The sequence below is a fragment of the Schistocerca nitens genome, chromosome 8 (assembly GCF_023898315.1).
Source record: "Schistocerca nitens isolate TAMUIC-IGC-003100 chromosome 8, iqSchNite1.1, whole genome shotgun sequence".
NCBI classification, from domain to species: Eukaryota; Metazoa; Arthropoda; class Insecta; order Orthoptera; family Acrididae; genus Schistocerca; species Schistocerca nitens.
The window spans coordinates 113902462-114031179 of NC_064621.1; the positions used below are offsets into that span (position 1 = coordinate 113902462).

The following is a 128718-nucleotide window of genomic DNA, read 5'->3' on the forward strand; positions in this document are numbered from 1 at the left end:
ACGTTTTTTATCTTTCTAACCACGTACCGTTCCTAATCCATTACAGATGGAAACATTTCCATGCATCTTTCTTGCCTTCATAGGGCCAGATTCCCAACTGGTGGCCAAAAGTGGAAAAATTGTTGTTTTTTTCCGAGCGTAAATATATTTCGCATTAACGCATTAGTACATCTACCAAGTTTCACTGCATAAAACTCTCTCTAAATTGTTTTCAATTCTTTTGTCCCATGTCCTACCCTCCCCTCTCTTTCCCTCTCTCTACTCCCTCTGCCCCTCACCCTACGCCGTCCCCCTCCATCAACTCACTTCCACTTGCACTACAGTTCATGGCCACGTAAGTGGCAGTAGCAGTTACCCCTGACATGAATGGGGGGATGATAAACATAAAAGTATTAATTAACATTACAATACAATATGTAGTGTAACAGGCGTAAATATCTTGCACTACATATATTTTATTATCGTTACAGATCTGTAGATGGTTACGCAGACCGAAACCGGTTAGCAAATATTTGACGAGCAACCGTGACTACAAATAAACTGTTATTTACAGACTTTGATGGAAAAATTAACCACGTGTGTAGCTATAAAGCAAAGCAACGTGTGTACATATGGTGACAAATGATATGTAAAAGAGGAATACATCTATAATTACACTACATGATCAAAAGTGTCCGGACACCTGGCTGAAAATGACTTACAAGATCGTGGCACCGTCCATAGGTAATGCTGGAATTCAGTATGGTGTTGGCCCACCCTTAGCCTTGATGACAGCCTAAACTCTCGCAGGCATACGTTCAATCAGGTGCTGGAAGGTTTATTGGGGAATGGCAGCCCATTCTTCCCGGAGTGCTGCACTGAGGAGAGGTATTGATGTCGGTTCCAAAACATCCGAAAAGTGTTCTGTAGGATTCAGGTCAGGACTCTGTGCAGGCCAGTCCGTTACAGGGATGTTATTGTCGTGTAACCACTCCGCCACAGGCAGTGCATTATGAACAGGTTTTCGATCGTGTTGAAAGACGCAATCGCCATCCCCGAATTGCTGTTCAACAGTGGGAAGCAAGAACGTGCTTAAAACATAAACGTAGGCCTGTGTTGTGATAATGCTGTGCAAAACAACCAGGGTCCAACCCCCTCCACGAAAAACTCAACACCATAACACCACCGACTCCGAATTTTGTTGTTGGCACTACACACGCTGACAGATGACGTTCAGCGGGCATTTGCCATACCAACGCCCTGCCATCTGATCGTCACATTGTGTACCGTGATTCGTCACTCCACACAACGTTTTTCCACTATTTAATCGTCCAATGTTTACGCACCTTACACCAAGCGACGCGTCGTTCGGCATTTACCAGCGTGATGTGTGGCTTATGAGCAGCCGTTCCACCATGAAATCCAAGTTTTCTGATCTCCCACCTAACTATCATAGTACATGCAGTGGATCCTGATGCAGTCTGGAAATCCTGTGTGATCGTCTGGATAGATGTATGTATATTACACATTACGATCCTCTTCAACTGTCGACGGTCTCTGTCAGTTCAAATGGCTCTGAGCACTATGTGACTTAAATTCTGAGGTCATCAGTCGCCTAGAACTTAGAACTAATTAAACCTAACTAACCTAAGTACATCACACACATCCATGCCCAAGACAGGATTCGAACCTGCGACCGTAGCGGTCGCTCGGCTCCAGACTGTAGCGCCTAGAACCGCACGGCCACTACGGCCGGCGGTGTCAGTCAACAGACGAGGTCGTCCTGTACGCTTTTGTGCTGTACGTATCCCTTCACATTTACACTTCACTACCACATCGAAAACAGTGAACCTAGGGACGTTTAGAACTGTGGAAATCTCGCATACAGACGTATGTGACAAGTGACACCCAATCACCTGACCACGTTCGAAGTCCGTAAATTCCGTGGAGCGCCCCATTCTGCTCTCTCACGATGTCTATGACTACTGAGGTCGCTGTATGCAGCACCTGGCAGCACAATGTAGTTAATATGAAAAACGTATGTTTTTGGGGGTGACCGGATGCTTCTGATCACATAGTGTATTTACAGGGTGATTCACGAAGATATGCAAATATTTTAATATGTTATTCTACAAGTAAAACTAAAGAAAAAATTTCACATAAACATGGATCCGCCAATGTTTGGTTACGGAGTTACGACTAATAAAAGGTTTCGCCTGAAATTTAGCAACTTCGCTAATATGAAGCCATCGCAAAACTGTACGAGGTTAAAGTAAAGTATGATTTCCTTTTATTTTCTTGTTATTGGTGAATGAAATAAAACGTGCCCCAGACGTGTATCTGCAATAGTTTTCCATAACATCGAGAGAAGCTAAGATTATTATGCAAGTAAATTTGTTTACTTTCCATTAATAAACGCAGATTATCTGACACATTCATATAGCTTCAGTTAACGTCATTACCATCATTTTTCCAAAATTAAATTCTCTACAACTTCGGTAGAAAACTTTGTGCAATTGTCTGGAAGTTAAAAGCAAATGGGGCCAAGCAGTTAATAAGTTAAAAAACTTACGAAATTACGTCTTTGCTTCTCCGGATGTTTTAGAAAAATACTACAAATACACATCTAGGACATGTTTTATTAGAGTCACCAGACCAATAACAACAAAATAAGTGGAAATCGTGCTTTACTTAAACGTCGTACAGTTTTGTGATGGCTTCATATTAGCGAAGTTGCTAAATTTCAGGCAACATCTTCTATTAGCCGTAACTCCGTAACTACACACGTGCGGACCTATGTTTACATGAACTTTTTTCTTTAGTTTTACTTGTAGAATAACATATTAAAATATTTGCATATTTTCCTGAATCACCCTGTATACACTGAGGTGACAAGTCATTTGATAGCGAGATGGTGGTAGTATCGCATACCCAAGAGATAAAAGGGTAGTGCATTGGCAGCGTTGTTATTTGCATTCAGATGATTCATGTCAAAAAATATCCGACGTTATTATGGCCGCAGCAGCAAAACAGCATGAAATAACCGCAGAAATCAATGTGGGATGTACGACGAACGTATCCATTACAAGAGTGCGTCGAAACCTGGCGGCAGACGACCGTCGCGAGCACCCTTGCTAGCAGCACGACGAAGCCTGCAGCGCATCTCCTGGGATCGTGGCGATAGCGGTTGGACCGTAACGATTGTGAGACTGTGACCTGGTGAGATGAGTCCCGCTCTCGTTTGGTAAGAGCTGATGGTAGGATTCGGGTGTGGCGCAGACCTCGCCGAGCCATGGACCGAAGTTGTCAACGATGTACTGTGCAAGCCAGTGGTGGCTCCACAATGGTGTGTGCTGTGCTGTATTTACTCGGAGTGGACTGGTTCCTGGTTATGTTCGGCTACTCGGAGACCATTTGCAACCATTCATGGACTGCATGTCTTCAAACTACGATGGATTTTTTTTATGGATGACAGTCCTCCGTATCACTGAGCTACAATTATTTACGACTGGTTGGAAGAACATTCTAGACAGTTCTAGTGAATGGTTTGACCAGCCAGATAGCCTGACATGAATCTCATCAAACATTTATGGAACATAATGGTGAGGTGAGTTTGTACACAAAAGTCTGCACTGCCAATCCCTTCGAAACAATGGATGATTATAGAGCCAGCATGGCCCAATATTTCTGCAGGAGACTTCCAACGAATTGTTGGGACCACGCTGCGGCGAGTTTCTGCACTACGATGTTAGGAGGTATGCCATAACTTCTGTCACCTTTAGTGTGTGCTAACAAGTCGAGGAAATTGTACATTAAATTCAAATGTAGTATAGAACTGGTCAGAAACTTCTTTTTCATGGCTATAGTGTACATATTTGTTTCGCAAATGATTTAGGCATTTTTTTGTGTCTCAACAATTCCAACATTTTTTGGAAACTTGATTCTCCATATTTCTCTCATTATTGGGAACTCCATCATACAGCCACCTTTGTAAAAGAGATATAAGTAAACTTCGATTTCGAGTCAGAATGTTACTTCAGGCATGAAGCAGACAACGCGCCTTGTGCGTACTATTCAGTGTGACAACGTGCCTCTGAGCGTCATTCCAAGCTCAGGTCATCTGCACATTGCTACTCTACGGCAAGAGGGGATGTCAGCAGGGGAAATTGCCCACCGAATACTTGGGCACCACAGTGAACGTTCATTTGCTGTCTTGAAACATAAAAAAATTAATAAGTGAGTCGTGATGGTCATCTCAGATCAATAACACACGCTTAACTAGAAACCATAGTTCGTTGAAATGGCGAGAACAGCGCAACAGAAATGCGCTCTGTCGATATAGAAGCTCTTGGGAGGGCTGAGTCGGCACAGGCAGCCTGCAATCGCCTCCTCTCGATATGTCTTCCCCACGCCTCATTACGAACTCCACTACGTGGCCTCAACGTTGTTAATGCCAGACAGGTTGCAGATACCACCCACTACGCGTTTCTGGCATTGGACATTGTTTTAGTCTTCATAACAGCGCCCCTAATTTATAATGCATATACGCAGGGTGAAGCGGTAAATGAAAATTTGTACCGACGTCGGGTTTGGAACCTGTATCTCCCGCTCAAAAAAATGGCTCTGAGCACTATGGGACTCAACTGCTGAGGTCATTAGTCCCCTAGAACTTAGAACTAGTTAAACCTAACTAACCTAAGGACATCACACACATCCATGCCCGAGGCAGGATTCGAACCTGCGACCGTAGCGGTCTCGCGGTTCCAGACTGCAGCGCCAGAACCGCGCGGCCACTTCGGCCGGCTCTCCCGCTCACTGGGCAAACGCGCTGATCCTTACGCCCTGGAAGAGCGGCTCTGAACAACTGCTCGGACAACCCTAGCACGCCTCCCTCCTTGATCCAAAGTCCCATTCACGCCTCACTCCACTCCAAGCTGACCAAGTTGCGCAATTCGCCTAAGGCGCAAATGGGACTTTGGATCGAGAAGGGAGGCGTGTTCGGGTAGTCTGTGGAGTTATGCAAAGCAGCTCTAATGCAAAACAGTGATTAGCGCATCTGAGCAAGAGACCTGGGTTCGAATCCTGCCGTTGCTACAAATTATCACTTGGCGCTTAACTCTGTACATATACATCATAGACTTGAAGGGGTCTCTGAGACCATATACGCACATCAAAAAAAGGTTTTGCATAATCTCGGTTCCGAGAGTTCCGGAACCTGTACAGAAAATTGGAATAGATATCGACATAAACGTCATTTTCGCCCTTTTTATTGCTCATGAAAGCCACACATTGCATGTTGTACCGCCATACAGCAAGACCTTCAGACGTGGTGGTCCATACTGCTGTACACACAGGTACATCTTAATACCCAGTACCACGTCCTCTTGCATTGATGCATGCCTGTATTTGTCGTGGCATACTACGCACAAGATCATCAAGGTACTGTTGGTCCAGATTGTCCCACACCTCAACGGCGATTCGGCTTAGCTCACTCAGACTGGTTGGTGGGTCATGTCGTCCATAAACAGTCCTTTTCAATCTGTCCCAGGCATGTTCGATAGAACATGCTGGTCACCCTATTCGAGTGATGTCGTTATCCTGAAGGATTTCACAAGCTGTGCACGATGGGGACGTCAATTGTCGTCCATAAACTCGAATGCCTCGCCAATATGCTGCCGATATCGTTGCACTATCGGTCGGAAGATGGCATTCACGTATCGAATAGCCGTTACAGTGCCTTCCATGACGACCAGCCCCACATAATGCCACTCAAAACAGCAGAGAAACTCCACCTTTCTACACTCGCTGGAAAGTGTGTCTAAGGCGTTCAGCTTGACCCGGTTGCCTCCAAACACGTCTCCGAGGATGTCTGATTGAAGGCATATGCGACACTCATCGGTGAAGAAAACGTGATGCCAATCCTGGGCGGTCCATTCGGCATGTTGCTGGGCCCATCTGTAGCGCGCTGCATGGTGTCGTGGTTGCAAAGATGGACCTCGCCATGGACGTCGGGAGTGAAGCTGCGCATCATGCAGCCTATTCTGCACAGTATGAGTCGTAATACGACGTTCCGTGGCTGCACAAAAGTATTATTCAGCGTGGTGGCGTTGCTGTCAGGGTTCCTCCGAGCCATAATCCGTAGGTAGTGGTACTACTGCAGTAGTAGCCCTTGGGCGGGCTGTGCGAGGCATGTCATCGACAGTTCCTGTCTCTCTGTATTTCCTCCATGTCCGAGCAACATCGCTTTGATTCACTCCGAGACGCCTGGACACTTCCCTCGTTGAGAGCTCTTCCTGGCACAAAGTAGCAATGTGGACGCGATCGAACCTCGTTATTGACCGTCTAGGCATGGTTGAACTACAGACGAGCCGTGTGCCTCCTTTCTAGTGGAATGAATGGAACTGATCGTCTGTCGGACCCTCTCCGTCTAATTGGCGCTCCTCATGCGTGGTTGTTTACATCTTTGGGCGGGTTTAGTGACATCTCCGAACAGTCAGAGCGACTTTGTCTGTGAGACAGTAACCAGAGTCAACGTCTGTCTTCAGGAGTTCTGGAAACCGAGCTGATGCAAAACATTTTTGATGTGTGTAGTTTCATTTACCTAATGTATAAGGAGCGTTCTACACAGAAAGTCCACGTATACTTAAGCGTCCCCTCGACGGCTAATAATATTGACAATATTTCCTGGATGTGCAGTAATAGTGACAGTTGACCAATCGGGTTGAAAGGTTGCGCAATAATACTGACAACATCAAAAACTTTGAAAATATACTGCAATTCCTGGAAATCTTATACCGTCTGTAGGCAGTATTGACAATATCCTTGACAGTTTATCGTTTGCTACACAGAACAATGACGTAACGTTAGGTTACGTATGCTGTCGTTGCATGGAAAATGAGTTCAGAACACGACGAAAGATCGTTATTATTATTTAGAATGCATTGGAATGTATAAATCACTGCCCGCATTGTAGTATGTTAGAACATAAGAGTACAAAAAGAAAAATGTTAGGAAAGAATCCTATTGCTCAGATAATTTAGTGAACGCCCACAAGGAAGACGTTTCTAAAAAATGTAATTAATTCAAAGATAACGAATAAAAGTATACATAGATATCTCCGTCGCCGTGTATAGTTAATACCACATTATGCAAACTTTACACACATGGTGAAAAGTCTGTAGTACCTTAGAGGTGGTAAGCTGAGAGAAGCTCCTGCAGTGAAAGCCACTGAACTTTTAGAGTAACAAATTATTAGTAAACTAATTTACAAACAATTTCCACTGAGCAACAGTTATTTTAAAAACTTTCCAAAAAGTGATATTTATTATGTCTACCCAACTGTAGCAATTACTTTTGTTAAAATTAACTTCTATCGAATAATAAATGAACTTACGGGTACTAGCAAACAATGTTTTTTTTTACACGAGCTAAGAACTACGGACACTACGCCAATGCACCAACTAAATTTTGCTAAAAAGTGTACTGAATATTACACACTTTAAAAGATTAGAGTATTAAAATATTAAAATTGTCGTCAGCATGCAATTAATGGGCACTAGCCCACAACAGCAATTATTGTTTCTTGAAAAGAATGTATTAAAGTTTCAACGATCTTACAGGAAGTAGTTCACTGGAACAGTTGCCTTCAAAGAATGAAACGGTGTAGACACCCCGTGCAAACTGTCTGAGCATTAACGGTGTATGACAACAGCCTGGGGCTGTTACTACCAAACCACTAACCGTTTTATAAGTCCTTGTCAAATAAGTTAACCACTACTAACAGATAGTACCACGTATTCTCTAACTAGAGACACAGATTCAAACGCATTTACGGTCGCTAACACCTGATGACAACTAACACCAAATAGAAATGGTTAGTGCTAGCCATTCAAATGAAATTTTCCACCATTGACACAATGTTACATCTATACTTTAATTTGAAACAAATGTTCAAATGCATTGAAGTACACTAACACACGCTGGAATTTACTCTCAGAACAGACGAAGTTTTATACTGGTTATTCAAAGAAGTTTTCAGCCACTATCACACTATGAACTCTATTCCTTAACTTGCAAGAAACCTTTCAGATACATTTACGTGCGCTAACACACTCTGGAAGTTACTCTCAAAACAAATACATCCTCATACTGGCTATTGAAATAAAATATTCAGCCATTAAAACACTGTGACATCCATCCCTGAAGTTGTAGCAAATGTTGAAATATATTAACTTGCGCTACCATACTGTCGCAGCTACTAATAAACCAATTGTTTTATACTGACTGTTCAACGAAATTTTCTGTGCACTGAATACCGTGACAATTACGAAACCAACATCAAAGAGACAAAACAACGAAGGACCGTGGGAAACCTCTGTACCTTGTAACCAGCTTTCAAATGGACAGTTGTGGCGTCCCCTGGCGAAGCTGCTACTGCATCAGATCGTACAAAGCAGCGATTACGATTCGATTGTCGCCGGTTGAGGGTTGAGCTCCGTTGCGAGGTGGTGATGTCAGTGGTAGACTGCACTACAGCTCAGTACAGCCTGCAGATTGGCTGTCCTCAACACCACAGTCGGAAATGTGGAACACTAATTTCACTCCTTTCCCTTGTGCACACACACACACACACACACACACAACACTAATGATTTACTGTTTTCTAACGACACTATCTTTTTACCTCTGTGTAACAATGTCATTCAGTAGTTTGAATAGTATCTTGGCATTCTATACATGTTTCTTTAGTTTATTAATCATAGACTGTTCACACTATCGTCACTTAACCGTTTTGGTTCTGTCACATAAAAGAGTTCTCACTCTCTGGAACCCTCATTAGTTACTTGGCCGCTTTCTATACAGACTTCACTTGCTTTCCCCAAAATAAGTGATCTCGCTTTAAAATTACTCTCCTATCAGAATTAATCCTGATTATGGTTTTCATTGTGCTTGTGTGTACATGCGTGTGGTGCTTCTTTTATTACAGAACATGTGAACAAATATTCTAAAAAACATTTATTATTAATCTAGAATAAACACATACTTAATTAATTTACTAAAATTCCCACACATAATCATCTTTAAGATGGTTCTAGCAATAACTCAGTGGAACTTATATTAATTGATTCTTCTTGTAAAACCTATCATCTACTTGGATGACTCAATTAAATTTAATTAAAAAATAATTATAGCTATTAACTACTAATCTACTAATCTAAATAGAAAACATAAACATTCTTAGTCTTCTCTTGCTTCACAAAATATCTTGATGCATAAAATAATTATTCTGGACTAACTAAAATACCTTTTTCATTCAAGATGAGGAAAAGTCCTTTTATTTTTCTATGTTCCTTGTCTTTTAGAAGATAACTCCCAGCATCAGGAATCGGAATAATTCAGCACGATCCATTATATAGATTACACCATTTCTTATTCAGTCTCTTTTTTCTTGACGATTTAGGACGGTTTCTTCATAATACAGAATCACCTACTTTAGAGCTAATTACAACACCTATTCTCTTATCAAACTAGTTCTTGCGTATTTTAGCCTTATGTTTTAATCTCAAGTACGCTTTACGTATCATTTCCTGGTGATTTTTTTCCTTCTGGTGTATAGATGGTAAAGTACCAAGCCAGTTGTCTTTACTCTGCTTATTGAATAAGATTTCATTTGGTGAATAACCAGTCGGTAAGTGTGGTAGTTCATTGTACAGGGTTTCAAAACTATCTATCAGCTCTACCAATCGTTGGTGCTCTTTGCCCACATACGTCCTTATAATTCTATTTAGTTCTCGAAATATCCTTTCAATTGGGTTCCCTGATAGGTTGAACTGGGCCATGAACACATGAGGCACGCCCCATGTCTTCATTGCTTCAAGCCACATCTTACTTTTAAAGTAAGAGGCATTATCTGAAATTAACATCGTCGGTTTACCTACGTTAATTAAATAGTCATCCTTGATTTTTCTCAACATCGGTTTGACATTAGTGGATCTTAACGGATACAATTTTACATGTTTCAAAAATAAATACATAGCAAACATATTCCCCTTGGCTGTCGGAAAGAGTCCACACAATGCTCAATGGCTGCTTAGGAACTATGGGATGTAAGACACCTCGAATACTATAATTAACTGGTTTTCCCTTTTGACATACCTTACACTTTTTAGTACTTCTTGAGCTCGCTTTAATAGGTTCGGATAAAAACACAGTTGCTGTAGTTTCATAACACATGACATGACCCCAACGGACATGAGTAAACCATAAAATAGGATCAACATACTTGTAAGGAATACAGATCTTCCACTTATCCTTTTCATTTTCCCGGTAGCATAATACACCTTCTTTTATTCTATAATGATTCTTAATTTTATTACTTTTGCCAGTACGTAAATCACTTATAACTTCCTTCCACTTACAATCTATATTTTGCATCCGCTCTATATGCAAACACATCTCACTTACCTCTTTCATACATGGAACTGTTTCAAACACCATGATCTTAAAATCTACGAGGGCAGTTCAATAAGTAATGCAACAAATTTTTTTTCTGAAACAGGGGTTCTTTTATTCAGCATTGAAATACACCAGGTTATTCCCCAATCTTTTAGCTACACAACACTATTTTTCAACGTAATCTCCATTCAATGCTACGGCCTTACGCCACCTTGAAATGAGGGCCTGTATGCCTGCACGGTACCATTCCACTGGTCGATGTCGGAGCCAACGTCGTACTGCATCAATAACTTCTTCATCATCCGCGTAGTGCGTCCCACGGATTGCGTCCTTCATTGGGCCAAACATATGGAAATCCGACGGTGCGAGATCCGGGCTGTAGGGTGCATGAGGAAGAACAGTCCACTGAAGTTTTGTGAGCTCCTCTCGGGTGCAAAGACTTGTGTGAGGTCTTGCGTTGTCATGAAGAAGGAGAAGTTCGTTCTGATTTTTGTGCCTACGAACACGCTGAAGTCGTTTCTTCAATTTCTGAAGAGTAGCACAATACACTTCAGAGTTGATCGTTTGACCATGGGGAAGGACATCGAACAGAATAACCCCTTCAGCGTCCCAGAAGACTGTAACCATGACTTTTCCGGCTGGGGGTATGGCTTTAAACTTTTTCTTGGTAGGGGAGTGGGTGTGGCGCCACTCCATTGATTGCCGTTTTGTTTCAGGTTCGAAGTGATGAACCCATGTTTGATCGCCTGTAACAATCTTTGACAAGAAATTGTCACCCTCAGCCACATGACGAGCAAGCAATTCCGCACAGATGGTTCTCCTTTGCTCTTTATGGTGTTCGGTTAGACAACGAGGGACCCAGTGGGAACAAACCTTTGAATATCCCAACTGGTGAACAATTGTGACAGCACTACCAACAGAGATGTCAAGTTGAGCACTGAGTTGTTTGATGGTGATCCATCGATCATCTCGAACGAGTGTGTTCGCACGCTCCGCCATTGCAGGAGTCACAGCTGTGCACGGCCGGCCCGCACGCGGGAGATCAGACAGTCTTGCTTGACCTTGCGGCGATGATGACACACGCTTTGCCCAACTACTCACCGTGCTTTTGTCCACTGCCAGATCACCGTGGACATTCTGCAAGCGCCTATGAATATCTGAGATGCCCTGGTTTTCCGCCAAAAGAAACTCGATCACTGCCCATTGTTTGCAACGCACATCCGTTACAGACGCCATTTTAACAGCTCTGTACAGCGCTGCCACCTGTCGGAAGTCAATGAAACTATACGAGACGAAGCGGGAATGTTTGAAAATATTCCACAAGAAATTTCCGGTTTTTTCAACCAAAATTTGCCGAGAAAAAAATGTGTTGCATTACTTATTGAACTGCCCTCGTACTATACGTTCTTCTTCCATTTCATCAGACTTAGGTGTTGGCAATCTCGACCATGCGTCTGCTACGACATTGTCGAGACCCTTGACGTGCTTAACTGTCATGCTGTACTCTTGTAACACTAGGGCCCAACGTGTAAGTCGGCCATGCAACATTCAACTTGACATAAGAAATGTGACAGCTTTGTGATCACAATATATAACTATTTTCTTACCATATACGAAATACCTGAATTTTTTCAACGCCCATACTATCGCTAACACCTCTAGTTCAGTTGTACAATATGAACGTTCACAATTAGATAGTGTTCGACTGGCAAAAGCAATTATCTTTATCGTATCTACATTTGTGTCGTCATCCATTTGGAATAATGTAGCCCCCAATCCCGTCTCTGCTGCATCATTCGCAATGAAAAAATCCTTTTACATGCGCGGATGATGCAGCAGCGGAGCATTAATTAGAGCACTACGTATTTCATCGAAAGATTTACTACAAGCATTAGTCCAGTGCAATGGTACATTTTTTTTTGTAACAATTGTAATAGACATTCCTTATTCAATAACTGATGGGATATAAATTTCCTGAAAAAGGACGCTAACCCCAAAAATGATTTTAACTGCTTTCTGTTTATAGGACATGGGAAGCTTCTAATGGCATCTAACTTCTTAGGATTTGGCACTATTCCCTCACGTGTGACTATGTGACCCAGAAATTTATTTTGATTCGTTCCAAAATTTTGATTGTGCTAAATTGATCATTACTCCATATTCCAAAAAATTTTCAAACACACGATTTAGTAATTCCAGATGTTCTGCCCATGTTACCATGGCATTTAACAAACTGTCTACGTAAACTGTAACTCGTTCCAAGAGATCTTGACCAAGCACGTTGTCCAATGTGGTTATCAATACACCACCACCACCACTAATATTTAGCCCGAATGGCATTACTTTAAATTGATAACTTCTTCCCAAATACATAAAAGCGGTGTATTTTCGTGATTTCTTGGAGATTTTTGTTTGCCAATAAGAGGTCTGAGGTCTATGGAGGTCAGAAATTTCATTCCATGAAATTTTTCCACAAGTTCTTCAATATTTTCTGGTCGAGTCCTCACTGGTTTGATAATATTGTTGATATCCCTCGCATCTAAGACAAACGTGTATCTCCATTATGATTGGTTACAGCTAAGAGAGGGCTGGAGTACTCTAACGTTGAAGTTTCGGTGATACCGCAGTCGAACATCCTCTTTATTTCCTTCGTTACCGCTTCCCTCTTTGATCATGGGAATCAGTATGTCGTCTTACAGAATGTGGTATGTGGGTAAGTTTAGATGTTGTATTCGAAGCTTTTTATTGTCCGTGGTTTATTATTAAATACTGGTAGATATAACCTTAATACTTCTCTTAATTCTATCTGCTGCTGTATCGATAAATATTCTGATTCTTTAACTTTATCATCAATGCTCAACATATCAGCTGCAACATCAGTTGACTCAACACAGTCATCATCTATGTAATGCAAAGCATTCACTGGAATACTTGACAACTAAATGTTGACAGTATTTGCCTAAAATAAGTCTTTTCTTTCTTAGCATTATCTTCAATGTCCTGTCAGTTAACATACACCTTCCTTAATATTAAGGATTGCACTATATTCATATAAAAGTCCATACCTCATATGCACGGTGTAGTCATTTTAGGTACTATCAAGAAAGTACATTCTAATTTAAATTCTTGTAGTTCTGCTGCTACCCTTACTTGTTTAATTATCCTTTTTGCTTCGCGCTTAAGGCCCCCAATACTGTACATCGTAACACTGGCAAAGTGAGTAGCTTCTGTTGTCTACTAACCATATTTAAACAATTAATCGTCATTACACTGACCGTTGCACCTGTGTCAATCAGAATATTTACTGAAATGTTATTGATCTTCGCTACCACAATAGCCTGTAATGTATATTCTTCCTTATTAACTTCAGCCCTTGGTTCATTCACTAAATCGTCTCTGATGTCGGAGTGATTGTGATACTCAAGGACATAGATGGACTCATGAAGTTTGCGTCCCTCCTCATAACCAGCCATCCGAGGAAGGCCTAAAATGACTGGCTCTGATTTGACCGTCTGTCACTTAGGTTTCTCGGTGGTTCGTGTATTTCGACTAGATGTACCTCGTTCACTTTTTGTGGATACGCGTTGTCTACTATTACGTTTCTCCCATCTGGTAATGACATAGGTCGATTATGGTTAATGGACGTGCCGGTATCATTGGTATTAGCCCAACCTACATTGTTCATTTGGCATGTTCCCCAACTGGACTTGTTAGGCGGCTCCACAGGTGCACAGTTGTTCTGTCGGTCATCGCCACAACACTGATGGTTTGGCGATTGCCGCCCCCCCCCCCCCCTCCCCATACTTTCTCTTCTTGTTCATTGATACTACATTTACTCTTTGGAAATCGCTTTGTCCTGGCAATTGATTATTGTTCGGTGCGAAGGCACCTTTAGGACGATTATAATTCGAGTTCCAATTTTCGGTTATCCTTAGGTCTGCGATCTATTTGTGCGCTACCTTTTATGAAATTCTGATTATTCTGGTTAAAGTTGGTAGAATTCTTATTATTATTCTGCCTATTTTGATTCCACTGACTATTATTTCCATTATTCCTATAATAATTGCTGTCATTGTTGTGCCGTAGTCTGGCGTCCTCCATTAATATATCAATTGAGTCAATTACAGACAAAAATTGTTTTACATCACTGTCCATTACGTGAACGGGCTTTTCCCTTATACTGAATGGCAACCTGCCCTTCAATATCCTGATGACTTCACGACTGGAAATGGGTTCAGTCCAGTATCTAGTCTTATTAAAATAACGCTGAAAGTATTCCCTTAAAGTCTCTTTCTTAGGGTTGTAAAACTCATGTTGGTAAACCTCATCACGCAAACGTTCTTGACGACTTAAGGACCAATATTTCGCTAAGAAAAGCCTTTCGAACTCTGAGCACTTATTACATGTCTCACTAATTTCCGTGGTCCACAATGCAGCTTCTCCTATGATCTTAGACACGATAAATTATATTTTATTAAATTCAGTCCAGCTGCGCGGAAATATTCTCTTAAACGAGTTTATAAATATCTTCGGGTTGATGTTATTTTTCTCACTGGAGAATGTTGGAAATTGCCTACTCTTAAAGATGCTGTGTTTCACTTTTAAGGAAGAAACACAACTCCGTTGTACATACGGGTCATCATCCAATTCCAATTGTGAGTTTATTTCCCACGGATCACTAGCATACACGTTGGATTGTATACGCGGACGCTTCGTTTCGCAGTTGGATTTTAATTGAATACATACATATTCATTTTCTAGTTTCGCGTCATTACGAAATCGTTGCTTGGATGTTCGATCAAAACTAGGGTCACAATAATGAATTACTTTAATGTTAATTTGTTTAAATTCACTAATAAAATAATTTATTAACTCATTCTTACTTGTTTGCTTTATCACTAACTTGCGTGCGGTCTCAAGCGTAGATCGCACATTATCGTCTATATCTACAGTCGTTTGCGCGATCCACTCTGATAAATCCTCTTCAAACTTTTTACTCTGACCGAGAAGATAGTTATCGATATTTTTAGATAAATTATTTTCAATTTCAGTCAGACGATCTGTAATATTGCTATTATCATCCGTTAAGGAATTAATTCTTACTGATATCATTTCGCATTGCTCCGATAAATTACCGACATTTTCTTGCAATTTATCTATACGATCAATAAGTTTCACTTTCTCCTGTTTACTTAACCTAGACTCAACATTCACTAATTTAATATCAACTTTAACCTTCTGATCGGCAAGTCTAGCTTCAACATCCTCTATTCAGTTAGCTACTTTAACGTGCTGTTCGACATGTCTATTTTCAAAAATCTGTAATTGTTCACTGAATTAGACTTCCATAACAGCTTGCTGTTGCACTATCTTAGCATCTCTATTAGCTAATTTACTGTTTAACATTGCTTGTTGCTCCGAAAATTTATTATTTAATATGGTCTGCTGTTCGGCTACTTCAGAAAATTTACTATTCAATGCTGTTTGCTGTTCCAGAAATCTATTTTCTAAGGATGTTTATTGTTCTGAAAATTCCTTGTCTAAGGTAGTTTGCTGTTCCTTGATTGCATCATTCATATCATCCAATATATTTAGTTTTGACAATATGACACTGAGTATGTCCACACTTCCAGAGCTCGTCTGTGCGACACTCATTCCACATTCGCGATCTATTTCCTCTTTAGCATCAGAATTATTGTTATATGCTAATTCTACAACTTTATTTTTTGTTCTAACACCCGATACACTAGGTGACACTACTTCACCAGGTTCGGTAAACGTGTCACCTTCTACATTGACACCGAGCGAGGTGGCGCAGTGGTTAGACACTGGACTCGCATTCGGGAGGACGACGGTTCAATCCCGCGTCCGGCAATCCTGATTTAGGTTTTCCGTGATTACCCTAAATCACTCCAGGCAAATGCCGGGATGGTTCCTCTGAAAGGGCACGGCCGATTTCCTTCCCCATCCTTCCCTAATCCGATGAGACCGATGACCACGCTGTCTGGTCTCCTTCCCCAAAACCAACCAACCAACCTTCTACATTGACAATGGTTCTAGTACCTTGTTCTTGTTCTGATAAATCACTAAACTCCTCCCCCGACTCGGGAATTCTCTTGTCCATGTCGCCACGCAATCTAATGTTCCTCTTAGGCATGATGATAACCCATTTAGTATAGCTCACAGTTATTACACTATTTCACCCACCAATATTATTACTACTACGAAAACACAAGCACAGTGAAAGTATAATATTCCCACTACGATAAATAATCTACTCTGCGTATGATTACTTATTTTGTGGATTGCTTACGTTTTCTCTGGTGTTCAAGATTGTCGTGGCGTTGGTGTTGTCCCTGGTGACTGCTCTCCGACGCGCTGCGTCGTTCTGCGTGTAGATCACTCGAAGTCGTGAAGTGTTGGCTGTGTTGTGGAGACGTCAGTCCCCCACGTTGTCTCTGCACTCGTAGTTGAGGATAAGGGTCGGACGGTGTGGCGTCCGGCGTCGTTGATTTCCGTTCTGTGGACAAACAATGTATAGCTGTTGTCCACGAAGATCACGTCGTCTTCTAGATGATTCGACTAGCGTTATCTGCTCGATGAGGCGTCGACTGTCATCCATAGGCGTTGCGTTGTCTCCCAGATGAGACGGCAGATGGCGTCGTCGGGCCCCACGTTGTAGGCGCCAGAATGATGTGACGTCCCCTCTCCGCGCGTGCGGGTGTTGCCGACGCCGTGGAGCGGTTACTGCTACAGCTCGGTCGGTGGAGTCGAGACGCGATGCATGATAATGGATGTCTCCGTCGGTTAACGAGAGACAAGATCTGAAAAAGCTCTTAAGAAATCGTTCCTCGCGCAATGATTAAAGGTTGATTGCGAGTCCGCACAGTTTCCTTTTTAATGCGAACTGCGCACTCTGATTGTCTCTTATGGCTTGAAGTTGAATTGGAAATACAGAAGCGTCCGATCTTACCCGTCGGCTTTGACCCATGACGTCACAAATACCGCGGAAACGACCATAAACAACAATTCCAATATGGCGGATATAAAAACATCGAATACGTATTGTAAACACTGAAATACACAAGTTTCACAAAAAGCCTAATGACTGTAACGGGACAAGCGTGGGAAATTGGGGGTTTTTGGGTGGGGAGAAACTAAATATGTCGTTATGCGGTGGGGGGAGTCTGCAGTGCCCCCCCATCCCCCCACAGGCTTCATTAGTGTCAAATCAATATTTTCGAATCATAGGCGGCCGCTGCCGCGGCCGCATTCCAAAAAAAAAACTCCCAACCTAACCTCAAGTGGGCTACGCTACAGATCAATATGTTCATCAAATTGCTTCATATTACGTATACATGTTCTTTAAACAAGAGTACATCAAACCATGTATTAGGTTTTCCGCGCCGTAATGACGTCACACACCACAACACGCTTACGTCACGGGTCAAAGCCGACGAGTAAGATCGGACCTTTCTGTTGACCCGTTGAATTATTATGTGTCCGGTTAACACTTTAGTGCAGTAATTGATGAATCTGCCCTCATGCACATCGGCCACATCACCAAACGCGAGGAAAAAGTTCAATTGCAGATCGTATTGATCGTTGTTTGTTCGTTGCTAAGCAAAAATGTTCGCTCTATATGACGCGAGATCCACAGATACTCTTTAACAATATTATGTACGTCCAAACCTTCCTTGTCACAACCAACAGTCCACGAATTTACTTCCAAGTAAAATAGTCACTGTTCATTAACTTTTGATAAGCAGTTACTAAATATTCATAGAATTTCCACTTTTGATGAACAATTTTATTGTTCCTTTTGGCTAAATACTTTATAAACATCACGCCACGCGCACACACGGTTAATTAGCAGTGGCAGTTCTGATAGTCTCAAGTATCGTGACAATTACGATAGCTTTAACCCTCGGCGTAATTGTATCTTCTTCATGTATTCGTGTCAATGTCTCCTACTCGAGACTAAACGTGTATTATAGTCTTTTGAAACTTTGTCCATTCCTTTCTATAAGTTCACTTATATGAATGTTGAGTCCAGTATTGCCTACTTCCGTTAATAAAGTCCAACAACACGGTATACACAGTCAGAATACTATCTCGGTTCAGGTCTCTAGTCTGAATATCAGTTCACAAAATCCGTGCGTCTACGCCACGCAACAACGACTCTTGAAAGTGAAACAATCTCGTCGCGCTCCGTTCGCTCAACTATGGCAAGAGCTGCTCTCGTATGCCCTGATAGCACGATAGCTAGCAAGCGACTTACTTTTTCGTGAATGAGTATTGTAGACGCATTGCATTTCTTCATTGCGTTTACAACTCTCTTCCACATAAAAGTTATCTCTGACCGGCATTTCTTTGGACTTAACTTTCATGGTATTAATTTGCAATTATTACTTAGATGTTTGGCAGATAACTGAAGATGACCTTTCTTTCTTCTTCCTTTCTATCAAAAAACACTCTGTAATGCCTAATGTTGGTGTTTATCGTAACTTAGTATACCACCCGGTGTTCTCGGCTCGTAGCAGGTTACGTTAGGTCCTGCCTCATCAGCCAAATCGCACTTGGCGACTGTGGCGGCCACCGGCTCTTCCTCTCCATAGCTTCTCACAGTAGGGCCCAATCTACAGCGTGTTTCACTTCAGTGCGGTGGGTCCTTCCGCTCGTTGCTCGCACACGCGACCGCTTCCACTGCCCGTCGCCAACCAACTATTGCTCGCGCCACTCACGGATGTTATTACCATTGACCGTTTCCTAGCCGGGGACTGCTACGGACATGTGTCATGCAATAATAAGTACGGATGATAAATGTCTGTCGAAGATTAGAGAGGTTTGCCCGCCCTGGCTTACACCACGATTCTGCTGAACGGAAGGAAGTCGTGTCGAACAAAATGAGCCGCACCAAATGCTTATAGAAAGTGTCGCTTCATACTGCTAAATGAAACGTCGCACTACACCGAGAATGACCGAGCGAAGCCGAGACGTACCGATTGGAGCCTCGGGCCACACGCGGGCAGCATGTTGTCCACGTGGGAAGTTTATCACGCCTCGCCAACCCCGCATTAAATAGGCCCAGCACAAAGAGAACATCTGTATGCAATTATCTTAAAAAGTGTCCTTTTTAAATTTTCCAGTCATCACATAATTGAGATGATTTATCAAGAGAGAAATCGTAGTAAAGTTGGATCGATTTGCGACTTTATAGAGATTATCGCTTGATTACTTTCTGGCAATCATATGGTAAACGATTGGGAAGAACTTTATCACTTACTGGCGCAGCTGATGAGACGATAAGAGCACGTTATATAAAGGATTGTACAGGGCAGCCTGCAGAGACCTAGCAGTCACAAGGAAACCGTATGAGCTCTAAAGTATTGCACAGCGTCCTCCACAATGCATAAAGGTGAGCAACTGTTTTAGATAAAAGTGACAGACTTGATTTTTACTTTATACCATTATATAGGCTATAAAATTAAAGTTAACTTTATGTAATTGTGAGATGGCGAAGTTATGTTTTAAACTCTTTTCCGTTACATGGTACTGCAGGTTAACAAATATCTTCCCTCGCGACTCTTGTTTCACGAAATAGGTGTTTAGTACGCAATGAAACGTCCCCTTTAAAAAATTTATACAAGACTCTGCTTAACCTGATACACAATATTTTTTAGCGCAACGCAATCTGACTTTCAAAGTTCCCTACAAAAGAATGGCCCTGACTAACATTAAACTATACCTTTCACAAATCACTTACCTCACAAAAATCTTCGCTACTCAAGCTACTGCAATACAGCGAGCGCCACTACTGCCAGCTAAATAAAAGATTCAAAGTACTCAAGGGACTAATTACTGATAGGCATAGTTGGCAAATGAAAGATATTAATAGAGAACAAACAATGTATTTACCTTGATATCATCATATATAAATATAGCAGTTCATGACAAATTTCAAAACTCCGCCATCTCTCTCCCCACATCCACCACTGCTGGCGGCTCACCTCCAACTGAGCAACGCTACGCGCTGTTCACAGCCAGCTGCCTAACACTACAATGGCGAGTATTACAACAATGCAAAGCAGCCACAGACTGCACACAGCACAGCCACTGATTTTCATACAGAGGTGGCGTTACCAATAAAAAAAACCTAAACAGCCTACTTACATAGCCCCCATGCTCCCCACAAAAAATTTTACAAATTGGTTTGGGCAGTGGCCAATACATATTTGTTAAAATTTTTTTCACAATTACAATAACAAAGAAATCAAATGCACACACTTATTGATACAATGTTGGTCAAAAGCTAAAATTTTCTTACAGTCCATAAAGACAGTCCTGATCATTCATCACATTGCAGTGTTTTTCTCAAAGTCTGAGCAGTAAAAGAAAATGCACACGGAAGTAGTGGATTTCCATGCAGTCTTGAAGAAGTATCGTTGTCCTTCCAACGGAAAGACAGTGCTGACTCTCGACATGCAGACAGGTCATGGGCCACAACAGAGCAAACCCACAGCGGAGTCAGTCGAAGTTTTGAAGAGTATTGGTGGGTAGGTCATCACAGAGCAGACCCACTGTAGTCCTGGTAGAGATTACGGTATTGGTGGGCCACCAGAGGTGCAGACCCGCTGCAGTCCTTGTAGAAATAATTGTATTGATGGATCATCAAAGATGCAGACCCACTTTAGTCCTTGTAGAGATGGCCAGCAGCCATCCGTTGTGACTGTGCAGGTGCACAATCACTATTGAAGAGTCTTGCGGATAATATAGCAAGCCCAATAAACCACCACTTGTGCACTCACAAAGTTTTTTAATTCTCCTTAGAACCAGCAATGCTGTTATCCAGTCCCTTGCTGAATTATTAACACACGTGCAAACACTAACAGTCCCTACTTCTCACATATTGTCCATATACTATGACCAACAGAAATGTGTGCAGTGAAACTGAAACGTCCCCTTAGAACAATTTTTAAACGACTGTCCTTAAACTGACGCACAATATTTTTGTTAGCGCAACGCAATCTGACTTTCAAAAATCCCTACAAAAGAATGGGCCCTGACTAACATTAACCTGTACTTTTCACAAATCACTTACCTCACAAAAATCTTGGTTACTCCCACTACTCCAATACAGCAAGCGCCACTACTGCCAGTTAAATAAAAGATTCAAACTATGGAAGGCACTAACTACAGATAGGGATAGTTAGCAAATGAAAGACATTAATAGAGAACAAACGTTATATTTACCTTAATAGTCATCATATATATATATAGCAGTTCATGACAGATTTCAAAACTCCGCCATCTCTCTCCCCACATCCACCACTGCTGGCGGCTCACCTCCAACTGAGCAACGCTACGCGCTGTTCACAGCCAGCTGCCTAACACTACAATGGCGAGTATTACAACAATGCAAAGCAGCCACAGACTGCACACAGCACAGCCAGCGATTTTCATACAGAGGTGGCGTTACCAATAAAAAACCTAAACAGCCTATTTACATAGCACCCATGCTCCCCACAAAAAATTTTACAAATTTCTTTTGGGCACTGGCCAATACATATTTGTTAAAATTTTTCATAATCGTAATTACAATAACAAAGAAATCAAATGCACACACTTATTGATACAATGTTGGTCAAAAGCTAAAATTTTCTCACAGTCCATAAAGACAGTCCTGATCATTCATCACAATAACATTTCAGTGTTTTTCTCAAAGTCTGAGCAGTAAAAGAAAATGCACACGGAAGTAATGGATTTCCATGCAGTCTTGAAGAAGTAGCGTTGTCCTTCCAACGGAAAGACAGTGCTGACTCTTGACATGCTGACAGGTAATGGGCCACAACAGAGCAAACCCACAGCGGAGTCAGTCGAAGTTTTGAAGAGTATTGGTGGGTAGGTCATCACAGAGCAGACACACTGTAGTCCTGGTAGAGATTACGGTATTGGTAGGCCACCAGAGGTGCAGACCCACTGCAGTCCTTGTAGAAATAATGGTACTGGTGAGTCAGCAAAGACGCAGACCCACTGTAGTCCTTGTAGAGATAATGGTACTGGTGGATCATCAAAGATGTAGACCCACTGTAGTCCTTGTAGAGATGGCCAGCAGCCGTCTGTTGTGACTGTGCAGGTGCACAATCACCATTGAAGAGTCTTGCGGAGAATAGAGCAAGTCCATAAACCACCACTTGTGCACTCACAAAGTTTTTGGAATTGTCCTTAGAACCAGCAATGCTGTTATCCAGTCCCTTGCTGAATTATTAACACACGTGCAAACACTAACAGTCCCAACTGCTCACATACTGTGCATATATTATGACCAACAAAAACGTGTGCAGTGAAATGATACTTAATTTGAAGAACTGGTGTCTATACAATTATATAACATAAGAATACAATTACAAAGGTACAAAATACATCATTAAAGAACATAACAATACAGATAACATTTGTAGTACAGGCTTTACAATAGAATAGAAATAAACATAAACATCAGTGTTACAAAAATAATGACATAAGTACATACATAAAGATCAGAATAAATTTTGAAACATCAACTTCACACATGAGCATTAAAACAAAACAGAATAAATAATGTCTAAACATCTTTACAAAGAAAATAACATATTATTAATGCAAATTATATTTGAGGATAACAGTATTCCTCATCATAGTGAATAGTATTAGAAAAAAAATTCTATGAAACTACACAGAGACAGGAAGAAAACAAATACACAAGGGTACACAAACATATAGTGGGAAAACACAAGGAAAGGACAGGGTTTCTTTTACTGCAGTATTTGGCAAACAAAACTTTCTTTACTTCTCGGAGATCTCCCTTCGTTCCTCATTATTTCCAAAAAGTCCTATCAATACCTGCTTTCTCTACTCTGTTCATATTTCTTTCAAAATAATTACGGATCATTGTACAATACTCATTTTGGCCCAAAACGTTTTCATATACCTTCAATGCATTTCTTTCCATTCATCACAACTTGTTACTTATATAGTCTACCCGCTCTTAAGCTAACTTAAATCTACTGAGCTCAGATGCTAAACTAAGGGACGAGGCAATGCAGCAGCACATAAAACAATTAACGCAAACAGCAATGACAAAAAAGTGCAGATTTGCAAAGGAAGCAGCATTTTAGAAATTAGCGAAGCAATTGCAATATTACGATTAATATAAGGCAATGTGCAGCAAACAAGAAAAATAAATCTGGCTTAGCAGAGTAACACAAATTAAAATTCAGTAGCACTATGCCTGGCAAATAGCATAACTTATACCTAAACATGACAAATTCAAGCAGAAAAAGTATTACACTAAAAATGGCCATGTCTAATACCTATGTCACATCTTAACACTAGAGTGATGCATCACGAGAACTCACACTAGCAGATAAGTTACCAAATCGTAAAGAAATTATTTATGCAATTCCTGTGAAGGGAAATGTCTATTTATGTGCCCTCGTTTTCTTGGAAGTAGATCATAAATTTCTTATTGACTCGATCTGTAGGCATAAAATAACTATATTAGTACATATATTAAATTTTATTTTAACCAATGCTGCAGTGCAGCTAGAAACTAGATATTAAACAAATTGAGCAATCTCTCAACTAGAAAGACAATAGATGTAAAAATGTTTCTCACCATTTCATTAGGCAATTTAGTAAATATCATAAATTAAGAGCTCCACAGTGTAATCATATGTTTTCAAGTTCGACCGTGTCGTTTTTGCGATGCTTTCTACAAAGGAATGTCAATAGCGAGGATAATGGCCTCTTTTATTCTCCACCTGTGCCTCTGAAAGGCACTCGATAATGTCTTCTTTCCAGGCGACTGTCGCCCATCTGGGTGCCCACGACGCATTATGTGAAGGTCACTTAACTTTCTTACCGAAATATTTACGACGGCAGTTTCCGCTACAGTGACAGTCTCATATAAAAATATTTCACAGGTCAAGAATTTGAGTTACAAATCTGTAGAAACAAAATCCTATTGATATAACAGTGTCCAAAAAATTTTCATCGGCATTGTAATACATTCACGCATTTACATACATTTCATAACTCTTAAAGTACGATTCTTGGTTTCCAACAACCTTTTTCACAAAGCAGAGTCCCTAACCACTACTCATTATTCCTTACCTTTTTCGTCGACACTTCTTCAATATTTCATCATAACAGATATGTAGCATAATCAAATAACTCATACAGCATCAGCTTATTGATCATAAACATACCTCAACAGCATAATACACATAGTCATCGTAATAATAACATCATAACACTTCAGTCAACTCTCAAAATCGTCGTAGCTTCCTCCAATAATTTCAAAACATAAAAAAAATTCTCTGCTCATATCAAAAGTGTCATCTGGCTCAAACGAACTTTAAAAATCGTGATCCCATACCAAATACATCATTCAAAGCTCTCATAGTATCACAATGGTTCCGAAAAAATATGAACAGTTCACAAAGTACAGACAAAATACAATTTCATAAGTGTGAAGTTATCCATCTGTGTAATTGCGTAAACATCTGTCACTGATGTAGAAAAAAAATGTTTGTTTCTCTGTTAAATAATCAGATAGCTGTGTAATTTATGTGTTAGAGAAATATGATACCGATGTGTAAAGTTGTATAAGCAAATACCATATTAGCTAGTGCCACGCACATGGTACACAAAGTAAGCGTGTACCCCCCTGAGGATTAATGTAATTATACCCTGAGGTGTTACAGATTACAGCAATGGAATGAAATGTATCACGGAAAACTTTCTTTGTAATTCAAAAATCTTTAAAAATAAATATTTTCAGTATAAAATTAATCACTCAAATACGTGTCCTCAAGTGCTAAATGTGCGTCTTGCTGTAAGATAATTCTGTGGAGCTGTCGTAGTTATCGTCCTCTGTAAGCAAAGTTCTGCTGAAGTCAATGTACTTACCTCATCATAAACGAAAGTGAAATGCTTTGCGTATAGATACCATAGTTATTACATAACTTACCGTGATCAAGAAAGTACTATAATGTAACGTATTGTTAGGCTACGAAAAAGGCTGTCTCATTGTAGCTATACCACAAAAGTTACTACGAAAGCATGTTTTACTTTCCAGAATAATTCAGAAAAACTGTGCAGATATAAAATAGATACACCGCAAAAGCAACAATGTAAATTATGTCACATATTAGTAGCGTCGTGATATAATCGTGTAGCTGCCAAAGAAACCAAATACTAAGTCATCTTTAATCTCACAGAAAGTACTTCAAATCCAGAATGTATTTCCAAGTAAACCAAAATGTTGCATTAAAATCTCATTAGCAGGATATGTTCTAAGTATGTAAGCCTTATAGTCGTTACGTAATCGTGCAACTAACAAGCAAGAATGTACACACACAATAACACTGTGTCGTCTATTCACTATAACAATGCATTCGTAATTATTGTCTAAATATGTTCCCTAGGTTCTAGACTGGATAGTTAATTTTAAAACATAGTTGCATGTGAAGTTTCTAAGTGTGACAAAGAGTACTAGTAACATGAAGTGAAAAAATTTTATATCAAAGACTAAGTTAAAAAGCAGATTAACTCTCAATAAATGGTTTTACATGTGAAATGTGGTGTAAACCTTTACTCTTCCTAGTACACAGAGTTTTAGCTTCAACGGAATCATCATGTGGTATATGTCGGTAAATAATACTGGAATTTTTCTCGAGGTTAGCGTCTATGTTATTTAACTCTGAGCCAGCTGGCGGACGTGGCTGCCTGCGGTGCGAGTCAGTGCCTGCTATCTCTTTGTTGGCGTGCGTCGTTATAGGGATTAGGAGACCTAACTTCTACAAATTCACCTTGCCCAGAGGGCCCAGCCCTGTTTAAATCCCGCTAGTTCTGATGAAATTCAGGTCTGTCGTTATGATTATATCGTCTGTCGTCATGTCGGTAGCTCCTGTAGTTTCTTTCTTGTCGGTTAAGTGGTGGAGAATTTCTCCCTGAATTATCACTGCACGGTGGACCGTTGCGTCTGAAGTTATTCTGTCTCCCGTGATAATAATAGTTCTGGTTGCCATATTGTCTGTTTCTGTGATTGTCTCTGTCATATTCATTACTACGGAAATGCGATTTTTCTCTGTAACTATTATTCTGCCAACGATTGTCATACGGGTGGTGTCTGTTTTGGTCACGATTTACGTTGTAAGAATAGCCTTGTCGTGTATTATTTCTGTCATCGCGGAATTGCGACAGATGTGACCTGTAATTGTTGTGCTCCTGTTTTCGCGTTCTGCGATTGTCAGTGTCAATTTCCAGTTCTTGTAACAGTCCCTGAAAAGCTTCAATGTCGTCTTTACAACGTCCTGCTAAAATAATATGTCGTAAATGTTCAGGCAGTTTGATTAAGCAAATGCGGATGAGTTCTGAGGGGCTGTATCGGTTAGACAGGTACTGATTCTTGTGCAACATGTCTTCAAAATATTTCACAATACTGGAAAATTTAGATTGTTCGAAATGTTTCATCATTATGATGCTATGTTTTACTCGGTCTTGTGTAGCTTGAGACCAATATGCTGAGAGGAAGGCATGATAAAATTCTCCTTCACTGTGACAATCGTGAATGACCGATCGCATTCTTACAGCTGGTTCATTCTCTAAGTAGCCACACATAAATTCTAATCTGTGTTCTAACGACCAGTTGGGAAGAAAACAATGAGAGAATTGATGGAGCCATGCTTGTGGATGAATGTCGTTGCCAGAATTCTTCAATATTTTGAATTTACGTGTACTAATGAACAGCTTATAGTCAAAATCATCATGTCGGCGAGTAGCATATCGGTCATTGTTACGTCGTATCGGCGGTTCCATCTCAAAATTCGGTGCACCTTGCCAATTTCTTGCATAATTTCCGAAGTACCCCGTGTTATTATTTTATGGCTGTTCTGTATTTCTATGTCCCTCTTCCCGTATTGGAGCGCGGATGTCCTCTAAAATATGTAATTCTTGTATTACCTGTGTCAGCTGATCTTGTACTTCCCAGATTTCTCTTTGGTGTTGCGTATTAATTTGATTCTGATTTTGTTTGAATTTCCTAATTTGTTCGCACTCTTCTGTGTCATTAAAGACTATCGGTTTTGTGTCATTCAGATAATCATCTACCTTCGTAGATAAGTTAGAGAACTGATCTGAAAGTTCGACTACTTTATCCGATAGTGAAATTATTTCCTCTGTGTGTTTTTCTGAACCAAGTTTCAGAGTATCCATTTGTGTTGAAATCGAATCTACTGTGTCCTTTAAGTTTTCCTGAGTTTTTGCAAGTTGCGTAACCGTATCGGTAGATGCAACTGAGTCAATTTTAGGTTGCAAGGTCTCATGATTTTCATGAACAATAGTTTGCAGTTCTTTTATGGCTGCTTCGTGATTCTGTAATGCATTTTCATGCCGCGAAAAAAATAGGTTGAAAATGCTCACAAATTTGTGTTTTTACGTCATTACAGGCTTCTTGACATTTCGATTCAATGTTATGTAGCTCAGTAGTTAAATTTCACGTGTTTGTTCAAGAGTTTGTTCCAATGAGTCTAACTTTTGAAGCTGTTGCTGTGTTTGTCTCTGGTGTTGTTCCATTGTGTCTAACTTTTGAAGATTTTGTTCCATTGTGTCTAACTTTTGAAGATTTTGTTCCATTGTGTCTAACTGTTGCTGTGTTTGTCTCTGATTTTGTTTCATTTGCTGCATTAATTGCAATAATAATGTATTAGTGTCTGGAATCTGTTCCTCTATGCTTTTCGGCAGTGCATTTGCACCGGCAACATTTACATTTTGACGAGCAGAAAATGTGTCTTGACCTATTTGAGAAAACGGTGAGGATCCAAAACCTGAGTCTACAGTATTTGCAATATTGTGTTCTGTCATTTCGGATTCCTGAGGCGAGCTGTTGCCGACCGATCGATCGATAATGCTTCCCTGTTCACTACTTGTTTCACTGTCTACACCATTATTTGCCGCCCGCTCCATTTCCCTATGCACTATTACCAAATGACTACTTTGAATGTCTGTTACTTCATTACACAGTGGTGCTGATAAGCTACGCTCTTCATCACCATTATTTCTCAGTTTACTTTGGAGCCTAGTGTTACGTTTTTCGCACGCCATTATTGTCACAATATTTCACAAGATAACACAGAAAAGCACAATGTGAAGAGCAAAAATAAGAGAACACATTAACTTAGCACTGAAAATAATGTCTAGTTAATTGCAGCTGCGAAATACTTGGTGCAAATCTACATGCATGCCACAACTGTTTTACTGTACAACAATGAAAGACTGCAACTACATAGGAGATTTTCTCTACAATTATGCGCTAGCAATAAACAAAAGCTACACTAATTACACAAACTACAAGAAGAAATCAGAAAATTCCAGTGAGGTATCCTCGGCTAAGGGTCGACATATGAAACGTCCCCTTTGAACAATTATACATGACTGTGCTTAAACTAACACACTATACTTTTAGCGCAACACTATCTGACTTTCAAAAATCCCTACAAAAGAATGGGCCCTGACTAACATTAACCTGTACTTTTCACAAATCACTTACCTCACAAAAATCTTGGTTACTCCCACTACTCCAATACAGCAAGCGCCACTACTGCCAGTTAAGTAAAAGATTCAAACTATGGAAGGCACTAACTACAGATAGGGATAGTTAGCAAATGAAAGACATTAATGAGATAAGTAAATACATAAAATAATGAGAATAGTTTCGAAACATTAATTTCACACATGAGCATTAAAACAAAACAGAATAAATAATGTCTAAACATCTTTACAAAGAAAATAACATATTATCAGAAAAATTCTACAACATAACTCTTATTAGCTAAACACATAAAGACAGGAAAAACACAAATATACAAGAGTACACAAACACATACCAGAATAACACAGGGGGAAAGGACAGGGTTTGTTTTACTGCAGCATTTTGCAAACAAAACTTTCTTTACTTCTCGGAGACCTCCCTTTATTCCTCACTATTTCCAAAAAGTCCTATCAATACCTGCTTTCTCTACTCTGTTCATATGTCTTTCAAAATAATTACGGATCATTGTACAATACTCATTTTGGCCCAAAACGTTTTCATATACCTTCAATGCATTTCTTTCCATTCATCACAACTAGTTTCTTATATAGTCTACCCACTCTTAAGCTAACTTAAATCTACTGAGCTCAGATGCTAAACTAAGGGACGAAGCAATGCAGCAGCACATAAAACAATTAACGCAAACAGCAATGACAAAAAAGTGCAGATTTGCAAAGGAAGCAGCATTTTAGAAACTAGCGAAGCAATTGCAATATTACGACTAATATAAGGCAATGTGCAGCAAACAAGAAAAATAAATCTGGCTTAGCAGAGTAACACAAATTAAAATTCAGTAGCACTATGCCTGGCAAACAGCATAACTTATACCTAAACATGAGAAAGTTCAAGCAGAAAAAGTATTACACTAAAAATGGCCATGTCTAATACCTATGTCACATCTTAACACTAGAGTGATGCATCACAATTTATTCTACAAAAGAAATTAACAAGTACTTGAAAAGAAAACTATGATTGCAGTTCCTGTGAAGGTAATTGTCCTTTTGTGCTCCCTCATTTTTTTTAAAAAAATTATTATTTACTCGACCTGTAGACAGAAAATATTTATATTAGTACATCTATAAAATTTTATTTTAACCAATGCTGCAGTGCAGCTACAAACTAGATATCAAACAAAATGAGTAAATATGTACAAATGAAGGCATGAAACATCATTCATTAGCCATAGGGCATTTCATAAGGTAGTACAGAAAATCTCTCAACTCTCGTAGAAAGACGCTTGTCATAATCAGGTGTGCAGATGTAAAAATATTTCTCGTCATTTCATTAGGCATTTCTGTAAATATCATAAATTAAGAGCTCCACAGTGTCAACGTATGTTTTCAAGTTCGACCGTGTCGCTTTTGCGATGCTCTCTACAAAGGAACATCAATAGCGAGGATAATGGCCTCCCTTTTTTTTTTCTACCTGTGCCGCTGAAAAGGGCTCGCAATAATGGCTTTTTCTCCAGGCGTCTGACACACCTGGCCGCTCACAACGAATTACTTCATGGTCACTTACCTTTCTTAACGAAATATTTACGACAGCAGTTTTCGCTACAGCGACAGTCTCATATAAAAAATTCACAGGTCGAAAATTTGCGTTACAAATGTGTAGAAACAAAATCGTATTGATATAACAGTGTCCAAAAAATTTTCGCCGGCATTGTGATACATTCACGCATTTACACACATTTCATAACTCTTAAAGTACGATTCTCGGTTTACAACATCCTTTTTCACCAGTCAGAGTCCCTACCTTCTATTCATTATTCATATACATATAAACACGTAATCACATTCCTTATATAGCATCATCTTATTGATCATAAACACACCGCAACAGCATAATACACATCGTCGTCGTAAAAATAACATCATAACACCTCAGTCAACTCTCAAAATCGTCGTAGCTTCCTCCAATAATTACAAAACCTAAACAAAATTCTCTGCTCATGTCAAAAGTGTCATCTGCCTCAAACGCACTTTAAAAATCATGATCCCATACCAAATATATCATTTAAAGCTCTCATAGTATCACAATGGTTCCGAAAAAATATGAACAGTTTACAAAGTACAGACAAAATACAATTTCATAAGTGTGAAGGTATCCAACTGTGTAATTGCGTAAACATCTGTCACTGATGTGGTAAAAAAATTTGTCTCTCTCAGTTAAATGATCAGATAGCTGTGTATTTTGTGTTGGAGAAATATGGTACCGATGTGTAAAGTTGTGTAAGCAAATACCATATTAGCTAGGGCTCCCTGTGCGTGCCAAACACATGGTACACAAAGCAGGCGTATACCCCCCTGAGGATTAATGTAATTATACCCTCAGGTGTTACAGATTACAGCAATGGAATGAAATGTATCACGGAAAACTTTCTTTGCAATTCAAAAATCTTTAAAAATAAATGTTTTAAGTACAAAATTAATCACTCAAATACGTGTCCTGTAGCGCTAAACTGTGCGTCATGTTGTAAGATAATCTCTGTGGAAGTCTCGTATTTATCGTCCTCCGAAAGCTAAGTTCTGCAGAAGTCAATGTACTTACCTCATGATAAACAAAAGTGAAATGCTTTGTGTATAGATATCGTAGTTATTACGTATCTTACCGTGATCAAGAAGGTACTATAATGTAACGTATTGTTGTGCTACGAAAAAGGCTGTCTCATTGTAGCTATACCACAAAAGTTACTACTAAAACATGTTTTACTTTTCAGAATAATACAGAAAAACTGTGCAGATATAAAACAGATAACAGCGCAAAAGCAACATTGTAAACTGTCACTCATTAGTAGCGTCGTGATAAAGTCGTGTAGCTGTCACATAAACTAACCTATGTGTCATCTGGCATCTCACAGAAAGTACTTTAAACCCAGAATGTATTTTCAAGTAAACCAAAATGTTGCATTAGAATCTCATTAGCAGTACCAGTATGTGTCCTAAGTATGTAAGCCTGATAGTCGTTATGTAATCGTGCAGCTAACAAGCAAGAATGTACAAATACAACACTGTGTCGTCTGTTCACTATAACAATGCATTCGTAATTTCTGTTTAAAAATGTTCCCTAGGTTCTTGACTGGATATTTAACTTCAAACATAGTTGCATATTAACAGATTCTAAGTCTGACAAAGCATACTAGTAACGTGAAGTGAAAAATTTTATGGCAAAGACTAAGTTATAAAGCAGATTATCTTTCAATAAACGGTATTACATGTGAAATGTGGTGTAAACCTTTGCTCTTCACAGTACTCAGAGTTTCAACTTGAACGTAATTATCATGCAGTATACATCGGTAAAGAATGCTAAAATTTTTTTCAAGGCTAGCGTCTTATGTTATTTTTCTCGGAACCAGCGGGCGCACGCGGCTGCCTGCTGTGCGAGTCATTGTCTGTCTCTTTGTTGGCGCGCGCCGTTATTGGGATTAGGAGACCTAACTTCTACAAATTCACTCTGACGAGAAGGCCCTGCCCTGTTTGAATCCCGCCAGTTCTGATGCAATTCAGGTCTGCCGTTACGAATATATCGTCTATCGTCATGTCGGTAGATTCCGTAGTTTCTTCCTTGTCCGTCACGTGGTGGAGAATTTCTCCCTGAATCGTAACTGCGCGCTGGACCGTTGCGTCTAAAGTTATTCTGTCTCCCTTGATAATAATTATTTTGGTTCCCAAATTGTCTGTTTCTCTGATTGTCTCTGTGATAGTCATTACTGCGGAGAGGTGATCTTTCCCTGTAATTATTACTACTCTGTCAACGGTTGTCATACGGGTGGTGTCTGTTTTGGTCGCGATTTATGTTATAAGAATAGCCTTGTCGTGTATTATTTCTGTCATCGCGGAATTGTGACAGATGTGACCTGTAATTGTTGTGCTCCTGTTCCCGCGTTCCCCGATTGTCAGTGTCAATTTCCAGTTCTTGTAACAGTCCCTGAAAAGCCTCAATGTCTTCTTTGCAACGTCCTGCTAAAATAATGTGTCGTAAATGTTCAGGTAATTTGATTAAGCAAATGCGGATGAGTTCTGAGGGGCTGTATGGGTTTGACAGGTACTGATTCATGTGCAACATGTCTTCAAAATATTTCACAAGACTGGAGAATTCAGATTGTTCGAAATGTTTCATCATTATGATGCCATGTTTTACTCGGTCTTGTGTGGCTTGAGACCTATATGCTGAGAGGAAGGCATGGTAAAATTCTCCTTCACTGTGGCAGTCGTGAATGACCGATCGCATTCTTACAGCTGGTTCATTCTCTAAGTAGCCACACATAAATTCTAATCTGTGTTCTAACGACCAGTTGGGAGGAAAACAATGAGAGAATTGATGGAGCCATGCTTGTGGATGAATGTCGTTGGCAGAATCCTTAAATGTTTTAAATTTACGTGTAGTAATGAACAGCTTATAGTCAAAATCATCGTGTCGGCGAGTCGCATATCGGTCATTGTTACGTCGTGTCGGCGGTTCCATCTCAAAATCCAATGCACCTTGCCAATTTCTTTCATAATTTCCGAAATGTCCTATGTTATTATTTTGTGGTTGTTCCGTATTTCTATGTCCCTCTTCCCGTATTGGGGCGCGAGTGTCCTCTGAAATACGTAATTCTTGTATTACCTGTGTCAGCTGATCTTGTACTTCGCGGATTTCTCTTTGGTGTTGGGTATTAATTTGATTCAGATTTTGTTTCAGTTTCCTAATTTGTTCGCTCTCTTCTGTGTCATTAAAGACTACCGGTTTTGTGTCATTCAGATTATCATCTACCTTCGTAGATAAGTTAGTGAACTGATCCGAAAGTTCGGCTACTTTCTCTGATAGTGAAAACATTTCCTCAGTGTGTTTTTCTGAACCAAGTTTCAGAGTTTCTAGTGTGTCCTTTAAGTTTTCCTGAGTTTTTGCAAGTTGCGTAACCGAATCGGTAGATGCAACTGAGTCAAATTTAGCTTGCAAGGTCTCATGATTTTCATGAACAATAGTTTGCAGTTCTTTTATGGCTGCTTCGTGATTCTGTAATGCATTTTCATGCCGCGAAAAAATAGGTTGAAAATGCTCACAAATTTGTGTTTTTACGTCGTTACAGACTTTTTGACATTTCGATTCGATTTTATGTAACTCAGTAGTTAAATCTTCACGTGTTTGTTCAAGTGTGGTGTGAAGTTTTTGTTCCATTGCGTCTAACTGTTGCTGTGTTTGTCTCTGGTGTTGCACTGTATCTAACTTTTGAAGATTTTGTTCCACTGTGTCTAACTTTTGAAGATTTTGTTCCATTGTGTCTAACTTTTGTAGCTTTTGCTGTGTTTGACTCTGATTTTGTTCCATTTGTTTCTGATTTTGTTCAAGCGTTGTGTCTGACTTTTGTAGCCTTTGTACCATTTGTTGCATTAACTGTAATAACAATGCACTGGTGTCTGAAACACGTTCCTCAGTGCTTTTCGGCAGTGAAGTTGCACCGGCAACATTCACATTTTGACAAGCAAAAAATGTGTCTTGACTTATTTAAGAAAACGGTGAGGACCCAAAACCTGAATCTACAGTATTTGCGAGATTGTTTCCTGTCATTTCGGATTCCTGAGGCGAGCTGTTGCCGACCGATCGATCGATAATGCTTCCCTGTTCTCTAATTGTTTCACTGTCTACACCATTGTTTGCTGCCCGCTCCATTTCCCTATGCACAATTACCAAATTACTACTTTGAACATTAGTTAATTCATTACTCTGCGGCGCTAACACACTGCTTTCGTCTTCACTGTCATTTCTCAGTTTACTTTGGAGCCTAGTATTACGTTTTTCACACTCCATAATTGTCACAATATTTCACACGAAAACACAGAAAAGCACAATTTGAAGAGCAAAATAAAATAACATAGCAATGGAAATAATGTCTACTTAATTGCAAGCGCAGCTGCGAAATACTTGGTGCAAATCTACATGCGTGTCACAACTGTTTTACTGTACAACAATGAAAAACTACAACTACAAAGGAAATTCTCTCTATAATTACGCGCTAGTAATAAACAAAAGCTACACCAATTACACAAACTACAAGAAAAAAATCAGAAGATTCCAGTGAGGTATCCTGGCAGGGTCGCCATATGAAACGACCCCTTTAAAAAATTTATACAAGACTGTGCTTAACTTGATACACAATATTTTTTAGCGCAACGCAATCTGACTTTCAAAATTCCCTAAAAAAGAATGGCCCTGACTAACATTAAACTATACCTTTCACAAATCACTTACCTCACAAAAATCTTCGCTACTCAAGCTACTGCAATACAGCGAGCGCCACTACTGCCAGCTAAATAAAAGATTCAAAGTACTGAAGGGACTAACTACTGACAGGCATACTTGGCAAATGAAAGATATTAATAGAGAACAAACAATGTATTTACCTTGATATCATCATATATAAATATAGCAGTTCATGACAAATTTCAAAACTCCGCCATCTCTCTCCCCACATCCACCACTGCTGGCAGCTCACCTCCAACTGAGCAACGCTACGCGCTGTTCACAGCCAGCTGCCTAACACTACAATGGCGAGTATTACAACAATGCAAAGCAGCCACCGACTGCACACAGCACAGCCACTGATTTTCATACAGAGGTGGCGTTACCAATAAAAAAACCTAAACAGCCTACTTACAGCAACTACAATTACGTTTCGGGGGGACATGATATTGATGGTGGTTATCTCGTTTAAAGAAGAGGTCGTGTGCCTTCATCTACATCTACATCTACATCCATACTCCGCAAGCCACCTGACGGTGTGTGGCGGAGGGTACTTTGAGTACCTCTATCGGATCTTCCTTCTATTCCAATCTCGTATTGTTCGTGGAAAGATAGATTGTCGGTATGCCTCTGTGTGGGCTCTAATCTCTCTGATTTTATCCTCATGGTCTCTTCGCGAGATATGCGTAGGAGGGAGCAATATACTGCTTGACTCCTCGGTGAAGGTATGTTCTCGAAACTTCAACAAAAGTCCGTACTGAGCTACTGAGCATCTCTCCTGCAGAATCTTTCACTGGAGTTTATCTATCATCTTCGTAATGCTTTCGCGATTACTAAATGATCCTGTAATGAAGCGCGTTGCTCTCTGTTGGATCTTCTCTATCTCTTCTATCAACCCTATCTGGTACGGATCCCACACTGGTGATCAATTTCCAGCAGTAGGCGGACAAGTGTACCGTAATCTACTTCCTTTGTTTTCGGATTGCATTTCCTTAGGAATCTTCCAATGAATCTCAGTCTGGCATCTGCTTTGCCGACGATCAACTTTATATGATCACTCCATTTTAAATCACTCCTAATGGATTTAACAGCTTCCAGTAGCTGACCTGCTATATTGTAGCTAAATGATATGGGATCTTTCTTTCTATGTTTTCGCAGCACATTACACTTGTCTACATTGAGATTCAATTGACATTCCCTGCACCATGCGCCAATTCGTTGCAGATCCTCCTGCATTTCAGTACAATTTTTCAATTGTTACAACCTCTCGATATACCACAGCATCATCCGCAAAAATCCTCAGCTAACTTCCGATGTTATCCACAAGGTCATTTATGTATACTGTGAATAGCAACGGTCCTACGATACTCCCTGCGGCACACCTAAAATCACTCTTACTTCGGAAGACTTCTCTCCATTGAGGATGACATGCTGCCTTCTATCTAGGAACTCTTCAATCCAATCACACAATTGGTCTGATAGTCCATATTCTCTTACTTTGCTCATTAAACGACTGTGGGGAACTGTATCGAACGCCTTGCGGAATTCAAGATACACGGCATCCACCTGAGATACCGTGTCTATGGCCCTCTGAGTCTCGTAGACGAATAGCGCGAGCTGGATTTCACACGATCGTCTTTTTCGAAACCCATGCTGATCCCTACAGATTTCTAGACTCCCGAAAAGTCATTATACTCGAACATAATACGTGTTCCAAAATTCTAGAACTGATCGACGTTAGAGATATAGGTCTATAGGTCTGCATATCTTTTCGACGACTCTTCTTTAAAACGGGGATGACCTGTGCCCTTGTTGAATCCTTTGGAACGCTACGCTTTTCTAGAGACCTACGGTACACTGCTGCAAGATGGGGGGGCTAGTTCCTTCTCGTAGTCTGTGTAAAATTGAACTGGTATCCCATCAGGTCCAGCGGCCTTTCCTGTTTTGAGCGATTTTAATTGTTTCTCTATCCCTCTGTCGTCTGTTTCGATATCTAACATTCTGTCATCTGTGCGACAATCTAGAGAAGGAACTACAGTGTAGTCTCCCTCTGTGAAACAGCTTTGGAAAAAGACGTTTAGTATTTCGGACTTTACTCTGTCATCCTCTTAGGGTCTGGAACCCACCAGCAGCTGTGTTGCAGTGTTAAATTATGCTGGCTGCACGTAAAACCAGGCTGGAACTTGTCGCCAGTTCTAGTGGGAAGATCGTCGACTGTAAGCGAAAATGTCTCAGTTGAGAAACACGACAGTCAGGCACCTGACATTACGATGCTCTAGAACGTAATAACTGTGACATATTTGCGTGATTTCAGTAGTTTTATTCTATCAGAGATGACTATCTGAATACCTGTAAACGACTAATCGATATCGGTAACAGCCAAACTCTCACTAATGAACCAAACGTTGGCTGGTTGCTGAACCAATCGGTGAAATACGAGGCGTGTTTTTTAAGTAAGTACCTTTTTGAAATTAAAAACAGACATGCTAATATATCTCAATAATTTTATTTTTACATGAAAGCGTGTACTTTAATCTACGCACTGACGCCATTACAGTCTGATTCTTCCTTGTTTACGTTGTGTACTGAGTGTTTAAGATGCCTCCGATAAACGTGAGTCCCGCCGACTGTGAAGTACGGGCTGTTATAAGATTTCTTAGTGCTAAAGGCCTAAAAGCGATCGATATTCATCGTGTGATCTGTGCAGTTCACGGAGAAAACATTATGAGTGATGGAATGGTAAGAAAGTGGGTGAGAGCATTTAAAGATGGCCGCACAAATGTGCATGATGAACTACGGAGTGGGCGTCGTTCGGTCGTTAATGAAAGTTTGGTACAGGAAGTGGACAATAAGGTGAGAGAAAACTGACACTTTACGATTTCCTCCTTGCGGGATGACTTTCCTAATGTTTCTCTTAGTGTTTTGTATGCCATTGTGACCGAGCACTTAAATTACTGAAAATTGTGCGCGTATTGGGTACCGAAAATGTTGACGGATGTGCACAAACCAAACGTTTCGACAGTGCATTGACTTTCCTTGAGCGGTACCACAACGACGGTGGTGATTTCTTAAGCCAAATTGTTACGGGCGATGAAACGTGGGTGGCCTACGTCACACCAGAATCAAAGCAACAGCCCATGGAAGTTGAGCAAGGGCCTCGTTTTGCTGCAAGTCAATGCCCGTCCGAATGTGGCGAATCAGACCAAAGATCTCATCACATCTTTTTGATGGGAATCTCTAGATCATCCTCTGTACAACCCCGATTTTGGGCCCAGTGACTACCATCTGTTCCTGCACTTGAAGAAACACCTGGCCGGTCAGCGACAAAACAGAGGTTAACAAGTCAGGAGGCAGACTTGTATGAAGAGGGTATTCAAAAACTGGTACAGCGTTATGACAAGTGCCTCAATATTGACGGAAATTATGTAGAAAAGTAGATTAAGGTACAGGCTTTCATGTAAAAATAAAATTATTGAGATATCTTAGCACGTCTGTTTTTAATTTCAAAACGGTACTTACTTAAAAAACCCACCTCGTAATATGTGACGGCGGGTGCAGTAGTCTGCAAAATGCGTTATGACAATCACTGTACTCAAGATAAACTACAGTGTCGCTGAACTGTTCTGCACCCTCTTACGAGCAATGCTTACTGCGTGATGAGAGTTTCACAGCAGGTCACTGTAGACCTATTCATCGCACTGCCATTTGATGAATGTTTACTTCTTTTTTGAGTCATCAGTTTCCTGACTGGTTTGATGCGGTCCGCCACGAATCCCTATCCTGTGCCAACCTCTTCATCTCAGAGTATCACTTGCAATCTATATCCTCAATTATTTACTGGATGTATTCCAATCTCTGTATTCATCTACAGTTTTTACCCTCTACAGCTCCCTCTAGCAGCATGGAAGTCATTCCCTGATGTCCATTCTCCTTGTCAATGTTTTTCACATAGCCCTTTCCTCTCCGATTCTGCACAGAACGTCCTCATCCCTTACCTTATCAGTCCACCTAATTTTCAACGTTCGTCCTGTGAGGTAACGGGCGAGTTGCGGCGCCCTGGAAATATTCCAAGTTCAGAGTTGGGGGCCACCGCTCAGGCCGCGCGGCAGGGCTGAGTTCGTTAGCATCCGCGTGGTGCCTCACAACAGCCGGCGCACGTGGTACATCGAGCACGTGGCTGGGAATTCCTTGGTGACGCTGTGCGCCGGGAGGGCCAAAGATGGCGCACTTCGTGAAACCTTAGTGGCAGACATTTCACAATTCGTATAGAAATTAATAGTACGCAGATAAATCATGATACCTCAGAAACAAACATGTTCATTGCTATTATTTGCACGACGATTCTGATAGTGCAATCAGATATTCAATATTTTTATTAGTTTAAAGTTTAGAATCTGACGGGAAATTATACAAGTAAGACCCAGCAACGAATTCCCAAAATATAAACGCTTCATCCGATTTTGTCGATCGCGGTGTCTTTACAAAGCTATTAGTGTAAACATAAATTGCTATGAACTACAGGCACGTAACTTGATTAATACATGAGTTATTGGACGTCAGAGTGGTCGATTACTATCGATCGCGTCAGGCCATAAGTGCTCCACAGTTACATGAAAAAACGGTAGCAGCGTGCTTATAAATGTATTTATTCATCTATGTCTTTGTTTATATCTGATCTATACTATTCATGAAGAAATTAGTTAAATATTTACTGTGTTATAGAAAGCACAGAGACCTTAGGCTACTGGCCTACCTTTTGTTCTGTTCGTTTGATATATGTTTATTTAATTTGTTTATGTATCTAATAATGACTTCAAAAGGCGTAAATCACTCACTCACAAGAACAAAATTTCGCTTCGGTACCCTAAGAAAATGACTGACTTTCTGAAGGGACCGTGGCTATGTTACAGTTTGCATAGCTCGACCAAACACCTGACAGTCATTCACTGTGAAGGCCGTAAAGATGTTCTTGGAACGAGCATACTTACAAAAGATGCTAGACTACAGAGAAAAAAGACAGGACCAGTTTTGAGCCTACATATATCTGAAACTGCCACGGAGAGATCTTACTTAGTTGCCTCTCTAGAGATTTCTGCTGTTGCGTAGGTGCCTTGGGGAGCAACGTGTTTCAAGAGATGTGAGGTTCAGAGATAGACGTACCGCGTCCTTTTTTTTTTTTTTGTCCCTTATAAAATTAACACTGTGACTGGCTCTTTGCGTGGGACAGCATTTAAAGCGGGAGACCGAAACACCGAAACATTGCTTTTTTGCGTAAATTTGATGCCAGCGATTCGTTTTATTTACAGTAGATAGCTTTTTTATGTGTATTTAAACAGCAGTTCAGTTCCTGCGTCATCACAAAAACTGTTCCCACGCGAAATTTTCAACAAGAAGCTTTTCGTGCTTCGATGGTTAGTTTAGGCATCATAGTGCTTTATTAGGGGCAGTTCTAGTGGCTGGAGGTGGTGTGTCTTTCATTTCCCGTCCATATAGGGACATAAAATATGGATATACTTGTAACCACGTTGCAACTATGCATTTTTCATGTGTGAAAAGCATTAGGTTTTAGCACGGATGAAATATAAGTTTATATACGATTTTAACAACTTTCTTTTTCTCAGGAACTTCGAACATAGTCAGCTGTTTTCTTGCCCAAATGTCAAAATACCTCTACTACTTTTAGTGTTCCATTTCCTAATCTAATTCCCTCAAAATGATTTCATTCGAGTGGAACATAACAATATCTAATAATGTGTGTTAGAGCCTGTTTATGGTCCATCCGTGGGGATATTTATAAAATTTCAAGTTACTTAAATGTAAATCCAGTACTTCGAATGTTTTTCATTATGTTTGAGTGGGTGCGTTGGCATGAAGACATGGTGCGAGAGCTCTAGCCAGTCACAGCGCTCGTGAATGGGGAGACTGGATGGAAGCGAGTTCGGGTGAAGAGTGCTGATAATACGGGACAGGACACGGAAAGTGCTGGATAGGACGGCACAGAGAACTGGAGAGTGTGGAGTGGTTTGCGCGTGGTCGCGGCAGATAGAAATACTTTGGAGTGCCGACTTGTGCACTTGCGAGATTTTCGCGGCTTCTACAGTGAAGACGTAGTGTGCGTTTAGAAGTGAACACCTCGCGAGCTATGTTGCTGTTCATAACTAATTACGTGCAGTAGGAATCTATTGTTTCCCTGTTATTCAATATTTTATTTAATTGCTGGACCATCGACACCAATGAGTGTTTTGCAGAAATATACCGGATTCTCAAAAGTACTTCTACTATCGTACTCATCATTTAAAGTCGTTAAGATAGTACCTGCAGAGTTTATTTAATTGTAATCTTTCATTTATAAATTAATATGTTACTTTCATAATTCCCAATTGCCCAGTGATACAAACCTTTGACCATTCGATTCATGTGTGTATTTTTATCGTATACAATAGACTCAGTGGTATTTGGCCCGTAATACGGCAACTACGCATCCCAGCCCCTAGACAACGAAACCAACCGCAACTTTTAATATTGCAACTCGGAGGATACGTAGTTGAGGGCCACATCACATCATTTCCCAAATTGAAATCCCGCAGACTGTAGCTCCACATCTCTAATGTTTTGATTCTCTGCTGTTCCGGTTTTCCCACAGTCCATGTTTCACTACCGTACAGTCTGTGGTCCAAACGTATATTCTCAGACATTTCTTTCTCAAACTAAGGCCTATATTTGATACTAGCATACTTCTCTTGGCCAGAAATGCCATTTTTGTCAGTGCTAGTCTGTGTTTGATGTCCTTGCTACGTGCGACACGGCTTATTTTGCTGCGTAGGAAGCAGAATTCCTTAACTGCATCTACTTCGTGACCATCAATCCTGATATTAAGTTTTTCGCTGTTATCACTTCTGCTACTTCTCATTACCTTCGTCTTTCTTCGATTTACTCCCAGTTCATATTCTGTACTCATTCGACTGTTCATTCCATTCTGCAGATCATGTAATTCTTCTTCACTTTTACTGAGGATAGCAATGTCATCAGCGAATCGTATCATTGATATACTTTCATCTTGAATTTTACTTCCACTCCGGAATCTTTCTTTTATTTGCATCATTGCTTCTTCGGTGTACAGATTGAACAGTAGGGGCGAATGACTACATCCCTGTCTTACACCCTTTTTAATCCGAGCACTTTGTTCTTGGTCATCCACTCTTATTGTTCCCTCTCGGATCTTGTACTGTACATATTGTATATTACCCAGCTCTCCCTATAGCTTACCACTACTTTTCTCAGAATTTCGAACATCTTGTACCATTTTACATTGTCGAACGTTTTTTCCTGGTCGACAAATGTCTTGATTTTTCTTTATTGTTGCTCCCATTTTCATCTGCAAAGTCAGAATCGCCTCTCTGGGGCCTTTCCCTTTCCTAAAGCAAAACTGATCGTCATTTAATACATACTCAATTATCTTTTCCATTCTTCTGTATATTATTGTTGTCAGCAACTTGGATATATGAGCTGTTAAGCTGATTGCGCGATAATTTTCGCACTCTTCAGCTCTTGCAGGAAAAGTGTGGATGATAATTTTCCGAAAGTCAGATGTATAGCGCGAGACTCATACATTCTACACACTAACGTGAACAGTCGTTTTGTTGCCACTTCCCCCAATGATTTTAGAAATTCTGATGGAATGTTATTTATCCCTTCTGCCTTATTTGATCTTATGCCCTCCAAACCTCTGTAAAACGACACATTCCGCAGTCTGATTATAATTTCAGATTATTCTGAACAAGAGATGATTTAAGGCCGTTAAATACTTTTCAAAAATCAGTATTTGACACATGTTGCCTTAATACATAACGATTCTTTATTATTTGTTCGAAACAGGTGTTTCATTAAAGAAGTGGAATAGAGTTACTGCACAAAATCATGAGTTTTCAAATTACAGTTTCAGCTGATTCCTTAGAGGCGAGCACCGGAGCCTTGAAGAATTCAAAGAAAATCAAAGGCTTTTAGTCGTAATAACTATTTTTCCTTCATTTAGCAACAGCGATCAGTTTAGTCATTGTCACAACATAACAGCCAACTTAAATGGGATACAGAATACGAGTATATTCATCCAATCTAGCCGTAGCTTCGTAACAGGTAATCATTGACAGATAACCATTGAAAATTGCTTTCACGGATAAAAACATGTTTTTCTATTACAAATAAGTAATCTCGTCTGATGGCGTTAGTATTTGATAACTACGCAGTAGTTTCAAAGGATACGTGCTGTTCTGGTGTAATATCAGTTACATTTCCATACTGCCCACTAGCAATTTGCAAGACTGAAATACAGGTTAAGCTAGTATACTGCATACTAATGGATGCATGTTTTGGTGTATATAACATCTGAGGCAAATAAAATAATGAGTTTTCAAATATTCAGAGGCAGGCCTTAAGGAACCCTAATTATGTTCGTCGGTATAGATCTTGACAGTTATAAGTTAACAGAATTTTACAAGGTTAAACGTCTAGTCGAATATAATTGATATGACATTGGACCATCAAAAATCCTTCCTACAATGGCTATCCTATTCAAATAGAAAGAAGCAATGGCAGAGTGTTAATGATTTTACTTTGTGATAACTATTCGAGTTGACAATCCAATTTTTACATACATAAAATGCACTGTGATCCCACTAATAGACCACATATAGAATCTGTTCTTCGTGTTCAAAGATTCTCGGATGCACGTAGCGGTGTGAACTACAGGACTGACGAGTTGAAAACCATTATCCACAATAATGTGCTAGTCAGCACGGTAGAAGCTAACAATTTCAAAATATACCTGACTGTAATTCATCCATGGAAAGCAACAAGAGAAAGGAATAGAACACAGTGGAATTATCGTCTACTCCCTCACCGAGCCATGTCGCCGTATACACCAGACTGTTATAGGGAACAAGGTATACGATGAACGCCGACAGTCTGTTATCGACTCTGTGAACCCATTTAAATCTTTTGGCACAAAAGGGGCAACACAACATTGGAAATACTGTGCAGTTTAGCTTCACCTGTTGTCACGTTATAGCAGCAACATTTGTCATTAGTACATTCATCTACTACTTCTAGGTCCTGCACACCTTCCTTTCGACGTAAATTCCAAAAGATTTTGTCTGTCGGCCAACCAAGAGCAATTTACAAATTTCCAACTGACTAATACCTTTTATTATTGTAACAAGTGTTGTCAAATGCATCTTCGCTTTATAAATTACTTTTAACAGACATACCCTGCTATGTCTCATATTTGCATTCTTGAGCACTCTGACTATAAAGCGAGTGCCAATAATTTGTTCATTCACGGTTCCTCCAGTGTATGCCAGTCACTATGGTATTTTACTGGAATTTTACACTGACCTCACGCACAATGTCATCAGAAAAATTCAGTATTGAGTGGAACGACGGCGACGGTAGAACAAGCCCTGGACATTTCAAAATAACATAAAACCATTAAAGTATATTTCTAGTCTGACAGAACAAAAACTACATCTGTTTATCAGAGTGGCACGTATTTCTAACTTTGTCCTCATTAACATAAGCAATCAAATAAAAATTAGTGACGTATGTTCTATGTGATATGCTATCAAGATATTTGTAATCGAACAGTTCCATATGGTTAACCAAAATTTGGTTGTTTCTCAAAATCAGGTGAACAGGGTAAATAAAACTCTTATTACATAACAATATTCCCCAGCTAAACTAAGTAATCATTTCTTGCACTTCTCACTTTGCGAATAAAGATATTTAGTCCATCGTTGTTATTAAATAACTCACTCAAACAATATCAACTGCAAGAATCATTGTTATATTGAAAGGAATTGCAATGCAACATGTTTCAGCGTTCAAACAGTCTTTATGTGTTTTTATACAGCAAATAATATTCGCAATTTATGTTAGTATTTACTGTAGTCCTTCACTAAGCCTCTGAATCGTTATTGCCAACTCAGATTTTCACTTCTGCGTCTCGGTTGTTTGTGCTGACACAACTTTTACTTTTCAACTACCGGTTTCAAGTCCCTTATGTGTGTGGGTTTTTTTCGGTTTGTGTAGACGAAAAACCAGGGCTCTTACCTTTTCTCACGACCGGTGTCCGGATTTCTCGCTGTACTGCTATCTGATAACAATCATCTTTGGATGTCGATACGCTGTCAGCAGTAAGCTGAAAGTACCACGTTATGTTTCAGTTTATCTGCTTTCCACAAAACTCCAGACCTTAAATTTCAGTTTTCCGAGATCTGGAAAATAGTTTGGCGAAGTTACACTTTATCTAAAAGAAAAACTGACGTATTGCATTTTTTGGGAGACTAGCACACACAGAAATTTTATAAATGTTATCTGCAAATTTATTTTGGAAAACTTAGTTCCACAACAATTAATACTTACACCAATTCTCCCTCATGGTCAAAATAAATAATATTTTATTGGTTTTGCAAAGAGTTTTAACAGGTACTGAGCTCCACTGAAGAAACTCACTAACGCGTATTGTGCTTTTCTCAATCAGTGGTCGAGATTCATGGGGCCTTTCAGTTTCAACTGTTCTACCACTCAGGTAAAGGCGCCAAATTTCGTACCGCAGTCTTTTTTGGCCTCTGAATACCACATCTTTAAATGAATTTTAGCTGTGCACAGCCCGTGTTCATGCCATTTATTGTTTGTCATCTTCTGTTACGGTACTGTCGCCTGGTTTTCTTATTCCATTTACTGGCCTCACTAACTTCCTGGCTTACCTGCCTATGAGTGGCAGCAGCAGCGGTTATCGATAAATGCACTGTCGTACCATCTCTGGAGCGACCGATAGTATTTCCGGGTCGTCGTGTGCCTTGAGTTCGGTTGGCAGCTCTGTCGGGACACAGTAGCAGTGAAGTCGGGGACGGAGCGCCGGTGAGGCGCGGACAGTCAGTACTCGCCCGACCACTGGCGATACACATGCATTGTCCAATGGAAGGAGATTTGAGCGGGGACGACCGTTCGTTGGTCGTTCGGCCGGTTGTCTCATCGGGTGACGTTTAACTGGTTCTCTGACCGCTTCTGGGTCACTTCGCCCGACATGGGTCGGTTCCTTGCCTGTGCAGAGATGTCGCAGTGTTCCCACTGCACGGTTGGGCCCGAGCCAGTGTCTCCACGTCGTCGTGTGTCCTAGTTGCGAATGGACCTCAAGGAAGTCGGGCACGAAGCAGTCGGGGAAGGACCAGCAGGGCAGTCGGAGGCAGTCTGTCAGTCGGAGACGGACCAGAAGTCGGTCGATTGGGGCAGAGAAGCGAGGAAGTCTCCATGGCGCATAGTCGGGCCGGAGCCACTTGCGGCGTACACGGATCGTTGGAGTTGTGAGGCGCTTCTTGTGAGGGTTACGAAGTTCGTCGCCCACCGATCCTGGACACTAAAGTTGAGTGTTCACTTAACGTACTATCAACCTTCAACTTCTATCACGTCTCTTCGTTTGATCCTGGTTGTCGCTTTCTGGGAGATTCCCGTGAGCAACAACATGTGTACATTGAAGTCGGCTAGAATTGCATCCATCTTCCTGTGTCGTGTTTAATTTAATTCATTCCTTCATTAATGAAGTGAACCAGCGGTATCGTCTGCCTTGTGGCCGTTGACGTTCCGGTGACCTTCCCTGGTCGTTGACGTAGTTTTCGGCAGTGTATTTTCCTCGTCATGTTGATGCTGTCCAGCACGGCGTGTAGTTCGAAAGCTGAGCTGTTGTTGGTAGTTCTGGGCCTTTATTCTGAGTTGGCTGGATTGGGCACCAGTATCGAGAACGTTGTGCTATTGACATCTTGTTGTCATTTTGCTGGTAGGGTGGAGCAGAACTGATCTTGTTGGTTGGTTCGTCGGCTGGCTTTCCTTTGCCTTGCGATTAAGAGGTTGTCAGTCTGGCTCCCTGTCTCACCTAAACGTGCGTTAGTATTACCTTCCCAGGCCGATCCTTGGAACCTTCTGAGCGCCGCTCCTTGTGTTTACATAGCGATTTCCTTTTAGCCTTAAGTACTCCATGTGGCCTTCAGCCGAGTTTTCAGCCTTTTCAAATCAAAAGTTGAAAAATTTTGTCCAGGCCTTAAGCCGTAAGAAATATTTTCTAGTTTCTATGTGGCCTTCAGCCGAGTTTTATGTGAAGCATTTTAGGATAAAGCCTTTAGCCTATTTTAGTTGAAATTTAGAATCTCTTCCCTTTATGCCTTAAGACATAGAACTGTTTTCTGCATGGTGTGTGGCCTTCAGATGAGTTTCAATCTCTCTTAAATTAAAAATTCAAAATCCTTGTCTTGGCCTTAAGTCATAAGATTGTTATTCTTTAGTATGAGGCCTTCAGCCAAGTTTTACACGAAATATTTTAGTATAAGGCCTTCAGCCGTTTCAAATTGAAAGCTCTTCTTCCTACGCCTTAAGCTATTAAATTGTTTGTTGATATGCGGCCTTGAGCCTAGTTTTCAGCCTATTTAGATTAATCATTGAAAATCTTTGTCTCGGCCTTAAGTAGTAACACTCTTCTTCATTAATGTGGGGCCTTCAAGGGAGTTCTATGGGAAAAATTCAAGGTAAGGCTTTCAGCCTATTTATATTGAAGATAATTTTTTTTTCTAAAGAAGTGAAACCTCCAGAAGAACTTCTGTACCTCAATTCCTTGCTTAGACCTTGTGCCTTCGATTTTAGATGTGGCCTTCAGCCGATCTAAATTAAATCAAAGGATGTCTTTCGTTAAAACCTGGAGAGTTTTAATTCTTACTTGTGTGATTGTGTGTTTTAAGAAATAAAGTTTATATATTGAGTTCAACTGACAGTAACTTATTTAAGCCGCTTTCCAAAAATATAACCGCATCCGCTCTATCCTGCTAGCCCACGGATTTAAGAATTATTAGCAAAAAGTTTACATAACACCACCAGCTAAGCCTACACATTGTATTTAGCTCACAATATATCGGAAACGATTTGTTATCTTTACAGAAAAAAACTTTAAAAGCAATGTACTTTTACCAAACTTGGAAAAGCGGTCCTATTTTCGTCTCCTACTAATACTTCTCACAGAAGAGGTATCTACAATTCAAAAAGAAGGTAATAATAATAATAAAGACATGTTACAATATTTATTTATATTAGGTACAGGTTTGCTCCTGAGCGCATTTCCTGTTGCCGCACGGAGCATTGAGTGCAACGCACCCATTTTTCCCCATGATTGTCCTAAGAAAAACGTTTTAAGCAAATGAGGCACTTCGCGTTATCTTCATTATCCTCGCTTCCGCTTGAATCTTGGTATGGGACATCACAGTCGTCATCAGAGTCACTGGATATTTCTAGTGTTGTTATCTATTTTAACGGTTTCTTTATCCTTCTTGGAAATGTTTTCGGAATTAGATCTAACAGTTTTCTCACATTACGATTGGTTTTCTCTTGGAATTTTTGTCGTTTCATCTTGTAAGGTGAGCCTTTAATAAGAGAAGCCCTGTCTCGTCGCTTTGATGAACGGATAACAGGCACTCCCACGATATCTCTGAGGCTAGCTGCTTTTAACTGTGGCATCTGCGTGCTGCTTGAAGATTGAGCGGCTGGAAAGTCCTGCTGTATAGAAGTGCTTGTTGAATGATTTTTTGCATATGGGGCAGGAGCTGAGGAGGCGTCGTCAATCGCTGAAAAGTCTTTTGGGCCAAACAAATTCGGGTTGTAAGGCAGAATCCCAGTTTTCTTAAAACCAATCACGGCTGTTTCTACAGCCTTGCTGTGCCATCTGAAGGTTACCAATAATCCTGCCAGGATGGATAGACAGCCAATTTTCTAATGCCTGTGCATAAAATGTTTTAAAAGGAAACATAAGCGACACATCGAGAGGCTGCGGTTTTTGAAGTGGAGGGAGGAGACAAGCAGACTACGGCAACATCATTATCACGAGCAATGTTAATAATATTCACATTGCGAGAATGTGAATAGCGTCCGTCCAATATCAACTCAATAGTATCTTCCTTTGACGGCTTTCCAACTGAAATGAAATGACGAAACCATTTTTAAAGAGACCACTCGTGATCCACCCACACTCATTCGCTGCTCCTATTGGCCCAGGTGAAACTCTAGCCATGAGTTCGTTCTTCATCAGCTTTCTGGTAAAAATCACTGGAGGAGGCATAAATGTACCTGATGCCGACATGCACAAAACAACCGTCACTAATGCACCTCTCTCTGCAGACGACAGTTTGCGCACCCTTTCATAGCAACAATCTTTCTTACTTTGTGTTGTGTCACTGTGATGCCGGTTTCATCTACGTTGCACACTTTAAGTGGATTAAATCGTATTTTCTCCAACTCGGGCTTCAAAATAGAGAAAATGAGCTTAACACTTTCTTCGTTGAAACCTTGTACCCTAGCTGGTGACAAGGACTGCGGCGTTCATGTAGAAAGTGCCGGATGCCTCTGAAGAAACAGACGCAACCACTTCCGTCCAGCTGCTTTTTGCCCGACTGAAAATGGGTGAACAAAATTATTGCCTATAGCAAGCTGGAAGGCCATCCGCCTAAGATCATTCAGAGTAAGGCCATAGAAATTTTTCTCCATGTCCTTACAGTAAGACTCTAACTAAGCCTCTAACTCACATGAAAAAAATTGGTTTTCTAGGCACACTAAATGTCTTATTCGCAGCTTTATATCCAATTTCCTTGCTCCTCACCGCAGTTATTGCCGATTTCATCGCCTCTCTGTCCTACTTCTTCCTAGGTGGCATCAGAAACAAAATAAAAAAGTATGTTCTAAGTTTCGTCCCCTGAACGAATGTGGAAACAGATGGGAGGAAGATAATACGAGGGCTATCCACAAAGTACATTACGTTTTGGAATTAAAAATAAATAAAATATTGGAAATTTTTTTATTATATACAGATGAAAGCCCCACTTAAATACTACTTTTCTACACAGTTGCCATTTAAATTAAGGCACTTATCGTAGCGATGGACGAGCTTGGAAATTCCTTCGTCGTAAAATTCGGCCGCCTACGCCTTCAACCACGTGGCGACTGTCTTTTGGGACGGAAAAGGTGTGATTTTTGTGGATTTCCTGGAAAGAGGCACTACAATAAACTCTCAAAGGTATTGCCAAACTCTGCACAACCTCAGAAGAGCAATACAAAACAAGCGCAGGGGAAAGTTGGGCTCAAAGACCTTGCTGATTCACGACAACGCCCGGGCCCACACGGCAAATGCCACTCGTGAAGTTCTCGAATCTTTTAAGTGGAAGTTGTTTTCTCATCCGCCGTACAGTCCCGATCTGACACCGAGCGACTTCCACTTATTCCCAGCAATGAAGAAGTGGTTGGCTATGCAGCGTTTTGATGACGACGCACAGCTTCAAGAAGAGGTAACCACGTGGTTGAAGGCGCAGGCGGCCGAATTTTACGACGAAGGAATTTCCAAGCTCGTCCATCGCTACGATAAGTGCCTTAATTTAAATGGCAACTATGTAGAAAAGTAGTATTTAAGTGTGGCTTTCATGTGTATATAATAAAAAAAATTCCAATACTTTATTTTTAATTCCAAAACGTAATGTACTTTGTGGATAACCCTCGTAGGAACATTCTACTGGCCAATATGGCGGCTTCCTACACTACGTGAAGCAAACCAACACAGCAAAACGCTCAGATCACTCAGTTTATGGCTTACCCTAAATAGATATGTCAAATACAACTAAATAAACACATTATAATAATTCGGAAAGGGCATTTACAAACAGTATTTCGACAACCTTTTGACAAATTAGAATACGTCTTCTCAAACGGCAACGCAGAGGACTGGATGTATGAAACTTTCACAACCAACTTATGGCCATGAGCACAACTAACTAAAAATATCACCGATGGTGCCCCTACCAGCAGAACAGAGAACCGTCGGGAGACGAAATTAGGCTCGGAGACGAAATTTGGCGCCTTTACCTTACTGATCCCACACATAAAAAAAAAAAATCCTTCTTTTCGCTCATCAGTTTCTGACTTCAGCTGTCTCTCCCTCGCTTCAGGATCTCAGATAATAGACGTAATAAACTGGTTTCTTTGGGCATGTCTCATTCATATCTATAAAGAGAAATTGTACATTTCGTATGAAACAATTGAGCTGTAAATGTAATTACTTGAAAATTAGACGAATTTCACCACAATGTGTGACGATATCGCCTGCCTTGTACGGAAAACAGCCATGTACACGTCACCTGATCTTGCGAAACTATACATCACAAACACAGGATAATTACGTTTTGTTTATTGTGAACAAATTCATTTAAAAATCGTTTTTTTTTAATTACGATAATGAGCAAGTAACGTTGGTAACGGTACATGAGATACCATAGCCATGTGGCAATTATTCTGCTCGTTAATTTTCAAAGTTTTGCCTACATGATGATCTGTATTCAGGATGGACTACAATTTCTTTCGTCCCCTGAACATGACTACCCATTACGATATGTCGGTGCGAAATGCAGATGACGTTCTCATGTCCTCACCAAGTTCCCGGCGGAAGATGTGAGGAGATCAGACTTTTAGCATACAATTTTAGTAATCAATCTTAAATTACTCTGAATTTTAGTGGACAGAATATGTCCACATTCTTAAGAATGCAGATGGTTATGTTATATTTTCAGTGTTATGGTCGCTACGACCACACAGTTCACAAATTGATCAAATAATAGTCCATATTTACTAGTCTAAACAAGTAGAAAGCATTATTTGGCCCCAGAATATGGATGAGATAGCAGTTTATGCATCCATGCATATCTTCTCTGGGACGATGAAATGCCACGAAAAGCAAAAGCGACCATGTCACACGCCTACTTCGTACGAACACTATGGTTTATAAACATGTACGCTGCTAAACAAAGACTTCAGCAGAATTCAAGCAACAGAATTGAGATTCATTAGAACTACGAGCCAAACAACTGGAAAGGACATAATCGGAAATCGGGTTCCTGACATGGGCACATAATGAGAATGAACAGAGAAAGACCTGCCAAAACGTATTTCAGCCTGTACCTCAGGGGAAGAAGATCACGAGGAAGACGAAGAAAACGCTGGATACAGACTGCAGATGTGGAGGAGGACGGATACAAATGGGAAGTTGTCCTGAAATAGAAGATGTATGAAGACAGAGGGAAATGACGGGTGTTTGTGCACCGCACCCGTGACACTGAAGTTGGAGAACGATGATGATGATGATGAATCCCAACCGCTCAAGATCCGTTTTCACTCACAATTACTCTTCACTTGCCGCGATTGCGGTTTGCCGTCAGCGCCTATGGAGCGATTCACATCACAGCCTGGCTGTCCTCGACGCAGTCCTTCAGCGAAAAATAAACTATTGAGGTAACACTGTGGCTACGCACTATATTAGAGTTCGCATCGTGTGGCTTTCTGAACCCTGTCTCATGTACATTTTAGCTTTTCACTGTTTCTCCAAGCTGCAGTTACTTGCAGATGCTGTCTTTTATCGTCTTGTTAAGTCGTAAGATGAACAAAACCAATTGCAACATGATATAAACAGTACATCAGTGTGGTGCGGAAAGTGGCAATTCACTCCAAATAATGAAAAGTGTGAAGTCATCCAAATGAGTAATAAAAACAATTCGTGAAATTTTGTCATGCTATAAATCACACATATGTAAAGGCTGTCAATTCAACTAGATACTTATGGATTGCAATTACGAATAAACGGGATCTATTACATATATAATGTTGTGGGGGAAGCTAACCAAAGGCTCCACTTTATCGGCAGAACACTCAGAAAATGCAAGAGGTTACATTATGCTTGTTTTGGAGGGTGTGCGGCGTGGAATCAGCTTCAGATAGGATTGGTAATCCTTAAAACAAAGGTGTTTTTCGCTGCGGTAGTATCTTCTCACGAAATTTAAATCATCTGCTTTCTCATCAGAGTGTGAAAATACTTTGTTGGAGCCCACCTACATAGGGAAAAAATCTGAAATGCCTGGGCTAGCAGGGCCAGAGTGGATTAGGTTGTGGAAAGGGGACAAAATGAGTTACTGTCAGCTGCACTTAAAATACAAGCTTTATTTATCAACACACAGTATTACAACAAGGTTGCAAAACACTCTAAACTTTAATTGACCTCCTTTGATTAACTTTAGATCGGCTGAAGGCCACATTCAAAGTCCAAGACATAAGACTTCATCAAAAGTGAAATACAAGGTTCTTCTGGAGGTTTCACCTAAGAATATTTTCTAAATCTTCATTCTAATCCGCTGAAGGTCTTAGCAATTTAACTTTAATGGAACTAGGCTGAAGGTCGCATATTAAGCAATAAGAGGAGTTTCAATCTAAAGGGCAGAAGGCCTTATCTTAAAACCTCTCCAGTAAAATTCGGCTGACGGCCCCATATTAAAATATAACAATCTCATGCCTTAAGGGCAAGACAAGAACATTAATTTAAGAGATATTGATACTCGGCTGAAAGCCATACATCAACCAAATAACTAAAATCCAAACAGGGGAATTACTACATAACACAAAAGGAAGGGCACTCAGAAGTTTCCTAGTGTCGCCCTGGGATTGTAACACTAACGCCCGTTTAGGTGAGACAGGCAGCCTGTCCAACAACTCCTTAACCTGGAGGCAACCCAAACAACAGAGAGCCGACCGACCAATCAACCAAATCAGTTCCGCTCCACGCAACCAGCAAAACGACCACAAGATTTCAATACACGACACACAGAATATTGGCGCCCACAACGACCAACAACACCTCAGCTGCCGAACTATACGCCTCGCTGGACAGCAACAACACGACGAGGAAAATACACTGCCTAAAATCACGTCAACGGAGCAGGTAACCGGAACGTCAACGGCCACAAGGCAGAAGATACCGCTGGTGAAATTGCATAACAGGGAATAAATTAAGTTAAATTTCACAGGAAGACGGCTGGAATCTTAGCCTACTTAAATACACACACGTTGTTCCTCGCGGGAATGTCCGAAAAGCAACAACCAGGATGAAACGAAGAAATGTAAACAGTTGAGAATCGATAGTAACTTAAGTGAGAATTCAACTTTCATGTCCAAGATCGGTGGGCGACGAACTTCGTAGCACTCGCAAGCAGCACCTAACACTCCAACCACCGCGCTTGTACGACGCCGGCGGCTCCAGCCCGACTCCGCGCGATGGGGGCCTGCTTGCTCCTCCACGCCAACCGACCGACTGCACTGCTGCTCCGTCGCGACTGCACTGCTGGTGCGGCTCCCACTCACTGACTTTCTTCATACGGACGACGTCCCGGAGACACCAGCTCGAAACCAACCATGGAGAGGGAACACAACCGAAATCTCTGCACAGCAAGGAACTGACCCAAATACACGATGTCGACGAGACGACCCACCGAACGACCAACCAACGGTCGTCCCCGCTGATATTGGCTGTGCGGACCTCACTGGGGCTCCGTCCCCGACTGCACTGCGTTCCAACCCCAACTACCTTCCAGACATACGACGATCCGGAAATACTATCGCTTGCCTAGAGATAGTACAACAGTGCACTTATCGATACCCACTGCTGCTGCCGCTCACGGGCAGGCAAGACATCAATTCAGTGACACCAGTAATGAAATTAAAATGACGAGGCGGCCGTACGGTAAAAACAAGATGTTAAATAAGGATGACACGAATATGAGCCACGCACGTCTCAAAGTCCCTCATGACAAAATAAAAGTAATCAGAGCTTACTCGGAAAGATTTGAGAGTTCGTTTCTTTCCTCGCGCTGTTCGAAAGTGGAAAGGTAAAGAAATGGCTTGAAGGTGCTTAGTTGAGCCTTCTGCGAGGCACCTAATAATTGCGAATTGAAGAGTAATCATGTGTCCTCTTCTTCTGTCCTACAACGAGCCGCACAAGAACCTTCTGCTAACTGCTGAATGTAAGGAGCATTTAATGATAACAAAACTATGGTGATTTATTTTTAAACTTTGACGTGCATGAAACTGCCTGCAGTTTTTATTCGAGTGTACTGCAAGTGTTTGTCAAAAAAGTGGTCTCAGTGCCAAAACTTAATTGTTCCTGGAAAGTTTACATTACTCAGTTGGTATTTATGTAGAACATAAATGCCATGTTCAGCTATAAAGACTGAAATTCTTAATGTATGTACTGCAAACGTGAGCCACAGAATCGTCGATAAGAAATCATTAAATACAAATCTTCAGTTTATGATTATTGCTGGAAGTAAATATCTCTTTAAAAGGAGTTACTTCACGATCTCTATATGTATACTTCAACATTCCACTTGTCAAACTATGAAGTGTAACGGATGGAACGAAGTCATATACACTTCTGGAAATTGAAATAAGAACACCGTGAATTCATTGTCCCAGGAAGGGGAAACTTTATTGACACATTCCTGGGGTCAGATACATCACATGATCACACTGACAGAACCACAGGCACATAGACACAGGCAACAGAGCATGCACAATGTCGGCACTAGTACAGTGTATATCCACCTTTCGCAGCAATGCAGGCTGCTATTCTCCCATGGAGACGATCGTAGAGATGCTGGATGTAGTCCTGTGGAACGGCTTGCCATGCCATTTCCACCTGGCGCCTCAGCTGGACCAGCGCTCGTGCTGGACGTGCAGACCGCGTGAGACGACGCTTCATCCAGTCCCAAACATGCTCAATGGGAGACAGATCCGGAGATCTTGCTGGTCAGGGTAGTTGACTTACACCTTCTAGAGTACGTTGGGTGGCACGGGATACATGCGGCCGTGCATTGTCCTGTTGGAACAGCAAGTTCCCTTGCCGGTCTAGGAATGGTAGAACGATGGGTTCGATGACGGTTTGGATGTACCGTGCACTATTCAGTGTCCCCTCGACGATCACCAGTGGTGTACGGCCAGTGTAGGAGATCGCTCCCCACACCATGATGCCGGGTGTTGGCCCTGTGTGCCTCGGTCGTATGCAGTCCTGATTGTGGCGCTCACCTCCACGGCGCCAAACACGCATACGACCATCATTGGCACCAAGGCAGAAGCGACTCTCATCGCTGAAGACGACACGTCTCCATTCGTCCCTCCATTCACGCCTGTCGCGACACCACTGGAGGCGGGCTGCACGATGTTGGGGCGGTGTGCGGGACCGTAGCCCAGCTTCATGGAGACGGTTGCGAATGGCCCTCGCCGATACCCCAGGAGCAACAGTGTCCCTAATTTGCTGGGAAGTGGCGGTGCGGTCGCCTACGGCACTGCGTAGGATCCTACGGTCTTGGCGTGCATCCGTGCGTCGCTGCGGTCCGGTCCCAGGTCGACGGGCACGTGCACCTTCCGCCGACCACTGGCGACAACATCGATGTACTGTGGAGACCTCACGCCCCACGTGTTGAGCAATTCGGCGGTACGTCCACCCGGCCTCCCGCCTGCCCACTATACGCCCTCGCTCAAAGTCCGTCAACTGCACATACGGTTCACGTCCACGCTGTCGCGGCATGCTACCAGTGTTAAAGACTGCGATGGAGCTCCGTATGCCACGGCAAACTGGCTGACACTGACGGCGGCGGTGCACAAATGCTGCGCAGCTAGCGCCATTCGACGGCCAACACCGCGGTTCCTGGTGTGTCCGCTGTGCCGTGCGTGTGATCATTGCTTGTACAGCCCTCTCGCAGTGTCCGGAGCAAGTATGGTGGGTCTGACACACCGGTGTCAATGTGTTCTTTTTTCCATTTCCAGGAGTGTACTATAATAATTTACCCAATTCTGTCGCAGTCGTTTATGGTTCCCAGGGAGACAGATTGTTGATACCACTCTGTGTGCATTGAACTTTTCTCATGTTAGCCAAGTTTTACGTGGCAGGAGAACAGATAAAAGGGCATGGGTTATGGTGGGAAACGAATGGTCTGAGAGATATCGCGTCGCATTCATTTGGATCAAGCGATGCCAGTTTAATAACGTCGTGAACGGTGACGTAATTACGATGAATGCTGAAGGCATTTACATCTTGAAGGTGATGTTGTATCAAGAATAAGTGTGGAAGTATACAGTGGGATGTACAGCGTGATCACCATTACACCACATATACCAACTCAACTACTCGTAACAACGATCATTATGCTTACACAAATTACCTTCCTACGAGCACTGTGATAATTTGTATGACTCATCCGACGATTTGAGACGGAGCTCACCTTTACTTTGTGATGTGAACGCGACTAAGTACGCTTTAATATGCAGTTTTCAATAACGTTCCTGTTTTCTACAATATTATCAATAAAGCAACATTTACTTACAAGGGAACCTCCCCATCGCACCCCCCCTCAGATTTAGTTATAAGTTGGCATTGTGGATAGGCCTTGAAAAACTGGACACACATCAATCGAGAAAACAGGAAGAAGTTGTGTGGAACTATGAAAAAATAAGCAAAATATACAAAAAGAGTACTCCATGTGCAACATAGGCAACATCAAGCAAAGCGCAGGCAGAGTAGCGCCATGGTCTCGTGGTTAGCGTGAGCAGCTTCTGAGCGAGAGGTTCTTGGTTCAAGTCTGATCTCGAGTGAAAAACTTCATTTCTTTATTTTCGCAAAGTTATGATCTGTCCGTTCGTTCATTGACGTCACTGTTCACCGTAATAAGTTTAGTGTCTGTGTTTTGCGACCGCACCGCAAAACCGTGCGATTAGTAGACGAAAGGACGAGCCTCTCCAATGGGAACCGAAAACATTTGATCGCAAGGTCATAGGTCAACCGATTCCTCCACAGAAAAACACGTCTGATATATTGTATACGACACTGGTGACGGCATGTGTGTCACATGACAGGAATTTGTTGTCGACCCACCCAACTTGTACACTTGGCGAATGGGTAAAAAGATTCTTCTACCTTGCCCGATTTAGGTTTGCTTGTGGATGTGATAATCACTCCCAAAACACTGATGAAAACATAATAGTTTGTCACATAAACTGAAAATAAAAAATTAATTTTTTCACTAGAGGGAAGCCTTGAACCAAGGACCACTCGATCCGCAGCTACTCACGCTAACCACGGGACCACGACGCTTCTATGTTAGTGTTATCCTTCATGTTGCTTATCTTGCACATAGACTACTCAGTTTATATATTTTGCTCATTTTTTCATAGTTCCACACAACTTCTTCCTGTTTTCTCGATTGATGTGTGTTCAGTTTTTCAAGGCCTATCCACTGTGCCAACTTATAACTAAATGGGGAGGTTCCCTTGTTAGCAACTGTTTTCATGTCGCTGTGTGAACAACTGCCTGACACATTCAAGAATGTTAAATATATTGCTGCGTCAAGTGATATTACATGAAAGCTTCTAGTACCAAGAAAATTTCGAGTATGGAGTGGACGCCTCGTCAAAACAAGGACAGTCTTTTACGGCGACTTTTGGTAACATCGGTTGGGACCAGTGACGTTAAGCGCATTAAGACAAAGCGGCCCTTATACGGTCAAAAATATTGGCCAATAACATGGTGCAACATTTTTACGGTTGGTCTTAGACAACGAATCGATAGCGCGCAATGTTTGTGCCAAATCTCGGACATGCAGTCCTGACGGATATGGACGCCAGCTGCAATTTCCCTTTTGGACAGGCTTTGCTCTCACGTGAGGAAAAGAGGAGGCGTAGATGGATGAATGAGTGGTATAAGAAGAGAGAAAGATTGACAGATGAACATTTACTGAGTGAGTCGAGGAAAGGGAGGCGAATGACTTCTATCGGAACTTTCTGAGGATCGGTACTCTGTTATCAAATGTACTTTTGGAAATGGCTACATCTACAACTGTAATTATATCATTCTAATATTTATTTATTAGGATACAGTTTTAAAGGCCAGAAATACGTAGATTTTTATTTATATTGTGTTCAAATATTTCTTGCCCTTCCAAAATATTCAAGGGATCGAGGTACCTGTAGCACGTTAGCACCAGCTCCGCTTTACCATTCGCTCGTATTTGCTTTCAATTATTTCTTATAATTTGCCCGCAATGAATTTAATTTCCTTACTAATTGAAGCTTATCATCTTCCGGGTATATTTCCCTGCTTATCAGCTTCCGGGTACATTTTCCTCTACATCGACAACTGATCGTATTCCCCAATTTCTTTGCGGGACTACTAAGCACACCGGGCAAACAGTTAGTTACGCCTATAGAAATCATTACAAGCATCAGTTAATTTATCTTGTAATTCCGCCCCTGGACTTGACAGTCACCTGGATTCCCTTAGGAAGTGAGTCCACAAAATGGTGCAGATACGTGGCATCCAGGTTAAGGCACCCACTGAGGATTTTATGGATGAATTTGTACTAGTTGCACTGGAGAGAACAATATGTATACATGTGGAATTACGAACAGTGCAATGAATTAAGACTTTTATGATGATTGAAAGACATACTTAAAAATGTACAGAAAAAAAAGACATTATCATTCAACATAATTGTACGTAAAACATCGATTTATTATGTATATAATTGTTTGTTCTATGCTAAAAATATTAATAGCTGTGAAACAGTCGAATGATTTTACGCAATTACTTACTCTGGTCTTCATCTTGGATGAGGACAGACGTGGGAGGCACCGTAAGCGTAGTTACGTTGCATTTTGGTTAAATGTATGTGTTTATTAGCACTTAAAACCTTTATTTATGTATCTTTGGGATCCCTACTTGTTGGGAAATTAATGACTTCTTTTTCAGAATATCAGAACGCGCAATAAGCGCGATCCTATGAATGATTATTGTTGGCTACTTGCACAGCCCTAACGTCTCATTTGACTATCGTCAATATTAAACGACACAGAGCCGCAGCAATAACTTACGTATTTTCTATTTTAATTACGTTATTTAACATTAGTGTGATTTTAATTTATCTGCAATGGCTAATTATAGTTTTCATTACATTCTTGTTGTTGCCGCATAACGGCTATCGTTAATTTCAGCTAAGAAAATTCTCAGAAATTAATTTACTCCGAAATGATCAGTGATAAATATGCCATATAATAATATTTCTCTACGCGAACGTATGATATTAGCGCAGTACTAATTTCGATGAAATTGCAGTGCAAAAAAAACCTGAGATGTTTTATGAACAGACGAGCTAGTACGGTGTTCCACACCGCTGTTTACGTGTTTCATATTGCGGGCGTTAATCCTTCAAATTATATTTCCATAAAAGAAAACTGTGCAATTTGGCCGTGATAAGTTGTGTTGACACTTTAGTGTGTGTTGCATTATTTGATGTGTAGCTATACGTATATGTACCTGAAAATTATACAGTTTAATGAACTGCACATCTACACACAATTAAACCTTATCACTTGACGTATAGAACGGAATACAACATAAACATTGAAAACAACACAAGTTCCACCACATTACGAGGACGCTGCTGTAGGCGCTCCAACATGTTCCAAAATGTCCCACATATTTCCGATGGGTTTCAAATTAGGCGATTTTGCAGGCCAGTTAATATGTAGCTAGCTAGAAGAGTTTTCAGGAAACCACTCAAATATTCTTCCAGCCAGATGAACTTTGCTGTTGTCGTCCTTACGTGCCTCTGTAAGCAATGGCCTCTTGCGAGGTGTCAGTCTCACAATGTTCATTGCACGCAGTTTCCAACGGAATGTTCTCTCCCCGACAGGTTGGATGGACCTCATACCTTCATCCACGGTGGCAATTACTGTCGGGTTTGAAAGCGATTTTCATTTACAAGCGGTAAAACGCACCTCCAGTCCCTCTCAGTATCTTTTTCCGACCACAGTTCTGCCGTTGTATTTCGTGGCCACATGTCTCACACTACTACTTGTACACTAGTCAAAAAGTTCGCAGCGAAATGCCAACAAATCCAGCAACTTCACACACCATATGGCATGGTTACGGTCAAACGTGATTGCCCGTTCTTGCCATTCCGTCAGGACATTGCATTTACCCATGTTCACCTACAACGACAGCTTGAAATATAAATGTCTCTCCGATCGCTACCGCCTTATGCTGCCGTAGAGGCAGAGCGCTCGCTGTTGATCACGTGACTCAATCTGTGCTACGTTTACAAAGTGCGCGTGCGCACTGGGGTGATTAATTTTTCGGCCGGCTAAGCCTATATTCGTTTCATTTAACACACCACAAAGATGTGAAATAACTAACTGCTTTCAGTAACTCTCAAATTAACGTCCGTTCTGCTGATTTCGAATCCGTTCCCACATCACAACACAACAAATGGTGCAAGATAAATAGTCTGGCAGACCAAACGGAGCTGACAAACATATAGAATACTAGTATTGGTTAAAAACAATCTTGGTTGCAATTTCATTTTATTTTTTATTTTTCAACGGCGCGTTTCGCCTTATTTAGGCATCTTCAGGTTATCTTTTCTAGATGGACGCGAGAGGCACCAAGATCTGCACTAGGCGTTCCCGTTCACAGGGAACGCGTAACGAGTAACTCGCCCCTGTGAACGGGAATGCGTTATGCAGATCTTGGTGCCTCTTGCGTCCATCTAGAAAAGATAACCTGAAGATGCCTAAATAAGGCGAAACGCTTCGTTGAAAAATAAAAAAAAATAAAATAAAATTGCAACCAAGACTGTTTTTAACCAATACTGTTAAGCAGTGATTTGCTGTTATGCCACATCTGGACTGGAAGAATTTATATACACTATACGATCCAAGCAGTCAGCCAATAAACTCTAAATTCAGTAGATCCCTCAAAATATTGCACAACCTTCAACCTCATCAACAGAAAGTCAATAATACTGCGCAATGTTAAATATTGCGCAATATCATTATTGCACACTTTTACATATAGTGCAATACCGTGAACGGCCTCGGGACCTCTTTATCTAGCTGCGAAATGAAACGTGGATGCCTTCAGCTCTTCTACGGGAACAGCAGCACTTTTGTCTCCACCAGTTGGAACCAGCGACTTTGAGCACACTACGTAGCTCCAAAATGAAATGACGATGACCTGTGTTCTGTCTCTGTCGTAGCTGCACACAAGGCGCTGCTGCTGCTGGTGTTGACGGCGAGCGCCGCTGCCCAGCTGAAGACGCGCTACGACCAGCACAGTGGGCGAGTCTCCATCTCCACCAGCAGAGGTGAGTGTCCCACGCCCTCACTTGTCCAGAAGTGTACGGACTCTTCCCTGAAGATAACGGCAACGTTCGGAAAGTGTGCTCACACAAGCGAATCATGCACCGCATTTTACGGACTGTAAGACACTATGGACTATAAGATGCACCTTATTTTTAAGCAAACATGTTTAAAAAATATTTTTACCATTTTTATTATTAGATTCCAAAGCCAGACTAAAAATAATTCTTAGTCTATGTAACCTAACTGACTTAAAATCCCTGAAAATCGTCATCCTCTAATTTTGGCCATTTTGCATTCAGTCCCCTATTTGCACAATGAGTGTTCCTAATCTTTTTCAGTTCTTCTTCACTAGCCTGCCAATCGCGAATGGTTTCTTCTGTTGGTGGAGGGCCGAAATGCAGCTAAACCGCACTGTTTACTTGTTCTTCTGCACTTGCTATTACTCTAAATTTATAGACTGCATCATATGGATATCTTTTTTTTCCATTACGTAAATAGCTACTAACAAAAAATATTGTATTGTTACTGATAACACAACTCACTTTCAATTCAAATTCACTGGCACAGTACTCTCGGTTTGCGACAGCGGGGCGGAAGGGATACAGTGTTAGCAAGCTTGTCAATTCCTGCAACTTAACGTTCGTCGTATCGGTGCACTGTAGCTTCCAGTGGAATCCAATGTTGTCAGTTTCCCGCGGCATCGAATACATGACCATTTTTAAGACTCGTGGGAATTTTAGTTCAAACGCTGGATATTCCTGTATTAAAGGATGCGATTTTCACTCTGCAGCGGAGTGTGCGCTGATATGAAACTTTCTGGCAGATTAAAACTGTGTGCCGGACCGAGACTCGAACTCGGGACCTTTGCTTTTCGCGGGCAAGTGCTCTACCATCTGAGCTACCCAAGCACGACTCACGCCCCGTCCTCACAGCTTTACTTCTGCCAGTACCTCGTCTCCTACCTTCCAAACTTTACAGAAGCTCTCCTGCGAACCTTGCGGAACTAGCACTCCTGAAAGAGTACTTGGGTAGCTCAGTTGGTAGAGCATTTTCCCGCGAAAGGCAAAGATCCCGAGTTCGAGTCTCGGTCCGGCACACAGTTTTAATCTGCCAGGAAGTTTCATATCAGCGCACACTCCGCTGCAGAGTGAAAATCTCGTTCTGGAAATATCCCCTAGGCTGTGTCTAAGCCATGTCTCTGCAATATCCTTTCTTTCAGGAGTGCTAGTTCTGCAAGGTTCGCAGGAGAGCTTTTGTAAAGTTTGGAAGGTAGGAGACGAGGTACTGGCAAAAGTAAATCTGTGAGAACGGGGCGTAAGTCGTGCTTGGGTAGCTCAGTTGGTAGAGCACTTGCCCGCGAAAGGCAAAGTTCCCGAGTTCGAGTCTCGGTCCGGCACGCAGTTTTAATCTGCCAGGAAGCTTCATTTCTGTATTAGTTTCGAGTATAAGACGCACCTGTGATTTGGAGGCACTTAATCGAGGAAAAATGTCCATCTTATAGTCCGTAAAATATTGTAATTCAATTAGTGTCCAATGTAGCAGAAGCTCCTAGTTCCCTTCAAGAGTTCTGAAAATGATTAAACTCGATGCAGTACAATTATTAGATAAAAATAAGGCGGATGTCCCCTTAACCATACTGTGCTGATATTGGAATATCGTCACTTGTGAAGCCACTATGGGGTGTTGACGTCTGGTTTACGGTGGTCTCGGCTATGTAAGCTCCCTTTATTTGTAGCATAACCCATTCCCACTAGTACCGTAAATTCGTCTCTGAAGTAGCATTCGAATGTAATATTTCTCCTCCCTTTCTCCCACACTGACGTGTTCTCACAAAGGGGGGAAATACGAGCGAATCTGGGACTCTAGGGAAACACTTTTCAAAGAACTGTAATCTGGTTCACAAATGTGGAGGTGTTTCAGTCCACATATTGATGTTCAGCCTCGGTGACTCTGGCCGGGTTCTGGTGGTGGCTGGCACACAGTAGAGACTTGGTTTAAGGGGATTTATAGCCAATGTATAGGGAGAATGGTTATAAATTGACTATAATTTATTCATTAATTGCATTCAATAACATATGAGGGTTGTTAAATAACTAATGCCCCATGGAAGTCCGAGGCTGCCAGGCCTGGACTATGGGCTGGATGAGGCAGTGATGTCCAAACCAGTTTCGCGATGTGTTCCCAGGTTCTCAGACCTGTGTGTGTGCGGGCTGTATCGTGTTGGAGCAAGATTTCTGATGGATTCTTGTCCGATCGAACACGTCGTAAAAGTCATTGAGTTTATTCAGAGTCTTTGCGTATGCCTCTGAATTCATGGTTGATCCTTTTGGCATCACATCCATAAGAATGATGCAATCACAATCCTAGAAGACTGTGACGATGACTTTTCCGGCAGACGGGGTTGTCTTGAATGAGGATGATGCCACTCCTTGCCTTTTTGTTTCTGGAACAGAGTTGTGCACCCAGCTTTCGTCCCCCATAACGATCCATGACAGAAGGGTCTTTCAGTCGGTCTCAAAACGCTCCAACAATTCAGATGAAATGGCCTTTCTCTGAATATTGTGTTCTCTTGTGAGCATACATGAATGAGAATACAATGGAACCCATCGTCTGCACCACTTTCGATATTCGCGATTCTCTATCATTACAGACGCACTTCCAATGATGACCGACAACCGTAGAGCCTATTGTCGAGTTGTGATGCAGGAACTAATTGAATCCGATGAGCAACTCACAGATGTATCTGATGAAAATGCATCGAAGAAACTGTACTTGTAATCAGGTCATTATCAAATGCAAGTCTGAATCTGGACTCTAAAGTGAAAAACATTGCGTATTCCCTACAGGCTAATTGGTGCTGGCTCGGTCATACCATGTTTTCTGTTGAGATCCCGAAGCATGAGATGGTTGCAAGCTGTGAAGTACGAGCGTGGTTTGAAAAGTTCTCGGAACGGAATAGAAAAAAAGTACTTACATCATTGAAACTTCTTTTATTTTCCAATGTAGTCCCCTTGTAGATTAATGCATCTGGTCCAACGATGTTCCAGTGCCTTGATCGCATCTCGAAAATTATTTTCCTCTGGGCTTTGCAAAATAGTTGTCAACTCCGGCGATCAGTTCTACGTTCGAAGTTAATCTTCGTCCACCAAGAAAAATTTTCAGTTTTGGGAAGAGATGGAGGTCTGAGGGAGCCATACCAGGTGCATAAGGCGGATGTGGCAACAATTCATACCATAATTAATGAATTCATACCTTTCTTCGTGTAATTTTGCCATGGCGACGGCACATGTGTTAGGGCGCGAGTTAAGAGTCGAGGCACCCATCTTGCCGATAATTTTTTTTTCATTTCTAAGTCTTCACTTAAAATGTGATATACCCTTTCAGATAACATCTGGCAAGAGTGAGCAATTTCAATCACTTTCAATCGGCGACCCTCCATGACCATTTTGTGCACTTTTACAATGATTTCTGGAGTAGTGACACATCTTGGCCGACCACTGTGCGGATCACATCTAAGCTCTTCCGACGAAATTTATATTCATTTGTCCAATTGACAACAGTTGAATATGGAGGAGCAGAGTCCTCCAGTGCATTCTGCAAATCGGCATGAATGTCCGTTGCTTTCATACTTTTCTTTACGAAGTACTTAATCATTACTTGAATCTCGATTTTTTTCCATCTTCGCAAATCACTACGCGGGAACAACAATAGAGAAACGTCATCGTCACAGCTCTCTTCCAAGAACACTGACTTGACACGTGTTTAAAGGCAACAGTCCAAGGAATATCACGTGGAGAACTCGTTGCGCTAGCGCTGACCTCTCGTGGTGATTCCGAGAACTTTTCAAACCACCCTCGTATTACGCCACATGGAAAGGACTTACTATCTCTCGATGACTGGACTGGATCATAGTGGTATGCTGCTACGGCAGGTGTCGCACAGTGGCGTTTCCCGGAAGAGACAGACACAACGGTTTTAGTCGATGTCAGCAACAACAGTGTTTTGTGAGGTTATGAGATTTATCTTTTCGGTTCAGTTTATGGCGCCGAGCAGTCTCTCAGGTGGGGAGGACTTCAGCGAATCAGAATTGTTGTTACTTTTATAAGCTTCTCCATCGTATATGTTAGTTTATGGTGGTTAATCATTAGTTTTTCAGGGGCCAGAAAGTCTTCCCCACTTCCATCTCGCCGTCTCCAGCCGGCGGTGGGGTTCGTTTGAGTTTATGACGATTACTTTCCTCCCTACCACCAGCCCTCCTTGTTTAAACTATTTCCTGCCTCTCTTCGATTATAACCATCACTCTCTGCTCGATAGTTTGTTGCTGTTAACGAATGAGAAGCTTGCATTCCAAGCCGAAATAGTAGCATGTACCGGGCGATCAAAAAGTCAGTATAAATTCATCTGATCAGAATAGCAATAATTACCATAACAAAGTAAGACAAAACAAAGATGATGTTCTTTACAGGAAATGCTCAAAATGTCCACCATCATTCCCCAACAATAGCTGTAGTCGAGAAATAATGTTGCGAACAGCACTGTAAAGCATGTCCGGAGTTGTGGTGAGGCACTGGCGTCGGATGTTGTCTTTCAGCATCCCTAGAGATTTCAGTCGACCACGATACACTTGCGACTTCAGGTAACCCCAAAGCCAATAATCGTACGGACTGAGGTCTGGTGACCTGGGAGGCCAAGCACGACGAAAGTGGAGGCTGAGCACACGATCATCACCAAACGACGCGCGCAAAAGATCTTCCAAGCGTCTAGCAATACTTTTTTTTTTTTTGGTTCTAATAAAACCCCATGTCATTTCAAGCATGTGTGTCAATTTTTACCTCTCTGTCAACATTATTCCGTGGCTTATTAAGTTTTCAAATTTATACTGACTTTTTGATCACCCGGCATATACGAACTTTAATAATGGCAACTACACTTCTGGCCATTAAAATTGCTACACCACGAAGATGACGTGCTACAGACACGAAATTTAACCGACAGGAAGAAGATGCTTTGATATGCAAATGATTAGCTTTTCAGAGCATTCACACAAGGTTGGCGCCGGTGGCGACATCTACAACGTGATGACATGAGGAAAGTTTCCAACCTATTTCTCACACACAAACAGCAGTTGACCGGCGTTGCCTGGTGCAATGTTGTTGTGATGCCTCGTGTAAGGAGGACAAATGGGTACCATCACGTTTCCGACTTTGATAAAGGTCGGATTGTAGCCTATCGTGATTGCGGCTTATTGTATCGCGACATTGCTTCTCGCATTAGTCGTGATCCAATGACTATTAGCAGAATATGGAATCGGTGGGTCCAGGATGGTAACACGGAACAACGTGCTGGATCCCAAAGGCCTCGTATCACTATCTGTCGAGATGACAGGCATCTTATTTGCATGGCTGTAACGGATCGTGCACCCACGTTTCGATTCCTGAGTCAACAGATGGGGACGTTTGCAAGACGACAACCATCTGCACAAACAGATGGACGACGTTTGCAGCAGCATGGACTATCAGCTCGGAGTCCATGACTGCGGTTACCATTGACGCTGCATTACAGACAGGAGCGCCTGCGATGGTGTACTCAACGACGAACCTGGGTGCACAAATGGCAAAACGTTATTTTTTCAGATGAATCCAGGTTCTGTTTACAGTATCATGATGGTCGCGTCCGTGTTTGGCGACATCACGGTGAACGCACATTGGAAGCGTGTATTCGTCATCGCCATACTGGCGTATGAGCCAGCGTGATGGTATGGGCCATTGACGGCACTTTGAACAGTGGACGCTACATTTCAGATGTGTTACGACCCGTGGCTCTATGCTTCATTCGATCCCTGCGAAACCATACATTTCAGCAGGATAATGCACGACCACATGTTGCAGGTCCTGTACATGCCTTTCTAGATACATAGATATAGAAAATGTTCGACTGCTGCCATGGCCAGCACATTCTCCAGATCTTTCACCAATTGAAAACGTCTGGTCAATGGTGGCCGAGCAACTGGCTCGTCACGATACGCCAGTCTCGACTCATGATGAACTGTGGTATCGTGTTGGAGCTGTTTGGGTAGTTGTACCTGAACAAGCCATCCAAGCTCTGTTTGACTCAATGTCCAGTCGTATGAAGGCCGTTATTACGGCCAGAGGTAGTTGTTCTGAGTACTGATTTCTCAGGATCTACGCACCCAAACTGCGTGAAAAAGAATTCAAATGGTTCAAATGGCTTTGAGCACCATGGGACTTAACTTCGGAGGTCATCAGTCCCCTAGAACTTAGAAGTACTTAAACCTAACTAACCTAAGGACATCACACACATCCATGCCCGAGGCAGGATTCTAACCTGCGACCGTAGTGGTCGCGCGGCTCCAGACTGTAGGGCCTAGAACCGCCCGGTCACTCCGGCCGGCGAAAGTGAAATTACACGTCTGTTCTAGTATTATATATTTGTCCAATGAATACCCGTTTATCATCCGCCTTTCTTCTTGGTGTAGCAATTTTAATGGCCAGTAGTGTATTTATTTACAGATATATATGTGTTTCAAAGTTTTACTGACCTTTAGAGTAGTCTCCATCATTGTGTAAAACCCGTTGCCAGCGATGTGGAAGGCGTAGTACACCATTAGCAGATCCTGTTCTGTTGATGGTGCGAATGGAGCGGTCTACTGCCTGTCGAATCCCTGGAACTTCTGATGCGAATGCCGCGATGTGATTCCTTTATCTTCGGAATCAAATCAAAGTCAGAAGGATTTATGTCCGCGGAGTATGGTGGATGGTACAGTATTTCCCAGTCCCATCGACCGAGCAGAGTAGCCACAGCTTGCGCTGTATGCGACCGTTCATTGTCGTGCAAAATGACGGGTGGGTTGCGCGAAAGTGTCGCAGCTTCTTTCGCAAAGCTGGTCTCAGGCGAAGCTCCGAAAACGAAAGTAATACTGTGCATTAACGGTGGCATTGACTTCGAAACTGTTCCAGAGATTCGACAGGCAGTAGACCGCTCCACTCGCACCATCAACAGAACAGGCTCTGCTAACGGTATAGTACGCCTTCCGCATCAGTGGCAACGGGTTCTACGCAACGCTGGTGACTACTTTGAAGGACAGTAACAGATGCAAACATTTAACTCTTTTGTATCGGTTGGGATTAGTAGTTGCCCTCGTAGTAGCCACTATTGAAGTTCCAACCATCATATTACCGCTGCCGCTGGTCATTTTGAATACAAACTGTGATGGTCAGCTGTCTCGTTACTTGTGAGAATCCACATACGTAGTGTATTCACTTATGTTGTTCTTTAATGTGTGCTGCAACAGGTATTGTACAAGTTTCGGTGTGGGAACTTGTCAAAATACGATATCTCATAAACAACTTGCACTAGACCCCTGCAACGAACACCAGTAACATTCTAGTTTACCATACTCTTAGTTTGTTAATGTCAATAGGCATTGTTCCAGTTAAAAAAGAGTACGTTGACACAGAATATACACTTTCTAAATATTATTACCATCTGTTTATTGGCTAAAAATACGAATCCCATACTGCCAATCCATGCTGTGAGAACTGCACGTCAGTGCGAATTAGGAGACGTCGATATCCTCCTCTAACCGAAATCAGTGCTCCATGTAAAAGAACTTGTCGCCGATGGGTCGTTAAGCCCTGAGCTCCCCCTTATCCTTTTAGTTCGACCTTCCTGCTCTCCTGAGAAAGTTCAGATGATGCTCTTATCTTAAACCATAATCATCCTTATGTTTCACTTCTGATCTTCCTACTAACTCAAGCCAAATTGGTAGTAAAATTGGAAATTTGTGGTAAATTGTATGGGACCAAACCGCTGAGGTCATCGGTCCCTAGGCTTACACACTGCTTAATCTAAGTTAAACTAACTTACGCTAAAAACAACACACACCCGTGCCCGACGGAGGACTCGAACCTCCATGGGTGGGAGAGGGGGAGGGGGGAGGAACCTGCGCGAACCATGGCAAGGTGCCTTTGATCTCACGGCTACCCCGCGCGGCAAATTGGTAGTATAACAGTACAGGAAAGTATACAATGCCTTGCTTCTCACTGGTTGTTAGTAAAGATTTTCACCAAATCAAAGAAAGTGTTTCTCTCAAAATCTTTCTCTCTCAGGCAATTTTGTAATTAATTGCCATTTCTGTATTTTGTGTTATCGTTCCCTGACTGGGCGCTCTCCATAGTGCTATACCCATTTTCAAAGCATGTTCGTTCCTTAGTTTTATTAATATCCAATTTTATTTAGATTTTTGTCATATGTTGCACAGCAAAGGAAGACAAGTTACCAGTTATTGTTTTCTGTGTCTCATGTGTCTCCTTCCTAGTGAAACACATTAATTACGGAATTGTTCTTGTTCTGGGCATTATCTTCCTCCGTAAATATTCAGTATTTTGCTGCAGCAGTAGTCATTGCTATTAGAGGACCATTACATGCCAGTGCCTTCGCTTTACCGTGCATCCGACATACGCCTATTGTGGCATTATTTGAAAATGTCAATTAGAACACCTGAATAGCATTAACGGCCACATCAAGTTTACGATGCAAGGAAGACAGATGGTGCATTGGCCCTTCCTTGACGTCCTCGTTCGACGGAAAACCAATGGGCACCTCAGCCACAGTGTCTACAGGAAACCGACACACACACATCGGTATCTGCACGATCTCAGCCACCACCATGCAGCACAAAAACGTGGCTTTCTGAATACCCTCGTCCATCGTGCTAAAGTCGTCTCAGACGCAGAAAGTCTGCCACTAGAAATGAGCCACCTGCGAAAAGTCTTCCGGGAAAACTGGTACAGCCAAAGGCTATATCTGGAGTGACACGCAAGAAACACACCAACAGAGAAGAGAACACCACCGAAGAAGAAAGCAAGAGACTTGTGTTTTTGCCTTTCTGTGGCACAGTGTCGGGAAAGATTAGCCGGCTCCTGAAGAGATATAACATTTCATCGGTGTTCAGGCCCGCAGCAAAAATTCGACAGCTCATGAGGCCTGTGAAGGACGATCTAGGGCTTCGAACGCCTGGAGTGTACAAGATACCATGTCAGTGTAGCTGTTACTACGTCGACCAAACAGTACGCACTGTGGAGCAACGCCGGACGGAACACGAGAAGTGCTTACGCTTACGCTATCCAGAAAAATCAGCCGTGGCAGAGCACACCTTAGAAAATGGACACCGAATTCTATTCGATGAAACATCTGTCGTTATGAGGACAAAGGGATTTTCGGATAGCGCTATAAAAGAAGCTATTGAAATAAAAACCTCTGAAAACACCATCAACAAGGACTGCGGTTTGCAGCTCAGCGCAGCCTGGGACCCGGCCACCGCGAGGTTAAAACGGGCGTAACGGACGCGGGATGAAAACTTTACCATATCTGGCGAGGAAGACAGCACTAGTGACGTCACAGCCAGCAGTGCGGCTATATAACGACGCGGCCATGGCGACACAGCAGTCGGTCTTACCACTTGACAATGACCGGGGAGAGCTCAGTCGAACGCTCGTGGGATTTTAACCACCTGACGCGGCTGGAAGCCCTAGAAAATTTTACTAATTCACATCGCCGCGAAACCATGCATTCTTACACATTTTTTTTTCATTTCTATCTCTCTGAATGTACAATACATTCCTTGAATTGTTTTTATTGGCCTTGAGGTAGTGTTATTTACTGGACCAGAGTTATGCACACGCAAAGAGTTTTGTTCTACATTTTGCATAAATGATTATAATACAGACAATAATTATAATACAAACACCAACAATAACGATAGTAATAGAAGTGGTGAAGTAATTTGAAGAAAGAATTGCATATGTCTTACGCCATTTATAATAACAGAACTGTCTCGAAACTAATAGTAGCAATGATGTCAACACTACTATTACTACTACTACTACTACTACTAGTACCACCACTACAATTAAAAATAATAATAATTCAAATAATAATAGTGAATAGTGATGATGAAAAACGGACTGCATGCACAGGCCAGCAGATGTTAGATATTATTACATAATGCGTTTTAGCATAGAAACTTACGTAAGACCTTTAGAAATGAGAAAAATCTGATAGGAAACTATACAAATTTTTAAAAATTTAAAGTAAAATCAAGTCAAAGTATACGCTCGTTTAACGATTTTGTTAAGGATTCTTTCCTTCTTCTTAAAAAAGATCAGGCTGTTGCCCGTTCAGAAGTCACAAACAAAGTCATTCCCGTCTTCCAACACCTCTTTCCTCACTCGATATGTAGTTCAGGATCATCTGCGGATTTTATGACCAGACTTTCTCATGTCTCCTATTTCCACGATACATTTCAACTTTTTCTTTCATGTTGGAAGTATTTAATTCTGTTCTAATACGAGTATCTCCGTATTTCTAATCATGTCTCTTATGCGCAGTCCTTCTTCCTCCTGATGAACCTCATTTCTGCTGTTAGTTCATAATGGCGCAATGTCTGCTAATCGCACGACAGACAACTTGTGTGTGTTTTATTTTCAGTAACGAAACTTATCGAAACTTACGTCACAGCCTAAGTAAGATATTCGGGAGGTCTATTCTAAAACGGAATAAGTTTTTTATCTGGCTTTATATTTTCCTTGGAATGCCGTCAATTTGGTTTAATTACTAGAAACTTCACGTAATATTCCTTGCGTATTTCGTTGAGCTGGTGTTAAGATCTTTGTAGGTTATCTTCATTCTTTTGAGAAGCAACGGTATCATCCACAAACAGAAGCACACTCAGGTACACATTGAGCGCTATCCTCTATTTTTTTCTTTTTCATTTACGAAGAATGGAGTTATATATATGTCTATTGACTGGTAGTGAAGCAAGCTTTTCTTGGAGTCTGTGATGATAAAGTTTTGTAATACAATACAGTAAAAAGAGTAACTATATTCCAGTTTTCACTACCTCTATTAAATGATAAGGGTATTCACGTTCTGATATCAGTTTCCATGGGCAATGACAATTAGCACGGTCAAGAGCCTTCTCAAGAGCCGAGACGGCCATATGCGTCTCTAGATTAAATTGTCTGTCTCTTTCTTTAATGTCCTTCATTACAAACACTTGTCCGTGCATGAATGACCTGATGTAAATTCATTACGTCCTCGGAAATAACAGCTTCTGTGATATTCTTCATGCGGTTCTTTGAGTACAATTTGTATCCATTGTTTAAAAGAGTGATGCCACGATCATTTTCACAGTCCTTGCGTTTCCCTTTCTTGAACAGAGAGAGTACTTTTGTTTTACTCCACGTGTCAGATATTGGAGTTCCTCCAGCATTAATTTATTAATTGTAAAACCCTTTCATCTAGTGACAAGTCGCCATATTTTATCACTTCAGCATTTACTCCCTACTATTCTGTTCCTTATACCTTTGAAAGCGTCTTGCAGCTCCTCCATAATAACTGAATCTACTATTTCGTTGTACACAATTTACAATTTCTGCAGCATTGTCTTCGGCTTTCTGTGTACACCATAGGTCTGAATAATAATTTATCCATTGCTCACTGGGTGTGACTTGCAGTGAGACATTGCCTCTATGCCGGCCGGAGTGGCCGAGCGGTTCTAGGCGCTACAGTCTGGAACAGCGCGACCGCTACGGTCGCAGGTTCGAATCCTGCCTCGGGCATGGATGTGTGTGATGTCCTTAGGTTAGTTAGGTTTAAGTAGTTCTAAGTTCTAGGGGACTGATGACCACAGCAGTTAAGTCCCATAGTGCTCAGAGCCATTTGAACCATTGCCTCTATATTCCTTGTTCAGGGGTTTGATTACTTCGCATGTGCATTGCTATCTACTATGTACGTCGTTTTCTAAGATACTAATTAACTTGTCCCATGGCTCTTCATGTGACTTGTGCACTGTTTCCAGCGTTCCTTTCTATTTTTACGTTTACCAACGCTCAGAAGATTTACCTGTAGAAACTTTGCGCCTACCCAGTTCCCCCCCCCCCCCCCCCACACCAAGCCTTCGCTACTACACTTAGGAGACACAGCGTTATTGAAGGCACCTTCAGTGCAGGATGCGAGCATTATTGCATTCTTCGATGAAATCGAGGGCTGTGCCGGCGATAGCTCCGAACTGTCCTTGAAGTAACCTACTTCTGACAGTTAGTTGTGTGACTGTGGTGCCAACTGCAGCTCAGACTGCTCCTGCGGATGTAGTACGACGTACGTGGGCCATACTCTGAATACGATGGTCCTCCCACTCGGAGGTGCCACGTGGCTGCCCGTGACCCGGTCTTCCTGCGACCCGTACATTCTCGCGACCACCGCCGCCAGCAATCACGTAAATTCAGAAAGAACAACCAGCTTCTCCCAGCCCTATTACACGGCCTCGCTGTAACCAGTGAGGTGCTGATAATGGCGACTTTGCTCCCATAGAGGAATTCTTGATTAGCATCATCTCACCACGTCCAATCTCAAAGGTAACTAACGCTCACTACCGTACCAGAGTATATTTAAAGTAAATCACAGTTGCATCCACATACTGGTGCTACTAGTGCCACCCTTATGCTGCTAGCGCTGAATTTCAATAGCATCATCTTTCAGATGAAGGAAAAAGACTACAAAATTTCGTTCATTTCGTAAAACTTCTTCTTGGTGTTGCGTGTTTTTTGTGTCAGTCTATACATGAAGACTAAAGCGACGAATGAAAATATGTACGAAGTTCGGGACTCAAACCCGGGCCTCCTACTCACTAGGCAGATGTGCTAACCACTGCGCCACCTTGCTGCAGAGGCTCTCAGTACTGCACGGACAGCGCTAGCACGCCTCCCCTTCAATCCAAATTCCGGCTTTAGCTCACTTGGTATCCTCCCTAAACTCGTACAGTATTGCAGAGGATCTCCAACCGAATTGGTTATAATCGAAGCGCAATGTCAGCTGTGGATTACGCGGACGTTATTGCTAACCGCTGCGTCACTTCAAGCTTGAATCCTCGACAAGGATGGCATCTTCCTACAGGACGACTGTCCACGTCACAAGATCAGAATCGCGCTGTAATGGCTTGATGACCGTGATAGTTAACTCACATCAGCATCGAAAGAAACGGAGGATCCTGCCTAAACCCAGTACAAGTTCTATAATCAAACCATACTTTATGGTTGCAGAGCCTTTATCAAGTCTTATACTTTTCTGTTGTGTGTGGGCTGAGGCGTGAATCGGAGTTTGGAATGAGAAGGAACGCGTACTACGGTAAACTGTGCAGTTGTACAAAGCCACTGTGGCAGGGTGGCTTAGTGATTATTATCTACCTACTAAGCAAGAGACCCGGTTTCGGATTTTGGCTTTGGTGCAAATTTTCATTCCTCGCTTCAATCTGCACATATACAAAAAGTTGAAAAGTCAGCCAAGAAGTTGCAAATAAAGGTTTATTATCTCTTGACCTAGGTTTTGATATTTGTAAAAATATCTTCAGAAGTAGTCGGCCTTCTTACATCACATGCTGTAACAACTACTTCTGTAAATCGGAATGGGCGGCTACGTATTGCAAACGTAACGACAGTGGAAATAGAGGAGCAGGCCCAAGTGCTTCGGAGTACGCCTTTCAGCTTACATGGTCGAACATGGGGCCCTACAGCAGTTGACGTGCTGCCATGGTGATCCGATATTGTTGCAAGGTACAGGATCATCGAGACTGGACCGGGGATCAGTGGAAACGTGTGACTGTTCAACTGAGTCACGTTTCTTGTTATACCAGCTCGATGGCTGAATCTGTATATGCCGTCATACAGGCGTACAGATGCTCTAAACGTGAACCGTGCCATGAATATAGGTGAGTGTGGACACTGAGCTGGGCCTCCATGGCACCCGTGGTGGTAATCGAAGGGCAATGTCAGCTGTGGATTACGTGGACGTTATTACTGACCGCTGCGTCACTTCAAGCTTGAATTTTCCTCGACAAGGATGGCATCTTCCTAGAGGACAACTGTCCATGTCACAAGATCAGAATTGCACTGTTGGTTGGTTGGTTGTTTTGGGGAAGGAGACCAGACAGCGAGATCATCGGTCTCATCAAAGTAGGGAAGGACGGGGAAGGAAGTCGGCCGTGCCCTTTGAAAGGAACCATCCCGGCATTTGCCTGGAGCGATTTAGGGAAATCACGGAAAACCTAAATCAGGATGGCCGGACGCGGGATTGAACCGTCGTCCTCCCGAATGCGAGTCCAGTGTCTTACCACTGCGCCACCTCGCTCGGTTGGAATTGCGCTGTAATGGCTTGATGATCGTGACAGTTACGTTAACGTCTTGGTCACCAGTTCGCATGATCTGATCCCGATCGAACACATCTGTGATGCTGTCGGACGCTAGGTTCGAGCCTACAAACCATCGGTCAGTAATTTGCGGGAACTGTGTGATTTTTAAGTAGATATCCGCGGCCACATATCACTGGAAACCTTTAGGACTTTTTTTGAATCCATATCATGCAGAACGGCTTCCACAGATAGACAGCAGTAGTAGTTATTCAAGGAGAAGAGGGGGGGGGGGCTGTTTTGGGGAGTAGACCAGATAGCGAGGTCATCGGTCTTATCGGATTAGGAAAGGACAGGGAAGGAAGTCGGCCGTGCCCTTTGAAAGTAATGATCACGGCCTTTGCTCGGAGCGATTTAGGGAAATCACGAAAACCTAAATCAGGATGGCCGGACACGGGATTGAGCCTCGCTCGGTTCAAAGATAGACCAACAATTTATTAATCAGCTGATCATAAAGTTTCTGCAAAGAGAAGAACACAATAATAAGGCCATTTGGGAACAATTTAATATACCCTACACGTAAAATAACTAGAAAATTCAAGAATAAATAGAAGTTGCCTACATGAGTAACTTAGATGTTCTGGGAGAAGTGAAGCAAATTAAATCACTTAATAAAAACAAGTCTTCCGGTCAGCACTGTATACCAGTTATGGTGATGCAGCAGTTTTATATTAACAGTCATATACAACCGCTTGCTCGACGAAAGATTTGTACCCACAGACTGGAAAGCAACACAAATCACACCAATATTAAAGAAAGGTAGTAGGAGCTACCCACTATATTACAGGCCCACCGCGCGACCGCTACGGTCGCAGTTTCGAATCCTGCTGCGGGCATGGATGTGTGTGATTTCCTTAGGTTAGTTAGGTTTAAGTAGTTCTAAGTTCTAGTGGACTGATGACCTCAGATGTTAAGTCCCATAGTCCTCAGAGCCATTTGAACCATTTGAACAGGCCAATATCGTTAACGTCGGTGTCGGTATGCAGCAAAATTTTGGAGCATGTATTGTGTTAGAACATTATGAATTAGCTTGAAGAGAACAGTATATTGGCACATAGTCAACACTGACTTAGAAAACATCGTTCTTGTGAAACACAATTAGCTGTTTACACACGCTAATTGTGGAGTGCTATTGGCAAGGGATATAAAATTGATTCCGTATTTCTAGTTTTCCAGAAGGCTTTTGGCAATTTACGACATAAGCGACTTGTAGTGAAACTGCGTTCTTGTGGGATGTCCTCTCAGTTATTTGATGGGCTTCGTGATTTCCTGTCAGAGAGGCCACAGTTCGTAATACACTCCTGGAAGTTGAAATAAGAACACCGTGAATTCATTGTCCCAGGAAGGGGAAACTTTATTGACACATTCCTGGGGTCAGATACATCACATGATCACACTGACAGAACCACAGGCACATAGACACAGGCAACAGAGCATGCACAATGTCGGCACTAGTACAGTGTATATCCACCTTTCGCAGCAATGCAGGCTGCTATTCTCCCATGGAGACGATCGTAGAGATGCTGGATGTAGTCCCGTGGAACGGCTTGCCATGCCATTTCCTCCTGGCGCCTCAGTTGGACCAGCGTTCGTGCTGGACGTGCAGACCGCGTGAGACGACGCTTCATCCAGTCCCAAACATGCTCAATGGGGGACAGATCCGGAGATCTTGCTGGCCAGGGTAGTTGACTTACACCTTCTAGAGCACGTTGGGTGGCACGGGATACATGCGGACGTGCATTGTCCTGTTGGAACAGCAAGTTCCCTTGCCGGTCTAGGAATGGTAGAACGATGGGTTCGATGACGGTTTGGATGTACCGTGCACTATTCAGTGTCCCCTCGACGATCACCAGTGGTGTGTAGGAGATCGCTCCCCACACCATGATGCCGGATGTTGGCCCTGTGTGCCTCGGTCGTATGCAGTCCTGATTGTGGCGCTCACCTGCACGGCGCCAAACACGCATACGACCATCATTGGCACCAAGGCAGAAGCGACTCTCATCGCTGAAGACGACACGTCTCCATTCGTCCCTCCATTCACGCCTGTCGCGACACCACTGGAGGCGGGCTGCACGATGTTGGGGCGTGAGCGGAAGACGGCCTAACGGTGTGCGGGACCGTAGCCCAGCTTCATGGAGACGGTTGCGAATGGTCCTCGCCGATACGCCAGGAGCAACAGTGTCCCTAATTTGCTGGGAAGTGGCGGTGCGGTCCCCTACGGCACTGCGTAGGATCCTACGGTCTTGGCGTGCATCCGTGCGTCGCTGCGGTCCGGTCCCAGGTCGACGGGCACGTGCTCCTTCCGCCGACCACTGGCGACAACATCGATGTACTGTGGAGACCTCACGCCCCACGTGTTGAGCAATTCGGCGGTACGTCCACCCGGCCTCCCGCATGCCCACTATACGCCCTCGCTCAAAGTCCGTCAACTGCACATACGGTTCACGTCCACGCTGTCGCGGCATGCTACCAGTGTTAAAGACTGCGATGGAGCTCCGTATGCCACGGCAAACTGGCTGACACTGACGGCGGCGGTGCACAAATGCTGCGCAGCTAGCGCCATTCGACGGCCAACACCGCGGTTCCTGGTGTGTCCGCTGTGCCGTGCGTGTGATCATTGCTTGTACAGCCCTCTCGCAGTGTCCGGAGCAAGTATGGTGGGTCTGACATACCGGTGTCAATGTGTTCTTTTTTCCATTTCCAGGAGTGTAATTGACGGAAAGTCGTTGAGTAAAACAGAAGTGATTTCTTGCGTTTCCCAAGGTAGTGTTACAGGCTCTCTGTTGTTCCTTATATATATAAGTGATTTCGGAGACAATCTGAGCAACATTCTTAGGTTGTTTGCAGATGATGCTGTCCTTTATCGTCTAGTAAAGTAATCAGAAGATCAAAATAAACTGCAAAATTATTTAGAAAACATATCTGTATGGTGCGAAAATTGTTAGTTGACCGTAAATAATGGGAAGTGTGAGGTCATCTACGTGAGTGCTAAAAGGAATCCGTTAAACCTCGATTACACGATATATCAGTCAAATTTAAAGCCCGTAAATTCTCCTAAATACCTAGGAATTACAGTTGCGAACAACTTAAATTTGAAAGAACACGTAGAAATTGTTGCGGGCAAGAGTAAACCAAAGACTGCGTTTTATTGGCAGGACATTTACGAAATGCAGCATATCTACTAAAGAGGCAGCCTACACTACGCTTGTCCGTCCTCTTTCGGAGTACTGCTGCGGGATCTGGGATCGTTAACATATAGAATTAATGGAGTACATCGAGGGAGGGCAAAGAAGAGCAGAACGTTATATATTATTGCGTAATAGGGGAAAGGGTGTCATTAACATGGTATAGGATTTGGGGTGGACATCATTAAAACAAGGGCGTTTTTCGTAGCGGGAGAACCTTCTCACGAAATATCAGTCCCCTAGCCGGCTGGAGTGACCGAGCGGTTCTAGGCGCTACAGTCTAGAGCTGCGCGAACGCTACAGTCGCAGGTTCGAATCCCGCCTCGGGCATGGATGTGTGTGATGTCCTTAGGTTAGTTAGGTTTAAGTAGCTCTAAGTTCTAGAGGACTGATGACCTTAGTAGTTAAGTCCCATAGTGCTCAGAGCCATTTGAATCATCAATCACCAACATTCTCCTCCGAGTGCCAAAATACTTTGTTGACACCGACCTCGTAAGGAGAAACGATCATCATAATAAAATAAGGAAAATCAGAGCTCACACGAAAGGATATAGGTGTTCGTTTTCTTTCCGCGCACAGTTCGAGATTGGAGTAATAGAGAGCAATGTGAAGGTTCGATGTAACCCCTGCCAGGCACTTACGTGTGATTTGGGGAGTATCCACGTAGATGAAGATATGGATGAAAATCTCTGGAGCTAGATCTCTTACACTACTAAAAGCGGAGTGGCCGAGCGGTTCTAGGCGCTACAGTCTGGAACCGCGTGATCGCCTCAGTCGCAGGTTCGAATCCTGCCTCGGGCATGGTTGTGTGTGATGTCCTTACGTTGGTTAGGTTTAAGTAGTTCTAAGTTCTAGGGGACTGATTACCTCAGAAGTTAAGTCCCATAGTGCTCAGAGCCATTTGAACTACTAAAAGTAATGTAGCTCTCTCATATGGGGCTAAGAACACTGATACACCTTAAGAAGTTACATTACACAATAGACACATACTCGCAAAGATATAATCAGAAATATTCGACTAAGCACGTCCACTGTCACGATAAAAAATAATTTGCTGGCTTATACGTGTACGCTCATTGGTGAAGAAAAGGTATTCGTAGAAGAGTTGCATTGTGGCCTTTCATAATTATTTTCTTTATTAACTGATTTCTCCTACAGTGATTACAAAAAGTTATTTAATGTGTTCTTGCAGAAAATAATGCAAGTCTATTGCTGATTTTCGTTTTTTCGATAAATATTTCTTCGAGAAGGGTGGTCTTTGATTGGGAAATTACTTAGTGGAGACAGTAGGCACCGTCTCTATTAATGGTTTAGCTATATCAAAAAAATACGAAAATAAAGCTGTACACTAGGAAAGGTACGCTATCACTAGTATAATAAACAAGTGGCATATCTGGCATAAAACGTAAATGAGTTTCACCATAAAATTAAATGTAGTGGAGCAATTTAGAAAAAAAGAGATGCATAAAACTTGACAATAACTCGGAAGACTGTGAAACACGAAGGAAGTCTAACTTCAGTCATGTTTTATAGATCCTACCCAGAAAGGGGACCTAGCGAGACGTAGCTCGAAACGGTTCAAATGGCTCTGAGCTCTATGGGACTTAACTGCTGTGGTCATCAGTCCCCCAGACCTCAGACCTACTTAAGCCTAACTAACCTAAGGACATCACACACATACATTCCCGAGGCAGTATTCGAACATGCGACCGTACCGGTCGCGCGGTTCCACACTGTAGCGCGTAGAACCGCTCGGCCACACCGGGCGGCAGACGTAGCTCGAGACAAGTATGCTAAGGAAAGGGTTCCGACTATGAATGTGCAAACAAATCGTCCACAGGGACCTAAAATTGTTTGTAAATGTTTTATGGTGAGCTGAAAGTAGCACTTCCATTGCAACAAACTGAAGTAGGAAACTTTTTTTTTTTTTTTTTTTTTTTTTTTTTTTTTTTTTTTTGTCATCCGTCTACTGACTGGTTTGATGCGGCCCGCCACGAATTCCTTTCCTGTGCTAACCTCTTCATCTCAGAGTAGCACTTCCAACCTACTTCCTCAATTATTTGCTTGACGTATTCCAATCTCTGTCTTCCTCTATAGGTTTTGTCCTCTACAGCTCCCTCTAGTACCATGGAAGTCATTCCCTCATGTCTTAGCAGATGTCCTATCATCCTGTCCCTTCTCCTTATCAGTGTTTTCCACATATTCCTTTCCTCTCCGATTCTGCGTAGAACCTCCTCACTCCTTACCTTATCAGTCCACCTAATTTTCAACATTCGTCTATAGCACCACATCTCAAATGCTTCGATTCTCTTCTGTTCCGGTTTTCCCACAGTCCATGTTTCACTACCATACAATGCTGTACTCCAGACGTACATCCTCAGAATTTCTTCCTCAAATTAAAGCCGGTATTTGATATTAGTAGACTTCTCTTGGCCAGAAATGCCTTTTTTGCCATAGTGAGTCTGCTTTTGATGTCCTCCTTGCTCCGTCCGTCATTGGTTATTTTACTGCCTAGGTAGCAGAATTCCTTACCTTCATTGACTTCGTGACCATCAATCCTGATGTTAAGTTTCTCGCTGTTCTCATTTCTACTACTTCTCATTACCTTCGTCTTTCTCCGATTCACTCTCAAACCATACTGTGTACTAATTAGACTGTTCATTCCTATCAGCAGATCATTTAATTCTTCTTCACTTTCACTCAGGATAGCAATGTCATCAGCGAATCTTATCATTGATATCCTTTCACCTTGTATTTTAATTCCACTCCTGAACCTTTCTTTTATTTCCATCATTGCTTCCTCGATGTATAGATTGAAGAGTAGGGGCGAAAGGCTACAGCCTTGTCTTGCACCCTTCTTAATACGAGCACTTCGTTCTTGATCGTCCACTTGGTTGTTCTACATATTGTATATGACCCGTCTCTCCATATAGCTTACCCCTACTTTTTTCAGAATCTCGAACAGCTTGCACCATTTTATACTGTCGAACGCTTTTTCCAAGTCGACAGATCCTATGAAAGTGTCTTGATTTTTCTTTAGCCTTGCTTCCATCATATCCGTAACGTCAGAATTGCCTCTCTCGTCCCTTTACTTTTCCTAAAGCCAAACTGATCGTCACCTAGCGCATTCTCAATTTTCTTTTCCATTCCTCTGTATATTATTCTTGTAAGCAGCTTCGATACATGAGCTGTTAAGCTAATTGTGCGATAATTCTCGCACTTGTCAGCTCTTGCCGTCTTCGGAATTGTGTGGATGATGCTTTTCCGAAAGTCAGATGGTATATCGCCAGACTCATATATTCTACACAACAACGTGAATAGTCGTTTTGTTGCCACTTCCCCCAATGATTTTAGAAATTCTGATGGAATGTTATCTATCCCTTCTGCCTTATTTGACCGTAAGTCCTCCAAAGCTCTTTTAAATACCGATTCTAATACTGGATCCCCTATCTCTTCTAAATCGGCTCCTGTTTCTTTTTCTATCACATCAGACAAATCTTCACCCTCATAGAGGCTTTCAATGTATTCTTTCCACCTATCTGCTCTCTTCTCTGCATTTAACAGTGGAATTCCCGTTGCACTCTTAATGTTACCACCGTTGCTTTTAATGTCACCAAAGGTTGTTTTGACTTTCCTGTATTCTGAGTTTGTCCTTCCGACAATCATATCTTTTTCGATGTCTTCACATTTTTCCTGCAGCCATTTCGTCTTAGCTTCCCTGCACTTCCTATTTATTTCATTCCTCAGCGACTTGTATTTCTGTATTCCTGATTTTCCCGGAACAAGTTTGTACTTCCTCCTTCCATCAATCAACTGAAGTATTTCTTCTGTTACCCGTGGTTTCTTCGCAGCTACCTTCTTTGTACCTATCTTTTCCTTCCCAACTTCTGTGATGGCCCTTTTTAGAGATGCCGATTCCTCTTCAACTGTACTGCCTACTGCGCTATTCCTTATTGCTGTATCTATAGCGTTAGAGAACTTCAAACGTATCTCGTCATTCCATAGTACTTCCGTATCCCACTTCTTTGCGTATTGATTCTTCCTGACTAATGTCTTGAACTTCATCCTACTCTTCATCACTACTATATTGTGATCTGAGTCTATATCTGCTCCTGGGTACGCCTTACAATCCATTATCTGATTTCGGAATCTCTGTCTGACCATGATGTAATCTAATTGAAATCTTCCCGTATCTCCCGGGCTTTTCCAAGTATACCTCCTCCTCTTGTGATTTTTGAACAGGGTATTCGCTATTACTAGCTGAAACTTGTTACAGAACTCAATTAGTCTTTCTCCTCTTTCATTTCTTGTCCCAAGCCCATATTCTCCTGTAATCTTTACTTCTACTCCTTCCCCTACAACTGCATTCCAGTCGCCCATGACTATTAGGTTTTCGTCCCCCTTTACATACTGCATTACCCTTTCAATATCCTCATACACTTTTTCTATCTGTTCGGTAGGTATAACACTCATTTTGTAATAAAAAAAAGCAGTATGAAGTAAACGGAAGATTCCGTAATGTATATCAAGACTAAATATCCATGATGTGGTATAGCTTTTAAGTCACAAGAAACAAACCATATGTCTCACTACTCATTAGTATCAGTGGAAGACACATTTTTCATTGCGTTGCAGAGAAGCATGAGATACTTTGATTTCAGAGCTGAGCGAAAATGTGTGATTCGACATGACAAATAGATCTGTTACGTATGTACTGAGAGTAAAAGAAAGTACTTTGATCAAATAATTTATTTTTATGTAATGACAGAAGTTTAGTTATGATGGAGGAAGTTCGTAATTACTGCCGACAGCTATCAAAATTGTTATCTCAGATAATGTGTGTGTTATCTTCTCAGCCCCTTGTTTTTTCTAGATGGGTTGGCTTCCATGCTCTAGCTTGTACTTCACATCTACGAATGCTATTAGAGCATGTGTCACTTGATAGACAACACAGCCTAGAATATTTTCCAACTATTTGCTGTACATCACTTCAGCATGTGATAAGCCTTTCTCTATAATTTCATTCACAGAGTAACATCATTAAATGTTTTAAAATTTTTGGTATGACCTGTACTTTTGCATGTTATACGCGGTCCTGATTCTATACTTGTAAATAAAATGACTAACTACATGTTGCAGATGGCCGTGAGGTTGAGCTGGGCTACATTCTGACACCCAGCGACGAAGGCCTTCCTGCGGCGTGTTCTGAGAGTGACTCTGACGAAGACTGCTTCCACTTCAGCAGGACTAAAATAACCGTCCGCAGGAACGAGAGAGTCAGCCAGTGTGCTACCTTCAGGCAGTGGGTCAACTCTTCAACGGCAGTCCTCACCAGCTGCCAGAACCACTCGGGTAGTCACATCTTTGGAGGCCTCGAGCAGTACCGGCAGTACTGGCCCATAGAGAACAACGTTTACAGCCAGTATTCGTACGTGACCAAACAATCAGACCACGTCGGAGTTGCTGTGCGTTACTGGTTGTTCTCTGATGGGAGATTCGTCCATATTCCAGCCCACGTTCCTCTTTTTATCGACCAGAATACCAACGATTCGGTCGACGCTTTGTGCTTCATTGCGAAGAACCAGGATCCGTATCCGTCAGAAAGACCGCTCACCGTCTTGGAGTGGGACCTGTGCATGTTCGACGATGCGAGGCAGGCCCACGAGTTCGCCGTGCAGAACTACCTGGGCACGCCGACGGGGATCCCAGACGAGAGAATGACCACACACCCCATCTGGTCCACGTGGGCGCGCTACAAGGTTGACGTCGACGACGTGAAGGTCAGGCAGATGGCCGCCGAGGTCCTCGCCTATGGATTCAACAACACCCAAATAGAAATAGACGACAACTGGGAAACCTGCTACGGAAGCTTCGAATTTAATACGACCAAGTTCCCTGACATAAAAACACTCACAAATGACCTGCACGCTTTAGGATTCCGTGTAACCCTCTGGATACATCCGTTTGTGAATCGCGGATGCGAGCCCTACCTCTCGGAGGGAATGGCGAACGGCTACTTCGTAAATGACACTAACAGTAGTTCCAGTACTAATTGGTGGAATGGAGTCGGCCATATCATCGACTTCACTAATCCTGAAGCAGCAGCGTGGTGGGCGAATCGACTCTGGGTAAGTACCATCATTTCAGGTTCCTAGTTTCTTTGACGCATCTGCACTCATAAGCAATAGTGTTAGAGGCAGCTTCTCTGTAGGACTTCCTATTGTCGTTATGTCGGCAGCGGCGTAGGCAGTAGGCTGATCTATGGCCGATCAAACGCCGCCAGTTACTCATGGATCTTGCTCTCCATAGCGTAATATAAGTCTGCAATATTGCAGAGATCAGAATATATGGGTGGACGGAGGGGACTCTGTTCGGAATCAATAAGGTGGTGCGCTGCCTTGCTGAAAAATCGCCTTTGGGCTACCGTTAACCGACAAACGGACATAAATGATCGGACCGAAGGTTCTGTATTATCGACCTTATACAGACGTCAAATGGTAAATTTTCCACCAGTATTCGCCAGGATAATCCTAGGTCACCGGTAGGTGGTAAATGACTGCCGCGAAGACGATGTCCTTGTCCTTATATAGCCGAACCAGTGGTGGTGACTTCAGTGACAGACTATTTTACAACAATCCGTTCTGTGCCTACCGCGTCCACTTCACACCACTATTGTAGGATCCCAAATTTCACCTTCAAACTCCAGCTTTAATACGCTGTGTCGGAAATCACGGTCCGTATAATGGCACAGCCGTCGTACAGTGAGCGTTGTCTGACAGACCTAATGATAACAGTACTCAAAAGTATGGTATAGACCATGTGCATAAGCAGTTTTGGATCGCAAATTTACCATGAAAGGCCACATGAGTTGTCATTATTTTACTGAGACGGTAAAGACACATTTAACACTGCATCGGGTCAGAGTCCGACAGTACTTTTGTTCAGCTCTACATCTACAACACCCACATGCATGCATAGTGTACTATCTTGTGCATGACAAAGGGTTATTTTCACTATTGTAAGTTATTTGGCGTTGTGAAGCGAGACGTCAACGAATAATTATGGTACGCAAGAAGAGATCGTGTCAACAATCCCAGAACACAAAAGGTCTAGAGGAGACGATTGGGAAGGTCCGTCTGGCAGGTAGGAGATGCACAGTCGTTGCTTTAGTGAGAAACCAATGTCATCGCTTTGACTATCATCGTTTGCCTCCCGGTCAATCTGGTTTTAACTTTAAGATGCCGCGGTGTGTCTGTTGAAGTCGGTGGAAACGTTCATATTCTTCATGAGAGAACTGGATTCTGCGTTGTCTGCGGCACATGACGCATCACCTGCTAGCGATAGGATATATTACAGTAAGTTGTCGCATTTCACAGGGAGGAGGGAAGAAAGATTTTTCGCTTTTTCTTAAATTTCGTTTGTTTCCAGCCTCCAGAAATGAAGTAATTTAAATATCCCTCTTTAAACCTCGGTATGATCATACATTTCTAATTTGTTAACGTGGTGTAGGCCTTTCCAGCCGTATAGGAAAAACCTTGGTTTAAAAGGTTAATAACCACCTTGTATGGACAGCTCGTAGTCGTTTTCAGTGTGGTCTTAGTGGGAGTGAACCCACTTTTTTTGATGCTGCAATCCTGCCTGAAGTGACCAGAGTACAGGTATTCCTGATCAGGCTTCACTTGACGGGTGTATTTTTTGACATCAAGCCAAACAGGAGTCATACCATGACTGGTGTCCACGGGAACGTATTTGCAAATTCTAGAAGGATTTTTCTGTTGGGCACCAGTACACGTGTCAGAGACCCATCCGGCTGTGAAAGGAAGAGTGACTGGCAGAGGTGTTCAGTGAGCTGTGGTCGCTGAAACCAACTACCCGGCTGTTTCGCGTCTCATTATATGCCACATTTCGACTGAGTGTGATAGTTCGACGGAAGTGCAGAAACAGGTTTAGGTAGGAACATGTACTCTCTTCTAGTTGTCGATGGGAGCAGAAGTGTTGGAGCTGTAAACTAAGCTTTTAGGGTGAGGCTTTAAGGTGGTGAATAGTGGCTATCTCATTCTTGTTTAGTCCATTAATATACCAGCCTCACTTATTTGTTGTATTATTTTAGATATGTCCATTGATTACCATTTAAAGTTTCAGTAATTATGGTAAATATGATTTTTATGAATGGTGGGCTCCATGTGGTTCCCAACTGGTTGCTGCATATTTGGTAGCTTTATGAATATGATTTTAGCACGTGTGTGTAAACTTTCCCGGCGTTTACTACTGACGGAATCTTCTCGGACTTGCAGCCAGGTGGCTGCGCTGAAATCCCGCAGTGTGTCACCATATTCTGGCGAAGCTACCGGTATATAAGCCCAAGAAGATTTCGTCATCAATTTGCATTCCTATACGTTTGAATTACTACACTCATACTCATAAATTAAGGATAATGCTGATACATGGTGAAACAACGCTCTGGTGGACGGTTTTCGGGTTTAAATCACCTCGGGCTATGACCATGCGGTGCATTTCACCTGCGGTCGTCACACTGTGATGCTGGCAACAGCCCACATACGCAGAGGTGTGTTGGTGCATGTCAGAGTACGGTGCAGCGAGTAAGTGTGCAGACGTTTTCAGAAGTGCTAATGGTGACTGTGTATTAAAAATGGCTCAAAGAACACATATTGATGACGTTATGAGGGGTAGAATACCAGGGCGACTGGAGGCTGGTCAAATACAGTAGGTCGTAGCACGGGCCCTCCGTGTGCCACAACTTGTGATTTCAAGAGTATGGCAACGATTCCAACAGGCAGGAAACGTGTCCAGGCGTTACAGTACGGGACGTCCACAGTGTACAACACCTCAAGAAGACCGATAGCTCACCATCAGTGCCCGCAGACGGCCACGGAGTACTGCAGGTAGCCTTGCTCGGGACCTTACCGCAGCCACTGGAACAGTTGTCTCCAGACACACAGTCTACAGACGACTGAACAGACATGGTTTATTCGCCCAGAGACCTGCAAGGTGCAGTCCACTGACTCCTGGTCACAGGAGAGCCCGTAAAGCCTGGTGTTAAGATCACAGTACATGGCCATTGGAACAGTGGTCCCTGGTTATGTTGACAGACGAGTCCAGGTATGGTCTGAACAGCGATTCTCGCCGGGTTTTCACCTGGTGTGAACCAGGAACCAGATGCCAACCCCTTAATATCCTTGAAAGGGACCTGTATGGAGGTCGTGGTTTGATGGTGTGGTGTGGGATTGTGACTGATGCACGTATACCCCTGCATGTCTTTGACAGAGGAACTGTAACCGTCAGGTGTATCGGGATGTCATTTTACACCAGTATGTCCGCCTTTTCAGGGGTGCAGTGGGCCCCACCTTCCTCCTGATGGATGATAACGCACGGCTCCACCGAGCTGCCATCGTGGAGGAGTACCTTGAAACAGAAGATATCAGGCGAAAGGAGTGGCCTGCCTGTTCTCCAGACCTAAACCCCATGCTATCGGTCGACGTATCGCTGCACTTCTTCAAACCCCTAGGACACTCCAGGAGCTCCGACAGGCACTGGTGCAAGAATGGGAGGCTATACCCCAGCAGCTGCTCGACCACCTGATCCAGAGTACGCCAGCCCATTGTTTGGCCTGTGTACGTGTGCATGATGATCATATCCCACATTGATGTCAGGGTACATGCCCGGAAAACAGTGGCGTTTTGTAGCACATGTGTTTCGGGTCGGTTTTCTCAACTTACCACCAATACCGTGAACTTACAGATCTCTGTCGTGTGTTCCCTATGTACCTATGCTGTTAGCGCCAGTTTCGTGTAGTGCCACATTGTGTGGCACCACATTCTTCAATTATCCTTAATTTATGAGCATGAGTGTAGATGCGTGAGTGTCCATGATAGGTATGCGATACCGGGTCAAATAATATGTACCTTTTGAAACAGCAGAAAAAGAATGTCGCTGACCGTCAACAATGCGCTATAGGAAAGTAAAATTATAGTGGCCTCCTTAGCACTGCGTCTGCATTTAGTAGTTCTTCGTAGTGATCTGCAGTGCTCTGTTGTCGAGGTAAAACGTTATTCTGGTGATTCGATTAATATTTTGACAAAATACGAGAGACATAGATTGCAAAAGGAGGTAGCGTTTCCCTGTCAGGAAGAGATAGGTGATCTATAATTGCCCAGTGACAAATTTTAGTGGAACTTTTCAGCGTGAAGTCTATTGTGCTCTTTGTGAGACTTGGAGGAACCCTGGTTCAATAACATTAAACTGCAGTTCTCGAACCAAAATATCATTCCTCTCAAGTTGGATTCTCCATTACCCCATTCACTATGAACTAAAATCGATGTGACGAAGAAACATCGTAATGGACTATGGTAAAAAGTGATAAATAAGAGAACTGAAATGCTTCAGATGTGACGTTAAAAAAGAACGCTCAAAAAACAAATAGACTGATAATATTGTTACTGAGCAGATTATCCACAGAATCGAGAAGGAAATGCATATGTGGAATAAACAAAATTGAAGACTAACTGAAAAGCTGCAAAAATATTCAGTTCTCGATAAGATTTCAAAAAGATGAAAAGACTAACAATTTGCTCCAGTGTTTTAGAAACGTAAAACTGAAAACTTCACAAAACGGGGAAAAGGTAGTATTAATGAGTCACAGTTAGAATCGGTCAACACGTACGTGTACCTGAGTATAAAAGTTTATGGGATTGTGAAATGGAATGACCCCATAGTCTCAGTCACAAGTAAAGCAGGTGGCAGACTGCGTTTCATTGGTGTAATACTAGGGAAATGCTGTCAGTTTACGAAGGAGACTGTGCAAATCATTCGTGCGACCCATCCTAGAATATTGCTAAGTGTGTGGGACCTGTACCAAATAGGACTAACAGAGGACATTGAATGGTTACAGAGAAGGAAGGCTCGAATGGCCACAGATTTGTTTGACCCATGTGAGAGGGTCACAAAGATACTGAAAGAAATGAAATGACCGACGCTTGAATATGGGCGCAAACACCCCGTGAAAATTAGAAATTTTCTGAAATCATCTTAAACTGACGAATGTAGAAGAACGTTACAAGGCCCTACTTATCTCTGCCATAGCGACTGTGAAGACAAGACTGGACAAATTGCAGCACGCACAGAACCATTTAGGCAATCGTTCTGCCCACGCTCCATACGCGCATGGAAAATCAAAAAGCCCTAATAATTAGTACAGCAGGGTGTATCTGCAGTGCACTTAACTCTGGTTTGCAGAGTTTAGATGCAGATGTAGCTTTAGATGGCGGACGGCTGGAGATAGACACAAACTATATCGTAAAAGCCTATTTAGAAAGTTTCGAGAATAGGCAGCTACTGATGAGTCCAGGAATGTACTAAAACGCTTACGTATCGCTCCCATAGGGATAGAGAGGTCATCATTAGATCCATTACAGTGCCAATAAAGGCGCCATTCTTCCCACGCTCCGCATGTGATTGGAGCAGGAAGAAACCCCAATAACTGGTAGCATAGAAAGAACCCCTTGCCATGGATTTGATAGCGGTTTAGCAGAGTGCGGCTGTTGATGTAGAAGATATATGTTACTAGCTTAGTGGTAGTAGGGGGATCCTTGTATGGCATCAGTTTTATGGGAGAGACTACTCCGAGGCGAAGACAATACGGTCTGCTTTAAATCAGTTAAAAGACTGACTAAATCCCGCCCCCCTCCCTCGCTCCTGAAAGATATGTTAGAACAAAGATGGCGTTAATATAGCGTCTGAGTGTTGGGGGCAGTAAAGCCGCCAGGTACAGTGCGGCGTGATGCTGTGCAGTCTGGCGTCTGGGAGCACTATTGCAACCGCATGCAGTTTCTGACCCTGATCCCACTGCACCATTTTCTGACTGGGACCATAGTGTGTCGCAGCACGCCTCCTTTTTTCTCAAACGTTTCATCCTGAAGTGGAATCAGTAAGTACAATTCCTAAATCACGAGGGGCATTCAATAGGTAATGCAACACATTTTTTTTCTCTGCCAATTTCGGTTGAAAAAATACGGAATTTGCTGTCGGACATAGTGGAAGATTCCCGCTTCAGCCCTTATAGTTTCATGAAGTTCCGTTAGGTGAAGGCATGGCAGTGAACAAAAGCAAGGTGAGTCGTTGGGCGAGACATCTGTCATCATCGCAGCAAGATCACGCAAACCTTTCCAATCTCCCACGTGCCGGCCGGCCACACACAGCTGTAGCGCCTGCTATGTTGGAACGTACGGATACTCTGATTCGAGGTGACCGATGGGTCACAATCGAATACCTCGCTGCTCAACTGGATGTCTATGTTGGTAGTGCTGACACACTCGTCCACTAGCTGGGGTACTGAAAGGTGTGTGCACACTGTATTCCTCGCCGCATAGCAGAATTCCATAAAGAGCAACGAAGGACCAACTGTGCAGAATTACTTGCGCGTTACGAAGGTGATCGTGAGAATGTTCTTTCTAACAGCCTCAAAGGCGATAATAAATGGACTTGCCAGTTCATAGCGACTGTCTTCTGAGACTGGTTATTCTGTTTGATTTCCTTCATATGGTGCAACGACCAACTCTGAAGTGTATTGTGTTACCCTCAGGGAATGAAAAGAAAACGGCTTCAGTGTATTCGTCGGTAGAAACACACGAACAAACTTCTCCTTCTTCATGGCAACGCAAGGTTTCACACAATTCTAGCCACCTGAGAGGAGCTCACTAAATTTAATTGGACTGTTCTTCTTCGTCCACCCTATAGCCCGGATCTCACTCCTTACTATTTCCATTTCCTTGGCCCAAAGGATGATGCACAACGCGGAAAGAGTACGTGAATGACGGTGAAGTTACTGATGCAGCAAGACGCTGGCTCCGAGTCGAGCAGTGGAGTGGTAGCATGTGGGCGTACAAGCACTCCCAGAAAGGTGGCGTAAGGCCGTCGTACTGAACAGAGATTATGTGCAAAGTGAATTTGTCTTTCAGTGACTCCCTGTGCGGTGATCTCAAGGACAGTGTGGATAACAGAACTGAGTGGATGCTCTGCGGTCAATACGCCGGACTGCGCCACGCCCAGTGGTGCTGAACACGCAAGGCTCTCGCCGATACCTCGCCAGGGGCGTGCATGGGTGGACCCTTCGCAGCCCCGAGTAAACGGAGCGCACAGAGTTTGGGAACCTGGTGTTGGTAAACGAGCGCATCACTGCAGTGTCTCTGCCCGTCACAGACTGGGTGCACATGACGTTAACAGCTACCGCAAGGTGACGGGCTGGTTTCGTTGAGTATAAATACCGTTGCTGTTCGCTGAATTCCTGGTGGTAGTAGTTCTTGTATGGCACGCCGAACGATCTAGAATAGAGGCAACGACCGACTGTTGTTATCTGCAGCGGATCCGACTGTTGAGACTTGAGTAAGACTGGTCCGGCCCCAGACCTGTCGACACAGGAGCGGTTGCTGCAGCTGATGACACAGTACAGTGACCAGTGGCGGAAGGATGTGGTTGTTGCATGATAATAGTTCTGGGCTCTGTCTTGTGCTTCAAGTTGTGCTGTAGTTTTATATTCCTTACAAGAACAACCATGGAAACTTAGCCTTGGTAAGGCACATTGTTCGTTCAGATGGACTGAAAGAGCCGTAAGGACACGAAACAGATCGCTTAAAAATTCATCTGATCAGTTTTTGACTATTGTTGGTCGGTTTCGTACATTTATGTTGGATTAATCGTTGTGAGAGAAATATTTATTGACGAGCTGTACCACTCGTCACGGTCTTATTTTGTCAGCGTAAAAGTATCACTAAATACTGTAAAAATTGCTCTGTGCGAGAGTTGTTTTGTAAGAACGCGCAGCGATGTCACCCCTGCAGTAAGCATTATTTAAACTGCAAGGAGCAACCTTACAAGCACGGCGATGTCTGTGCCAGTTTGTGGTGCAACTTGAAATTAAATAAATAATTTACTTGTTAACATGTTGACTCCAGTCATTGGTGACCATGCCCGATTGTGCCTGGTGCCCACAGTGTAACCTGACGAAAACGTTGCACTTCTAGGTGAAATACATCAGTTCTTAAATGTGCAACCGAAAGACTTGATAGAATTGGGAGATTACAAGTGTGAGAAGGTACAAAAAAGCGATTTTGCACCGCGGAACAGGTTTCTCACGAATTTGCGAGAGCCCACATTGCAAACACGTCCAGAAACACACTGCTTCCGTCAGCATTCATCATGCATGGAGATCACAACGCTGAAATTAGGCGAACTCGGCGTCCTGAAAGTAAATTCTTGTCACATCCATTTGCGAATGAATAGCAAGTGCGGATAGCGGTAAGCGGATATGATGTTAACATAGATATAATTGCGCTTCCCCAGTGATCAATTTGAATTTCGTGCAACATATCGACATTTATCACTGTGCGAACAGTTGTACTAATTCAGTTCTATTCTCTGTTCCTGCACCACCTGTAGTCTTACTCAAAAGAATGCTTCTACCAGGTATATAATGGGTTTTTCAAGGTAATTTTAGTGCAGCTTCCATGTTATGATATTGTGCAAATTTTCTGTACTACCGACCTACTGGTTTTATTAAAAAATTGGAAATAAATTTCCTAACTCAGTCTGCGATCATTGTGGATATTTATGAATGAAGCTGTCTAGATCGCTTAGTATATATGTATATCTTTATGAATCTCAAAGTTGTTCTACGAGTTCTAAGTTTTGCTGAGTGAACATTCAAAACTTTTTCAGTTTTTTAATTTTTCGTATTTTGTAGCGTGATAATGTGCAACAAACACCTCTCATTCTTATGCGCCTTTAATTTTAATTACAGAGTTCATAATGGCAATAGTGGAAACGATGTTGTAAATACAGAGGTGTATTAAGCAATCTAAACCAATTTGTCAAACTTTTTTGGCTATTATCCAATACTGACATTGTGGGGTGACACCTCGGGCCGCATACTAGGGGAGAGGGGGGAGGGGGGGGACGGGGTGGCGTAAAAATGGCAATGATGAGGAAAATTCAACTTTCATCAAGCCATGATTATTGTTAGAAGCTTACGGTTGCACATTTTGAATCTATGTATTAAAAGGTTTCACACCAAATATTGTTAAAAATACATACGTCCTTCTGAAGTCTTACATAGTGACCAGTCTTCCGTGCATAAGAGGGAACTGTGGCCAGTGCCATGGGAATAAGGTTCCAAGTTTGTTTTTATGGTTTGCAGGTACATTTTGTAGGCATCTTTACACCCCAATACTTTAAAGAATACTAATAGGCTGCAGTAAACCTTTCTCAATCGAGCTATTGTGTTAGGCTAAATATAACAGTACCGTGACGGCTTTAAATAGTTACTTGCCGTTAATTCAAAATTTTGACAAAGGGGAAGAATTGTGGACGATAACTTGTAGGAAGGAATTAGAAGTCAGTTTTATCTGTTGTATTATACGTGTTTTTTGGAAGTAAGTAACTCTTATTCGGGCGAACACCTTGGCATGTCGACATCAATGATCCCTAGACGTCACTGTCAGACAGAAATAAATAACAAGGAACTACATTTGGGCGCCAAAAGATTGTTTGAACAATGATACTGTAAAAAATTATAGCTCTCGATATAAATGAGGGAACAACAATACTATATATATGACTTATCTTACATGAGGCGACTAAAAAAGACGTTTTTACTGAAAATTAACGGAACTAGCTTCGTCTGTCAAACTCCCTGACTTCAACTGGTAGGGTCTTTAATACTGAATCCTGCCTGGATATCAGAGGTGGGGTGTCCAGGAAACCTGCTTCTCGGATGATGTAAAAAAGAAGTAGTCTGACTACTCCTGGCAGGCAGCAGCAATGTTCAAGCACTAAATATGCAACAGTCGCTTTTCACGTCCAGGCCACTTTACCATACATTTCTCTATCAATATTAGTATAACTTGGGAACCAACATAAGTTAGTATATTATATTATTAAATAACAGTGATTGTAGTATGACATATGATCAAAACTGTTTGATAAATGTTTTGAATGTCATTTTTCTTCCGCACATTGGATTTTATTACAATAATCTTAATTTGATTTTATATTAGTTGCTACGAGCATGCAGTACATTTCGAGATGGCAGTCTCTGTAAGGCGCATTCACGAATCCACGTTACACCCGTCTGACATTTATAACGCAACAGCTGCTAGGTTTTAGTTGAGCACACTCGTGAGTTATCACCATTGGAAAAGAAACAATAAAAAATTTCCCCTGTAACGTCTATTAATCGCGCAGCTGACGCGCTACATACCACTTTGTCTTTGACGTAAACTCTAAACTTGCCTTAGTTCCCTGCCGAATTTACGAACATCAGTTAATATACAGGGTGTTACAAAAATGTACGGCCAAACTTTCAGGAAACATTCCTCACACACAAAGAAAGAATATATGTTATGTGGGCAAGTGTCCGGAAACGCTTACTTTCCATATTAGAGCTCATTTTATTACTTCTCTTCAAATCACATCAATTATGGAATGGAAACACACAGCAACAGAACGTACCAGCGTGACTTCGAATACTTTGTTATAGGAAATGTTCAAAATGTCCTTCGTTAGCGAGGATACACGAATCCACCCTCCGTCCATGGAATCCCTGATGCGCTGATGCACCCCTTGAGAATGGCGTATTGTATCACAGCCGTCCACAGTACGAGCACGAAAAGTCTCTATATTTGGTACCGGGGCTGCCTAGACAAGAGCTTTCAAATCCCCCCATAAATGAAAGTCAAGAGGGTTGAAGTTAGGAGAGCGTGGAGGCCATGGAATTGGTCCGCCTCTACCAATCCATCGGTCACCGAATCTGTTGTTGAGAGGCGTACGAACACTTCGACTGAAATGTGCAGGAGCTCCATCGTGCATGAACCACATGTTGTGTCGTACTTGTAAAGGCACATGTTCTAGCAGCACAGGTAGAGTATCCCGTATGAAATCATGGCGGTGAATCGAGGAAGTACAGTACATACTGATGAAACTAAAATGAGCTCTAACATGGAAATTAAGCGTTTCGGGACACATGACCTGCTACGGTCGCAGGTTCGAATCCTGCCTCGGGCATGGATGTTTGTGATGTCTTTAGGTTAGTTAGGTTTAAGTAGTTCTAAGTTCTAGGGAACTGATGACCACAGATTTTAAGTCCCATAGTGCTCAGAGCCATTTGAACCATTTTGACACATGTCCACATAACATCTTTTCTTTATTTGTGTGTCAGGAATGTTCCCTGAAAGTTTGGCCGTACCTTTTCGTAACTCCCTGTATAGCGCGTCTTGTAATGTTACTGTCTCTGTAAGTATTTTTATTTGTTACTGATCAAGAAAATTACATTCTTAAGTCGGTCTTAACGTTAGTTGACGTTTTTGGATTTGCGCTGTTAGTTGCTAGAAGCGTACCATTGTAAAATATGTCTGACAACCGTGAGCCGCACAGATACTTTTTTCGGGCCGTAGTTTGGCGACCACCGAAGTAGACGGTTTCATTCACACATTACCGACATATTCCATTTTTCCCCGCATTGATTTGCGGTGTGGTGCGAAAATCATTTCAGGTACTCCGCAATGAGACCGGGATCGACTCGTTCAAGTTCGACGCCGGCGAGACGAGTTACCTGCCGCAGCTACCCGACATGGACCCCGTGGAGCTGAACCCTGTCAAGTTCACGGAGGACTACGTGAACACCGCCGCCCAGTTCGGGCCCATGATCGAAGTGAGGGCCAGCGTCCGCAGTCAGCACGTGCCCGTCTACTTCCGCATGATCGACAAGGACAGCGCGTGGACCATCGACAACGGGCTCAAGTCGCTGGTGACGACGCTGCTGCAGATGAACATGGTCGGGCACAACTTCGTGCTGCCAGACATGGTGGGCGGGAACGGCTACAAAGGAGCCGTCCCCACCAAGGACTTGTTCATACGCTGGCTGCAGGCCAACGTCTTCATGCCCACCATACAATTCTCCTACGTTCCCTGGGACTTCGACCAAGAGGTAAGCTGACGCACTTTGCGGCAAAACGTTAATATATGTGTAAACATTGTAGTGCCAAGAAAGCTTTCTGTGACCACAGCCAAAGTTATACCACAGGTTTGTTTTGTTTTGAACATTTCGTGAATGTCAAGGAAGTCCATTTTGTGAAGTGTAATACTTACACCCCATAGAAGGTTGAGCTCTGCGACTGCCGGAAATTCAATTTCTGTCGCCCTCCTGATGCACGTGGTGAGTCATTAACAGCTAATATTTTTCCTCTCATAATTATTCAAACGACACTGTTAAATGAGCCTTACGAAAGACTGAACTTGCGACTTCGCAATCAAGGGCTTCCTTGTCAGTGTATGTGAAACAAATTTTGAATAATATTCAGTTCTTGTCATTGTGGTTAATGTTGTGCTACGAAGATACATTGAAGAGCCAAAAGAAACTGGTACACCTGCCTAATACCGTGTAGTGCCCCGGCGAGCACGCAGAAGTGCAAGACGAAGTGGAATAGATTCCACTAATGTTCGAAGTAGTGCTGGAGGAAACTGACACCATGAATCTTGCAGGGCTCTTCACTTAAAACTTCCGGGCTGATAGGCCGTGGTCGAAGTATAAAACTCTCTCCTGACGTTTCGTCTCCGACTGCGGGAGACATCCTCGGAGGTAAAACGGCGAACTGCTGCAGGGCTGTCCATAAATCCGTAAGAGAACGAGGGGGTGGAGATCTCTTCTGAAGAACACGTTGCAAGTGATTCCAGATATGCTCAATAATGTTCATGTCTGGCGATTTTGGCAGCCTGACAAGGGAATCTCCCCATCGCACCCCCCTCAGATTTAGTTATAAGTTGGCACAGTGGATAGGCCTTGAAAAACTGAACACAGATCAGTCGAGAAAACAGGAAAAAGTTGCGTGGAACTATGAAAAAATAAGCAAAATATACAAACTGAGTAGTCCATGTGCAAGATAGGCAACATCAAGGATAGCCAGAGCTCAGCAGCACCGTGGCCCCGTGGTTAGCGTGAGCAGCTGCGGAACGAGAGGTCCTTGGTTCAAGTCTTCCATCGAGTAAAGAGTTTACTTCCTTTATTTAGCAAAGGTATGATCTGTCCGTTCGTTCACTGACGTCTCTGTTCACTGTAATAAGTTTAGTGTCTGTGTTTTGCGACCGCACCGCAAAACCGTGCGATTAGTAGACGAAGGGACGTGCCTCTCCAATGGGAACCGAAAACATTTGATCGCAAGGTCATAGGTCAACCGATTCCTCTTGCGCTGTAGTCGACTGACGTCGTGTGTTCCGATGTTTGTTTAGGTGTAGCGTCTCCATACTACGGCGCAGTTACCTCGCATCGCACGGACGGACGGACAGATAACAATTGTCTGAAAATAGAAACTTTTTCATTTGAGGGAAGACTTGATTCAAGGACCTCTCGTTCTGCAGCTGCTCACGCTAACCACGGGACCACGGCGCTCGTACGCTCATATTATCCTTGATGTTGCTTATCTTGCGCATGGACTACCCAGTTTGTGTATTTTGCTTATTTTTTTCATAGTTCCACACAACTTCTTCCAGTTTTCTCGATTGATCTGTGTTCAGTTTTTCAAGGCCTATCCACTGTGCCAACTTATAACTAAATCTGAGGGGGGTGCGAAGGGGAGGTTCCCTTGTAAGTAAGTGAATAAACTCAGAAGAGTGTTCCTGGAGCCACTCTGTAGCAGTTCTAGACGTGTCTGATGTCGCATTGTGCTGCTGGAATTGCCTAAGTCCGTCGGAACTATTTGAAAGGAGACTGCTGCGACCAGGCAACATGTTTCCAGTCATAAGCAGTCCAATGTCGGTGTTGACGAGCTCAAGCGAGGTGTAAAGCTTTGTGTCCTGCAGTCATCAAGGTTATACGAGTGGGCCTTCGGTTCCGAAAGCCCACATCGATGATGTTTCATTGATTGCTTCGCACGCTGACACTTGTTGCTGGCGTAGCATTGAAATGTGCAACAATTTGCGGAAGGGTTGCACTTCTGTTACGTTGAACGATTCTCTTCAGTCGTCGTTGGTCCCGTTTTTGCATGACCATTTTCCGGCCAAAGCGAAGTCGAAATATGATGCTATACCGGATTCCTGATAATCTCGGTACACTCGTGGAACGGTCGTACGGAAAAATCCCCACTTCAACGCCACCTCGGAGATGCTGTGTCCCATCGCCCGTGCGCAGACTATAGCACAACGTTAAAAGTCACTTAAATCTGGATAACCTGCCACTGTAGCAGAAGTACTTGATCCAGCAATTGTGCCAGACACTTGTTGTCGTATACAGGCGTTCCCGACAGCAGCGCCGTATTCTGTCTGTTTAGATATCTCTGTATTTTAATACGCATGCCAATACCAGTTTCTTTGGCGCTTCAGTGTATATATACACGATATAACAGCTGTAAGTGCACACATTTCTATTGGTGACTAAGGACGGCGTACTGAACAATATTACAGCAGTATTCACTTCATCTGTAAGCAAATAATTATAGCTATTAGGAATAGTATGTTCGTAGGTTGATTAGTACCTCTTAGTACAAGTGCCAAAATCAAGTGAGTAATACTTATTTTCCCGTCGGTAGTAGGTCAGGCGTTGAAGTGTGGAAGCGTGGACGCGAAACGGGCAGTCTATACTGACATGCACACTCCGCTTAGTGGCGTAGCTACGACCATGTGGAAAACATCAGATAGTAAATTATGTGACGAGTTTGTGGGAGATTGCTAGACGCAGAAGTAAAAAAATAAAATAAAAATAAAAAAATCCTGAAATAAGCATACAGTACAGTACCAATGATCACAATATCGCACTTAAACCTCTAACACACTGTATAGACACTTTTGTTGTCCAAAGTTAGAAGTCTCTGCCGTAAATACAAGGACTCCACAAGTACGCTGCCTATCTGATATAGCGTCTCACACAGTCACATGTTGAGACATAAATCTTACACCTTGTTTGTTTCTTGTACTTGTCTCTTTCCACAGCACTGAAATTATCAGATTTAATCAGAGAGTCGCTTTGTATACAAAGCACAGAACATTTACTTTTTGAGAACTGGGAGCGCCCCCGCAAGCCAGTAGCTGAGAGCGGCCCGTGTTGCAGACGGTGACGATCAGCCGCAGCATGGCGGCGCTCCACGCTCAGTACGCGCCGCGCATCGTCGAGCTGATGAGGAAGGCGGTGCGGGACGGCAGCCCCGTCAACCCCCCCATCTGGTGGATCGACCCCACAGACGAGACGGCCCTCGCCACAGAGTCAGGTACGATGACCAGCTTCCTCTGTCATATTTCTTGTTCTTACCACAGAACGATACTCCAACAGTCAAAACATGCGAAAAGACAGAACCAAGTTTCCATAATTCAAGGATACAACGTTCCCTCCGCTAAACGAAAATAGTACTTGCTATTAACAAGGCCATCAGGACACAGAACCAAATGTCATATCTGGAATGTGACAATACTTCTAGAGTTCGCCATAGAATGACAATGTAACAAAGCCAGAACCTTTATTTTTTATTTTCGTTCCCTTTAACTGGTAAGTGTCATTGTAGTATTACACACTACCAGTTTCAGCTGTAAGTTTTCGTAGGTCTGCAGAATTCAGAAAATCTATGAGATAGTTTTGCAGTTGACTGAAATATGCAGCGACACCAATGTGGAGGCGATGCCACATTGGGAAATCATACTTCGGTTGGACTCTAGTGGGTTTAACGACATTTTATGGAACTGCGCGTCCCTTTGAGTTACAGCCGCATACATCTTTCCTACATTTCATCATGCCCAGTGCGGTACAAGACAAATTCTGTAAGTACTCAGAAAAGACATGCCACATACACACAGTGTGATATCCTAGTAATAAACGTAATAACTTTCAAGATTTGCACTTACAAACGCCCTCCCTACCCTCCATAAACACTGTGTTGCATGCCATGCAACTGTACGGCGCCGAGTGTCACAAACAACAACTGTTGCATAAATCAGGGAACTAAGGCTAGTGGCTACGTAACATAGTTTTCCCCTAACCGCAATAATCGCTCCATGCTGTAGTAATGCTCAAGTATATTGACCCATAACAATCAGCACTAACAGAAGATACTGAAGTTATACAAAGAACTGTAGAATGAAAGATCGCGTAACTGTTCGACCGATGTCAGAGTCTGATGTAGGTGACCTGACGCGTGAAGACAGGTTTCAAAGGTTCTGTGAAGGCCTGTTTACGTACAGCGAAGAATCAAGAGTAAGTGACGAACCTAGAAAAGTACAACTGTATCCCCATCTTGTTGATCACGGAAGGACCGCCGAGACAAGGTTAGCCTAATTAATGCATGCACAGTGGCATATGAGGAATCATTTAATGGAACAGGAAGGAAACCATGTACTTCGCATTAGTCTGTAGACATATTTACATTACTCGTATGCAATATGGAACCAATGACAGGAATTGGTACAGGCGGAAGGATAATAAGGTAGTGCCATGTGATGTCAGCAGTTAGAGGGACACAAGAAAGAGTAACGTGCACTGTCAGCATGCACAACACGAGTAGTGGAGTACTAGCTGCAGACACCGGCCGTAGTAAGTGGGCAGATGTTGTTAGTTCAGGCTGCAGCGTCAGAGGTATCTCACATGCGTACAAGCTGCTGCCACTCCTCCTGATGCGGGAACAACAGGAATGGAAACACAGAATGACATTGGACGTCCGTTAATGAAGTAAAATGGAATGCTCACTCCGTCAACAAATTGCTGGCGAGGAGGTTCTTCTCCTAAAATCCCCGACCAAAGATCAGAACAGTCGATGGACCCTGCATTGCAGCTACTGTTTCGTTAAACCCATATTCCCCTAAAAGAGTTCCTCAGTAGTTTGAATCTACATTTTTAGAACTCAAATTACTTGTTACTATCACGATTGAGAAAACAATATCTTCATTAACTTTCGACATACTGTAATATATTATTTCGAAATGATAGTTGACTCAGTTGTACAGTATCACCAAGCAGTATATAGTTATATTTTATTCATTTGACTCATTCCTCTCTGTTAGACTTACGGGTGCAGCGTACACTTACAGAGATTTATAGAATAAAATAAGAGAGTTTTTGTACCAGAAATATAACAATAAGAACTGCTAAAATCAGCTCAGGGCCTTGTGTGCACCACGCCCAATCCCACGTAGGCTGCAGATTGACTGAAGACTTTTCCTTAGTCCACTCAAGTGTGATACAATTTCTGATCCATGTTCCTAGCTCTAAACTTGTATTTAGACTTAGGAAAAACGAAAAAATAATCGTCACTTTGTGGTATATCAGCTACCTCAACTGGAGCATAGAAAATATGAAACAATTTGACTTTGACTATTGGTGAATGTTCTTGGTTGTACGGTTATTTTCAGCGACCATGTTGACCTTTCTCCTCTTATGCCTCTACAGGGGCACTGTTTCCTATTCTCATTGCCTTACAGTGAAACTGAACATGGTGTTTCATTATCTTGACCACTGTCCGCTTCGTCATATGTACTTTAGATAACCTCTTTCACTAATCGGTTGCCATTTCATTCCTAGATGGAAATACTATAATTTCTTTAATGATGCACTAATCTCTCCCTTCTCTAATAATTTAGATTGGTGTGTACCCAGTACAGTCATGATTTAAACAATTAAATTTCCCATGTACTATGCTGCTCAGGGCAGTACGTTCTAAAAATGCGTTGCAGGCTGTCTCATGTAGCTTTCATAAGAGTTGCTTGGAGGATGGTATGCCACAATGTATTTCAGTTCTACTTCATGGACTTGTATCCCACATACCCAAAATTCTAAAATTAGTTGGAAACCATTATCATAGAGAACAACATTTGTTTTTCCACTTTTATATTTGGCCGTGCGGTTCTAGGCGCTACATTCTGGAGCCGAGCGACCGCTACGGTCGCAGGTTCGAATTCTGCCTCGGGCGTGGATGTGTGTGGTGTCCTTAGGTTAGTTAGGTTTAAGTAGTTCTAAGTTCTAGGGGACTGATGACCTCAGAAGTTAAGTCCCATAGTGCTGAGAGCCATTTGAGCCATTTGAGTCCACTTTTGTAAAATTAACTATACCCATGGTCAGAGTTCTAAGCCTTCCTTTGTTTATCCCCATGCCCGTTTTCATCCATGAAATAATATCTGATAGTCGTAAATTAAATTTGCGACAGCTAAATAGCCACAGAAGTGTAGCGATAGGGCGTGGAAGCTTGCACACAAGCGGCCGATGGGACGGAGCTGGATGCTGGCGTGGGGCGTGGTGGTGCGTTGAGGGCAGTGGGTGATGCTACTGAGTACCCCTGCTGCCGGGGTCTGCGTACAGCAAATACTGCAGTGTTTATAGAAAATTATGTATTAGTAATAACAAAAATGACAGTTAGCCTACATTTCAACCCATATGACAGTAGGTAGTCAATGACCAAAAAGCAAAAAAATATTAGGAACAACGCAATCATCAGGCCTCATGGAAATAAGTATAGTGATCGTAAAACAATTATTTAGGTACGAAGCAAGAAGCGAATGGCTGCGAAATAATTTCTTGGTAAGGAATAGTATGTCTTTCATTCTATACTTCTGTATCACCACATTGTACCTAGCGTAATGTGACCCATTATAAAACAGGAGAAAATGAAACTGGTTATTGAGATTTATGTGAAACTACACTGGGGTTATACGAAATGAGGAGTTCTGGAGAGAAAAGGCGTTATTGAGATTTATGTGAAACTACACTGGGGTTATACCCAATGAGGAGTTCTGGAGAGAAAAGGCAAGATCAGATGTCCGTGGAAAACATTTATGTGAAAAAGTACAGGTTAGTGAGAGATGTAGCAAGTCAATTGTAGATGTTTAGGACGGAAATGAAAGAAGAGAGACAATACATTGCATAGAACATTTTATGAGGACATTTCTTATACGTACGAAATATGCCGAAACGAAAAACATTAGCACAAGATATAAAGGAACTGACAGAAGCATTAACACACTGAACGACCGATTACAGAGAAAAGGCTTTCCCATTTTAGTATCGCTCAGGCCTTATTCATGTAAATCTCTTATGGTGGGGCTAAGAGGCAAAATTGTGGGGCTTTTATGTTCTCTGTCTGTGTGTTTCACAACAGACAAGCAAGAACTTAAATGTGTGGTTTTTTTCCTAGTAAAGTAGAAGGTGTTACCACAAAGTTTTAATAATTACCCTAAAAAGTAAAGTTAGGTCAATTTTTTTCCTTTTTTTCCAGTCTTATATTTGATGTCCTAGTACACTCAACGTCTCAGTACCATAGCATGCTACTAGATGTGAGAAAAAAGAAAAAAAAAGATAATGGAGCAGGACACTGATGAAATGGGACTAGACTGTGTCATCTTGTTTTGAGTCCATAGCAGCGTACTGCGGTGCCAGAGCTGCAGACACAATGTAAATTGCGTAGGTTCATTTTTTTGAAGAGGTGGTTAAATCTTTGTGACTGCACTTTGCAGGATCAGCTGTGTGATAGCAGACCAGCAGTGACACAGTGTGTGCTTTGCGTGTGCAGAGTTCCTTCTGGGAGAGGACGTGCTGGTGGCGCCGGTGCTGTACCACGACGACGTGGAGCGCGACATCTACCTGCCCAGGGGCAGCTGGAGGGACGAGGCGGACCCGGAGCACCCCGTCATACAGGGCCCCACCTGGCTCTACAGCTACCCGGCGCCCGCCAACACGCTGCCGTACTTCACCAGGGTCTCCGCAACCTAGTGCTGCAGAGACGTGCACAACCTCTGTACATATAAATTAAAATGCCTTCCTAGGTCATTACAATCCTTACAATACTCGTACGCTGTTTACTTATACGGTATGCTCTCTCCAATCCTCGAAATCTGTTGTAAATTTGCTGTTTGACATCTACAAGTGTACCACAACTATTTCTCCTAATGTTGGTAATAACTTGTACCTTACAACTTCTGTTCTTACAAGACATCCTAGGGGAATGTCGAAAAGGTTTAATTTCCTTTAATGACGGTTATGTAACACTACTAGCCTGAACGAAGAGTACTCAAGGAAGGATGGGACGTACAACAAAAATCGACAGTATGCATCATTAAGAGGGAACAATGGCAGCAGCCTAGCCTCGTTGAATACACCAACTCTCATCACATCACCGAAGATAAGAGACGTCGAGCACGAGCGGTACTTGTATGGGTAACCGCATGGGTAGGCCACCTGCTGTTGGCTGCTATCATTTTGACCTTACGTCAGACGGGAAGTGGTGTGTTAGTGCAGCATTCATGGTCACCGGACGTTGCGTCTATGTACCTCATCATATTTCAGATCACTGCACAGTATCTAATAAAGTGAGGTCACGTTACACTCTTTATGGCCATCTTGACCCATTACATCCCAGTGTCCTATTTAGAGGATAGTACATATTTTTGCCGGCCGAAGTGGCCGAGCGGTTCTAGGCGCTACAGTCCGGAACCGCGCTACCGCAACGGTCGCAGGTTCGAATCCTGCCTCGGGCATGGATGTGTGTGATGTCTTTAGGTTAGTTAGGTTTAAGTAGTTCTAAGATCTAGGGGACTGATGACCTCAGCAGTTAAGTCCCATAGTGCTCAGAGCCATTTGAACCATTTTTTAGTGCATATTTTTATTTATGAATCTATGATTAAATACAATTTTCGTATCTTACTGCTCTGTGTCGTTTATTGGTGTTTTTTAAAAAAAATTTATGTTTACTGAAGATGAAAATAGTAGATTATGTCATTAATTGTGTTGTCGCTTAGCAAGACTGCCAAGCCACTATGAGGTAGCCGAAAGGCACGCGTTTAAGCTCACGCAGGCTGGCGTGAGGTCTGGAACAGTTGAAGGAGTTGAGTCTAGTAAAAAAGTACGTAGCTTCTGGAATACTTAACTTTAATCCATAATTGGTGAACATCGGTCTGACGGTACATGCATCACAAGATAAATAGCAAATGATAATGGCGCCTTGCTAGGTCGTAGCAAATGACGTAGCTGAAGGCTATGCTAACTATCGTCTCGGCAAATGAGAGCGTAATTTGTCAGTGAACCATCGCTAGCAAAGTCGGCTGTACAACTGGGGAGAGTGCTAGGAAGTCTCTCTAGACCTGCCGTGTGGCGGCGCTCGGTCTGCAATAATAGTGGCGACACGCGGGTCCGACGTATACTAACGGACCGCGGCCGATTTAAAGGCTACCACCTAGCAAGTGTGGTGTCTGGCGGTGACACCACAAATAGCTTGTTGAATACTGAGCCACACTTTTCGATTTTACAGGTATTTACATTATTGATAATATATGCAAATTAGAAAAAGGTGGCAATGGCCTTTGTGTATTTGTAACCAGCAATCTGACTTATGAACTCCTTGCAGTGTTACATCGATACCAGTCACGCTCATTACTGTGTACTGTAGCAAATTAAGATGGGCTCTAAAAAGGACACTCGGACTTGGCGTCATCATTTCAGTTATTCAGTCATACATGTTGCTGTCTGTTAGTATGCCAAGCGATTTGTTGAGACATTCAGTGCATTATTTTCATGTGTGCTACTCGGGCCAGAAAGATTTATTTACTGTATACATTTCTGAAGGACATTGCAGAGTACATTGAATCAGCACAGACACTGCAATATAGTATTTCATGCCTAAAACCAAGACCACGAATTTGATCATTCGTCTATCCGTCTAGAGGTTAACAGTATCTGTGCGGGTATAGGATGCAGACAAAACAGTGACGTATGAAATTTGTGATCTGTCTGGTGTGTGTGCTAAGGAAGCAGAAGGATTCGTGACGACCACTCGCGTAATGCGGGAAATCGGTTTTCAAGTCCTGGCTCAAATGGTTCAAATGGCTCTGAGCACTATGGGACTCAACTGCTGTGGTTATCAGTCCCCTAGAACTTAGAACTACTTAAACCTAACTAACCTAAGGACATCACACACATCCATGCCCGAGGCAGGATTCGAACCTGCGACCGTAGCAGTCCCACGGTTCCGGACTGCGCGCCTAGAACCGCGAGACCACCGCGGCCGGCCAAGTCCTGGTGTGGCACAAATTTTCACTGCCACCAACAAACTGTGCAGCTGGATTTTCACCATATTCGCAAATATGATTACAATTCTTGTATCTTCTGATTTATCTCAGACACCTGCGCTACCGCGCAATTGAGACAATCGGAGAGAATGGAGGTGGCGATTGTCCACTTTAGGGCCGCAAGGCACTGTAAAGGACAGCTCAACATGAATATGACTCTCAGTTCGACAGCAATAGTGAAGTCTTATTTGTTAGATGGCATGGCACTAAGTGAGTTAGAACTGGTACAAATGTTTACAATGTTGAATCTTCAGTAGGAACTACCAGATACAGTAGACACGCAAATAAGGAGACACAAGTGCAACAACCTGTAATTTGGAAGTCACGTAATGCGTACATGATAGGACTTTATCACTACGACTGGTTAGTGGGAAAATATGCGACAGGCATCAGATGGAAAAAAATTGTATTTGGTCCTACTTATAGTTATGCTGGAAGTGGCGCTCGTAAATGACTGGCTTCTCTACAGAGTAGTGCTTGGAAAAAAATGCACTGGCGTTACTTGGTTTCAGACATGCTGTTACAGTTGCATATCTGAATCTAAATACTGGAAGGAAAAAAATTTGACATCCATTGGCGTGATACTGCACATTAAGTTTGATGGAATTGATCATACAACAGATCAAAGAAACACAGAAAGAAGACATGTAACAGCTGAATACAAAGAGAAACTAAAACCGTATTGAATTAAATGCCGTGTGACGATGTGTATGAAGTATTTAGTGCCTTATCATAAGAAATAAACCAAACGTGAATCCAGTTCAGTATGCTACACCGATACGTATAGATCCCAGTGTCCCATTTAGAAGACAGCCATTATGTCAGTACGTACAAATACCCTTATGCCATTATCGTACTTATAGTGATTCATTAGAAATAAGGAACAAAAACATCAATTTTCAAAATTAGATAATTTGGGACTTGGTAGGTTGAGCCCGGCCGCCCCAGTTGTGCTTTTTGAGATGAGGTACAGGTTTCATCCTGTCAGTTCTCTAATTATCATCCGACAGAAGAATGATAGCACAATTCATACACATTTTAAGGTCACTACACTTTTCAGATGCACCTAAACTCACAACTCTCACACTTAATGAAAACAAGGTGCCATTGTACGCGAAGGTCTGAAGAACATTTCCAGTTAGCTGGCTGAACCTGTCTTGCACAACTCCCAGCCATACCATTCTACTTTCTGGAAGGGACATTGTGATATATACTTATGCGTTATTGTCAATTATAATTATTTGAGCTGTGTGTGCATATCGCCACACTAATATTGAGAGCTAAAGATGTTATTTTGTAACAGGACACAGATTTAGAACATGCTTGATGATGCGCGATGTAGTGACAACCATCCTGAGCGATGAATTAGGCTGTTTTGTTACAAAGGTCATTAGACCTCTCTCTACTACATACCTATTTGTAATGTTGCTCAAAACGCTCATGAAACATGTATTGTTTGTTCATGTATGAAAATGTCTGCGAAGATTTTTATGTAGACAGCAGCCGTGGTCAGGTACAGTCTCTGTCTGCATGATCAGCAAAATTGACTGTAGTTAGCGACTGAGTTGTAATTCAGAATGAGATTTTCACTCTGCAGCGGAGTGTGCGCTGATATGAAACTTCCTGGCAGATTAAAACTGTGTGCCCGACCGAGACTCGAACTCGGGACCTTTGCCTTTCGCGGGCAAGTGCTCTACCAACTGAGCCACCGAAACACGACTCACGCGCGGTACTCACAGCTTTACTTCTGCCAGTACCTCGTCTCCCACCTTCCAAACTTTACAGAAGCTCTCCTGCGAACCTTGCAGAACTAGCACTCCTGAAAGAAAGGATATTGCGGAGACATGGCTTATATCCTTTCTTTCAGGAGTGCTAGTTCTGTAAGGTTCGCAGGAGAGCTTCTGTAAAGTTTGGAAGGTGGGAGACGAGGTACTGGCAGAAGCAAAGCTGTGAGTACCGCGCGTGAGTCGTGCTTCGGTGGCTCAGTTGGTAGAGCACTTGCCCGCGAAAGGCAAAGGTCCCGAGTTCGAGTCTCGGTCGGGCACACAGTTTTAATCTGCCAGGAAGTTTCATATCAGCGCACACTCCGCTGCAGAGTGAAAATCTCATTCTGGAAACATCCCCCAGGCTGTGGCTAAGCCATGTCTCCGCAATATCCTTTCTTTCAGGAGTGCTAGTTCTGCAAGGTTCGCAGGAGAGCTTCTGTAAAGTTTGGAAGGTGGGAGACGAGGTACTGGCAGAAGTAAAGCTGTGAGTACCGCGCGTGAGTCGTGCTTCGGTGGCTCAGTTGGTAGAGCACTTGCCCGCGAAAGTCAAAGGTCCCGAGTTCGAGTCTCGGTCGGGCACACAGTTTTAATCTGCCAGGAAGTTTCATATGAGTTGTAATTCTCAGCGCGGAAAAGAAAACTATATCTTAATTTACAGTCAAGTACAGCGTTTCCTTTCCTCATAATTTCATATGGAAGAAACCGTGAAATCATTGAAAACAGAGTAGTTTTTTTTTTCTATATGGGACGGACGAGCGGCTGTTCGTAAATATTCGTTTCTTCCCGGTACACGTTATGTACTGAATGGTGTAAACCTTCCATGATGGCTGAGGACAGGCGTAGGGAAATATTCATGAGCTTTTCCTCTAAACTTAAGTTATCCAAAATGAATGAGTGCGCTGCTATGAAACACCTCCTGACATTAGGTCACTCCGAACAGTTTAGCTTCTCTAAGTGCAATTCTCCTACTTTCCAAACTTGAGAGCTGGTGTTTCATTTCTGGGATTACAATCCTGGATTAAAAAGTACTACGAAGAGTTATTATTGCTACAGCTTCGGGGAGTATTCCTAAAATGCATGCTTCACTTAGCAGCCGAATATGTGTACTTTTGTGCACCTTTCAGCTCGAGCTGTAGCGAGCGCCTTTAGAAGCCTAGGGTCTAGTCAATTACTGCACAGCTCGTCATATATAATTTGTGCAATGTTAACGCAGCGTTGTTTATTTACAAGTGACTTCCTGAGGCTGACGGAAACCTTCGTTTACTTTCTGAAAACTGTCGTTTGTAGATTCCAAAACTGATGCATTAACTCGCTTCCTCTTCCAGTTATTATTACGGCTACATAGATGTTTCTCGAAATTCTTATGTTGTTTACATAATTTACGTTTCTTGGAGCATGCTTCTTGTTAGTTAAGTGGCTTTCTGCATTAACAATGACACAGAGAAGGATTTTTTGACCCCCACATTGATACAGAGTACAGGTTCACGAATTTGGCTCAGTTTTTTTAAAACGTGGTAGAAATTTAGTAAATTCACTGCGTACAGTCTTATAGTGACTAGATTATACAGCTAATGTCGATCGTCACCACCACTAGGGTATCACATTTCATTGCAAACTGATGTCAGTCACAGAGGTGGACACACACATGGGTCTGTTGGTGAGTACGATTACTGTCGGCCGGCGCCTTCTGCTGGTCACTGGTCTTATGGTCTGATGGTCTCTACTGTATCAACTGTACAAGATACCAAGTCATTACATCTGGCCAGCCGGCCGGTGTGGCCGTGCGGTTCTAGGCGCGTCAGTTTGGAACCGCGTGACCGCTACGGTCGCAGGTTCGAATCCTGCCTCGGGCATGGATGTGTGTGATGTCCTTAGGTTAGTTACGTTTAAGTAGTTCTAAGTTCTAGGGGACTGATGACCACAGATGTTGAGTCCCATAGTGCTCAGAGCCATTTTACATTCGGCCACCTGTAACCAAGCAAATGTTTCTTCTGCCGATTGCAAAGTCTTCTGGGTCTTGGTTATACATACCAAAGAAAAAGGTTTTGTTCAGGCGAGGATTGCTGACACAGTAGCACTTGCTGTCCTACAGTTTAAACTTTTGTCGCAATACAAAATAGAGGAATATATTTTGGCAGTTTTGGTCCGAGTGATGGCACCTACATAGGGAAAACTTTTGTAACTTTCATTAAAGATAGAATCGAAGAAACATACCCTCGATTTAAAAATAGGCAGTAAACATCCTTTTCATTCACTTCTTTTGCAAAAACAAGTTGCACACATAGAAATCCAGCAGAGCAGATACAAAGGAGAATCGACACTGGCAGGGCCCACAAAGTCTTCAGATATAGAACCGATAGAATACATTTGCTGCTGATTGAGCTGCGTCAGGAATGTAGTAGAGAGACTTTTTGGGAAAATGTTTCTTCCATACGCGAAAGCGCTGGCCGACTTCATCATATTTGTTAATGTTTAGTCTTGTACATTCAATGAACAGTCAACGAATTGTTAGAGAGTGCAGAATTTCGAACACGTATTAAAAATAAAAGAAGCGTAGCACTTTCTACATCATTCAACCTCCAAAACTTATGTGAAATAACAAATCACGTTTCTCAATATAAAATAACGTGACATGGGTCATATGAGGTCTGGCCCTCGTGTGCAACGGCCGGCATAAAGCACGAGGGAGTTGGCGGAAAACACGACAGCTACATTAAAAATCGTATTATGACCGGGTCGTCAGGTGTGTGATGACTCCAATAAACTATGTCATTACGTGCATTACAGTCTATTACATCCACATTAATAAACATTGTACAAAAGCATTAATATAGCATTGCAAACGTCAATACATCATGAATGTTGCTAGTTTTAACACATAATTCATAATAATTCTATGCACAAAATCTTACAGTTCTAATAGAAATATGAACACGTAAGTTTAGCGGACAAAAACGAATTTCAACACTGCTGCCAACTACGAACACGGCATCCCATCCACCTTCATTAGGCGATGAAACCTACATGACAAGTCAAAGCCACCAAGTCTGTACTACAAGTGAACTTCACCCCGTCTCCCTGGGAAGTGAGAGAGACTCTTTTGCGGATGTCGCCAACTGCTAGGTCAGCAATTCTTAAGAAACGCCAGTCAATCACAGGTTGGTCACCTTCTCCCCACTGTGTCTACTTTTGCTATTATTTTTATTATTTTCTTGTATTAATTTATAGTTTTCTTGTCTAGTTGAGATTTGTCTCCATCAATGATAGTTGATGTCTGTATCTGAATGTTAGTTTAATTATTGATATAGTATTCCAATTATCTCTGTTCTGTGATTCACTGAGACAGTTAGCCGTTCTCGTTATTAGCGGAAAGCTGCCTGCGCCAACATTCTGTCTTTGTGGGCGGTTCTTTCTTAGTACCTGCTGTATCTCTGACCCTGAGAAGACAGCGCAAGTTGCTGGTGATACTCTCTCTGGCAAGCATGGAAGCCAAGTTCCTAGTTTCTTTAATGAATTTTGACAGGATGTTACGTCATGTAGATAACCTAAAAATTTATTTCCAGTTTTTCATTTTTCTATCCCTTTACAACCGGTGCACTTGCGACACCATTCGCTGCCTAATGTCTTCCAAAACAACGAGCGTAAAAACGGTATTTTTCCGCGGCATATATCTCGGGTTTTATTGGCGATGGAAAGAGAGGGTCATGTGTTTTGGACTGCGCTTGAGCTAGAGACCATTTGTTCTTGCAACAGAAGGAGCGTCTTACCGTAACTGTCCTATACTACAGGGTCAAAGTTTGGATATTACACGCTTCCTCCAGATTAGCAAATGAAGCAAATCGATCGGTCCTTTTTCCATTATGTATTGTCTTCCGTGCACCTTAAGGGAGCTAAGGAAGCACCATTTAGTTCATGAGCAGTTCCTGCAAAACTCGAAAAACCTGTTTTTTTAGAAAAATCGAACAACAGAGCAAATGTCTAAGCACAGAAAATGATTTAGAATTAGCTTGATAATTTTCGTGATATGTTAATCGGTTTCGGAGGTACAGAGATTCAAAGTTACCATACTTGTACACGAAACTAAGCAGGTAAAACCCGGTGTGTGGCAATAATATAGTTTATGAAGTGACGTAGCAAGGAGAAATTGGTGTAAAGTGTTCATGGAATCACATGTTGTAGTACGGAAGCACATGCAAAATTTTTGTGCACATAAATTTCGGTCGGAAGTGTAAAATTAGTTCTGTGTTATTTTAAATTCTCGTAAGTAAACTATCAAACTATGAATAACCCATAAAGTTCTTTCCATATTAGTAATCTGCACCGCTGTAGCAGGGGAAAAGAAGGGAACAAGCCCAAAAATGCTCTTATCGGTGCACCAAAATGTTTAATATGATCCTGTTTTGAAAGAATCTGACTGGAAAGTGGAGTACCAGTTGCCTAAGTCTACCTTCTGCAGCACCTTTGAAATTTTTTCTTGCGAACATATTTGCCCTTTTCGTAGTTGACAGTGACAGAACAGTTCTAAGAAAAGAGTGAAGGACGCATTGCCAGTGGGAAGGGAATAAAGAAAAAATGGAAGTGGGTGAAGGCAAGTGATATGGAGAGGCATAAGCTATGACAATGACAACGAGAGAGAGAGAGAGAGATAGTGACACTGAGAAGAGACAACAGGAGAGGGAATGAATAAATGAGGTAGTAGCAGTAACATACAGCAAGAGGGATACAATGACAGTGAGAGGAGGCAATAGTGGTAGGCCAGAACGAAGGAGGTTGTCTCTGTGAGACAGGAGACAGTAACAGAGGCATACAAAGAGATAATGACAATGAATTCGGCTGAATGAGTACGAGTGAGAATGGGCAAGTGATTGCTTATGAGCATGAGCGACTTACACCCATGGACTAGTCTGTGTGAGCGAGTTACAGTTAGGGTAGCATGCGGGGATCAAATGCGATTTGTATGTCAAAAAGAGTGCGAATTTGTTCGCATTCGAAAATATTTGGGAAAATTTTTAAACGTACATCTCAGTCAGAGTTTTTTTTTTTTTTTTAGAAAGAACAGCTCATTAGCCTCTTTTCTTTACTCCGATAGGGGCACTTTCCACTGGTTTGTTATTGTTTCATAATTATTAGTTATTAAGTATTATCGAAAAACAACAAAGAATCACCGTGGTATTCTACATAAATGCTTACATAAACGGCGCATTGAAGAAACATCAAGGAGCCTTTCAGTGGGAAAAACTCATAATGACAAATATTAAACCACACAGGCAGAAAATGGAATATTCTACCAAAGTTTTTAGCCATGTAAGAGATTCTATCACAACGAAACTCTCTGCAAAACACAAAGGACGTAATTAAGTAATTACTATTCTAATAAAATACTGTAAGCTGTGTACTATATCGTTTTTTTTCCAATACGTGTTTTGTAGCGAAAGCTCCAACACAAGGGCTTACAAGTTTCACTTAAAACCTTTCGAGCGACATGGTGAAACTGTGTTGCCAAATAAACAGGGAAGACATACAGTGTGACTATTATTGGAAAGAAAGCTAAATCCGCTATAAGAAACCCGTTTGCTGCGAAAATGTTTCACTACTAACCTACGTTGAAATTCTTGTTTATTCATCATATTCATTACACAAACACACACACACACACACACACACACACACACACACACACACAGACGCACACTCACTCATACACACATGTTGTGTCAATAAGTGTATCAATAAAATAAAACAAAAAAATTTCCGTTACCTTGGCGAGGATATCAAAAACACTAGGTTTTTGTGACAATAAGACCTACGGCAGCAATAATTGATTAAAATAAGTTGCATATCTGTAAATAAATGGCGATAAGACATGGGTGTGACATGCGAGATATTCTTACATTACACAAATAATAAAATGATATAAAAGCTGAATAAATTTTTGGAGAGTTCTTGGGACAAAGGAGATGGAATTCTAGTAGAGTAGATTAACATTTGTGGAATAACGATTGTTGCTACACCAGAATAGTCCTATATGTTTTATCTGAAACTGAGTGTGTGAGTACAGTGACGAGAGGTAGACTATTCCGGAGTACAATACTTCAAAGCGTTTGTATTATGCGACCGACCGGAAACTCTTTCGCTCTCTTGGAAATAATGGTCAGAGATGAATCTTAAGGTCAAAGGCAAAAAGGCAGAAGTGGTAAAAGTCAACAGAGACAAACTCAAACAGTGGGACAGTTGTTTGGGGAGTCTCAAAGCTTCTATAAGTGTAGCCAATGTTTCTTTACGTCGGAAGATGCGATATGGGCGACTTACGATACAATATTACAAAAGCCATGGCCCCCTTAATATTTCCTGTAAAGTTCCTGGTAGAAAACTGTCATCTCATAAGGGGTCTATGAGTTTTTAAACATCTATTTGACCTTCGGAGACTCCAGTATCACAATTTCTTTTTAAGATTATTTAGATAATTTCAAGTATTCCGCTAATACTAAGCGCAAATTGTCACTTAACAACTTAACACATGCAGCCGTTATTGTTCTATCTCAGTCTAAAGACGTGTGGCGTCGCAACTACTGCGCGATCGCCCATTTGTCTATTAAAAGCTTTACTTCAGAATGTATGTGGGCTGCAATGTAAGCCGGTAGAGTATTATACGGTCAGTAAGGGACGAGTTGTGTCCTGCAGACTGACGTCACGACCATCTGTTGCAGCTGCGCGTGTGAAAGCAGTGGAGTAGCGCTGGCAGGCCACTTACATTATACGAAATTAAAAATACACTCCTGGAAATGGAAAAAAGAACACATTGACACCGGTGTGTCTGACCCACCATACTTGCTCCGGACACTGCGAGAGGGCTGTACAAGCAATGATCACACGCACGGCACAGCGGACACACCAGGAACCGCGGTGTTGGCCGTCGAATGGCGCTAGCTGCGCAGCATTTGTGCACCGCCGCCGTCAGTGTCAGCCAGTTTGCCGTGGCATACGGAGCTCCATCGCAGTCTTTAACACTGGTAGCATGCCGCGACAGCGTGGACGTGAACCGTATGTGCAGTTGACGGACTTTGAGCGAGGGCGTATAGTGGGCATGCGGGAGGCTGGGTGGACGTACCGCCGAATTGCTCAACACGTGGGGCGTGAGGTCTCCACAGTACATCGATGTTGTCGCCAGTGGTCGGCGGAAGGTGCACGTGCCCGTCGACCTGGGACCGGACCGCAGCGACGCACGGATGCACGCCAAGACCGTAGGATCCTACGCAGTGCCGTAGGGGACCGCACCGCCACTTCCCAGCAAATTAGGGACACTGTTGCTCCTGGGGTATCGGCGAGGACCATTCGCAACCGTCTCCATGAAGCTGGGCTACGGTCCCGCACACCGTTAGGCCGTCTTCCGCTCACGCCCCAACATCGTGCAGCCCGCCTCCAGTGGTGTCGCGACAGGCGTGAATGGAGAGACGAATGGAGACGTGTCGTCTTCAGCGATGAGAGTCGCTTCTGCCTTGGTGCCAATGATGGTCGTATGCGTGTTTGGTGCCGTGCAGGTGAGCGCCACAATCAGGACTGCATACGACCGAGGCACACAGGGCCAACACCCGGCATTATGGTGTGGGGAGCGATCTCCTACACTGGCCGTACACCACTGGTGATCGTCGAGGGGACACTGAATAGTGCACGGTACATCCAAACCGTCATCGAACCCATCGTTGTACCATTCCTAGACCGGCAAGGGAACTTGCTGTTCCAACAGGACAATGCACGTCCGCATGTATCCCGTGCCACCCAACGTGCTCTAGAAGGTGTAAGTCAACTACCCTGGCCAGCAAGATCTCCGTATCTGTCCCCCATTGAGCATGTTTGGGACTGGATGAAGCGTCGTCTCACGCGGTCTGCACGTCCAGCACGAACGCTGGTCCAACTGAGGCGCCAGGTGGAAATGGCATGGCGAGCCGTTCCACAGGACTACATCCAGCATCTCTACGATCGTCTCCATGGGAGAATAGCAGCCTGCATTGCTGCGAAAGGTGGATATACACTGTACTAGTGCCGACATTGTGCATGCTCTGTTGCCTGTGTCTATGTGCCTGTGGTTCTGTCAGTGTGATCATGTGATGTATCTGACCCCAGGAATGTGTCAATAAAATTTCCCCTTCCTGGGACAATGAATTCACGGTGTTCTTATTTCAATTTCCAGGAGTGTATTAATAACTAATAAAGGAATAACCTGAGGAACGTCATATTTAATGTACATCCTTCTGTTGTGAAAATCAACAACATGTCAAAGTCTAAGATCAAAAATAGTTGTATTTTGGAAGTTAGTAAAATTCCATAAAAAACGTAATTTTCCAACAGTCAAGAATTTAAATAAATACAGTGATGTAACAGTTCACCTTCGGTGACTATGTACGATGATCTGATAACACTTTCAGTGTTCATACATAAATTTGGAAAGTTTTTAGTTTCAGAAAACCTCTGTGACTTTTCTGTAATAATAATCTCAAGAATTCTAAGTAAATGTGTGTATTGTGTGTGTGGGGTTCGTGTGAATGAGAATGCATGCGTGAGAGTATGTGAGACGTTCGGCATTATTAACAAATCATTCATGTAATTTTCTACAGGAACTTGCAAGTGTTCCAACTCTGTCACGTGGGAACAAATCCACTAGTGGTTCCCCACTAGTACATGTCGGATGTCCAAGTATGTATGTTTATGTATAAGACAGCCAGAACATTCGCGACTACATAATAAATTTACAGATGTAGAGTATAGCTTATAGTTCATTTTGTTTTGTTTATTTAATTAGAGAGTTTTGTGTTACTTAATTTGATGACGTCAATGAGCCTAGAGAAGTGGCTGGTGCTTACTACATTTTGGCGCAAGCCGCGCCCTAGAAGTGAGTTCTCATTGCTAGTAAGTGCTGACAGCCAATGAGAAGCTAGACGGTTGGCCGCCTAGCGAGGAGACATATAGTTTTGAGTGTGGGAGAGTGAGAAGGGAGGCGCTAGCTAGCTTTTATTGGAGGCGGTTATGCTGGATGTGACTTTTCGCATTATGTGTAAGATGAAGTCTTGGGATGACTTCCGCATTATGGTCCAGTGCTAATGGTATCTGGTAGTGACCAGAAACTGTTTATGAAAACCTTAGAGTGTTGTGATCATTCGTTCCGACGAAAATCGCGAGTGAACTTTGAATTATATAGCGTGGCGGTACTGAGTATATTCTTAATGAGTATTTTATGGCGAGCATAAACTTTTACTAAAGACAACCACTGAATATCGTGTGCAGAAGTAACTGGCCGATCATTGACTGTGTTACAAGTAATTGGTTTCGGAATTTGGGAAGGTAAAAGTTTTGGCTGTTTTAGGTATGGTGATAACTGTGAGCAGAAACTTTAGTAATTTTCGTAAATATGGGCTGAATATCTTGCTTAACGGCAAAAAAGATCTATTGAAGGTTTAAATTTGAACTTCATGTTTAAAGTACGAGTGACACCCCCTTTCCGAATCATTTCTTTAAAGTACAAAGACAATTTTCAGCAAATTATTACTTATAGCGGCCTCCGGCGTGTAGCTATGAGGTTACAGTTTTCTCAACACTGCTTTTCTGTTATCTCGCAAGTAGCTGCAGTCAGGAGTTTACGTGCGAAGTTCTACCGCTGTAAAGAGGTAGGTGAACAAAAATTATAAAAGAAATTGCATTGAAGCAGCAACGTTAATCCGTCGCAATTGGTGCATCGCACGCACGCAGGTAAAAATCCGTCGCAGACGAAAGAGTAAGTGTGTAGTTGAGAGTGCCGTACCTTGGACAGCTTTTCAAGTTTCGCCTCTAGCTACCTTTCTAATAGAAGTTTAATTTCGCCTCTAGCCACCTTTCTAATAGAAGTTTAATATATTTTCTTATTCGCTTTTGAAACAATAGCATTCATTTTATGTGTGCTGCTGTCATCTTTATTTTATTTTATTTTATTTTATTTTATTTATTTATTTATTCTTTGAAATCAGAAAAATTCCTCCAGGAAAGTAACGTTTTTCTAAATGTACAACATGCTCAGGTACCTTGGAGCAAATATTCTATTCAAATTTGACAGAGTTGCAATAGAGGACATTTTGTCAGTGTTGTATTTAATAGTCTATGTTCCATCTTACGGTACAAAATGGTGCATAACCGACGAAGTGCGGCCTACCTGTCCACTTGTTAGGTAAATAGTTTCAAATAATATATAGAGTTTTACTCGCCATAAAACTCTGTAACTGAAGAAATAACAATATCCTTAAAATGGCTTTAATATATTACACAGCACTTAAATATGTACAACTCTTAATACAAACGCTGCATGAAACACCTCAACTGTCACAACAACCAAATCAGTAGCAAATGCTGGTCATGTCTAGGGCATCAGACTGAGACCTCTCCAGGAAATATCATGCGTGACTAGGTACACTGTCTTTCAGGTTTAACACCCTCATCTATTAATTATAATGTTCCAGGACACACCAAAAATGATAACTTCTAGAAAGATCAAATTGTTAACAGAAGCTTAATGCTAATTTGGGTAAAGCTATGGAACTGACGATGAATTATTTTCTAGCTCTTTTCAAATTTACTAGCCTTGCACTTACGTACTGAAGATCTTCCACATTGAAATAACGCTAGAACTGATGTAAATTTGTAAAACAGCTTTGTTAATGTATAATGAAGAGGGTAATAAACATTACATTGAGTTTTTTTGGACTACAGATAACAAATGTGAAGCAGCTATCAGATTACATCCAAAATGCAGTCGCGTGGTTCCGGACTGAGCGCCTAGAACCGCGAGACCACCGCGGCCGGCAGCTAAGAAGAAACATGTGGTTTATGCGTGATGAAGCGCCATACAGATGTACTTTAAAGTATTTTACGTTAATCAATTGGGCCGGCCGGTGTGACCGTGCGGTTCTAAGCGCTTCAGTCTGGAACCGCATGACCGCTACGGTCGCAGGTTCGAATCCTGCCTCGGGCATGGATGTGTGCGATGTCCTTAGGTTAGTTAGGCTTAAGTAGTTCTAAGTTCTAGGGGACTGATGACCACAGATGTTAAGTCCCATAGTGCTCAGAGCCAGCATTACGTAAATCAACTATGCTATAAATTCTGAAATATCTTTCTAGTGGCTGGGGCCAGTGGAAGAAAGTATTGGTATGAGAGAAATGATCATAAACGTAAACACATGCTCTTCTATTGTGACACAGTTCTGCACTCAAACACTCTACACCGTCAAAGCGATGTGGTTTCCAAAATATTAGTCATTTGGAGTGCAATGCTCCGTTCCCCATAATGCTGCATCACCGGAAATAAATCCTGTGACGAACTGTATACGCTGCCTGTCTGTCCAGCTCCTGGGAAATATGCCGGAAAAATTCTTTAGGAACACGATCGGGTGTATTTCTCGCACCTGCGGATGAAAAACAGGAATAGTGCGATGCTTAATCACACTTTCCTGTTGCATTAAACTCACAATTGTGGGCGGATCATTTATTTTTCCCACTCGGGGCTCAACAGGACTGTTGTTTTGCATGTAACGAGGTGGTGAACCATAAGGAGTTGACTGATATTTGTCACCGTCTAAAGAGTTGTTCCCTATAGTTTGCGTATGCGTGTGCGGATTTTCTACCCAGTTTCTCAGCATTCTGACCTCGTCCACTACTTGCTGCTTCCACTCAGGAAGATCCCGTGTAAGTGTCCTCCGAATCTGTCCCAATTCAGACACCACTGTGTCTCCCGACTTACCAGGAGCAGCTAAGATTTCATATGTTACATTCTTGACAGTCTCCCTAAGCTCCTCCCTGACCATCTTTTCGATAAAAATATCTTTACCCTTTATCCATCCACTGTAGTGTTCCGCCATTGCCTCCTGGTGTGCGTTCACGGTGTTCTTAACCTGTTCTTCGGTATTGATTGAGTCTATCTGCCTCGACAGATCCTCTACTACACCTTCAATGTCAGATACCGCATTTCTAACTGAGTTTATTTCTTTGGTTAATGTTCCAGTTACTTCAGCTGTTTCACTTTTCACCTATTTCTGCATTTTCTGAATTTGATCGCTGATCTTAGTTCGCACCTCACCCAACTGGGTATTTAATTCAGCCGTAATTTCTTTATGCAGATCTGTTTTGATTGTGCCTAGCTGTGGTTTTACTGATTCGCTTACAGCATCTAATCGGGTGTTAACATTCTCACTTTGTGTTTTTACTGATTCGCTTACAGCATCTAATCGGGCTTTAACAGTGTCATTTTGTGTTTTTATAGTCTCATTTACTGCGTCAAACTGTTGTTACAGCATTTCCATTAACGCACCGAAGTCATTTGTAGCTGCAACGGGAAGAGTTTGGACTTTAGGGACACTTTCCCCTGTTACAGACATAGTTAGTTCAGTTTCCACACGGGAACTTACCGTTCGCGATCGTAAATGGTATGGAATACTGTTAACGTCTTCACTCCCGTCTCCACCTGTGCCTGTTTCCTATCCGCCATTTTCGTCATTAAGTTGCGTGCTACTGATCCACTACGCAAGGCTTTCGTCGTTTGTTAGTGACGCGGTGCACTGCTTGCTGTTGAGTCCGCTAAGAGCACCGCTCTCGCGTGAGCAACAAATGAAATTCTATCTGGCGAGAAGACAAGATGGAACCTAAACGTTTCAGACAATGAATAAAGGTGCTCTTCACTGCAAATTGCACACAATATCCACCATGTTGAAAATGTAATACAGCTAGTCTAACAATGGAGGAAAATAATTTCTATCATCAGACTACGAAGAATTTTACTTTGAAAGATAAAATAAAGCAGATTTTCTATAGCGGGAAGGAGATAGAAAGGATGCGGATCAACTTGGAAAAGCAACGTCGCTACTGAAGCACTACACTGCGTATGCAAAATTCTGACTTACTTTTTGATGGCTTGATTACCGTTATGTTCTCTCAGCAAATTCGCGTTTCTTTTCTTTTCCTTCCTCTCGGTAATTAAACTGCATTATCACCAGCATATTTCCGTCTTTCTCTCAGAGGGATGATATGTACATGAAACGACAAAACATTTATTAACACAAGCACACAGAAAATTTTCCAAGTATTTGAACTAATTTTTTGTCAGGTCTCTGTTCGGGCGCCAAGTGTGATGTAACAAAAGAAGTGATGTTGTTACTCAATGGAAAAGTTGGAAATTGAGATTTCGCTTACTGTTTTATCAATCACAATTGGCGTAAGATTCATGGATTGACCATTGTCATAAAATATTGCATTATTAAATGTGAATAGTCCCTACTTGCAGTTTCGCGTGGCTTTAAGCAGTCGCAGCTAGCGTGCTATTGATTAAGAAATTTCATTACCGTCTTTCTAATTACTTCATGACCGTAGATACGATCATACCCGGTCGTGAAGTTATTGTTATGACAAAACAATTACCTAAGGAACCAGAAAGTTCTTAAGGGCGCAAGAACAACTGCAACATTACACAAAAGGGAAATTCAATATTAAAGCTGATGCAAGAAGAAGATAAAAATAGTTTTCCTTTTGTCAATGTAACACGCACAATGGACTGCTGATCTTGGTGTCTGTAATCTTAGCAAAACGCATAACTAAAATGAAAATAATACTGAGGAGATGATGGGAATGAGCACTACTAAATGATTCAGTATTCCCAGAACAAATATTTATTATAACTAAAACATATATCGTACCTTAAGCTTAGTACTACAATGACGGTAGATTTTTAAGTCCATTTCATGTCCATTGAGCGCTCTTTTACATAGCGATTGTCCTCTTGAGTCGCTCGTGCGTCGTCACGATAAGTTCTTCTTTTTACGCTTAGACGTCAAACTTAGACGTAACACGTTTTTATACATTTAGTAAAAATTAGATCAGACTGCCACAAATCTGCCTCCGTCTTACTTAAGAAGAACAGTATAAGTGTTTAGCGCTCAAGGCTTCATTTGTTCTACAGCGAACAAAATAGTGAAGGATCGCATATCGATCCGTATTCTTCTGTTTATGTTGCTACCCAAAGACGACGAATTACATTATTTGGGAAATTCCACCATCGCTATGCGACGCCTTATATTAATCATTCTTTATAAACAAGTATTCGCTTTCTGGCTGAAAGTGCTAACTATTTGCTGTTTTAATAAAGCCAAAAATAGCGAATATCACATGTTACATGCCCTCTGCGGTTCCCTATCTACATAAACGATTCGGGAGGCAATCTGAGCAGCCGCCTTAGGTTGTTTGCAGATGATGCTGTCGTTTATCGTCTAGCAAAGCTAGCAAAAGACCAAAAGCAAATGCAAAACGATTTTGATGAGTTATATATATGACGTACAAATTGACAGTTGACCATAAATAATGAAAAGTGTAAGGTCATCCACATGAGTGCTGAAAGAAATCCGTTAAATTTCCACTACTCGATAAGTCAATCAAATCTAAAGACCCTAAATTCAGATAAATACCAGAGTATTACAATTACGAGCAACTTAAATTGGAAAGAACACACAGAAAATATTGTGGTGAAGGTGAACCACAGACTGTGTTTTGCTGGCAGAACACTTAGGAAATGCAACAGATCTACCGCCTGCACTACGCTTGTCCGTCCTAATTTGGATTACTGCTGTACGGTGTGGGAGTCTTACCATATAAGATTAACGATGTACATCGAGAAAGTTCAAAGACGGGCGGATGTTTCGTATCGTCGAGAAATAGCGGAGAGAGTGACACGTACATGATAGTGGAATTGCGGTGAATATAATTTTTAAAAAAAGGAGTTTTTCGCTGTGGCAGGATCCTCTCACGAAGTTTCAATCACCAAATTTCTCCTCCGAGTGCGAAAGTATTTCGTTAACACCGACCTACATCGAGACAGTCGTCATAATAAGATAAGGATATCATATCTCGCACGGAAAGATATAAGCGTTTGTTTCTTCCGCGTGCTGTTGGAGAGTTGAATAACAGAGTTCTCTTGTGAGGGTTGTTCGATAAACCCTCTGCCAGGCACTTCAATGTGATTTTGCAGAGCAGCCACGTAGATGTAGTTTAGTCCTTCAAGACAAAAATGTACCAGAGTTCAGCTATCTGTACGAGCTACCTTCCTTGGGAAATAGGTTATTTTATTCGTTCTCACTGACAAGAAGTGCAGAATATTGCTAAACCACAATATCTGTCAAAGAAAATAGTTGGCCACTTTGCATTCAAATTTATGCGGGCAGCCCCGAGACACCATAAGGAACGGGACTTACTGAAAATGTAATACCAAGGACGAAGTGCCCGGATTAGAAATGGTATTTGACACAGGAAATTAGTCTTTTGCCCCTACTGTTCAGTCTATACGTCGGTCTCTGAATCAACGATGAAAATAAAAGAAAGATCCAGGAGTGATTCAATAAATCATGATGAAAAGATATTGACTGACGACACAAACATCCTCAGTGAAAGGAAGGAACAACTGCAGAAACCATTGAATAGAATGATCACTCTGAGTGGCATGCAGTATGAATTGAGAGTAAACCGATGAAACACGCAATAATGGGGAAAAAAGATGAGATTAGCGACAAATGTAACATGAAAATTGCGAACCACGAACCAGGCGAAGTTAATCAATTCTGCGACGTTGTTGATGTTGTTGTTGTTGTTGTTGTGGTCGTCAGTCCTGAGACTGGTTTGATGCAGCTCTCCATGCTACTCTATCCTGTGCAAGCTTCTTCATCTCCCAGTACCTACTGCAAATGTCCGCAGCTCGTGGTCGTGCGGTAGCGTTCTCGCTTCCCACGCCCGGGTTCCCGGGTTCGATTCCCGGCGGAGTCAGGGATTTTCTCTGCCTCGTGATGACTGGGTGTTGTGTGATGTCCTTAGGTTAGTTAGGTTTAAGTAGTTCTAAGTTCTAGGGGACTGATGACCATAAATGTTAAGTCCCATACTGCTCAGAGCCATTTGAACCATTTGAACATACCGCAACCTACATCCTTCTGAATCTGCTTAGGCCGGTATTACACTATCAAATTTCTTTGTCAAAGATTTGATCAAAGATGTGATCCAATATTACCTCCAATATATTTGACAAAGATCTTTGACGTAGCGCTACAAGGGGTATTACACTGTCATCAAATTTTTCGTCAAAGTTCAAGATGGCCGACAACAACTTGTTATTAACCGGAGCAGTTTTACGTACTCCAATTGCGTTGTGTGCACATGCGGAAAAGAAGTGGGGGGAAAAAATGGAACCATACATACGAGGTTGACAGTCTTAAAAGTCCTGGGATTACAACTTGATAATAAATTCAGTCGGGAGGAGCACACCACAGAACTGCAGAAACGCCTTAACAAATCTGTATTTGCAATTCGAGTGTTAGCAGACATAGGCAACATAAAAATGAAAAAGCTTGCATACTTTCATTCCATAATGTCATATGGGATAATATTTTGGGGTAAATCTTGAAGTCAAACAATAGTTTTCAATGTCCAAAAGCGTGTAATACGTATTATTTGTGGAGTAAATTCACGGACCTCCTGCAGAAACCTCTTCAAAGAACTGGGTATACTAACTACTGCCTCTCAGTATATTTACTTCTTAATAAAATTTGTCGTAAATAATATATCTCTTTTTCCAACAAACAACTCAGTTCATACATACAATACCAGGAACAAAAATGATCTGCACAAGGACTTAAAAGCACTTACTTTAGTTCAAAAAGGGGCCCACTACTCAGGAACACTCATCTTCAATAATTTGCCAGGAAACATAAAAAATTTAGTTAGAAATAAAGATCAGCTTATCAGTTTAAAAGGAGCCTGAGAGACTTACTACGGGCCAACTCCTTCTACTCCATTGGCGAAATTTTTAATAGAAACAAATGATGTATTGTATTTATTCATACTATTAGTATTTTTATTTCAGCTTAAAAAAATCGACATGTTCCACATCCACGAGGATCTCCTCAGCACGGATCTATGGAACGAAAAACTAATCTAATCTGGGTGAAGCCGTAGGTTTTACGACGACACGATAAAAGCATTCAACAAAACTTGTTACGTGAGCTTACAGTGGAAGACATCAAGTCGTACATCAATTACTTAAGAATGGATGAGCATACATTTCTGTATGTGCTCAATGAAGTGTATCCTCATATCACAAAGCACAATTTTCACTTAAGAACTGCTACATCTTCAGAAGAAAGGCTCACTATAACACTCCGATTCCTTGCTACAGGAGAGGGTTATGTTACGTTAGGTTAGGTCAGGTTAGGTCTCCAATCTTCTTAATATATTTTTGTATTCAGGGTGCCTCACGTTGTAAAGCGCCTCATCAGCTTCAGACATCTCTATTAATTCTGTAGTTGTCGGCACACACCAATTGTATTTACCGGCAATGGTTATAAAAACACTACAGACGACAGAACGCTGCAGCGATACTAGCGCTCCGCGTGGTAACATATCGCATTGCAGTGAACAGAAGACAAGCGATTTCTTTGATCAAATTTACGGCCTCGGCCTAGATTTGATCAAATATTGGACGACATTTGTCAAAGATCCCTATTACACTATCAAATATCTTTGACAAAGATATTGGACAAAGATATTGGACAAAGAAATTTGATAGTGTAATACCGGCCTTAGTGTAGTCATCTCTTGGCCTCCCTCTACGATTTTTACCCTCCACTCTGCCCTCCAATACTAAATTGGTGCCGGCCGCTTGTGGCCGAGAGGTTCAGTCTGGAACCGCCCGACCGCTACGGTCGCAGGTTCGAAACCTGCCTCGCGCATGGATGTGTGTGATGTCCTTAGGTTTAAGTAGTTCTACGTTCTATGGGACTGATGACCTCAGATGTTAAGTCCCATAGTGCCATTTGAACCATTTGAACTAATTTGGTGATCCCTTGATGCCTCAGAATATTTCCTACCAACCGATCCCTTCTTCTAGTCAAGTTGTGCCACAAACTCCTCTTCTCCTCAATTCTATTCAGTACCTCCTCATTAGTTATGTAATCTACCCATCTAATCTTCAGCATTCTTCTGTAGCACCACATTTCGAAAGCTTCTATTCACTTCTTGTCCAAACTATTTATCGTTCATGTTTCACTTCCATACATGGCTACACTCCATACAAATAATTTCAGAAACGACTTCCTTACACTTAAATCTATACTCGATATTAACAAACTTCTCTTCTTCGGAAACGCTTTTCTTGCCATTGCCAGTCTACATTTTATAGCCTCTCTACTTCGACCACCATCGGTTATATTGCTCCCCAAATAGCAAAACTCATTTACTACTTTAAGTGTCTCATTTCATAATCTAATGCCCTCAGCATCACCCGACTCAATTCCACTACATTCCATTATCCTCGTTTTGTTTTTGCTGATGTTCATCTTATATCCTCCTTTCAAGACACTGTCCATTCCGTTCAACTGCTCTTCCAAGTCCTTTGCTGTCTCTGACAGAATTACAATGTCATCGGCAAACCTCAAAGTTTTTATTTCTTCTCGATGGATTTTAATGCCCACTCCAAATTTTTCTTTCGTTTCCTTTACTGGTTGCTCAATATACAAATTGAATAATATCGGATATAGGCTACAACCCTGTGTCACTCCGTTCGCAACCACTGCTTCCCTTTCATGTCCCTCTACTCTTATAACTGCCATCTGGTTTGTGATAGCCTTTCGCTGTCTGTGTTTTACCCCTGCCACCTTCAGAATTTGAAAGAGAATATTCCAGTCAACATTGTCACAAGCTTTCTCTAAGTCTACAAATGCTAGAAACGTAGGTTTGCCTTTCCTTAATCTATCTTCTAAGATTAGTCGTAGGGTCAGTATTGCCTCACGTGTTCCAACATTTATACGGAATCCAAACTGATCTTCCCCGAGGTCAGCTTCTACTAGTTTTTCCATTCGTCTGTAAAAAATTCGCGTTAGTATTTTGCAGCTGTGACTTATTAAACCGATAGTTCGGTCATTTTCACATCAGTCAACACCTGCTTTCTTTGGAATTGGAATTATTATATTCTTCTTGAAGTCTGAGGGTATTTCGCCTGTC

At 42.2% G+C, this 128718-nt stretch overlaps 1 protein-coding gene across 1 annotated transcript; it reads left to right on the top strand.

Annotated features, from left to right (window-relative positions):
• The first annotated feature begins 19787 nt into the window (after positions 1-19787).
• On the top strand, positions 19788-105636 carry LOC126198839 (myogenesis-regulating glycosidase-like). Its single transcript, XM_049935418.1, has 6 exons — positions 19788-19852; positions 62266-62373; positions 84959-85947; positions 97380-97814; positions 100926-101082; positions 105361-105636. Exons 1-6 carry the CDS (start codon positions 19843-19845, stop codon positions 105558-105560), a joined length of 1899 nt encoding a protein of 632 aa, XP_049791375.1. The 5' UTR covers positions 19788-19842; the 3' UTR covers positions 105561-105636.
• The last annotated feature ends 23082 nt before the right edge of the window (positions 105637-128718 follow it).

Coding starts and splice junctions, on each gene's coding strand:
- LOC126198839 (XM_049935418.1), top strand. Junction 62,374..84,958: donor CTCCATCTCCACCAGCAGAG/GTGAGTGTCCCA, acceptor TACATGTTGCAG/ATGGCCGTGAGGTTGAGCTG. Junction 101,083..105,360: donor GGCCCTCGCCACAGAGTCAG/GTACGATGACCA, acceptor TTGCGTGTGCAG/AGTTCCTTCTGGGAGAGGAC.